The sequence below is a fragment of the Myotis daubentonii genome, chromosome 6 (assembly GCF_963259705.1).
Source record: "Myotis daubentonii chromosome 6, mMyoDau2.1, whole genome shotgun sequence".
NCBI lineage: Eukaryota > Metazoa > Chordata > Mammalia > Chiroptera > Vespertilionidae > Myotis > Myotis daubentonii.
In genome coordinates, this window is record NC_081845.1 from 21752691 (window position 1) to 21896869 (window position 144179).

At 38.4% G+C, this 144179-nt stretch overlaps 2 protein-coding genes across 3 annotated transcripts in view; both read right to left on the reverse strand.

The window, feature by feature from the left end:
* Positions 1-14839: 14839 nt before the first annotated feature.
* On the reverse strand, positions 14840-92219 carry MOXD1 (monooxygenase DBH like 1). Its single transcript, XM_059700357.1, has 12 exons — positions 91890-92219; positions 72733-72879; positions 70663-70830; positions 70451-70534; positions 37528-37707; positions 36909-37011; positions 35364-35530; positions 33214-33405; positions 31647-31706; positions 27050-27192; positions 16711-16879; positions 14840-16230 (listed from the first exon to the last, which is right to left on the reverse strand). Exons 1-12 carry the CDS (start codon positions 92151-92153, stop codon positions 16063-16065), a joined length of 1845 nt encoding a protein of 614 aa, XP_059556340.1. The 5' UTR covers positions 92154-92219; the 3' UTR covers positions 14840-16062.
* A 27983-nt stretch (positions 92220-120202) lies between these two features.
* STX7 (syntaxin 7) overlaps positions 120203-144179 on the reverse strand; it is a 39546-nt gene continuing 15569 nt past the window's right edge. Inside the window, exons 3-10 of one of the 2 annotated variants that reach the window (XM_059700358.1) lie at positions 135109-135178; positions 132646-132739; positions 131823-131960; positions 130994-131046; positions 130359-130455; positions 129106-129178; positions 126718-126800; positions 120203-122823 (exon numbers count right to left, since the gene is read on the reverse strand). In XM_059700358.1, the coding sequence (XP_059556341.1) occupies positions 122734-122823; positions 126718-126800; positions 129106-129178; positions 130359-130455; positions 130994-131046; positions 131823-131960; positions 132646-132739; positions 135109-135178 (698 nt within the window). In that variant the 3' untranslated portion in view covers positions 120203-122733. Of the gene's footprint in view, positions 122824-124021; positions 124244-126717; positions 126801-129105; positions 129179-130358; positions 130456-130993; positions 131047-131822; positions 131961-132645; positions 132740-135108; positions 135179-144179 lie in introns of those variants that run through there. The other variant, XM_059700359.1, reaches the window with a different exon arrangement.

Sequence of the window (144179 nt, forward strand, 5' to 3'; positions counted from 1 at the left end):
CACCTTTTAAAACGGGGCTGTTTTGTTCCTGTTACTCAGAAAGATTCCCAAAGCCTTCCTGCAGCTCTTCCTTTTCTAATTAAATGTGTGGGGGTTTTTAAACACCATTTAAGGCAACCAAAAATTTCTTTCGTACTATTAAATACTGTAACAAATACTATTTTGTACTTCGGTAGCACAGGTTGTTTAGGATGCCTTATCACCCTTCGTATTTGTGTATTCTTAGCTTTAGGCTACTGATTAGCAATAAACTATTATAATGTAAACTTATTTTTCTGTTGAAAAAACTTAAAGCAGAACTACCATGGAATCAGTAAAAATAATAATATGAAAGATATGCAATAATAATAACAAAATTTTAATGTAAGAAAGATATGGAGAAAGAATCATTTACTGGGCTTTCTAAGGTCTGCTTACGGTTTCAAAACTTTACATGTCACCGGAAACACAAGAAAATTAGCTGCTCCCCTGTTTTCCTAAGCAAAAGCTTCCTCAAATAGTCTACAATAATCATAGGCCTTGTATTGTTTCATCCTTTCTAATAAAAACTCTATAAATAATTAATATCTTCCAGCCCCTTTGTTCCCCAAAATTCAGTAAGTTGGAAGCTATATGCTATAGTGGTTTTAAAGGGGCATGACACTGGATTTTTGGGTGAGTCATTTAGCCATTTTCAGTTGACAGCTCTCACATCCTCATTTGAAACCTTAATTGCTTTGTAAAGAGATTGACATTTTTTAACTGAAAGAAAACCTGGCATTCTTAAAAACTGAAGAAAGTTAATCTACACTTTGTGGTAGAATGTCCTGATATTTATTCTATGATTTCAAAATTAAATTTAGTTATCCAGCCAATAATGTCTAGTATCCTAAGCCAACTGAATTAAGTCTAGGTTCTCAGAAAAATAAATGAAATAAAAGGAGTTGTTTTTTTAAAAAAGTAATTCTTACACCATAAAAGACAACTGTTTTTCAAATATTTTTAACTGGATGTTTAATATCACCTATTAGAATTTTATTTTCTTCCTTTTTTGGAGACATTTTAAGTCGAATACAGCAACCCAAATCTACAGTTTGGCTCCCTTCTCTCTAGGCATTCTTATGTTCAATTCCCACTATTTTTAGCCTTATGCAGTTGTTCCAAGAACATACCTTTTCTCAGAAAGTAATATTTTCTCCACCTTCAAAGAGGAAATTTAGGAAAAGGTCAGAAAACGCAGATGCTCTAAAAATGTACTTGGCCTGCTTCTTCTCAGAACTTAAAAACAATTGGGTTTCTTTAGGGCAGTCGCTAAAAAAACCAAGGCAACAGCAAAATCCATTGTTGTAACTATATAACTTAACCAATAATAAGCTATCCAACTTAGACCTCAGTCCCTTCAAACCACATATGTCCCTACTATTCATTCACTTACTTTATTTTTTAGTTGGTCCCTTATTTTCACTGATTCTTACAGTCAAGACTGGTCTTGAAAATCTAGAAAACATTAGCCCAAAAGACTTGAAGGTACCTGGCCAGCGTGGCTCAGTGGTTGAGCATCAATCTTTGAACCAGGAGGTCTTGGTTTGATGATTCCCAGTCAGGGCACATGCCCGGGTTGCGGGCTCAGTTCCCAGTAGTGGGCATTCAGGAGGCTGCCGATCAATGATGCTCTCTCATCATTGATGTTTCTCTCTCTCCCTCTCCCTTCCTTTCTAAAATCAATAAAAATATATATTTTTAAAAAAACTTGAAGGGGACCAAAGTTTTACCACCCTAAAACTGCCCTTTTGGGATACTGATTCAAAGCTGGTTATTAAGAAACAAAAGACTCAGATAGAACTTTTGACCCTCCCCCTTTCCTGATGGAAAGGACTGCTTCAGGAAGGAAATCTCAGAATGCCGCCTTAGCCTAAACTGAAATAATTAAGGTAGAAAGAAAAGGCCCAGGCAGGGTCCTGGTAGCTAGATCACCCTCTGTGTCCCATTGAATCAAGAATTTGCCTCCCATGTGTGTTTTGCTCTTCCTCAGTTACCTGTGCACTGCCAATTTTTACTTTTAAAATATAAGACCCAGTACCTCCTTTTCTCCTTTGTCCAAAATGACATACCCAATTTTCTCTCACTGTTTTGGGGGATTTTCATGTTTATGTGAATTTCCTATTCATAAGGATTAAAATTTTATTAGTATTTTCTCCTGTTAATCTGTCTCTGTTTATTTTATTATTTTATTAGCCCAGCTAGAAGAATTTAGAAGGTAGAAGGAAAAGTATTTATTTTAGCCCCCACAGACTCCATTGCTCTCTTCAGTTTTTCTGTTTCAGATTAAGAGGAGTTTGGCAGGAAAATTATATACGACAAACTTGTAATAATCAGGTAGGGTACACAGTAATTGCACTGTTTTATTGTAGGGATGTGATATAATGATCTATTGTAGGGGTGTGACATCATGTAATATGTGATATAATGAGCTACAAATAAATCAGAACAATTGATACTGTTATCAGTGGAAGTAGAGTTTCTTGGGGTGCCATGAGGAAAATAATTTCCTGAGGCTCCCATGGGAGGATAGCGTTTCTTGGAAAGCTTAATTGATGATATAAAATTAAGGGGGTTTTCCTTCGAGATCCCATCTCTGTCCATTTTGCCATGGAAGAAGTCCAATCTTGTCTTCAGAAGAGCCAGGATCAAGGCCACTGCCCTGAATTTCTGCTCCATATTAAAGCACAGTCCACTCCAGCTTAGCTTGTGTTCCCAGCTGCAGTCCATTGCATGGGGGATTCTGTACAGCCATGGGCCTTGTGGCTGCTTACGACCACATGTCAGTTGAGTATGAGTCATGGAGCAAGAGAGAGAAGGGGGAACCAGAGGCAAGAGTAAAAAAGGAGGGGAAATGCTCTGTCTGAAGAGTTTACCTTTCCTAGATTTCACTCCCAGGAGCTCCACTCTCCTAGCCAATGATCTTTTTCCCAGGCTGTACTGACAGACAAGCACCTTCCCTATATCTCTTGACCTCACTGGACAATTGCCCATCTCCCCTGTGTTGGACCCCCTCCCCCAGTGATCCACAGGGAATGGACTAGTGGTTCCCTGTGGAGAGTAAAGCTGAGCTTCCTGGAGAAGCTTCCCAGATGACCATGCAGATGTCTGGCCTCCCTTTTGCTCTCTTCCTATATTAATATTAATAAACTAGCTAATTATGATGATAGCAATACTAGTATAAAATACTTAGGAAAGCATGAGTTCAAGAGTCAACTATAATTCATAGAGATGAAAATTCTTAAAAACTAGGGGTCCAGTGCACGAATTTGTGCACCTTGAAAGGAACTGTGGGCCGTGAGGCTGCGGTGGGCACAGGGGCGGGTCTCGGACCATCCTTCCCACCTTTGCTTGATCCCTCCCACCATGGCCCCTGGTCCTCTCTCTGCCACCAGCAGCCCCACTCCCGCCGCCGCCACTCCCACACACTGACTGCAAGGAGCAGATGGGGACAGCGCCAGCAGCAGGTGCGATTGGCGGCTGCTGCTCCGATCACCCCGCAGGAGCAGGGGGAGGTGGAGAAGCCCTCACAGGCGATCAAGGCCAGCAGTTGCTGCTCGCACCTGCTGATAGTTCCAAGTAGTCTGGACCAGCACCAGGCACTGGCAGCGGGTGTGAGTACCCAGTAGGACTGTGGCACGCAGGAACAAAGAAATTTCAGTAACCACCAGAGGCTCACCCTGATAACAGCGACCTGCACCCTGCCTTGGTCTGGCTCCCCCGCTCACCTGCTCCACCATCCCACCACGGCTGATGCCCACCATGTTCTGTGCTCTGCCACCTGCTGCTGATGCCTGCAATGTTCCGTGCACACCCCCTGGTAGTCAGTGCATGTCATAGTGACCAGTTGTTTGGTTGTTCTGCCACTCAGTCTATTTGCATATTAGGGTTTTATATAGAGAGATGAAAACTGATTGCAGTGATTTCTACTTTCTAGGGGGTTATCTTTTGTTTGTTTATTTCTTTGTTTCTCTTTTGTTTTGTTTTTGGAATAGAAGGAAGAGGTAAAGAAAGGAAGTTGCTATGTTTTTTAGTATATATTCTCTTAAGGTAAAAGAAATTTGGTGCTTTTAGTTTCAATAATTGATAGTGGAAATATAAATGTCTATTCTGCTTACAGAAGCTGAAGGCAAAAAGCTGGAATTTTAAAGCTTATGTTGTATGATGAGGCCTGGAGTAGGAGGGGTTTTTTTGAGTGGGTCATATTAATGAGTCTTTTGGTGATGAGAAGTAGGCTCATTGGTGAGAGGATGGTAGAGAGTTAACTTACAAGACTTACAGGACACCATTAGATGATGGGCCAGGGAAATGGAAGAGCAGAGTGAAGTAGGAGAGACCTTGAGAAAGGGAAGGGGTTGAGTAACATGACCTGAGTAGTAAAGGCAACCAAAACACTTAAGAACATGATGGGAGATGATTAATTTTGAAATATTTGCATTCCATAGCTGTAAAAACTCACTGCATTGTACCTACTCTTAGGCAAAATCTGAAATAAATACAGTGCCAACCATTGGTTTGTTGAACTATTAATCATTCTTAAGCATTATCTCAAATGTCACCCTTTTAATGTGACTCTACCAACCCACCTCTGTGCTCTTATAGTACTTCATACAGAACTTCCAGAATTTACCTACATGAATTACGGTATTATTTTAAAAACCTGTTTCATGCATAAGACCATGTGCTATTTTAAATCGGGCATCTTCTATTTATCTTTGTAACTACAAAATCTGAGCAGTATGCCTGGCTGGCATCTAATAAACATTCAATAAATCTTGGTTGTGGGTGTGAAAAGGGGCCACATGCTAACCTGACAAGCTCAGGGAAGGCCTGTGTAGTGGCCTTGCAAACTCAGGCACCTAAAATAACCACAAAGGATGGTCAGAAGTTAAAACCTCTTAACTAAGAGCAGTTTTTGACAGATAGTCATGTCCCAGGCTAGAATCTTCCCTGACAAAAGTCAATCTTTACCTTAACAGAGCCTGTCCATTGTCTTTTCTATCTACCATAACATGTCTTTGGAAAGTCAGGGTAACTGCCCTTTTCCTAAACCCCTCAGGGCACAACCAACAAACCTGGGCAGAGACCATAAATCCTTTCATGGTTATTGTTATCATGTTAATTGTTGATCGTTAACTATCCTGTGCTGACCTATATGAGATGTATGTGTCTATCATTTTACTTTTCATCCAATCACAGAGGTCCCCCCATCTTTACTTTCTCCCGCTTCCTAATCTATCACCGATGGTTTTCATGTACTAACTCACTTATGCCTCCTCTTTTTATTGTAATGTGTAAAATGCGGTGCAAAACTGCCATTCCTCAGGAGCATTATCTCAATCCATTGAGATTTTGCTTCCTGGCAATTGTTGACAATTTGGCTCAAATTAACTCACAAAAACTCTCTATAGCAGCGATTCTCAACCTGTGGGTCGCGACCTCTTTGGGGGTCGAACGACCCTTTCACAGGGGTTGCCTAAATACATCCTGCATATCAGGTATTTATACTACGATTTATAACAGTAGCAAAATTACAGTTATGAAGTAGCAACGAAAATAATTTTATGGTTGGGGGGTCACCACAACATGAGGAACTGTATTAAAGGGTCGCAGCATTAGGAAGGTTGAGAACTACTGCTCTATAGGTTTGAATGTTTCTTACACTGACAGTTGAAATGTATCAGTTAAGGCAGCCTTCTAAAAATAAGTAAACTTTTATTTATAATAAGAAAAAGAAAGATGAGTTAAATATAAAAAGCATCAACAACCATGTACTGATCAGATAGATAGATGATACCAAAACGAATTGTATTTGAGTAGCAGTTAAGGACTTGGAACGTTTTGCAGGGTATTTCCAGAACACACTTGGTGCATGTACTCCCTTGTGGCATCCATAAGGTTGTCTGGTACTAATTCTTTCCAAGTCTCCACTAAACTGTAAATACCCTACTCTCGCTGGTTTGGCTCGGTGGATAGAGCATCAGCCTGTGGACTGAAGGGTCCCAGGTTCAATACTGGCCAAGGGAACATGCCTGGGTTGTGTGCCTCATCCCCAGAATGAGGTGTGCAGGAGGCAGACAATCGATGATTCTCTCTCATCATTGATGTTTCTATCTCTTTCTCCTTTTCCCTTCCTCTCTAAAAATATTTTTTTCAAAAAATAAAAAAATAAACTGTGAACACCCTGATGCCAGGACTGTTCTGTATTCCTGAATAAATCTCCAGCCCCTGCACCGTACCTGATATGCAGAGTCAAGAAACACTTTGAGGGAGGAAGGAGGAAATGGAATGAAGGAGAGGAAAAACTATAACAGAGTGTGTGCGTGGGGAAAGGGTAAACATTTAAGACTGTGGTATAAAAATATTACAAAAGGGTTTTTTTATGGGATTGGGAATACCAGGCCCAACAAAGTACTCAAAATATAAGAGTTTCCAGGCTGACAGTGATTGAGCCAAAAGAAAATCGGTTCTTCCCAATCTCCTCCTGGTTGCTCAGGTGCCACATGCGTATCTGACTAACGTTCAAACAGAAAGCTGGACTCCTCATGCAAAAATGTGCTGGCAAGCCAGCCGTGACCTTTAAGAATCAATCATTGCACATGGGCATCCGAGCAAGAGGAAATGATCTTCAGCTGGGCTGGTTCTCCTCGGCTGGCAGAGAGGCTGGCACACGATTACAAGGAGCACACTTTTTTGTTTTCAAACTGCCTGCCCAAATCTTCCAGTATTTTCCATAGCTTTACTGCAGAAACTAACGCTAGCCTCAAGTCTAACAGGATGTGAACACTCCCTCCATGTCTTGAGACAGTTCCCCTCCTAAGTCGCTGCTCAGCCCATTGGCCTCTCCTTATTCGTCCAGTGTGATCTGCGTAAATTGTTTCAGCAGCCAGATACCAAGAGCAAATATTGGTCTTTCTTCTTCCTGTGTCTCTGAGTTTTTCCTTTATTCACATGCACCTGGCAACTCCCCAAAGTCAGGAGACATGGCCTAGGTCGTATTTATTAGCTCAGTGTGGATAACCACAGCTGACCGGTAGCCACCAGTCCTCCTTCCTCACTCGGCCCTTCCCTTCCCCTCCTGCTCACCTGAAGCTGCCTACCTGTGGCTCTTGTCAAACACCACCTAGGGGGTTAGGCAACAAATGCAATACCTGTCGGCCATTTAAAAATTGACATAAAATATCGTTTCTAAGATAATATTACTCCTTTGGCATTTCTCAAAGTTCCCACTCACAGGCTTCCCCATCTGTTTGCTACGAATAGTTCATGGAAATTGACAGTTCCCTGTGTTCTTCTAATGCAGACACACACACACACAGGCACACACATGTGCAGGAAACATGTTTTGTTTGTTTATTGCTTTGTTTCTCTTGTGTTTGTTTTTGGAATGGGAGGAGGAGTTGAGGAGAGAAAGTTGGTTTGTTGTTTAGTGTATATTTTTTAAGGTAAAAAAATCGGGTGTATTAGCTTTCAAACATTATACTGTATCAGAACTTTGGCTATACGTCATTTTTTCATAAGAGATAAATTTCTAGTACAAGTGAAGGAGGTCAGCCAGAATGAAGTTAAGCTGCTCTCTAAAGCAACAATCCAACTTAGTTATAACGTTTTGTCGCCGATGATAAACAACGGCTTCACTGAAGAAGTTTGCATAATGTCCAGAAGTGACTCTAATTTTGTAGACGAAATACTACAGTTAGAAATGTTTCTATTTTGAACAAACCCGTAAACTATAATACATGTAATTGTCACTCTATATCTAACTGTGAAAAAATGTGTGGGTGTAAATGCTTTTGAATAAAATTCATATCACACCATCTTCTAAAATAAAAGTGTATTCGCGTTGTATTTTCTATTTCATATATCATATGGGAATAAATGTCAAAATCTCTTCATCTTTGCTCTCCTATTCATATTTCTTCTTAGAAAACTTGCCGTGAATGTGTGTTTGGAGCCTAAGATCGTGTAAGAGCCCATCCTAGCATCTCAGTCTACCTAAGCGGTGGGAAGCCTTTTTGTCATTAGGCTGGTGTAAAACTAGGCTTGCTGCACAGCCAGGTGCCATCACTCCGCGGGCCCAGTGCCCTCAACAGACATCACTCATTCAGCAAGTTACTTTCTCCTGCAGAGACTAGATTAGGCTCAACCCTGCCAAATAGGAAGCTGTCCCCGCCCCCCCAAACTGGGGAAGCCTATCTCTTGAATTGGTTACAGAACTGGAGGAAGCCAATGCAACCCTTTGATTTCTCTCTCAGTGTCTTGTCACTGTGTCTTTTATCACGTTCACTCTGGGGGGTCATTGTGGCCAGTTTGGGAAACGTGGTAGCTACCGTTTTTCCGCAGATCTATAATAGAAAGGAAAAAAAAAAAAGTTGTGTGTGTGTGTGTGTGTGTGTGTGTGTGTGTGTGTGTGTGTTACCTCTCCAGTTGTATGAGCCAGAGAACTTTCCAGAATATTAATAGCACTGGGCAAGACCTGCTCCTGGGGCAGCTGTGCCAGGACAGGAGGTCTCTGCAGCTGTGGAAGCAGCACATTCTGTTCCTGGTCTTGATCAGCCAGCCAGACTGAGTAAGAACAGGGCTCCCCTGGCCCTGGCGCTGCGCACCAGCGGGGGCTGGACAGGTGCCCCCCGACGTGCTCTTTCCTCCTGGAGAGGCGCTCGCACCCAGCAGAGGCCCCGCACGTGCTGGCCGGGGCGCGGGGTCAGCGTGTCCCCTCCGCCTCCGCACATGGCTTCCTCCGACCGCTGGAGCCAGTTATCCTTGGCACGGGGAGGATTTATAATTGTTGTGTCTCAAAACTCCTAACTCTCTAGTAAGGACCAACTGGCGGAAATGTCAGTGAATGGAGCTTTGTTGCGCTGCGAACTCCAGCCCGGAGCTACACACAGAAAGACCCTTTCTGTGGGCTGTTCCTGCACAGACCCACCTGGCTTTGCAGCCCGAGTCCCAGCAAAAGCAAGCTTCCCAAGGAGGCGCAGGTCCCGGCGCTCACGTCTGTTACCTGCTGGTCTCCTCCGCCCGCCGGCCTGCTGGGTCTGGACACAGCTGCCTCCTTTCCAAGCAGCCGTCCGAGGGAGAGGGTGCGGGGCCTGAGGCCTGTGCCACGTGGGAGCAGTCCTGGGGCCACCAGCTCCCCAAGCCCTCCCGGGAATGTCACTTGGTCTCTGTGCTCACAGAGGTTGTCAAGGGCCCGTGAGACTACGCAGCGGGGGCTACCTCCAAGCCCCAACCCGAGCACTTGACTTTGGATCCCCACCGCCTCCTCCTCCTGTTCCCTGCTTTGGCCTGGGGTGCCTTCACCTCACCAATGCGCTCGCCGCACCGTTACCAGCCGTCTCCTGTCTCCCCGCAGACCTGCCTTCCTGCGGACAACATGTACCTGTGCTCCGGGGTCCTTTCTCTCCAGATCTCTCGTGTCTTTCTGGCAACTTCCAGTCAAGAGCCAGCCTCCCAGAAAGCAGGAGGTTGGAACACAGAGCAAACACTGGCGCCCGCGGGGCTGCGGGGCGAGGTGAGCGGGGCTGGAGCCGGGATGCTGGGATGACAGCACAGCCTGGGGCCATGGCCTCACCTGCTCCCGACCTTATGCAAGTCATACCTGCTCTGAGCTTGCTTTTCATTTTCATCCTAAAAAGGAGCTAGCACAAAAAACCCAGGACTACTTAAATACTCTCTTCGAAACCTTTCGCCTTGCCCGTGGTGCTTCTCAATATTCGTTTTTTATGATTGCGGCGGCATTGACCAGCATGTGATCTCATGATCTGCCATATCAAAATGCGTCCCAAGTTCAAATATGCCTGGGGAATGCTGTGAACTGAAGCTTACCCGAGGCCCCAATGGAGGTTCAGAGTTCTTGCACACAGCCCTGTCTACTTTCTCACCCATAATATGCGGCCAATAATCGTCTCTTCCTCCTATTATTATGTGAGCATGAGATAAGGTGCCATGTATTAAACACTTAGCAAAATACTTGGCATTGCACATGTGCCCAATATATGCCAGCAAGGAATGTTACTATTACTACTCAGACGGCGACTATTTAATGATATTGAGAACTCATGAAATGTAAAGAAAACCAAAAATCTTTTCAATCTTGAACAAAGTGTTTCCCAAACATATTTAACCACAGGGCTCCCTTCACTCTGCCCTTTGTAAGTACCTAGATTGTGCTGGCCATGTAGGAGAGTGTCTGTGATTCACTGCGCGAAGGGAATAATAGACGGGCAGGCATCCAATCACTCCCGTGTAGGAAAATTATTCTTCCTGCATTAAAGTATTATTATGTTGAATTCAATCGCCGAGTCCTCAAACTGAGGGGGAAAAAATCCAATGGGTATGTTATTGCGCAGCCTCCGATCTTCCCAGATAGTGTGTTAATTCCCAGGCCTTTAGTAGCTTCGGAAAAGCTGCAGAATGCTTAACCACTGTTGCTAAGGCATAAATCAATGTCACCTACTCTTTTCTGAACATTTTGTACTAAGATAATTATATGAAAAAGGAAACCTCTTATATCTGAAAGTCTTGTGATCTCAAATCTCTACTTTCTATACCTGGACAGAAGGCAGAAGTAATCCTTGTTCATTTTATGTGTGAATCTGACTGGATAAGGGATGCCCAGGTAGCTGGTAAGACATTATTTCTGGGCGTGTCTGTGAGGGTGGTTAGGGAAGAGATTAGCATGTGAATTGGTGAACTGAATAAAGCCATTGTCTTCACCAATGCTGTGGACCACATCCTGTGCCCTGTGGGCCTGCTTTGAACAGAAAGGCAGAGGAAGTGTGGCTGAGTTCTCTCTGGCTGCTTGAGTTGAGCACCCATCCTCTCCTGCCCTGCGGCCATCTATGCTCCCGTTCCCGGGCCTGGGGCTCAGACCAGGATTTACCCCATCAGCCCCTGGTTCTCGGGCCTTGGGATTCAGACTGCATTATACGCCAGCTCTGCTGCGTCTCCAGTTTACAGACAGCCTTCTCTGCCTGTGAGCCAATCCTGTAATCAATTTCCTCTTGAAATATCTAAACATATCCCATTGCTTCTGCTGCTCTGGAGAATCCTGACTAATACAGACCTCATAGGATAGCCACTCGGTGCAGTTTTATGGTAACTTACATTTTATTTATGCTTTATTTTTGAAAGTTGAAAAAATAGCCATAAAAGTACACCACCTTTTGGGAAAACTAAATTAATATATAGTTTATTTTAAAATGAATCTACATTCTAAAAATTCATTTTAAAAAGTGTAAAATAAAATTTAAAAAATAATGAAAAAAAGTTATTTGCCTCATTAGTGAGTGTACTTTTAAAGTAAGAACTGATCTTTTTTCTCTAGACAGCTTGTATGCAGCACTGTACCTGACACTAATGTATTTAGCAGGCACTAAATACATTTTTAATATAATAATACCTCTCCAAGTACATTTAAAATATAAAAATTAATTTATACAGCTTTCATTACCTAACTCATCAGTTTCATGAGGATTATGAATTCTTGCAGACAGGTAATATAATGTGAACCTTTCTATTAATTCAATGAAACTCAATGAAACCAATATTATTATGCCAGACACCTGGTATTTACTCAGGTTTTGGGGATAGAAAATTTAAATTTAGCCAGATTTCTCCTAAATGGACATTAACAATAAATTTGAAGATGTTTCATTATTTGTTAAATTGTTTCCATTTGAGGTGGCTAGAAATATTTGGTCACGTCATTATGTTCCATAGATTCCACTAGTGTACACAAGACAAGATACTGTGAAGGAAAACACTATTTGTGGTCAAAACCAATACTTTATAACAAACGTCTTTTAAAAGACTATTAAGATAAGTCTTTTGTTCTTCTTGCAAAACAATAATAGAAAAGATGAAATTCTATTAGGGTTGTATTAAAATTTTTATGCAGATCCTCAAATGCCCACCAGGCCATTTGACAAAATTCAAATCCTTCTTAAATTCTTACTTTGGAATCCTTCCAGGAAAAATTAGCATTCTCTTTGCAATGTGACAAGTCTACCACAAGAGGGCACTGTACTCCCAATTCATTGAAAAAGAAGCTAAAATTAGAAACATTCTGTCCTGGCTTATTGCAGATTCCAGATGTTGCAAAAGGAACGCCTACACGTGTCTATTGTGCTTGGACAAAGATGAAACAGAAGCCTTGTTAGCTCAGTTCTTCCAAAGGCAAGAAAACAAATGTAATGAGAACTATTGGTTTGTCAGAACGTCAAGTAATTTCTCATTCGTCCACAAGGTGGCACGTCTTCCTTGCTGATAGCTGTGCTGACCCACTGAGCCAGCTGTAAATTTTTTTAAAAACTTTGTCTTGACTGTCATTTTGAAAAAATAACATTTCTGGTAAATAGAAGCTTTATTAAGAAAATTTTAAAGTTTTTTTCATCTAACTATGAACATTTTTTTATCTTCAGAGAATGTGTTTCTGTTAACATTGCAATAGAGGCAATCTTCACTATGTCTAAGGAATTTTCACCAGTGCCTGAGCAGAGGTTCATTAACACAGGTAATTCTGAATCTCACATGTTTCCGGTGCTCGGTTCACACACTCTCAACAAAACTGACAGAAATTCTTATTTTAAACAATCAGTAACCATTTATCCAGGAAAACCATGAAAAAGATAAATCTATTTTGAGGAACATTATTTCATTACTTAGTGTTGCAGTTACGTTTTAAATTATGCTAAGTTTAGCTGGATACTTTTCTCACTCATAAGATCTCGTTTTGACTTGCATAGTCCATATTAAAGTCCTCAAGCTCGAGGCATTTCTGGGCTGGATTGAAGCGCTTGGAATTGTGGTTTCTTTTTGTCACATTAGGGTGACGTACTCTTCCCCTTAGGAAGCAGAAAGAAGCAGGGTGGGTGAGAATGGGATTATATGAGAAATGTAGACTGGTATGATGTAACAATATTGATGAGCTTTTTTTTTGTTAATCCTCACCTGAGGACATTTTTCCCATTGATATTTAGCCAGAGTGCAAGGGAGGGAGGAAGAGAGAGAGAGAGAGAGAGAGAGAGAGAGAGAGAGGGAGCTGGACATGTTTTGCTGGGAAAGTTGTTTGCTCCACAGCTTGTTTCTTGGAGAATGTTCCTCCACCACAACAGAGGTACAGTGGTCGATGAGTCTGGGTAATGTTTCACACTACATAACTCCTCTTGGGCTTTCAAATGCACATTTACATACTAAAGACTGAGAAGTTCTACAGTAAGCCTGCTAAACTTTGTAACAGTTTTCCACGACTCTTTATATTTTCCATGCAACACACCTCTGGCCAAGGGAGTTAAGAATCCTCCCATGAGTCTGTGCAATTGACCACTTTCTGCTCATAAACTGCCAGTTTGACTCTGCTGGATTTGGATACAACTGTCGATCAAGGTCTTGCAGGGCTAAGATGGTCAAACTAACATATAAGCGAGGTTCCTGGTCCAAATAGTCTATGGAAAAGTGATGGTCCATGATGATGAATAAGCTTTTCATTAGCTGAAAGGTTGTAAGAATAGTATTTAAAAAACAAACAAACTCCTATATCCTTCATCCAGAGTCCTCAATTGTTAGCATTTTGCCATATTTGAATTATCATATTCTCTTTGTAGACAGACAATAGATATAGATTGAATTCTTTTCTAAACTCTTTGAGAATAATTTGAACAAGTTGAAGACATCTAGCAATAATCATCAAAATTCTCAAATATTTATAATTATTAAATAAAAATTCTCAAAAATATATAATTATTACATCTGTACTTGCACTTATGGTAACTTACTGTGAGGAAATATTTATAGATATGAAAGTTTTAATTATAAGAATGTTAATCATAGCAATGTTGATCATATTGAAAAACTGGAAATGGCCAGTATAGCCAACAATAAGCATTTGGTTGAGCAAATTGTATCAGGCAAGTAGATACTACTTGTAAACATCCTTCTGTCTGCCACTCCTCACTGGCCTCTGCAGCCATTAGGGGAAAGTTCAAAACCCCGAATATGTCTGCCGCTGCTGACTGTACCACTCTTCTCACTCCCAGGACTCCTTTGATCCTGTTTGATACCCTTCAGAGAAACTGATCACTCAAGACACCCCCGCCCTCACAGGGCCTTGATGAATATTGGTTTCATCATATGTAGGTCTCTCCTCTCCCCACCCTACCTGCTTTAACAATCAAACTGCGGACCATTGTACATGGAGGCTCCGTTTCCCCTCAGGACACAGGCACTCCCAGCCCAGGACAGATAATGTGACTGGATCCAGCGCAGCAATGACAAGCCTGGGCTGTTCAGGAAGGTCTTCCAATGTTAAGAGCAAACTCAGAATATAATCAGAATCTTACCAAGTCTTCAATAGGTAACCTATTCCAATTTCAAATAGAGTCAATTTCTCAAAATTCTATATATTCATAAGAATTTGTAGCAGAACAATGACAGCTTTATTCTTAGCAACATCAACTGAAAAAATCGATTCCCATTTCTCCAAAAATGCAAGGTTCCAAAAGCTATGTATCCTTTTCTAGCCAGTATGTTTACCTTCCTTACCAAGAACAATGAAAGCAGATAATATTACATAATTTCCAAAGGAAATCATTCTACTTTGACATCTTAGATTCAGACGTCCTGAAGGAAAAACAAACATAAAATTTCAGATAGGGAATGTCTGGGATTATCATATTTCTTATATAAATATTTGGATGGAAAAATAATAAAGTCTAATATAGCAGTTATAAAATAAAAAGAAGAAAAGCTAACTATAATATATGCCTCATAAATATTACAGACATTTCATTATGTGGACAAAATTCTTAGAATCAGGAAGGAAACACACCAAAACATAACATTTATTTAAAGGACAATATAGTTGGTATTGAAGACATTGTTTGCTGGGGAGAAAGGCCTTAAACACAGGATAGAAAATGCAAAGTGCTTAATTGATGTGACTGAAAACATCCGTACAAAATCACTTCTCTCTAGGAGTGCACAAGATGCCACACAAAAAGTTACTTTCATTTGGTTTATTCATATGATCCCAACTTAAGAAAGGAGGAAAGAACACTTAACAAGATTTAGCTGAACTCTACAGAGAGAACCCAAAAACTCACAAGATTGTCAATTGGTAGCAACTGCATTATGGAAAGTTCGTCTGTTACTTAATATAAAAATAAATCTACAATAGCAAGTGTGACTCGGATTGAGCCAGTAGGCAACACGTGTGACCCCGACCGCAGTCAGTGAGGTGCTACGTGGACCTCACACCCTCCTCGGCTGGCTCACACTGTCTGGCCTTTGACCTGGACCCCAAAAGGACCCCTGAGAGCACAGGGTTGCAGCCAACTACATTTTTTCCTCAGCCTACAATCAGTTAGGTACCAGTTCTCTGTTTCCCACAGCCTCTTTCCTTTCTTTCTTTTTTGTGCCAGAGCTCAAGAAAACACTCACCTGGCCAGCGCTGAGCAGGATGCAGACGCACTCTGAGATGGGTTAGGGGTTGTACCAACAGACTCAGATAAATGAAGAGATGAAAATGGGCATCCTCAAAAAGCACCGAGGTATGGGGCCCTCGGGGAATTCACAGAAAAGGACAGGACTGGGTAACACTGAAAGGCAGGGGACCGTTGTTTATGCTCCGGAAGTCACACCCAAAGAGCAATAAAGATGAAGAAAACTGGAGTGGAGAGTACTTCCTTTGACAGTTTTTAAAAGGAATATAGAAGCCAAACCAACATTTAAAAATTAAAATAGCAATTACACGTGTTTGCATAAATGTAATGCAGAAGGAAATAAAGAATTCTTCTACTTCCACTTGACTTGGTCCACATTTTGATCAGGCCAGTTTTGCTTTATTGGTAATGGATACATTTTATCAGCCATGTCTGAGGAAAAGGAGAGAACCCATGGCATCTCTCAGGGAGACTGGGAGAGTGGGGAGGGAGGGAGTAAATGAAAGGGAAGTCTCCACACTCCTCATGCCCCAAGTGTCTTTAACCCGTACATGAAACGAGTTTCCAATCACAGAAAACATCGTCACCAAGGACCACAGAACTAGGACCAGGAGTGTAGGCTGCTCAGCATGCTGCCCAGGACTGTGAGGCACACCAGCAGCTGAAGAGAGAGGCTTCTGTGCAGGGATGAGGAAGGAGAGGTGCACATCAAGGGCTCTGTTTTAGAAGGTCTTTCTATATCTGGAGGCAAGGCCGTCATCCCTTGGATCTGAGAGGGAAAGAGCAGACAACGCCAATGAGTGTGTGATCCAAGAGCAGGACGGTGGCCACGCGTGCTCAGTCCTTGCACTTCTGCAGGAATCAAAGGGGCGGGGGTGGGGGCACAGATGGCTGCTGAGGTTGTCAAACATGAGGACAGTCACAACCTTAAGGATTCCGAGGGGGGAAGTGGGGAAGAGGGCCAGGCAGGCCTCTGGGACAGGGGGATACAAAACAGGCTCCATCGCTTTTTGTAATTCTCATCTCATCCTATTCCTGCTTCACTACAAGTTTAGTTTTAGAATAAATTTTCTCTTTAAAAGGAAAGAAATCAGGAGGTTTTGGTCAACCCCAGATAATCATTAAACAAATTATCGGATGGATCATTGGATTTATGGGTATTCATCTGTTCCCTAGATTTCACCTGTTGTGGATTCAGATAAAATGTGACATCTGGTTTCCCCCGAAGATGAAAACAAGCAGTGCTTACCGACCACTCTGCATTGTCGGTCTTGGAGCATCGCACGTTCACCGGCAGGCTCAGGACAAGCTTGTTGAAGGACAGACCTTCCTTTTTAGTCCACTTAAACTTATTCATCGCATCCATGAAGGAAAGGTTTTTATATTGCTTGGGGCTTTTGATAATGAAAGGCCAGGTCCTGAATTTAAAATTAAAAAAAAAAAAAAACACCCCACAATTAGTAATATTCAGAATAAAAGCATTACATGTTTCCATTACTTTTCAGTAGATATCATGCTTGTTCATTTTTACAAACAAAGATGATCTAATGCAACACACTGATGAACTCATCAGCAGTTATTAGAGGAAATACATACCAAATAAGGAGGATGACATTTTAAAAAAAAAATGAAAGTCCCTGTTTTATTGGCAGATGGGTATTACTTTTAGACAATTTTAGCTCTGAAAGCTTCCCCAGAGTCTCACAATTCCTCAGGGTTTATTTGTTTGGGCTCTTGTTAACAATATAACTACTAACAAACAGTTCTAAATATTGAAATGCTAATAGTGAAATAAAGAAATGTGTTGGTCCCGGCTGTCATGGCTCAGTGATTGAATGTTGACTTATGAACCGAGAGGGTCACTGTTCGATTCCCCGTCAGGGTACAGGCCGGAGTTGCAGGCTCCATCTCCAGTGGGGGTTGTGCAGGAGGCAGCCGATCAATGATTCTCTCTCATCATTGATGTTTCTATCTCTCTCTCCCTTCCTCTCTTAAATCAATAAAAATATATGGTTTTGGTTTTTTTTTAAAGAAATGTGTAGCATCTTAAAAAGTACTGTAACTGAGATGGACATTTCAGTTCCATACAGTTGAGAAGCCTGACCCCTAGTGGCCACCCTATTCTGGCTTGCTGACATGGGGATAAATTCAAAAGACTTGAAATTGAAACAATGTTTTTACAATTTTACTGAGAAAAGAAATATTCTTCAGCAATGAGCTTTGCTTCTACTTGCTGCTCTAATAAAACAAACCTGTTAAATTTCTAAGAAAGAAAGAACAAATCACAGAAGAATGACAAGACCTGCTTGAAACGTTACTCTTTGTTAAATATATTTATATTATTGATTCCTGAAAGAAGGAAAAGTGTAAGTGCTGATACATAAAAAAATTTACATGAATGAATCCATGGGCCTTCCAGTAGATTATCATGGTAACCATCAGGTATCTGGCTCCCATGACACACCAAGATGTTCCAATAATTACCAAATAATTAACCTACAACTGAGGAGTCTATATTTTCATATTTTATCTTCACAATTCCTTCTTTTAAACACATAAACTATTCAGGCACACTGAATATTATTTTATTAAGGAAATTAAACATCCTTTATTAATTTTTTAGATTTATAAAGATAAATTCTTAATGTCTAAATTAAAATTATTTCCTCTATACTCTGGTAAATAATACAATAAAAAACAATGCATACCATACGATGATGTTTCTATTCTTCAGTCCTAACTTCCTTTTTACCTTTAATTAGAGTCAATATATCTTTGTTGAGTTTTAAATGCACTATTTTGTACAGAGACTCTAAGGTTAAATGCTATAAAGGAAGAGCAGTCAGCATCACTCTACATTAAGCATATCTATCGATGACCTAGAATCCGTCGCATTTTAATATTTAAACATGCTGTGAAGATTTGTAGGGATGCAATTCAGAATCAGTATAAAGTAAAAACTTGACTTGAAAAGTGCCTATTATGTTTATGTACAATGTCATTTTAAATACAGTAAAAGCTACATATAGGTTTTATTAAATATATAATAATTTTAAAATCAAATACTGAAAATTAAATTTACTTTTCAGAAAGGTAAGGTGTCTAGCTGGAAAAAAAGAAAATCAACTTCATAGCTAGGGGAATAGAGGTCATAACACACCACAAGGTGGCACTGGAATCTCTGCTAAAGATCTGAGGTGGCCTAACCCCCCTGAGTTTTCAGCAGACTTGCTGATGAGAATGAATACTGTATTATTGTACTTTGATAAGATCTTAAAAAGCTTTGCTGCTAGGATATATCAGAAAACTAGTATTTCTGGACATGAGGTATAAACCCATTTGTTAACTTACTTTTAATAAATGGAAAGGATTTTAAAGGAGAAGCCCAGTGGTTCATATGTGGGAAACAAACAGCATAGCATGACTGAGTAACCTGGGGATGGAGTCACCAACCTCTCTGAGATGGCATCCCTGGCTCACGTTTACTGCCTCCTTTCCATTCCTACTGACTTTGTGCAGGTCCCTACTCTATGACAACATCACACCATCACTTTCAGCCTATCCTACACTACACGTTCAGGTTACCTCTGGAGAAAAGAGGCCAAAACAGAAAGAGGAGAAATCCTGAAAAAGTGAACATTTATCCTGAGTACTTTTCCTTATAAGACTAAACCAGAAATAGTTGACCTTGAAATAGCAAGTTCTTCTGCTATCACTGGGACTGGGAATTAGTTAGGAAGACTAGGAATGTTCTAGAAATTAAAACTATTAAATTTCTACACATCTAGGCATACTGTAAATGTCTACCCAGATAAAAATTTGTAAAAGGGTAGTTGATAAAAATAAATTACATTATATTGTTAAATAATGAGTAATTTTTCTTTGTAAGTTTAATCTAATTGATAAGTTGATTAAAAATGTATACAAAAAAGAAATAAACTTAGACTGTCCATAACAATTTGGAGGAAGAAAAAAATGACAATGTTTAGGGATTTACACCCTCTTATTTAAAGATATACTATTATAAAACTATAATAATTGAATGTGGTATTATATTAAGGCTAAACATGTACAACCATGATACAGAATTCAGAGTCCAGAAATAGTCAGTTCATGGTCAAATGATTTTAAACAAACATTCCAGTATAATTCAATGGGAAACGGGTGGGTTTTTTTCATCAAATGGTTCTTAAACAACTTGATATCCATAGGAAAAACAATGAACCTTAGTATTTAACTCATACCACACACAGATATTTATTTAAAATATATCATCAACCAAAATGTAAAACCTAAAACTATAAACTTCTTAGGAAAATAACACACAGGAGAAAATCTTCATGACCGTGGGTAGGCACAGATTTCTTACACAGGATACCAAAAGCACAAAACAAACCATAAATGATTAAATTGACTTCAAAAATAGAGCTAAAAAAAAGAAAATCAAAACACAAAATGGAGGATATTATTTGCAAAAATGTATATGAAAAAGGACTTATATCCAAAGTATAAAGAACTCTTTAAAAATCTAAAAAAGTCTGATACATCAATAATAAAATAAATAACCCAACTAAACAATAGACAAAAATTTGAAAAATTAAAGAGGATCATATATAAAAGACCAATAATCATGTGAAAAGAGGCTCACCATTGTTAGTCACAAGGGAAATGGAAAATAAAACCAAAATAAGATATCATACAACATACACACTAAAATAGATGAAATTTAAAATATTGTAAATATTGAAAGAATGTTAAGCCATAGGAGTTCTTGTATATTAATGGTAAGAACATAAAAAGGTCCACCATTTTGGAGAAAATAATGCAAGTCTTATTAAATAAATGTAAACTTTGTATACAATCCAGTGGTTCCACCACTAGGCATTAACTCAGAAAATTGAAGACATATGTCCATACAAAGTCAAATACAATAATGTTCACAGCAGCTTTCTTCATAATAGCCAGAAACAGAAAACAATACAAATGTCTTTTAACTGGTGAACTGATAAACAAACTTGGGTATATCCACACAGGGGAATACTGCTCAGCAACAGAAAGGAACGCACTGCTGATACATGCACCAGCGTAGATGAATCTCAGAAACCTCTAGGTCAAAACAACAACAACAAACAAACAAACAAAAAAACAGGCATAAAAGAGCACATACTATATGATCACACTTTTATAAAATCTAGAAAAGATCAAACTAGTATAGTGACATAAAGCAGATTCACAGTTCCATGGGATTGTCTCCAGATGGGCCTAACAGTGGTCAGCAAACTGCGGCTCGCAAGCCACATGCGGCTCTTTGGCCCCTTGAGTGTGGCTCTTCCACAAAATACCACGTACGGATGCGCATGTACAGTGCGATTGAAACTTCGTGGCCCATGCACAGAAGTCTGTATTTTGTGGAAGAGCCACACTCAAGGGGCCAAAGAGCCGCTTGTGGCTCGCGAGCTGCGGTTTGCCGACCACTGCGAGGGGAATGGGTGTTGGAAAGTGCACCATGAGGCAGTCTCCCTAGTGAGGGCTGCGGGGCTACAGTGGCTTTGGCAGCATGATGGAAGGCCTGGGGCATTCCTCCATAGAGAGGGATGCGGTCCTTACAAGTTAGAAAACTTCCTCAAATAGATTTTTAACAAAATCTGAGGAAGGGTGAATGCATGCATTGTAATATAGAGTATACAGCCCCACCTCTATACCCTCAGCCCTTTACCATCAAAATATATAAAAGTAGGCACATAATATATATCACCTAAACCTCTAACTGTGGTGTGGCAAGAAAGAAAGCTACCCTCAGATTTTCTTAGAAGAAAGTCAAGAATTCACCTACATTGTGTCAAAGATAAGTTTTAGGGAAAACTGACTCCTCAGAAATAAGAAATGACATAACCATGCAAACACAGGGAGAAAAGGAAAGTATTTCACACTTCATGTAAAGAGACAGAAAAAGAAACTGACTCTAGAAGAAAATATAAACCAATTATACTGGAGAAAATTCCTACAAGTGTTTCATGTTATCCGCTCATTTAACAAGAACATGAATTCGATTAAACAAGAGCTCAATAAAAGATGATGAAACAACAGAGTGAGATGAACAGGAAGATAGCAGAACAAAGGAAATAAATTTAGGACCAAACAACTTTAGTAGCAAATACATTTTTTAAAAGCAAGATGCTGCCGAAAACGGTTTGGCTCAGTGGATAGAGCGTCGGCCTTCGGACTGAAAGGTCCCAGGTTCGATTCCGGTCAAGGGCATGTACCTGAGTTGCGGGCACATCCCCAGTGGGGGATATGCAGGAGGCAGCTGATTGATGTTTCTCTCTCATCGATGTTTCTAACTCTCTTTCTCTCTCCTTTCCTCTCTGTGAAAAAATCAATAAAATATATTTAAAAAAATAAAATAAAATAAAAAGCAAGATGCAAAAGAGCACTTCTGAAAAATTATAAAATTCTTGAAAAAAAATCTAAAGTAGATTAGAAAAAAATGTGTAGCTACACTAAAACTTCCTGAAATGCAAAAGAAAAAAAAAAAAAGAGTGGGGGGGGGGGGGGAGAGAATGTATGTACTGAAAGAACACTTTGTGTCTCAGGAAAATTTGATTCAGATGCTCAACACTGGAATATGTTCAAGTTAACTTATGTGTTCTACAGGTAAAGGACGAATGCTCCCATTCATCCCAAGAGATCTTCTAAGGGGCGGGGAGAGGGAGAGAAGTGAACCCAAAATATCTCCACCCAAATGCTGTCTAAATATAAGTGCAGGAATTCAAAAAATGTAAAAGAACTCAGGGCATAAAGCACCCGGGAGCCCCTTCTTGATTAAATAACTTGAGAAGAAAATATGATGAATCAAATTAAAGAACTCAAAAATGTAGAAATGATATAAAGATTGTGAATTATCACTGAATCTACTTTAAAAGTATAGTTGCCTTAAATATTGTTAGAATTGGCTTTTAAAATTAAATGTGAAAATTAAAAATCTTGAAAATACAAAAATTATAATATGAATAACAAATATTTTGGAGTTATAGAAAAGGGTGGTTGGAGACAATGGGTAAGTATGAGTGTCCTCCTTATCTTTTATGATCTAAAATTAAAACATGTAGTTTGGGGGCGGGGGAGAGAAAGAAAAAAAAGAAAAGAATAACAAAACAAATATAAGAAAAAAAATCATCAACAAAAAACCCAAAATTTAAGAAATAAGGGAAAAAAATGTCCAAAACCCCAATCATGTAGTTTTTAAAAAGTGAGTGTGACATCGTAATGCTTTTTACAATCTATTTTCTCAACATTTGTGAGCGCCTTTATTAAATACTGCCTCTTGTGGTTAAAAACAATAGCAATATTTATTTGAAGTTCAACAACTGTTCAGTATCTTTTTCTTCTGATAAAGTAAAACAAAATTAAATGTTAATGTTTTTGTTTAAAACACTGAACAAGTTATAATCTTTATAATAGTAATATACTCATCTTTATATCAATACCTACATAGAAAGATTCTGCAATAACTTTCAATTAATGTTAGTATTTAGTATATTTTTTTTCTACCAGAAGTTGAGGTGATGGCTTTTATCTTCTTTTTGAAACTTTTTCTGCATTACCTAAACTCTTTAATAATAAGCATTTGTGATTTTTACACATTTATAAACATAAAGTGATTTTGCCTATAAAGAAAAAGAGAAACCCTCTCTTGGTTCTTTTACAAATAACACAGGAACTTTGCAGCATATGAACCTGCCTGGAACTGCATGGATGTGTGGTGCTCCAGAAAATAGAGAATTCATATAAACTCATTATCTATTCTGTTATCTAATCTTTGTAACTTTTTGCTCTTCTTTAAGCCTTGCCAGATCTGTAGGAGGCAACGAAAAACTGCATCCTCCAGAACAGACAAATCCTCTAACAGGATATAGTTGTCTCTGTTTTCCTACCAAGTCACCCTCTAATCTTAGGATGGCTACGGGATGTTTAAAATGAAATAGGGCACCTAACTAATTGTTATATTAAAAGCACAAAATAAGAGATTTAAGGTTACATGTTATATGATATTCCTTTTTAGTACTGTATCCTGAAACCAAATTAGCAATTTTCTTTTAAGTAAAACAGAAAAATCACCCAGACCATTCCTCTCTTTCTGATCTTTTAACCAGTACCTTGTTAGTTTGGCCTTCAATAATATTTATGTCACTGTGATGATGAAAAATATGAAAGTTTGATTTAAAGTCCTGAGGCTTTTTTTCACTCAGAATTTTGAAGAATATTTAACCTGTAGTTAAATGATTTTAGGTGGGCAATGACATCTCAAAAGTGACCTTGTTCTGTGAAGCCATTTCCCTGTCTCTCCAGGTTACGAAAAACTCCACTTCCTGGGGGTAACCTAAGGCCTGGGCATGACCGAGCTTGCTGGGACATGGAAACAGGGCATTTTCAGAGGCTTTACACAGATAAATGCAAAAGAAAATATGACTCTATCCCAGTGTTTCTAACATGACATTTTATGTATTGTTTTGATTTTTACTATTTTACTAGAGGCCCAGTGCATGAATTCCTTCACAGGTGGGGTCCCTCGGTGTGGCCTGTGGGGATTGGGCCGAAACTGGCAGTCCAACACCACCTGACACTCCTGCCTGCCACCCCCGCTCATTCCAGCCCCACTGCACCTGCTGCGGGCTTGCACCCAGTCAGTCCTGATCGGGAGAGGCTCATGTCTGGCACTCATCCCGAAGGGCTGGGGTTGGGGGAGGCCAGGATGCAATCAGCCCTCCAGGCGGGCAGTGGGACGCCCTTGCCAGCCCGGGATCCAGATCCGTCCCACTGATGTTCCCACAGGAGCCACCTGGCGGCTGCTTTTATATTGTTTCTTTCTTGCAGAGCATCTAGGGAGGGAAAGTGACCGTAGTGCCCAAGGCTGACTTTCAGGAAGCTGGCAGCACTGTCGGGATCCTGCTGGTGGTGCTGGTCCATCGGTGCCTGGCCCATTCTCCAAAGATTGGACTTGCAGGACTACTGAGGGAGGGAGTGGCTGCCGCCTGGTGGTCAGTGTGCATCATAGCAACCAGTTGACCAGTCATTTGGTCATTCGGTCATTCAGTTGCTTAGGCTTTTATATATATAAATTTCTTTTTAACAAAAGACATATCCTATATAATAAAAGCATAATATGCAAATTGCCCAAATAGCAAAACGACAGGTGGAACGAAGGGGAGTGGGCCTAAGCCAGTAGTTGGACATCCCCCAAGAGCTCCTGGATTGTGAGAGGGTGCAAGCTGGGCTGAGGGACCTCTCCCCCAACGTGCCCCCCCCCCGTGTGCATGAATTTCATGCAACAGGCCTCTAGTATATATATATATATAATCATAGACCACAATACAGTTTATTGTGAATTATAGAATGTCTTAATTCTCTCAGTTTCCATTTCCTGCTCTATAAAACTAAGATTGCCAAGTCCTGCTCTACCTATTGAAATTGTGTGAAAATAACTTACATGAAATAATGCATCTAAAAATACTTCATAACTACAAACTAATTTACGTAAGCATTTTGTTATTTTAGTAGATCCAGATTTCTGTTTTGATGGTCACTGGGTTAGGTAAATAGGAACTCAGTACAACACATCTACAAATAATAAGTTTAATTTTTTTAAAAAAGAGTCTTTTTAGTTCATAATTTCTAATCCCTATAATACTTAGAAATAAAAAGTAGACCATAATTGTAGTCTCCATCAGCATCTGAATTGTACCACATCTTCATTATTTTTTTTACCCTCTTCTTAAATATACCCCCTCAAAAATCTATGCATAACTTTTGCCTAATTATACCAGTCTCTTTTAAAAAGTCCTAAGCATTAGAATATCTTTCCTTATATTAAATAAAATATACACTCCAAAATTTCCACTAGGCACCCTAATTCTTCTCCATTATTTTTTCTACATCTACCTTAATATATCCAAAACAGAATTTTCGATTTTTTCTTCAAACAAGTTTCCCTGCACCTATACCAATAGACCATTCACACATCGTCATGTTTCCTTCACTCGTCTTCTTCTCTAACCAATTCCTTGTGATGCAATCAAGCAATTCCAGCGAGTGCTACCTTCAAAAGGTAACCTGAAGGTAACCATGCCTCACTAACTCTACTGCCACCACCTTGGTCCAAGGTACCCTTACCTCTCACCTGAGCAACCACAATAGTCCCCAGATTGGTATTATTCTTTCCAATCTTTTCTCAACACAGTAGCCAAATTGACTCTTAAAAAACACATTGCAATGGCTTCTTTTTGCACTTAAAACCCTAAGTTCTTATGCTGCCTATAAAGTCCTACATGATCTGGTCCCACTTGCTGTCAGACCTCCTCACTCATTCCCTACCATATTTCATCTGCTCCAGCCAAACCCACCTTCTTGTTGCTCTTTGAACATGTTAGCCTCATACCCACCATAAGGTCATTACCTGACTCTTCTCTTTGCATAGAGTATACTTGGATATGTTTGCATGGCTGGCTTCTCATCACTTAGGTTTCTGCTCAAAGGTCACTTCCAGCCATAGAGATTGAATGTGTGTGTCCACCCAAAATCCATTATGTTGAAATCCTAACACCCAAGGTGATGTTATTAGGAGATGAGGCCTTTGGAGTCTCTGCCCTCATTTATGGGATTAGTGCCCCTACAAAAGCAGCCCGAGAAAGCCCTCTTGCTCCTTCTGCCCCATGAGGTTACTGCGACAGGATGACTGTCCATGAGGAAGTGGGGCTTCACCAGACACTGACTCTGCCCTGGCTTTGGTCTTGGACTTCCCAGCCTCCTGGGCTGTGAGAAATAAATTTCTGGAGTTGATAAGCCACCCGAACGGACCTAGACTGTTTGTTCAAATGGTGTAGTTTATATTGAACACCGTTTTCCTCCCGGGAGTCTGGAATTTAGGTAATTTGCTAAGGAGACTAACCCCAATAAAAACTCTGAGTGCCCAGTCTCTAGTGAGCATACATGTTGTCATAATTTTTTTGTTAATCCTCACCTGAGGATATTTTTCCATTGATTTTTTAGAGAGAGTGGAAGGGAGAGAGAGAGACGGAGAGAAACATCGATGTGAGAGAGACACATCGAAAGGTTTGCCTCCTGCATGTACCCTGACCAGGGCCAGGGAATCTGCAACCAAGGTACGTGCTCTTGACCAGAATAGAACCCAGGACCCTTCAGTCCACGGGCCGTGTTGCCATAATTTGATGCTGGTAGAATTAAGCACATTCTGTGTGACTCCACCGGAAAGGGTTTCTTGGGAACTTGCACCTGTTTTCCTGTTGACTTTGCCCCATATGCCTTTTTCCTTTTGTTAATGTTCCTTTATATGATTTCACTGTAATTAATATTAGCCATGAGTACAACTATAAATATCTCTGAACCTGGGGGTAGACCTGGGGACCCTGCACAAACCAACCAAGAAGCTCACCTGGCCTTCCCAGTTGAAAATACTCAAATAGAACAACACGTAAAGGAATTCCATAACATGGTGATATATCCAGTATGAAAATAATGTCATCCTGTTCTGAATTATATTGTCCTGACCATGAGCTTCATTTATTACTTACGTGACTGGCTTATAGATCTCCTTAACACCAATGAACTGAAGTTGCTCCATAATGTCTGGGATACTTGCACATCGAGCAAGATTAATTCTTGGGTAATAAAGAAGGTATGAGAGACACATTTCATTCCTGGTGCTTAGTCCTCCCTGCAAATGGAGATGTTTTATTTAGAAAAGTATGTTCGACTAATTGACACTTAGAGCACAGAAACCACCAAGATCATACAGTTCCTTCCAGTGTTAAAATGTAATAAATCTGAAAGCTGAAAAATAATCTAAGTGACTATTTATAAATTAATGTGGTGACTATATACAATGACTTTACAAATTGCAAAAATATAATGTCTTACTTGATGAGCAAGGCAGGATTGAGTAAAGGGAGAAGCCATTCTACAAATGAGGCTGCAACTAATGCCTCAGTAAATATCATATTTAAATTATTCTTGAGCTGAGGGGGCTATTCAGAGTTTTACCAAATTGTAGGAAGAAAGCTGGGCCTTTGTAACCTCACATCAACCAGTCACTGCTGGCCGCCCCACTAGAGGGAGTGTAACTTTAAGGGAGGCATTCCCTGACACCAAGAGCAAGGCCCAATGAGGGATATAGTTGTGAGCTCTTATCATCTGATATTTTCAGTGGCTGAGGTGTAGCTGTATTGGCATTGAAAAGGGAGAGTATCCAACCAGAGCACCAAAATATACACTAAAATAATAATTTATTATATACTTAGTAAAATACATTATGAAAACAAAATTATATACAAGGCATACCTTCTGTATGCTAATCTTCAATTCTCCTCTTCCCCACACTAAACAAAGATGATGATCATCTTGATATTTTGTTTGTTATTTTATTGCTTTTCATCACACTTTACATTCAGTTCACTGATGTATGTATCCCAAACAATATAATGTTTACTTTTGTATGTTCTTGAACTTTAGATACATGATAGTCTGGTGTAAGTTTGCTCTTTTCAAGCAACATTATGTCCTTCAGAATGGCTTTAGTTCATTAATTTTCATAACTATATACTATTCATATATTATATGAACATATTATAATATATTATTTGTTTTCCTTTTGGTAAATAATTAAGCTGTTCCCCAGTTTTTGTTCCTGGGTTGTTGCATGTTACTAGGAATATTTTATATATTCCTCTCCTGGAACACTTCCCACAAAAGTAACCTCAAGGTTAAGTCCACATAGGAATGGAACTGGTTAAAGCATATATCAATCTTCAACTTTATGAGAGAATGCCATGTTTTCCCCAAAGTGGTTTTATAAATTTATATTCATCAGCATATGAGGGGTCCAATTTCAGTACATTGGAATTACAATTTTAAATATTGCCAAACTGGTAAGTATAAAATTTCTCATTCTGGTTTACATTTGCATGACCTTGGTTTCAAATGAAATAGAGGATCCTTTCATATGTTTATTATGTTTTGGCTTTTATTTTATTTTTTATTTATTTTTTTAAAAATATATTTTATTGATTTTTTACAGAGAGGAAGGGAGAGAGATAGAGAGTTAGAAACATTGATGAGAGAGAAACATCAATCAGCTGCCTCCTGCACATCTCCCACTGGGGATGTGCCCGCAACCCAGGTACATGCCCTTGACCGGAATCGAACCTGGGACCTTTCAGTCCGCAGGCTGATGCTCTATCCACTGAGCCAAACCGGCTTCGGCGGGCTTTTATTTTTTGTTCTTTTTCTATTGTATATTTGTTTTATGTTACAGATTAATGAAATTTCTTTCAAATGCTGGGTAGTAACGCTGTTTTAATCTATGTATTGCAAATATTTTTTTTTGTTTAAAACTTCTTTTCACCTACCTAACCATGTTTTTTTTATAACCAAAAGCTTTAATGCAGTCAAATTAATCAATGTTTTAATTCATAGTTTGTGCTTTTTATGTTTTGTTACAGAGCTCTTACCTACACCAAGTCATAATGATATATTTATATATTTTTCTCCTAAAGGTTTTTAAATTTTTCTCTTCACATTTAAATATTTTTAATCTATCTAGAATTGATTTTCTGTATATTGTGCAAGACAAAGACATAATTCTATTTTTTTCATTTGGATACCTAATTGTGTCAGTATTCTTTAATGAAAAGTCCATCCTTTTTTACTTATCGAAATACCATGTCTATCTTAAACCAAGTTTCCATATAAAGGATTGTAGGTTTGTTTACAGGATCCCTACTCTGTTCCACTCTTCTAACTCTGGACCCAAAACACACCACGAATCACCATAGCTTTAAAATAAGCCTTCAGAGTTTTGATGTTCTGATCGATGATTCTCTGTCTCTGGATCTGTTTTTGTTCATCAGTTTATGTTGTTCATTATGTTCTACAAATGAGTGAGATCATGTGATATTTACCTTTCTCTGACTGAGGGAAGGTAGGGGAGGGTGGAGGTAAGGAGGAGAAATCAACCAAAAGACTTGTATGCATGAATATAAGCTTAACCAATGGACACAGACAACAGGGGGGTGAGGGCATGAGTGGGGTAGTAATGGGAGGATAAGGACACATATGTAATATCTTAATCAATAAAGAAATTAAAAGTAATAAATAAATAAATAAAATAAAATAAGCCTTCACCTCCAGTAGTTTGTTTCTCATCTTGATCTTTTTAGTACTGTCCTGCCTATTATTAACACTTTGCTATTCTATGTAGATTTTAGAATCAACTTTCTTCATGTAAAAGCTAAAACTGTAAAATATTTAGAAAATTAAACTAGGAGAATAACTTTGCTGTTATGGCTAGGTGAAGATTTCTTAATACCAAAATCCCAAATCAAAATCTCTCTGAACTTTTTACTGAAATTATATCAAATTTATAGACAAATTTAAATAGAAAAATTGCCAAAACCAGTTTGGCTCAGTGGATAGAGCGTCGGCCTGCGGACTGAAAGGTCCCAGGTTCGATTCCGGTCGGGGGCATGTACCTGGGTTTCAGGCACATCCCCAGTAGGAGATGTGCAGGAGGCAGCTGATAGATGTTTCTCTCTCATCAATGTTTCTAACTCTCTATCTCTCTCCCTTCCTCTCTGTAAAAAATCAATAAAATATATTTAAAAAAATAAAATAAATAAATAGAAGAATTATTTTTATTTTTTAAAGGGATATTTTCTTTAAAAAAAGATTTTTATTGATTTCAAAGAGGAAGGGAGAGGGAGAGAGAGAGAGAGAAACATCAATGAAAAGAGATAAGGGAGAACCATTGTTTGGCTGCCTCCTGCATGCCCCCTCCACCCGATCAGGGTGGAGCCCACAACCCAGGCATGTGCCCTGACCAGGAACTGAATTGTGACCTCCTTGTTCATAGGTTGACAATCAACCACGGAGCCACCGAGGATGGGAAAGAATTATTTTTATTTTACTAAGTTTTTCTATCCATGAACACAGTACCTCTTAATTTCTTTAGGTGTTTCTTTAATGTCTTGCAACACAGATTTATAATTTTCCATAGAGATCAAACATAGCTAATGTTAGATTTTATTTCTATAGAACTTAAGAGTTTTTAATCATATTTTCTTATATACTAAAGTATAATTAATTTTAGATATTACCAAGTTTGAGATTTTTGATGTAGAAAATTACGTATTTGTGAATAAAGTGTTTTTTGCCTCTTAGCTTCTTTTCTAGCCTTGTCTCTCATTTTCTTCTTTCTCAGTGCAATTTTGAATAGAAACAGTGATAATGAATATCCTTGTCTTCCTGATTTTCAACAAATACTTCATCTAATACTTCATTTAGTTTGATATTTGCTATAGATTTTTCATAACCAATTTTTATCTTAAGAAAATTCTCTCTTACTCTTGGTTTGCTAAATGTTCCTCTCTCCCCCATGGCTGACTTAAATTTTAAGCTGAGGCATTTGTTCCTTCAATATCTTAATTGAAGAATGGCACTAATATATTTTCTAATTTAAAACAATTTGATATTTCTTGGAAAAACCCAAATTGGTCCTAACATTATATTTTTATATAATGCAGGACCTGACAATACTTTGTCAAAGAGATTTCCATCAGGTGCATATTGTTGACCTCATACTGCCATTCTTAGGTTTAAGTTTAAAATTACGCTAACTTCATAAAATGAGTTGGTGAGAGATGATTCCCCAGAAAAGATAAGTAAACCATGAATGATCTAATTATTTAATGTTTAGCAGAACTCCCCAGTAAATCTGTTGGGATGGAATTGCTCTTTGTGTCAGAAACCCCAAGGTCATGCAATTCATTCTTTCTTTTGAAGTCTTGATTCATCTAAGTCCAGACTCATGTAGATGGTCATTAGTAACTACAGGTATTTTATTAATAATATTTGGTGAGGAGAAATTAAGAGACTAAGGGTATCTTTTCATGAAAGAGTCAATAAATTACAATGCAAATATTACCATAGTATCATTAGTTATTCTGATAAAATGCTAAAACAGATCTGATTTTGCTTTTATGATGTTTCATGTTCAAGACATTCAGGGATTTTGCTTCCCAATGGGAATGTTTTTTAGCTCTTTTCCTTCTAAAACCAAAGTTTATTCCTCCCTCTCTCTCCACAGGTAAATTTTAATAATAAAAAATTTCTTACCCAAGTCATCCGGTCTCTATCTTTAGTGTTGTACCGACATTCGGTAATTAGATTATCTCCCTAAAACATAAAAGAATGAGCTTTCAGATTGCAGTTTTAGGCTGTTTCATTTATCTAATACATTTGTAGGCCAACAGTTTAACTTGCTATATGAAGGGATGCATTAAGTAATTTGATTCAAAAGAAGACCCTTGATTATTAAATTCTAGAATAATAAGCAAGCAAACAAGCAAGGTGCGCTGGGTTCAGGCAGGGCTCCCCCATGTTCTAGCTGCCTGACCTTAGGTCAGGAAATGAGTCATTGGGTATAATGTGCTCATCTAAAAAATAATAATAAAAATAGCACTTGTTTTTCACAGCTGTTGCAAGGGGATTAAGTGACAAAACACACATTTAATTTTTAGGAGAGATTAAACACTTCATAAATGTTAGCTATAGCTACTAGCTATTGTGATTATCTCTTCATTTACATTATTTTCTTTAAAGGTCTTTAGTCATGTATTTCCTTACAACACAATTATGAGGCAAATTAATAGTAATTCACTTTTCCAGTGTTTTTCAATCTTTTGGACAATTCAGCACACATGGAAAAGAATGATTTTTTAGGCCACCCACTCAGGAAGGTGAACAGGCTACTTATGAACCAAACACAGCTAGCTCTGTGTGCTCGCCCTCAGGCCTGCTCTCCGCGCCCTGCTCCTCAGGGGGACCAGGGATCAGTATCCCAACACACTTAGACCCTACTCCCAGCACACCAGTTGGGAGGCTCTGAGATAACACAATAAAACTGGTTGGAAAGCCTGAGACAAAACAACACAATAACAATGTGTAGGATCTTGATAATATCAGTGTTTCTCACACTGCCTCTTTCTATCCTCAGGGTGTAGCAAGGAAGCTCTGCATGCAGAAATCTCTCATTTCAAAAATAGTATATCAGAACTGTACTTTCAAGAATGAAATAAGGGTAGGAAATTGTATGACGATCTTGATAGTCACGGGATAAAAAGTTTTGAAAAAAATGATTGCAAAAAAAAATTTTTAAGCCTTCATTATTGTAGGGCATAAAATTCTCTTCTGCTTCCTCTTGCCATGACCCCAAGTATTGTTGCAAGCAGATTACACAGCACAGCATAATTAGCTAGGTCCCAAACACCTTTGCCAAATGAAAGAATTATTCTTATGATGATGTTTACTAAAATGAAACTTCTAAAAAAATATCCTTTGGGGTAAGGAATCCCCTGATTTTCCCTTTACCCTAATTGCAGCCAAAAGTTTCAACTGGGGAGTCAAATAAGAAAAGAGCAACGCTAATGCTCAGAACCTGATTTTTATATTCTTTTAAAATCAACTTGAAGCGCCTCTGGGAATAGTAAGAAAAATGAGTTTTGATTTTGGAAAACAGATCAAACACATTCCATCTGGGTTGTGCAACACCCGTGGTGGGTGGCTTTAGGAATAAGGATACCGTGCATAATTCATTTCACCACTAGAAACCTTGCTGATTATCAGCAGATATATGTCTCGTGACTTTTGTAACATTCAGTGGAAAAAAACACAACATTCATACTGGTAAGATGGTTCTTTCTTCCTTTAGGTACTGAAACTCCTGGAAATTGAAGTCAAAACTGTCATCATAAGCAAGTAATTTCATTTCTTCCCCTTTGCGAAAGTGACGGAGCCTGATGCCTCTGCCAGCCAGGTGAGCGTGGAGCAGAACAGCAAACACGTGGATCCCGCTTGGCTTTTCAGCTTCCAGAGCCTGCGGGGTGGGGAGTGAGGAGTGGGGAGAGTGGAAAACTTGATTAGCCCAAACAAGTGTGTATTCAGGCAGTTCTCATTCAAAGAGACTTGGAGAGACAACTGAGAAGAAAAGCTAAAGCAATTTAAGCAAATGCTTGAGCCACCAAACATGTTGAATTTGGATTTTTCATGACATTCCTATCAGTATTATCATTAGGAAACAATATTTGCTGGAAGAAAAGTAAAGCACTAATGCTACCCAGCTGGCATGGCTCAGTGGTTGAGTGTCAACCAATGAACTAGGAGGCCACTGTTCAATTCCCAGTCAGGGCACATGTCCAGGTTATGGGCTCGATCAGAGAGAGAATCACGGATGGGCAAGAAGCAGCCCATCCGTGATTCTCTCTCACCATTGATGTTTCTATTTCTCTTTCCCTCTCTAAAATCAATAAAAAAATATCCTATATAATAAAAGGCTAATATGCAAATCAACCAAACAGCAGAATGACCGGTCGCTATGATGTGCAATGACCACCAGGGGGCAGACGATCAACGCAGGAGCTGCCCCCTGGTGGTGAGTTCCCACAGGGGGAGCGTTGCTCAGCCAGAAGCCAGTCTCACGGCTGGTGAGTGCAGCGGCGGTGGCACTCATCTCCACGGTAGTGCTAAGGACCCCTCGGAGGATGTCTGCCTGCCGGCTAAGGTCTGTACCAGCCGGGACTGCTAGAGGGCACAGGCCAAGCTGAGGGCCCCCCCACCCCCAGTGCACGAATTTTGTGCACCGGGCTTCTAATTTAAGAAAAAAAAAAGAACTAATTCTAACTGAAGATTTACCAGATCACTCTTAAATGTTATCTTTCTTTTTCCTTCTTCTAGGAGGTAAAGAGGAAGTCAAGACTCCTGGCAAAAATATCCCAGTATGTTAGTAACCTGCAAATTCAAACTCTTAAAAGGAGAAATTATTCCACACTAACAGATAAGAAAACCAAGCGGGAGAGGGGCATTAAATGACTTGCCCATGGTCCTACAGCTAGTAAGTGATGCCATGGCTATCTGAATTCTGGTCAAAATAACTCAGAAGAATATGTTTCCACTTTACCAGCCTGCCACACTCCCTACAACTGTGCCAGCTTTTAATTCATAAAGAATACGATCCATCTTGAAGCACTTTCATTGAAAAGAACTATACATGGAAGCAGCCATTGTTAAATATTTATACACTAGAGGCCCAATGCATGAAATCTGTGCACGAGTAGCGTCCGTAGTGGCTGCCTGCTGCCGGCAAGGGCCTCCCTTCATTCCACGCTGCCCCCTGGTGGTCAGTGCACATCATAGCGAGCAATCGAACTCCCGGTCAGTCAAACTCCTGAGGGGACACTCTGCATATTAGGCTTTTATATATAAAGATGTACTTATCTTGTCTAATATGTATTTTATGTTAGTTATTCTTGCTCTTTGGATAAAGAAGGGGGAAAAACTATGAAGCAAAGAAAAGAGAAAAAAATTGAAAATGGATAATGAAAAAAACAAATAGAGATGAAAGGTAAAGTTGACAAATGAAAACTACACAAATGGAAAAAGAAATTTTAAAGGATAAAGTAAAGTGTCCAATATGAAATAAACAAAGGAGGTGGGGCTAGGAAGGAAAACATGCTGAAAGTCATTCTTGTCTTTAGAATTCTACTCCTGTAGCCTTCAAGATTTAAAAAAGCAATCAAAGTAAAAAAGCAATCATATTACTGGTAAGTATGAAAATGACCACAAGATTAGTGACCACAAGGCCCATCTGCCTTGTTCATCACTAGTAATGACTACTGTCCCCGTTTAATTATTACTACTACCCCCATTTACTCTAAAAGGTACCCTAATTTGAATCACAAGAAAAATATTAATAATGAACAAGCATGGAATTTTCCAGTTTTCTAAGAGCATTGATTAATCTGTAAAGAGCAGCACATAGATGAAGATGAAGCATACCTCTTCCAGGCATTCCAGAGTGCAGTGACCCTCGGACTGGAACTCGGGCATACCGGGAGGGATCGTGTGGAAGAGGCTTACCCAGAGGCCAGCCTCTATCACCCCGGCATCATATTTCCTTGTATCTGTTGTGTGAAATAACCTCAGTCCCGAATTATCTATTAAGCCTAAAACAAGAGCAAATAAATAAAAGTGAGTTTTCATTCTTAAAAGTAATTCCCTATATTTAGTTGAAGTGGTTCCTTCATTTTCCCTAAAAATCTCACAAGGAAAAGGAATATAAGCAAAGATTGATGGAAGACAACATTCGGCTTCACAAATGGAAATTGAAAGTCAAGTTGCCATATTGCCTGCATACCACAGGAGAAATGTTTGCGTTGTCTAGCTGACATATTCCACAATTATCTAACATGAAGACAGAATCCTAAAGTTATTCATTAAAATGTAGAAGAACTCAATAAAAGTCTTATATTGTTTTCAGGTACAGTTCAGTGATATTTACATAAAGGTGAAAATTGCTTGGTCCAGAAGCCATATGCTGATGGAGAAAACTATTAATTACTAACTTTCTTTATAGTGTGTCATCATTCTTTCAGTTGTTCAACAGTTATTCAATCAATATTAATGGAGACTTTATTATGTAAAAAGCACTACAATAAGCATTGTGGAATGAAAGACGAATAATGCACATTCCTTGCTGTGACATACTTATAAGGAGGGAAATTATGAATCCCAAACTTCATAAATCTGTTCCATTAATTTTGAAATTAGTTGACTCCTTCCTATAGTGACTCCTACCTATGAGTACTAAATTGACCCTTTGGATCAATTAGCATATATATAATTTATTATTAATTGGTATGATTATTTTATTATTTTTCTTTATACTGTAATTTCCACAGATGGGAACAGTGTCTGTTTTTCACAAACATTATATCATTAAGCACAGACCCAGCACATAGTTGGTGTTCAGTATTTGCTGAATAATTGCATGAATCAATGTATAATGAAAACTTTATTATCTTGCAATTTTTGGTTTTGGAATATTACATAAGTGAATTCAGAAATCAAATGTAAATAATTACTGCTCTTCATTTTAATATCCTATCGCACAGTATTTCTGTATAATTACTTTTTGCATATATTTATGGTTTCCTATCACATAAAAAATACTATTTTCTAGTGTGATGAATGGTAGTTTTACATATGTATAGATAGAAAATGTTTCACAAGCATCCTCTATTTGGAGCTAATTTACATGACAAAGGGGGGAAAGTCTATTCTTCTACTTCCTGGTAAGTATGAAAATGGTTTTTTAAGATTAGTGACCACAAGGCCCGTCTGCCTTGTTCATCACTAGTAATGACTACTGTCCCCGTTTAATTATCATAAGTTCCCCCATTTACTCTAAAAAGTACCCTAATTTGAATCACAACATATAAGTTAATTCTTTCTAACAATGGATGCTATTTTGTTTCAACTCTAAGACAGAAGTTAAAAAACTTTGTAAAAATCATAGGTAGAATATATAAAAAATAAACTCACCTTCCTCATATGTCGGATTGTCATAATGAACTTCCAGAAGCACATAACGAGGATCTAACGGAGTGCCGAGGGACAACCCAACATGAGGTGGATAGGAAAAAGCCTAAATTAGGAAAATTTCATGAGAAAGTGCCCTGTGAAAGTCCCTGAAAGTTCTACTCTTCTCAAAAATCAACTATTCTCAAAGAGATTTCAACATACTGAAACTCCAACAATCTATCGTTGATAAAATAAAATGGCTTAAGAAAAAAATTACTTTCCTTGGAAAGGAAAATAAGCCACCCTCATATCAAAAATAGTGTATAGAACTCTAGCCAGTTGTGCTCAGGGGATAGAGCATCAGCTTGCAAGTCCCGGGTTTGATTCTGGTCAGGGGCACATGCCGGGGTTGTGGGCTCGATCCCCAGTAGGGAGTGTGCAGGAGACAGTCGATCAATGATTCTCTCTCATTATTGATGTTTCTATCTCTCTCCCCCTCTCCCTTCCTCTCTGAAGTCAATAAAAATATATATTTTAAAAAAGAATCGTGTATAAAGCTTTACTTATAAGTACATATTGGAATCATAGCGGAAACAATGATCACTTAAGTGTGTTACATCTCAGTAATCATGAGCCCCACCTCTCCACCAATGGCCCAGGCAAAAATCACAGTCTCGCAGGTGTGGAAGGCGTCGGGCATGTTAGGGTGGTAGCACTCATGGCCGTAGTCCAGAACACTGTCGTTCAAGTTGCTGTTGCACTGATAGACCAGGATGTGATGGACCAGACTCTCATGGCCTCTCTGTATCACTGGCTCAACCTACACATGCACAAAGCAGAGGGAGGATGGGATGAATTAAATCTGTAATACTACCAACAGTAAAAAGTATATACCATTTGCAGCAGCATGGATGGAACTGGAGAGCATTATGCTAAGTGAAATAAGCCAGTCAGAGAAAGATAAATACCACATGATCTCACTCATTTATGGAATTTAATGAACAACATAAACTGATGAACAAAAACAGATCTAGAGACAGAGAAGCATCGATCAGACTGTCAAACCTCAGAGGGAAGGTAGGGGAGGGTGGGGATAAGGGGGAGAGATCAACCAAAGGACTTGCATGCACGCATATAAGCCCAACCAATGGACCCAAACAACAGGGGGGTGAGGGCATGAATGGGGGGAGTGGGGGGCAATGGGGGGAAAAGGACACATATGTAATACCTTAATCAATAAAGAAAAAATAATAGTAAAATAAAATAATAAAAAGTATATGGAAACTCTTTGTACTTTCTGTGTTATTTTCTGTAAACCTAAGCTCTAAGAAATAAAGTCTATTAATTAAAACAAAAAATAAATAAATAAATCTGCCTACCACATCACAAAAACATCAAACTAGCATAAATGATTATCAGTTTTCAAGAAATGGTTTTCTCCAAGCATGTAAAGGTTATATGGTTCAGGTATAATTTGTTGTGAAGATGATAATGATGATGATGATGATGATGATGATGATGACAACAGTACAGAGGAGATAAGCGTTTATCCAAGAATCATAGGACTTGACTAATCTGTTGTTTCTTTAACTCACCTTTGTTTCCCTTGCCACTCTGCATAATAGATGTTTCAAAACTTGCTTTCCTTCTTCTAGGCCATACTTTTTCCTGGCTCTTCTTTAGCCTCTCTCTCTCCCACCTCAAAATGTTATCTTCACTAATCCCTACTGGAGGTGATAGATGATATCTCATTCATCTATTTATCTATCTTGCTGAGCATAGAGCTGGACACAAAGTAAAGCTCAATAATGGATATTTTTATTTTAGGATTTAGAAACAAATTCTATTTCCTCTAATAGTAACATTAGAATGCGGAAGAGAGGAAAAAGAAAGCATTGTAGTGATGTGCTCCTGTGATACCTCTCAAATCAGAAGAGGGGAGGTAGGAACCAGTGAAAATAGAAGAAGCAGGGAAGCCAGGCCTCAGGGTGAAAGCACGGTCCGTGAGAGCATGCTCCTTCCATCCTCCCTTCTGTGAGTGCCCTTCGTAACACTCTCCCACTTCAGTCCAGGAGCTCAGAGAGAGCAAGGCATATCCTCACCTCACAAAGAGCCTTGTATCCAGAGCAAGTGCGTGAACCCTGTACTTAGCCTAGCTGCGTCATTGGTGTTCCAATTAGTCACATGGTTCTCTAAGCCTTCTGTTTATCTGACACAGAATCCCTGATGTGCTCCTACATTTCCCTGTGTTAGGGCTCATCCGCATTTATGCTTGTAGCCTCCACTACTCAAATGCAGGTAATGCATTTTGAAACTCTTGCTTGTTCTCTGCTTCAGACATGCATGCAAAGATGAAGTGTGTTCAGCTATTTTTTCCTAAGGCTTTCCTACAGTTTTCTACAGAGTTTTACCATTTTAAAAAAATAGTAAAATCCAAGCAACAGAAAAGGGAAATGGTACATAGTAGGTAAAGATCTGAATAGGCAGTCAGGGACTTGAGTTTTTAAATCCAACTTTATTTTGTGTTGCAAGTGAGTTATGCCTTACTTACCATATGCACACTTTTCACATCACATACAGAGAAATGACATTGGCATGGCTTTGTCTGCACTTGTCTTTAAAACACTGTGTGCCCTGAAGGCAGAAACAATTTTTTTTTTTTGCTTGGAAATGACAGTTATGATTCAAGCATGGTTGCATAATACACAATGATTACACAAAAGGGTAACCCAGAATGTCCATTGGATTTTAGTTTCCACATGTAGTTTAAGCTTTCTTGTGAGACTTGGTTTATTTGGGCACCTCAGTACTCCAAGGGGGACAGGGCCCGCTAATATGTACACAGTAAGATATTTAGGCACATGCGAGGTTTTTGCTAAGTATCTTAAAAGTTCAGGAAGAACCTGTAGGTCGTACTGAGTTCTACAAGGTAGGTCCTGGAAAGGAGTTGTTAGGACAAAATAGTTGGCTGTTGCCAAGGCAGCCACAGAAACTAGTAGTCTTCATCGAGGCATAGCAAGAGTGAGCTAAGAGTGCATGTAGAAATGTGAGGCTGGGTGGTGCCTGACATTAAGATGCTTAAAAAATGGGCGAGGAGCCTAAATGGGCACTTCTCCAAAGAGGACATACAGATTGCCAATAGGCATATGAAAAGATGCTCAATGTCACTAATCATCAGAGAAATGCAAATTTAAAGCACAATGAGATATTACCTCACACCTGTCAGAATGGCAACCATCAATAAATCAACCAACAACAAGTACTGGCGCGAATGTGGAGAGAAGGGAACCCTCGTGCACTGCTGGTGGGAATGCAGATTGGTGCAGCCACTGTGGAAAGCAGTACAGAGTTACCTCAAAAAATTAAAAATGGAAGCACCTTATGACCCAACGATTCTACTACTGGGAATTTATCCTAAGAAACTTGAAACACTAATTCAAATTAATATATGCATCCCTATGTTCATTGCAGTGTTATTTACAATAACCAAGATTTGGAAGCAGCCCAAGCCCCCATCAGCAGATGAGTGGATAAAAAAAAGCTATGGTACATTTGCACAATGGAATACTACTTGGCCATAAAAAGGACATCTTACCCTTTGCAATAGCATGGGTGGACCTGGAGAGCATTATGCAAAGTGAAATAAGCCAGTGAGAGAAAGACAAGTACCATATTATTTCGCTCATATGTGGTATCTAAAGAACAAAATGAACCAGCAAGACAAACAGTGACAGACTCATAAAGGACAGGCTGACAGCTATTGGGGGGGTGGGGGGGCAAGCGGAGGGAAAGAGAGAGAGAGAAAAAGAAAATTCATGAACATGAATAACAGTGTGGTGATTTCCAGGGAGAAAGGGGGGGTGGAGGACGTTATAGGGGGGATAAATGGTAATGTATGGAGACTTGACTTGTGGTAATGAACACACAATACAGTCTACAGATGATGTGTTGTAGAACTGTGCACCTGAAACCTGTATAATTTTGTTAACCAATGTCCCCCCCCCCCAAGTAAATTCAATAAAAAGAAAAGAAAAAAGATGCCTCAAATAAACTTCTTCTTCTTCTTCTTCTTTTTTTTTTCAGAGAAAGACTTCTCTTATTCATGAAAGATGGAGAAAACATAGATGAAATGTTCCATAAACACCAATAAAGAGGAAAAGAGTATTCTGTCCCTATTATGTTACAACTGGTTTCATCTCTTTTCTCTCATTACTCTGAATGACAGCTTGAATTTCACTGAACAATCATAATAGAATGCTTGAAAATTAACATACACCATAGCTGCAAAATTAATACTTTTTCATCTCAGCCCCAGGTAAAAAAACTGCAAAAACACAAAGCAAACCTTACATGTAATGACAGTGCAAGATAAGAGCTTCAACACCCTTTATAAGATTGTGCTAATTCTTTTAACTCTAAAGAACTGCATAGAAGAGTAAATAAATTAAATTACACTTATATAATAAATTATCTTAAGTGTTATTTAAACTTGCATATATAGAGTTCAAAGGTGTAAGACAAACTATTTAATTTTGTTTTATATAAACGCAAAAATGGTAAATATATTTGGGAGCAAAAGAAGCTTTCGCTAAGTACCAACATAATGGACTAAATCAACCAGATTGCATACAAAAGAGTTTCTTTCAAAAGTTCCATTAAAAGTAAAGGCACAAGTAACCTTAATTAAATAAGAAGCATACAGTCCCACAGAGCTTTTTTCCAGGCTTACAGTCTGGGGATGCCAGTGGATCACTCCCAGTCCCCAAATGATGGCTGCTAGTTACCTTCTGCTTCCTCAACCAGTTCCACTAACATTGGAAGCAGTCCTGGCCCTGGGGTGATATTCTTCTTCAGCTCAAGTAACGTTGAGCACTCTCTGAGGAAGGAGAGGGTGGCACGCAAGTGCTCCCCAGCACATCCTACTCGTTGGCTGCATGCAAGTGTTAAACACTATTCTTTCTTGTCTACTCAGTACCTGTCCGTGGGAAACAGACTTTCCCTTTTGCATCACTGTGGTGTTTGAAACAATGGCGCAGCTGTGCATTTTTGTATTCAAAATATTTCTGAGAAAAATAAGGCTGCGATGAACCCGTGCTATAAGGAGCAGCACTTCAAAAGGGTGCCCTATTTTGCTCACTTCGCAGATGTCACATTATTATCACAATCAAGTGCGAATGCCAAGGGCTGCTTCTTTTCAAAAAATATGAAACTTACAGAAATTGGCAAAAAGGGTATGGCAACATAAAGTATTAAATATAGATAAACTGGTCTTTCTGGGGCTGAAATGCACATTTCAATTTTTTTTTTTAGGCTGCCTCTAGGATTGCAGAAGAAATAAATACCAATGAATATAAAGCAGTGCATGAAGTGGGTGGTAATGACACAAACACCTGATGACGTATTGAAGCATGTTACTCATCACTGTGTTCTTGAGCACATAAGTGGGATTTACAGACCCACCTTCGTATGCAATAGATGCCAGGCGAGGATGGCGTGGCCGCTGGGGGTTAGCTATTAACCTCGGTGCATAGTAAAGGAACAGCCCAGGAACCAAAACAGATGAAAGAGAAGGAGAGAAAAGAAGAGCTGCTAAGAATGGCCATGACCAAGGTGGAAATTAACATTGACCATAAAGCTGAACCTGGAAAGTGAAAAGCTCCAATATGTATACTGTTCCCTGTGACCCGTCCTCTTCTCTTACCCGCTTTATCCAGGTCAAATGTGTCTAGCACACTGCCTGCGACACAAACCCTGCTCAATGACTGTTTGTTGAATGGAAGTGAGCAAATACTCCCCTTTCTCTGAAGCCTTCATCAATAAGCCAAGTCATCAAATTCGAATTCATTCACTTCTTGATTGTCTCAATTCCTTAGACCGACCCTGCGTTGCACTTCAGCAACCCCACTGTCACTGTCCCACCCGGGGCTACACTCCTGAAATTCTCTTTCCATCCCGCTTCCCTGCTCTTTTAGTTCTTTCACCCCTTCCAGTCACTCAATCTCCCACTTTTTCCTAGGAGACAACTTGAACTACTTACTCACCAGGTCCTCACAATTGACCCAGGTACTCACAACTGTGAATCAATCCTGTAATCTGCCCCTTCTGAAGGGGTATTGAAGATACTTTCACAACCATGCATATGAGACCTCAAAACTCCGGATTTGCACTTGAGGCCTCCATGCATCAGTCTTTCTTTCTTTTGCTCTGCATTCTGTTCCTTGGGCATAACCTGTTTGGTGCAGGATACAATTTCCAGGGAATGGGAGAACTTTGTTCCCATTGCAAGCCTTTAAAAATCTGTACATACTTCCTAATCAGCTCTCAGTAAATGACTCAATTATTTTGGTGAGAGAGGAAGGAATGTCTATCTACTCTAGCTACATGAGGCTAGTTGGGTTCACAGGCCAATGCTCTAATCACTGAGCAAAACCAGCCAGTGCCAAATATGTACATTTTATACGTAGGTCATAATTGTCCCTCCATTTGTTTGTGACATGAACTTATCACAAATATCCATGCTCCCCTTTAAATGATTGAGATTAAGTAGGTTTCATTATCTATAGCTAAATACAGGTGTACTAGTATTTTGCTTTTGTTTTTATTTTGTGGAGCAAAAAAGAGGGGAAAATCCCTTTCTTGACTTGTTTAAATACACTAAGCTCAGCGTGAGAAAAACAGGAGGTTATTAGAGGACTTACAAACAATTTCCCTATACTTATTTTTCCAGGTCTACCCATTTAAGATGTTGCTTGTTGAAACATGAGTGGAACATAGCTCTCCACAAACAACTTGCAATTCAATAACTTAAAATTAAAACAAAAGGAGAGAAGTGATGGGTGGACTCTGTAATGAGCTGGAAATTTTGTAAATTCCCATCACTTTTATTCCTGTCTGTTCTTGTTCCTGGCATCAGGCTTTACACAGTCACCTGAGGCACAGGTTGCTATCCAAGTAAGAGCCAGTAAACCATTTCCCACAGAGGTTATCCAAAGAGCAGCTGGCTTATTATACATTTTATAGATGCAGAAAATTAAATACATGTAAGTTAAGAAACTTGCCCAAGTGTCAGAGGCCAGATCCTGACCACTGGTGGCACTGGCTCAGGGGTCAGTGCTCCTAACCACACTGACACAGGCGAATCTTTACTGACAGGATCGTAGGTGGGGCAGTGCCAGTGCTCCACCAAGATCACTTCAGTGTACCCATCATCCATAAATGAATGAATGAATGAATGAATGAATAAGATTTATTCATTCATTAATTTATGGGTGCCTTATTTCTAATCACTTGCACCTTGACTCTCCTCAGAGGCCTGGTCTTGGGCTCACCTCGCAGAGAGCAGGAAGTACTAGAAAATGTATATTCCTCTGGGGAAGAGGAAAGGTAAGGGAGTATGAATGTCCAGTGATCCTGTGTCAGAGGAGGCAAATTCTAAACATATTTTATGTTCTCCATCGGTGCTATGGACTGAATATTTGTGTCCACCACCAAAAGATGTATATTGAAATTCTAACCCTCAAGGTGATGGTATTAGAAGATGAAGCCAGTGGTAGGGCATGAAGGCAGATCCCTTAGAAGCAGGGTTAGAATCCTTACAAAAGAGAGTCCAGAGAGCTCCCTCGCCCCTTCTACCAGGTGAAGACCCGGTGAGAAGACAGCCATCGATGAAGAAGCAGTCCTCACTTGACACCAAATCTGCAGGGGACTTGATCTTGGACCCCAGTCTCCAGAACTCTGAGAAATCCATTTCTGTTGTTTATAAGCCACCAAGTCTGTCCTACTTCAGTTTTAGCAGCCTGAACAGACTAAGACAATGAGATCACACCCTTGCTCTACATTCTTCCCTTCCCTGGCCTTTCCCTCCCCACAAGTGTTTTCTCCTGGCACTTCCTCAATCAATCATTTATACATAAATCTTTGTCTTGAGGGACTGTATCTGGGAACCCAACCTGAGACAAGTAACTTCATGAAAAAGCATTTTTAAATCACATTTTCTTGGGTTTCAATCTTGCTCCATTTCATTCATTCACTCACTCACTCACTCACTCATTTATGCATTTACATATTCCCAAGAAATATATCTGCAAATATTATTATTACAAGTTGGATTCTGGATTTATTAATACATTTTTGTAATACTGTGTGCATATAGATAACAAACATGTCTATACAAGTAATCCATTCACAAGTTCCAGTCGTTTAAAAATCTAAGCTTAAAGTGTGAATGTTACATTGAGACAAAGAATATTGCCATGATCAAATCTTTTATTGCCAAGCATGAAATATAGTATATTTATGTGTGCCATGTCAAGTTATTTCAGATTTGATTTTCAAATTTGTATGTATAAGACTGAGATGTATTTTCTCTAGAGATCTTTTCCTGAAATATGACCCTTTCTCCAAAAGAAATTTAGCTACATTGACACTTCTTATGTGTGTGTACAATTCTAAATATAAACTCTCCTTATCATTTTGATCTGAAAATCTTCTCTCTCAGTAAATGTCATTCATTCATGCACTCAACTAACAAACAAAAAAACAAAACAAATAGTAACACCTATATATCTACCTACAATGTGTTCTTTGTTAGGTGCCAAGGGAGGAAACAAAAACGCATCTACCATGAATCTGACAGTCATATAGTTTATATTCTAGAGCAGTAGAAAAGCTCAAGCCAGAGAATGGCACTTTCTGGTCGCCTCTCAGCATCAATTTCCCAGAAAGCCTTCCTACCAGGACCCTGAATTTCTTAGTCATACCATTCGACTAAGAATGATTCCCCCTTCTCTTGATTGGCCTAAACCCATCTATGTGATTCCATCTTGACATGAACTTAAATTGGTCCAATCACAGGACTTTTATGTGGTGGCTCATGGGAGAGCTGTCCTCTCCTGGCCCCTGGATGTGAGAGTTGGGGCTGCCATTTCTCTACCATAAGAGAAGACAAATTAAGGGTGAAGAAAACACAATGTTAAGGGCAAAGCTGAAAATGAAGTTGCAGCTCTTGAAACATGTAAACCTCTGGACAAAAGGATTTGTTTGAAATAAACCCAAACAACACTCAGGTGAAATAAAAATGGGTTTGGTGCTGATAGTAATGACCGACAATTATGTTCTTCAGTCACCTTTTGTTTCTTTCCTCTCTTTAGACAAATAATGAAAACTGAGATAAGTACCCAAATTTGGATTAAGTTAGAAGCTTTGTTATTTCAGACTTCTGAAAATAATATAAAAAAGAGTTCCCAATAAATAGCTAAGTTCTATAATGTGTTTGAAAACTGAATTTTTTTTCTTGAGAAAGCAGACTATTTAAAACATGCCAAAGTAATATGACTCATTCTGTTTCATATTTTTCATCTTCAAAATGTCCTCAGGTTAGTCTCCAGTCATAGCAATCAACTAGTCCACACCTCCTATTCATCCTACCTGAATCATACATACTAAGAGCCACCTGCTAATCTTCGTGGGTGTTTAGATGCTCCATTTGGACAATGCTTCTGGACAATACTCTGTATTCCAAACAGACAACTTCCCCAAATCAGAACTTTTTACCTTGTTAATCTGACTGGTAATATTCAATGGCTTCACGCCACCCATCCTGTAGTTGATCAAGTTCACACTTTTTTTCCTGAGACTTGGGGCTCCCTGCCACTGGCTGTGTGTAACCTACACAGTCCCATATGCATGAATTCTCAGTCACGGGAATCCCTTCCCTTTATACACCATGTTCAGTCTGACCTCCATGATTTCTTTCACAGTTTCTCCACCCAATAATCCTCTTATTCAACTTTGCTTATTAAAATCCTACTCATTCTTGAAAGCCCAGGTTTTGTTTTCACTGGATGCTCTCTCTGATTATTTTGGCTCACATTTGCCTTGCTTCTCTGAACTTCTTTCAGGAGGCAGTACTATGTGGTAGCTTGAAACCAAAGACTTGGTTTGGAATCCAACCTCTGGTGCTCACAAGCTGTGTGACCTGAGGCAAATCGCTTAACCTTACTGAAACTCCATTGTTCTTTAAAATTTATAAGATGGAAATACAAATCAACTCAATCTATTATAAAAAAAATAAAGGAGAAAATGTGTCCAGCATATAATAATTTATAGTAAGCAGGTGAAAATTATACTCAGTTCTATACAGTTAGCACATATATATTTTTTTATTGATGCAATTATTTCATATGTGAATTTTTTTCTCCTTAATTGGAGTAGCAACTCATTGTTTCACCACTTGCTGACAACTCATTACCTGAAGCAGACTTTTTCAAAGCCTTTATTATTTGTGTGTTATAATTAGGAATATATATAATATCAAGACTAGATCTTGCTTGTTATTCTTTTACATGCAATTGCTTACATCTTTATAGGTGCAAGCTGCTTTTAAGTAAAAATTTGAATTATTTTTGCCCAGCCTCAGTGGCTCAGTGGTTGTACATTGACCTAAGAACCAGGAGGTCAAAGTTCGATTTCTGGTCAGGGCATATGCCCGGGTTGCGGGCTCAATCAGTAGATAACCAATCAATGATTCTCTCTCAACATTGATGTTTCTCTCTCTCTCCCTCTGAAATCAATAAAAATTTCAATTCTTTTTAAGGTTAACCTGCATGTCAAAATCTGGTAACTCGTGGCATTAGAAGTACATACAGTTCAAAAGCATATAAAGTAGGCATGGCTTTGCTGTTTCATACTGCAGAGAAATGGTTCAGAGAACTTTCCCAATAGTTTTATTGGTCACATGCTCTTTAATGAACAACACCTACCTCAAAGGTGTGAGTATATCTGGATTTCTGCCAGTCCTATGCAAGGTACAGAGACTGCATGGACCAACATGTTTTATGGAGAATGAAAATTGCAGAAATGGGAAACATCTTACAGGATTATCATTCCACATCTCAGAATAACAGGCAAAACAGACTGTGCAGTAAAATGCATGCACACTTCAATTCCATTTTATGTGACCCATTCTCCCATCCGAGAGAAGTGATATAAAAATTAATAGAGAAAAGAATTAGAAGCAACACTCCGATGAGCTAAGAAAAGTAAACACTAAATTACCAAAACAGTGGAGAAAATATTTGCAGCATTTATGTCAAAGGGCTAATACCCTTAATACAAAAAAACCATCAGTGAAAATGGACAAAGTACATGAACAAAAAGTTCATAGCAAAGAGATTACAGAGAAAAAGATGTTAAAAGTCATTCATAATCAAATAAATGAAAAGGACATGTATTTTCCACTTATCAGATTGACAATATTTTAAAAGTTTGTTAATAGGCAATCTTGGAGATTGTTATGGACTGAATGTTATATCTCCCAAATTAATATATTGAAGCCCCAACCATCTACAAGCCAAGAGAAGAGACCTCAAAATGAAACCTATCTTACTGGCACCTTGAGCTTGGACTTCCCAGCCTCCAAACATGAGAAATAAATTTCTGTAGTTTAAAGCCACCTAGTCTTTGGAATTTTGTTATGGCAGCCTAAGCAAACTAATATAGAGAGAAAGTATGTATTGGCATAAAACTTGAAATTAACGGGTGCTGATTAAATTATGTTTACATTCAGATAATGGACTACCACACAATCATAAAAGAATAAGATAGATCTATACATAATGAAGTACATTATTTCCCAAGAGATACTGCTAAGTAAAAGGAAGTATCAAAATATATAGTGTAATCCCATTAGGGTCTAAAAACCAAACAAGAAATAACCAGACAAAGACATAAAGGTATGTGATTGCATATATATAGAAAATTTCAGAAAAAAAATATGTTTATGGGAAGTGAAATGTGAGTGCTAGAAGTTAGAGATATTTGCTTTTCACTTTGTGGCTTTCTATATTTGAATTTTTTACAGTGAACAAATATTAATTTTAGAATATATTTTTAAATTCTGGTTTCATCACTTACTAGTTGACTGGCCTCTGACAAGTTAATTAAACATGAATCTCTACTTCCTACCTCACAATGTGATCGTGAGAATTACATGAGATATTAGAAAACCCCACACAGTGCATGGTATATACAAAGTATTCATCAAATATAGTTCTTGTATTTCCCATCTATAATGATGTTATATGTGTGTTGTATTTATGCTATGCTATCATACTTAATTTTATAATAGTCTCCAAAAATCTTTGAAATTTTTTGTTTCTCCATATAGTGTAACATGATCTCTTTTCTTTCATAATATTTTAAATTAAAATTTGTTATTTAGAGCAATAAATGACCAAGATGGATTTGGGACCAGGTTTCCAGATCAACATGTTGTTACTCTGAACACTCAATTATATCCTTTGAGTTTTTAGGCCCTTAGAATAATTTTAAACGTTTTCTTCCCCAAACTGCTCTCAAGACTTCACAGCCAATGGCAGATGTCACCCCTGAGCAGGCACAGCTCCTGCTGGGAGGGTCCCAGCAATGACACCGAGACCTTTCCTTGGTTCTGCATCAAACATTTTCTATCTCTCTGGATTGTTTTTTGCTTTTTGGTCTCCTTTGAAGTTACAGTCTGCTTTTGTTGTTGTTGTGTATGGGGTTCTTCTTTTTTTATGGTTTAAAGGCCTAATAATTCCATCTATGAAAGGACAGAAACTCAATTACTAACAGATGATCCTCATGATAAAACTCCACAGCCCCAAATTAGAGGAAAGAAAAAAAAATAGTTTTTAATTTAGCCCAATATCACTTTCATATAAAAATAGCCAATTTAATCTTGCATATTTTAAAACTAACTTTACAAAACCTATTTTCACATCCTGAAACTTCTAGTGCCTGTGTTTATATATAATTTATCATAATAATGTTGGCAGTTTAAAATAAAGCATATTATTTTAGCATTTATTCATCATAATTTAAGGATTGTATTTCCTGATGAAATTTAATAAATGGGCCATCTTCTTTGTCTTCTGAGAGAAGGAAAATAATCATTCTCTAAGCCACAACATAGCATTGCTTTAGAACTGGGAATAAACCCAGGTCTTCAAATCATGATTTACTACACTGAATTTTGTATCCTTCTATGAAGTGTCTACAAGTAGCACAGCAAACTGTTCTGTTCAGCCCTTAAATTAGATAACTAATCCACAGTGCCACAAGTTCAAAGTTCATGTGTTCCAGGGATAAGATAGATGTTTCTGAAAATTGTTTACAGCTCACCATCATTGACTTGAGTCTAGATTTGAATCATTCATTCAACAAACATTCAGTAGGTAGCACGGTTAGGAGCTGTGCCCAGGGCTGAAGGCCCAAGGCTGAGCGGGGCACAAGTGTCAGGGGGCTCAAGTTTTATGGTCAGGTAGAAAGATGAGTCCTATGGAAAATGTATGGGTGCTATGGTACCAATAATAGCTACCATTTGTATTTATATGTACCATGCCCACTACACATGCTATCACATTTCATTTCATCTTTATTCACTCCTAAGGCAGGCATCACTGCCTTCTTTTCACAGACAAGAAAATTGAGACACAGTTAAGTACACTGAGCATACTCACACAGCTGCTGAGTGGCAGACTTGAGTTTGCACCTAAGGCTAACTGGCTTCAGTCCCGTTCTCTGGGGAACTGTGCTTGCCTCACTTTCTTATCTGTACCGGCCACAGTGGGAGTGTATAGATGGGAGGTATGATCAAAACAGGATTGGAATAAGGCTCAAAATAACTTGGCACTTTAATGTTATAGAGTTTTTATGGGAATTTTTCCCTCTGGTTGTAAAAGGAATGATAAAGAAATGAGAAAAACTATGCTTGATCTCACAGAATTTGTGACTAACCATTACTCCAATTAAGAAATACTGTCATTTAGTGCTGCCCTCGTGGCTCAGTGGTTGAGTGTCGACCTATGGTTCAATTCCCAGTCAGGGCACATGCCCGGGCTCAACCCCCAGTGTGGGGCATGCAGGAGGCAGCTGATCAATGATTCTCTCTCATCATTGATGTTTCGAACTCCTTCTCCCTCTCCCTTCCTCTCTGAAATCAATAAAAATATATTTTTAAAAATTTATACATATAAAAAAGTAAATAGTTTTTTATACTTCAGGAAAGTTAAACAAATAAATGAATACCAGTGGATGACTTCTGTAATTCTATCTCCTCTCTTTTTATCTGTGTATGTAAACATGAGGCCTCCATAAAAGAAGTCCTCATTTGTAAGGCAATTCCATGAAAAAGTGCCAACAACAAATTGAACTCTGTCTGAGGCTATGACTGAGTTAAACCGTGGTCTTCTGTGGGTGAATCGCACTATAGGTAGATAACCCCATTCAAGGAAGTCTTTGCTTAGCTTCATAAACAGGCGCACACCTAATTCTCCTGCTGCCTTCCAGCTATTTGAATAAGTAAGTCTTCTCTAGATGTGGGTTCCTGGAGAACAAAGCAAATGACTTATCAAGCTTTGGGGTTATTTGTTTGCTTTTGATTTAATTTGAAAAGTTCATAGCCAGAGAAAATAACATAACACCATATATCAACTACACAGAATTAATTAACATCTTGTTATTTTTACTCTGTTCTTCAACTTTGCCCCCACTAACCCAGCACATTTCTCTGTTCTACTAGGTACTCGATGGTGACCAGAATCGCCAAACTCCTACATGGAGGTGGGTCTCAAGGACAAACTCAGGGGTCATTAGTCTGAATAGGTTTAATCTGTTATTGTTTTTTCCTAAATATATCAGCCATCACCTTCAAATTAAACTGAAAATGACTTTTGTGATTAATATTTTTTATCAGAGTTTAAATATTCTCAGGTCTGCAGTCATAGAAATCACACTAAAAATGGATTTACTTATGAAGGAAACATAAAAAACATGGGTGATTTATTTCAGATTTTTCTCCATCAGATAAAAGCTACACTCAATCTAAACTTCCTAATTTACAACCTTCATAGGTATTCAAAGAGAAATTTGTGGTTTACGAAATGTGGCCAATCTCTTTTCTTGGCAGTTGAAAGAAGAAACCTACAAATGATCTGATAAATGAGTTATAAAATGGTTCCAAAAGAGACCTCATCATCTTCTCTACCCCATAAACCATTACTTCCTTTAGATTTTTATTAAAGTTCTAACCCCTAAAATCAAATGTTTTGCCAAGTGTTTGAACTTCTACCTCCAGAACAACCCTGTGTGCATTCTCTCCTTACTTCCAAGGCCACTGTTCTAGTTGAGACTGCCTTTTCCTCTCATATACACTGTCCTAATATGTCCTGGATAGCGTCTTGGCTCTAATTTTCTGTACCCTAAACTCTACAATGAATCATGCCGTTCCTCCCACAAAACCCAATAGTTCCACTTTGCCTCAAGAGAAACTTGCTTCTTGGCCTACTATCCATGCTCTCAGCAATCCTGTTACAAGACCCTTCCCCCCACACACACACACACACACATACACACCAAATTACCAAGAGTATCTGTTCTCTGTGCCTTTGATCATGGCATTCCAGGCTTCTCAGATCTGAATGTGGCAAAATGGAACTTTATCTATCAGAACTTGAGCTGTCACCAGAAGGATAGTTAGATGTTCTGAACGCCCCTTCCTTGGAAAACACCTGGATTCTCAAAACTTAAAACAAATATGCCTTGATGTGTATTGATCAGTTCAGTAAGAAAGTAAGGAAAATTTCCCGAACTAAAAATAAAAAAAATTTAAAATTGAAATCAAAGTGATAAACAAAAACAGAAACTAAGGCTCCTGTGAGAATGTGTATCTACTGGTCACAAGGATAGGTTGATCCAATGATGGGGGATGGGGGAGACACACACCCCTTCTCCTTGCACCCTTCATTTACACATAGAACCTGGGCCCTCCAAGTTGATACAACTCCAGTGAAGTGGTGGACTAAAAACATAAAACAACAACAACAACAAAAAAAACCTCAACTGCTAGTAAAGGTAGCCAATGAAAAAAATCTGTCTGTCTCCTTCACAGTTCTCAGTTACTGGTGGACTGAATATTTATGCTCCCCCCCAAATCCATATGCTGAAGACCTAGCTTCCAATGTGATAGTATTTAAAAATGGAGGGGGTAAAAATAAAGATGGGGCTTTTGAGAGGTAATTAAGATTAGATGAGGTCATAAGGGTGGGGCCCTCATGATGGGATTTATACCTTAATAAGAAACCAGCCGAAACCGGTTTGGCTCAGTGGATAGAGCGTCGGCCTGCGGACTGAAGGGTCCCAGGTTCGATTCCGGTCAAGGGCATGTACCTGGGTTGCGGGCACATCCCCAGTAGGAGATGTGCAGGAGGCAGCTGATCGATGTTTCTCTCTCTCATCGATGTTTCAAACTCTCTGTCTCTCTCCCTTCCTCTCTGTAAAAAATCAATAAAATATATTTAAAAAAAAAAAAAAAGAAACCAGACAGCTTGCCCTCCACTCTCACACAAAGAGGTCATATAGGCACACAGTGAAATGGTACCCACCTATAAGCCAAGAAGAGCCTCAGAATGAAACCTATCTGGCCAGCACCTTAATCTTTGTTCCAACATTGGTTAATCTGAAAATAATTATGCTGCATGAAACCAGCCAAACAACACAAAGTATATATAATATGATTTCATCTTTTAAATAAAATTCTGTCTAGCCTACAGAACAGTAAGATATATTTTCTGTTGTTTACCAGTCTATGGTATTTTGTTAAGGTAACCAAGCTGACTAAGAGCTGGGTAGAAAAAAATAATAACAAAATTCTCCCCTGGAGATGTGTAAACATAGGTCCACCCTATGTGACAGTAGGATTTGAATTTATAGGCCCGAATGGTTAGGGAAATTCAAACCAAGAAAATAAAGAATCTGCCCTAACCGGTTTGGCTCAGTGGATAGAGCGTCAGCCTGCTGACTGAAAGCTCCCAGGTTCGATTCTGGTCAAGGGCATGTACCTTGGTTGCAGGCACATCCCCAGTAGAAGGTGTGCAGGAGGCAACTGATCGATGTTTCTCTCTCATCGATGTTTCTAACTCTCTATCTCTCTCCCTTCCTCTCTGTAAGAAATCAATAAAATACACTAAAAAAAAAAAAGAAGAAAAGAAAATAAAGAATCCCTCATGGGTTACCTCCCCTGGCTTTTGGCAAAAGCACATACAAATATAATACTTCCTGGAAGAAGTGTCCTCAGTCCAGTATCTTGTGATTCCCATAAATTAGGTTGATTTGGTAAAACTTACCAAGCACTTGGGGAAACAGGAGACTATCTACAACATATTTAAATTTCCAAGGACTTGAGTTATTGAAATTATCAAACATAAAATAGACAATAACTATATATACATATATCATAAATGTTCTTTTCTTTAAATGTTTTTAAAAAAAAGGATTTGGAAAGATAAGCAAGAAATATGAAGACTGAAAGCATATTTGAAAAAACAGAATATAATTTCTAGAAATACAAAATAATTGGAATTTAAAACTCTATGATTTGAATATCATATTAAAAGCCATTTAAGGAAGAATTAGTAAATATGATAGTAGCATTCTGACCTCAAAGTTCTCCAAGACAATACAATTAGCAGAATGGCTAAAATTTTAGAAGACTGACTATTCCAAGTGTTGAGGAGAATAAAAGCACCCGAAACAACCCTATATCATGGCCGGGAATGTAAAATGGTGCAACTACTTTGTAAAACAGTTTGGCTGTTCTTAAAAATGTTAAAAAACATTGAACACCCTATGACCCAGCAGTTCCATTCCTAGGTATACACCCAAGAGAAAAGAAAGCATACAGTCATAGAAAGACTTGTACACAAATGTTCACAGCAGCTTTATTATAATAGCTCCAAAGTAAAAACTGCGTAAGTATCCATCAAGTGAATGGATAAACAGATTGTGCTATATCCATATAATGGAATTCTATTCAACAATAAAAGAATCAACTATTAAAACATATGAGCATGCTGTTACATTGTTTTGAATAAACCTCAAGATAATTATACTGAATAAAAGGAAGCAGACTAGACAAAGTACATTATGATTCTATTATATAAAATTATACAAAACTAATCTATAGTGACAGAAAGCAGATATATTGTTGTGTGGGAATAGAGGGAGGGAAGGAATGAGAGAGATTACAGAGCCATGGTGATATTTGGGGGATATGCTTACATTTTTAGTGTGATGATAATTTCAGAAGTGAACACATAGATCAGAACTTATCAATTATACATTTAAATATGTACAATTTGTAATCCATATACTTTAACAAAACTGTTAAAAATAACACCGTATAATAACACTCTGCTCCCTTTAGAATGGCTAAAACATAAAGCACTGGTAATATCAAGGACACAGGGCAACTCAAACTGTTGGAAAACTGTATTGTTTCTGGGCTCAGCCTGTTTCTTGGGCCAATCCCAAGACCAGGCCTCGACTGGCCGTCTAGTTTCTATCCTCTCATTTGGAACCTTGCTACCACCATTTGAATGAGCTCAATCTAGGCTTCTGGAAAATGGGATACTATACAGGAGCCCACTTCCCAGGGAGGCCTTCTAGACCAGCTTACAAAGGGCTGACTCCCAACCATATGACAGAGCTCAGCCATCAGTAAAGAACTGCCTACACAACCCAGGCTGATTATAGAGCAGTGGTTCTCAACCTCCTGGCCCTTTAAATACAGTTCCTCATGTTGTGACCCAACAATAAAATTATTTTCGTTGCTACTTCATAACTGTAATGTTGCTACTGTTATGAATCATAATGTAAATATCTGATATGCAGGATGGTCTTAGGCGACCTCTGTGAAAGGGCCGTTCGACCGCCAAAGGGGTCGCGACCCACAGGTTGAGAACCGCTGTACTAGAGGCTAGAGGCCCAGTGCACAGGAGGGTGGGGGTCCCTCAGCCCGGCATGCACCCTCTTGAAATCCGGGACCCCTTGGGGGATGTCGAACTGCTGGCAGTCTGACATCCCTCTCATAATCCAGGACGCTGGCCCCTAACTGCTCACCTGCCTGCCTGATCGCCCCTAACCACTCACCTGCCTGCCTGATTGCCCTTAACTGCCTCTGCCTGCCTGCCTGATCACCCTTAACCACTTGCCTGCCTGATCATCCCTAACTGCCTCGGCCTGCCTCTCTGATTGCCCCTAACCACTTGCTGGGGGGCTGCCGGCCAGGGTGAGGGGCCGTGGTCATTCTGGTCTCTGATCATTCTGGTCGTTTCACCGTTTTGGTTGCTGGGCTTTTATTATATAGGATTTTATTATATAGGATGAGTAAGTAAAGCAATAAACATAAGCCCCTGGCCAATCTGTAAACTATAATACATGTGCATTTACTTAAAGCCTTTAAATTTGGGGTGGTTTGGTAAATAGCAATAACTCACTGATATAAATGAATAAAAAATTATGGTATAATCACTATACAAGGATGAAAATGAACACACTGTTTTCTACCCACAACAGCATGGGTGACTCACATATCGTGTTGAGCAAAAGATGCCACACACCGAAGAGCACTATTGTCTGATCCTCTCTACATAAAGTTCACAACTGGAAAAATTAATAAAAGGATTTTTAAAAAAGGAATTGGTAAAGGATTGAACAGTAAATTCTCCAAAGAGGAAATATAAATGAAAAGAGCCCCAGTCTCACTAGCAGTCTGCAAAAACCAAGCCAAAACTATCTTAAATATTTATTTCACCCATCAGTAAGCAATAAGTTGAAAAGACTGAAATATTCAGTATTTGAGAGAGAATGAGGAAATATGTACACAGTTGCTAGAGTGTGAATTTTAGAAAGTAATCTGATGAATATATTAAAATTTGGAATGTATATAACCTTTACTCAATGCATTTAGGAATCTATCCTACAGAAATGAAACCACTAATACATTAGAGCATACTTACAAGAATATTTACTGTTTACAGCAGCAAAAAAAATAAAATCACCAATATGTGTATCAGTGTGGATGGCAGCAAAAATTGTGCTTTTTTAAAAACATAATAAGGGAATTATGTAAATATTAAAATAAATGTGTTATTATGTTTTGACTTATAATGATAGGAGTGGTAATTTCAAAAAGCAAATTTCAAAGTAATATATGTAGTGATCTTTTGTTTTTAAAAAAGAAGAGAGACTTACTCAATAAAATCCTATATAATTTTATAAATGTTTTCTTGAGCATAAAGTTATAAAAGATTACAAATTCATCTGTTGACATTGGTTACCTCAGGGAAGTAAAATTTGGAGGAAGGAGGATGCCATAATTTATTTTATACACTTTTCACTTTTTTCTTGTAGCAAGTACCTATTACATTGAAAATTAAAGAAAAACACAAGTTACCAAGTGCTTCTAAAAAAATTCCCAGCATTTTCAATAAAATAAAAATAAGAATATCAATCGCTTGATTAAACACAGTTTTCAAGTCTTATGTCAAATCAGCACAGGTAGACACACACATCACACATCATACAAAATAGACCAAAGAAAAGGAGAAAAAAAATAAGCGTTCTCTTGAGAAACAGTGTACAGAACAAATTCCTTAATCTCTCAAATGATGAGACAAATTAAACCGCTGTGATCTCTTTTCAAGATAAGTGAAAGCCAGTCCAGGAGACTATCATATCACATATGAATTTCATATGATTATTAATTCAAGCTGAAGAAGAAATGAATTATTCCATAAAATATTTTTTAGCACTTGGAATAAATATACTTGGAAATTATGTGACCAAACCAACAATCTGTTGGAAAATTTAATTTGCTATATGAGTGGAAAAAATTACTCAGAGTACTGACATTTCCTGTTTATCATAAAAAAGGAACTTAGTTCTCTAACCTTATAAATTTAATTCAATTGTGTCTCTTATGACATCTTGCCTTACATAACAAATAAGACGCATTTGGCAGGCCAGCTTAAAAGAACTAAGCTTTATCTTAAAGGTGAACATAGAAATAAAAAGCTAAGATAGTGAAAATAGTTAAAGTTATAAAGGAACTATTATGGCATATAAAAATCCAGTTGGATATAAACAAATATATTTCAATGTTTACCTCTTTTTAATGTCTCGAAAAATCAATGAAATCAAAGTGAGTTTCACAACTGCTTTAAGTTACTAAATAATTACAAACACTCTAAATATTCTTTCATTGTAGATTATTAGAGGATGGCAGAGTAGAAAGGGATATAAAGTTTGGGTAAGTTATTTGCCTTGATATTGTTTTACATTTCATATGTTGAAAGAGAGGTACAGACAGGTAACAGCAATTTGGAATTTATGACCTAAACTTGAATCCCAGTTTCAATTAATTACTGGATAAAAAGGGCAGTTTTTTCAATAGCCCTCATTTTCTGTAGCAATAGAATCAAGTTGACAAAAGCAAACAGAAGGTTTAGAGTATCAGAGTAAAAACAAAAAAGTTACTAGTGAATGATAATATTTCACATCTATCTTGCCTCGGGTGCATTATGACCATTTCAAATAATTTTCACAGTAATCTTATGAATGAAATTGATAGTATATCAATTTTGCCAATAAGAAAATGGAAAATCCAAGTTCTACAGAGTATTTAAGTTACTCAAGGTCACATACGTGGTAAATGACAGAGCCAGGATTTACTAGTAAAACCAGCTCTAAGTGACCAGAAAGACAGGGCTCTCCAAACTTAGGCCCGTGGAAGTTAAGTAAATTGTGCAAGTCCCCACTGCTAGACTAAGTAAATGATGCTTTATAATACTAAATCCTCTGTGACATTAGGAAAGACTTATTTTCTGAGCTTCCGTTTCCTCATCTGCGAAATGGCATTATTAGTGAATAAAGCACTTACATAATGAGCAATCAGCAAATATTTGCTTTCTAAAATTCAAATTTTTAAAGTATTTTCAAAGTAATTTTGTTATTTCCATTTTATGTGGATATATGCTGATACCAAGATCACAACAATCAATACTATGACCTGTTATTGAATGTGCCCATTGTTATGATGAACTGTGTTCAGTTTCCACCCAAAAGAACTGATTTTGCCTTGAAGTCAAAATTAGCTATTATGGAGAAGATGCCCAATTTCATTAATAAAGATGGTTTTAGAAAACCTATGGAATTGTTTTGTAATTACAAAAAGCATACATCTTTGGAGGGTGATTGTAAAACAGCATTTTTTTTTCCAAATCTTGGGCCATAAATAAATAAATGATATCTTGAAATAGATCTTTATTAGGCCCATGATTCAATAAACCAAAAAGCTAAAAGATACAAATCTCTTCTATAAAGAATCCTACATACATTACATATATTTAAACTATTAAAACACATGACTAACATTGACAATGGGAATGGACAAACTCAAGAGTCCAATCACTTCTAGAGAACACGCCTTGATTGCCACAAGGACTCTGAGGCCATCTCTCTCTTCGGAGGAACTGCTTGCAGCTTTTCTTTAAAGAACTAAATGGTTACATGCATATGTGTGCAATTAAGAGGTAGCCTGGATTTCTATTTCGGAGAGTATGACGCAACTTGCCAGAGTAATAACGTGAAGGAAAACTGGTAAATTTATGTTGAGGGATAAAGCTACACAATGGTATCATTCAAGATGGAATCAGTGACCCATTTAGGTACTAAACACCACAGTCTGCAGTCCCTTTCAATATTTCACACTAGGGGCTTTGGTATGGATAAGGCATTCTCCCATCAAAAAATGCAGTTGCCCTGACAACAAGTCACTGCAGGGATTCTGCATTCTCATCTGACATAACTAGACTGTGGATTGAAAGTTCAGCCGGCAGCTGCTGGCTGGCTCTAGCACAAGCAGATGCTGCTCGTAGCATCAAGTATTCTTTGCCACATGTGCAACCATATGGAGCTTCCGCACACACCAACGTGTAATACTTCCAAACTTTAACAAGGAAGCCAGATTCCTGTTTCTCCATGTTTTCCGCATACCTAAAAGTCATATTTTGAGGTTAGGCCAGCAAACATGCTCATTCGTGTTTATTTTTAAAATATATAACATTCCTCAGGGAGAAGTATACAAATAAACTATCAACAGCGGGCAAGTGACTGAACCTCCCTGGGCTTCAGTGTCCTTGTCTGCAAAGTGAGGGTAGTACCACCTGCTTCCTGCGGGTTTTATAAAGATTGACGGTGCACAAAACATACAGGGCTCTCATAAACATTGTCTTATCATCTGATTTTACTTTTTTTTAAATATATATTTTATTGATATTTTACAGAGAGGAAGGGAGAGTGATAGAGAGTTAGAAACATCGATGAGAGAGAAACATCGATCAGCTGCCTCCTGCACATCTCCCACTGGGGATGTGCCCGCAACCCAGGTACATGCCCTTGACCGGAATAGAACCTGGGACCTGTCAGTCCACAGGCCGACGCTCTATCCACTGAGCCAAACCGGTTTCGGCTGATTTTACTTTTGCATTTAAATGCATACACAGAGAGGTGGCCTCCTAGCCATCCTCACCACACACCTCAGATCCATCTAGTGGCACTTTCCCCAAATTATTTTTCCCATATGGCATGGGACTGCCCTCCACTGTTCTCTCCTTTCTTTTTGCCTATACTATGAACTTTCATGACAATGTTTGCTCTCTAGCTTTAAGGTTTCTCTATTACTCAGTGTACCTCTTCTCCCCATCTAGACAGAAAGGTCCTGGAGGGAGTGGGGGGCGGAGAAGCCTATGTCTTATATTGCCTCATATATGACAGAAGACATAGCACTGAGCACTGTCCATAGCAGGCACTCACTAGACACTCACTGTTCATTCTTCCTTGTAATTTAGAAGGAGTGTGAAGGGGTATTTTCAGCAGCTTTAGCTAGATAGTGTATGAAGTGCACATCTGATTTCTGAAACATACCACAAAGCAAGCGCTTTTCCTATATTCTCAGGATTTCCTCACACTAAGCTAAAGGCTGAGAGGCTATGGGTAGCATTTCTATTCTGATTAACAGTTATTTACATGGTTTTGCCTTCACTTAATATTTAAAATTCCACATTCAGAGAAATCCAGTGAGACTTCAGTGATGAAAAGATCTCTTTATTGGCAATGGAATGCATTTAAAGTGAGCAAGGTAGCCTTCAGTATACAATTTCTAAAATAGGTCCATTACATTATAAGCATTAACGTGTAGAGTTAACTTTGATGTATATATTTCACTAGAACACAAATCTTTTTCCCTTCATAAAAGTATCCCTTATATCTGAATTAGTTCATGGTGAAATTTTATAATGAAAGTCAGCTGCAACTCCAGGAAACAGCTGGTGTTTTGCCTCTTCAATTCCACAAAGAAATATGCAATGCATCAAGGAATAAACTGTCTCAAAACCATAAATTGCTTAAATCTTCTTCATGTGCAGACAACTAACAGTGCATCTTATGGTCGATGTTCAATGTGTGTTCAATTTTACAATATTTTTTGAATTAAAAAAACAATGTATTACTCAAAAAATGTGTATTCGTGCTACTAAAAATATAAAGGGTGTTTTGCTAGATGCTATAAAATAGAACTTAAATACAGTATCCTGGGAAATTATAGTAAATATAAAACAATGATTCTCAACCAGGGAGTTTGTAATAAAATCACTTGGGGAACTTTTCCAAAAGACAGCAACAACCAACACCAATGGAAGGGCTTTGACCCCACACCTAAAGATTCTTTTCAGGTGAGTATGATGTGCACCCTAGGTTAAGAATCAAGATAAATTGCCTGGCCGGCATGGCACAGTGGTTAAGCATTAACCTATGAACCAAAAGGTCTCTGTTCAATTCCGGGTCATAGCACATTCCTGGGTTGCACTCGATCCCCAGTAGGGGGTGTGCAGGAGTCAGCTGATCAATGATTCTCTCTCATCATTGATGTTTCTATCTCTCTCTCCCTCCCTATCTGAAATCAATAGAAATGTATTTTAAAAAAAGAATCAAGAAAAACACAATGACTCAAAAAAACAAGACTCAACCATAACATTTTTAACATGTGAGTGTAATATTTTTCTTCATAAAATAGATATCCAAGGTGTCCCTCCAAAAATATATTCACACTTAACAGCTGATAGCTCAATTGATGTTTATTTTCAGATTTAACCCATTGGCCCCTCTGAGATGCCAACACTCCTAGTTCCCTTTCCAACAACATGGTTCTTGTTTTTACGGTACTTTCTCAGGAATTTTGCCAAAAATTAACTTCCAAGTGAAAATGCTAATATTTTTTCTCAAAATTCCCTTTTTATAGACCCTTATGGTGAAGGGGAACAAAATAGGTCATTACTATTATGTTCACTTAGCTCCAAAGAGGATTATAATTCAGTTTAAACAGAAGGCTATGGATTGTTTCCAATGACGTGTCCAATACAAGATGTGTCCTTAGCAGGCTATCTTCTTGCCACTGAAATTACTTCCAAATCTTTTCTCCCTCATGTCATTTTGTAGCCATATGTATAATTTTTTGCCTAATCATCCTAATTCTAATTTTATTTAACTGGCTTTCTAAATCACAAGTGAAACAGTATGTATCATCCCTTGTTAACAAGCATTTTCTATCCCCACGAGTGAAGAGAGCAGGCTCTGTGTGCTCAAATACCATCTGACTAGATTTAAGTTGATATATCTCTGCAAGGTTCTGGTGGGATCTGTTCATGTAGCCATTGGTCTATGTGCTGATTCTGCAGGACACACAGTAGCCTGGATTCTGAGAAGCATATTCAAAGGGCCAGTGGCCGGATATAAGCTATCAGACATTTCCCACGTAAATGATTTTTCATTGTAGCATATATCATCTGGAAAAATCATAAGGCTTGAACTAGTAGAAATTTATAGAGAAAGGTCCAGCAGTTTTGCTAAGAAGATCTGTGTCCACTCTTAGCTCTGCTTCACATAATTTGTGTAATATTAAGCAATTCACTTACTAACACCATGTCTCAGTGTGTGCATCTGGAAAGTGGTGGTAATTCAACTGACCTCGTGGGAGGCTGTGAAACTCTAACAAGATAATGTATTAAAGTAGTAAAAAAACTTTCATACTTCCCTGTATGAAAGTAAGTCATTCATATCTTAATATTACCAAACTTCTTAATCTTATTACACCATCAACATCTAGAATTCAACATAAATGTCTTAACACTCTTTCAATAAAATTGTTAATAAAATTATTTACAATTTTTATACTTGATAATTATTAATAAATGTGCTAATGCTTTTCAATCTAGTCATCCAACCTTTGAACTACTTTAAAAAGATGTACTAAATTAGGGAGAGAGTTCAGTGGTAAAAGAAGAATAAACAAAAGTAAATATATTTTTATGTCTGTTGAAAATAGCATTATGAAAGGCCATAGAGTGGAAGGCTAATGGGTGAGCTTGGAATGAGAAAGAATATTTCCCAGAGGATAGTCACCAGCTGGGTTTTATCCTCACTTAGACAAGAACAGGAGGAAATTAGCTTAAATTTCATTTGGTTTATAACAATGGAAGCAAGCTATGAAATCTAACTCCCAAGGAATCTTTTCTTCAAAATAAAATAGAGACTTACTGCCTACCATAGTTTCAATGCAGTCCTATTCAAAGTATGAGAAAATACTAGATGGAGTTTAAGTTGTCCATCTCTATAATCCCCATCAAGAGAAGAAAACAAGCAATTACAAGCCTATTACGTAACAGGTGTTTTCACTTGTATTCATTTCATCTTCACTGGAAATTATTTTTCATACTTCACAAATGAAGACACAAACTCTGAGAATTTAGCTTGCCCAGGGTAATTGAGCTAATAGAAAACAGAGTTAGACTATACCCCTACTTGTCTTCAGAGCCCATCCTGGACACTATACCAACCTGTAAGCCTTGCTCACCTTGGCACTCTTAATTTCTATTCTATATAAAATTACATTATTTTGAAGATTTAGATTATTTACTTATTTATTTATATTTATGTTATTTAAATTATTTCCAAGATTTAGAGGTACATGAAGCCAACATAAATTGGGAATATAGCTAGTACTTACTGAGCTATCTAATAATACTAGAGGCCCAGCGCACGATTAAAATCACATGAGGAGGCACCCCGCAGGTCGTCGCGGGAGTCAGGCTGGATTGGTGCCGTGGGCGGCTGGGACCCGTGCCTGACTTCCGCCCCAGGCCTGCCCTGCCCCCCTGCCTGTGTTCACTCCAGGGCTCTCTGAGCCAGCGCGATGCAAGCCTCACCTGTGTGCACAACCTCCTCCTGTCTGGTCGTGACCCGTTACAGCCTAATTTGAATATTACCTCTTTAGAGATAGAGATAGAGATAGAGATAGAGATAGAGATAGAGATAGAGATGTAGATAGATAGATAGATAGATAGATAGATAGATAGATAGATAGATAGATATGCCAAACATAGAACTCTAAAAGATATCTAATTTAATGATGACTGCCACCAGTTGAGACAAGTTATTACTATTATTATTATTCCCATTTTCAGGTGGAAACAAAAGCCTCAGAACATATGCTAAGAAAGCCCATGCTCAAGAGACTAAAGAAGGAGGCCTTTTAACTCAAGGGAGGCAGTGGAGTCCTATGCATTTCACCCTGTCATGCCCAGAGACAGTGAAAAGCAAGCATATCAGGAACTCGGACCACAGAGCATCCAAACCCCAACACAGATTTCACTTCTAGTTTGTAGCAAGTCATAAATATTTACAAGTGAAAAGAGCCAATGGAAATCATCTGGTCCAGTCCCTTTATTTTACAGACAGGGAATTTGAGAATCAGTGTGAGGTTAAGCACTTTCTCTAGGGTCAGAAAGATAATTAGTGACAGAGTTAACAATAAATCACTTCCATGAAAAGACATGCTTTCAAAGTGAATTCAATTACCTTGTACCCTCAAGTGGTTATTAAGAACACCCATGTAGCTAGACAATCGCCAGTATTTCTGTGAAGTAGATGTAACCCAAGAGGATCTAAAAAGAACTTTGCAAAATTGAGCAAGCTAAGTCAACAATTTTTAAAATGTGCTAATTTGAGTCAACCCAAAGTTACAGTATCAGCCATGTAAATGCCCAAGTATTTTCATCTCTTCTCTAGCAGATAAAAGAAATACAAAATTTCATTCACACTTGGATATAAGGGTATAATTATTTTTGTTTTTATAAACTGTGGATGACAAATTCCCAAAGAAGAGGATCCTTTTGAATTTATAGCATAACTTTTCCTAGAGGTCAATAATGACAAAATCACAGGTGCCAGTGGTAATGAATTGGTATTAAGAATTCAATAACCAAATAGAATGTTACAAACGCTTAAAGGGAGTAGAAAGTATTTTCACATGAGGCCTCTTTGAAAGTTAATTCCTTTCAACAAACTAAATAAATCTGCCTAAAGATTCACAGATTTGCCTCTAGGAAATACTAAATTAGTAAAAGACAGGGAGGAAATATCGGTAAGCCAAAAGAAGTCATACAAAGTTAGCATGGAAATGGGTAAAAATACAAACAACCACTCAGTCAAGAGTCAATAGCAAATACCTACTAATCTGCCACATAATAAAGTGAAACAGAAGGTGAACACATGAAAAAACAACGAGAACTAAAGAGGAGAGTCTGTGGAAATGCATCCTGATGACAAACAGAAAAGCTATTTCCCTCAGGGGGAAAAGCACATCAATTAAAATATATTTTGCAGTATTTCATGGGGGAGGGGAGGAAGAAGATATACTGACAGAGAAGAGATGATTCTAACAGTTGTCAAATCATGTAGTTTGAAATTTAGAATTCCCACAACTTGCTAAGTTTAACCCTGAAATCTTATACATTTTCAGAAATAGAAACCCTCTCTCATACTTGACATTTCAGAATGTGTCAATGCTAAAATTTGGCATTTAATGGTGTCATTTTAGTAAAAAGAAGAGAAACTGGGCTGGGCTGCAATGTCCATTTAACGTAGCATATAAAGTCAAGTGTTCATACTATGAGTCTAGTATAGGAAAATCAATTTTGAATGACTATTTCATGGATATATAGTACCCTGCTTCAAGGACATTTCATGGTTATTCAATGACAATTATGCTTAGATTTCCTTGTCCTAGGAACTGTTCCCCAATTAAGTCATTCAGATTTATGAATGCCACCAACAGAAAAGAATAGTAGCATCTAATTTCGTGGCAAGAAAGACGTTCTGTTCAGTAGCAAGTAGAAAGCATAGCCATTTCTTTCTTTCCTGCATCTATTGGTGAGGATGATTGACAGTGTTTGTTCACATCAACTTCAGATTTCTCCACAACAGGTCATTCTCAGGATTGTCTCCCTAAATGCAATGAGTGACATTCTAGGTTTTATTTGAAACTCTGACTGTCTGGAAAGTGTTGGCTTGTTTGAGATTCCTCAGCAACCAGAGACCTAACAAGATGATCAGCAGATTAACAATTGTGTATTGTTAGTGATTTACATAAATTTATTTAATTACTTTATTTAACAAACACTGTGTACCAGACACTGTTCTAATTACTTACAAACATTAAACTCCTTTGACTCACTTAGTGCTCATAAGAACTCTATTGAGTAAGAACTATTATGCCCATGTTCCAGATGAGAAAAACTGAGGTTCAGGGAAGTAAATAATTTTCCCTAGGATACAGCTGATAAAAGTAACCCTGTCTTAAAACTCAGTAATGGTCAGTCAACCTTTTTGCATGATGCTCTATCCTTTTCTGGGCCTCCTCACTAAATAATTCTCAATGAAAAATCATTCAGCATGCAACACTGAAAACAAATGGCCTAAATAATAATAGTTGGACTTATTAAGAGCTTTCTATGTGTCAGATACTGTGCTTAGTGTTAACAATTTTATAAAAAAGAACTGATGTTTATTCTTCAGGATAAACAATCATATAAAGAAGGTCCCATTACCACTTAAATGACAAAGTTAAGCTGTGGATGACAGTTAACTTTCCACAGTTAAACAACTAATAAAGGAAAAAGAGGATTCAACCCTGGCTCTTTGGAATGAAGAACCCACCTACTTACCATGAATCTGTTCCTTTAAGAAGAGATGACTAAGAAATGATGATTCAGTCTGGCTATTTTTCCTTTTTTCCTCTTTAACATCATATGCCATAAACAACTATTTATTATTATTGAATAGGACATATCATGTTAAAACAGATGAGTTAGGTATTTACTTTATCTCTGAGAATTTCCTAATAATTATCTTCAAAAAAAGGAGTGTGTTAAACTAATTGATAACCCCAGCTTCTATCAGAGGATACCCAATCCTTACTGGTAGGTGATAACAATAATACTATTACTAAAGAAAATGGAAATAATCACTTCCCCCAAAAATTTTAAATTTAGGGTAAAGTCCCATATTTGGCAAAGCTTAACTAGGGTCATGTTTATTGCATAGGAAAAGATCAGCTGGACAGTGGATCTCATGACAGAGAGACAGAGATGAGCTCATATTAGAAGTGTGGTTTTAATATAAATTACCAAGAATTTTCTGTTTTACAATATCTATATCTGTATGCAAGTGGTCCATACTGTCATATGACAATACAAACATTTTCAAGTCACAATTTTAAACATTTATACAAGGTCAAAATACAAATCAAAAACTAGGAGTCTCAAGTAAATAGAAATCACCAATAATTTTTATTATAATACCATCTTTAGTGCAGATGAAAGTATTTATCTTTGTCATTTTATAATTTTAGAAATTATTTACCATATATCATACTTTTAGTAGTAAATATTTTTATCATTACATGATTAAAATTTAAATTAATAATGTAATGAATATTTTGAATTTTAGTAATTTCATTAAATATATTCATGATCATGGCACTGATTTTTTAATCTGCTTAGCATTATAATTTTTATTACAACTAAAAAGTGTACTATCAACATTAAACTGCAATTACAAACTTTTTCTTGGTTTGAAATAGAGTGCAGACAATAAAATTGATTTCTCACAATACTATTCTAATCAGTATGTTCTTAAAACTCACTTCAAATGACATACAACATAATATAATATGAAAACAATATTCTTTTTTCTGAGACAGTACCTTGGTTTGTATCAGAGAAGGACGGAGGCTTTTGGATATAGCGATTTGTAAGACCTATGCTAAGGAATAATTAGCATTTAGCGAATGGCTTTTCAAAACATAGGAGTCTTTAATTCTATGAAAAAGATATACTTTTCTTATATTTTATAAATCATCTCTGCTAAGGAAAAAAGAATGAAAAGGAGGTAAGTTCTTAAGATAAGTTCTAAATCTATGAATTTTACTATAGAAATTCATTAAAATTATTGTCAACCGCCATAGGCTACAAGTTAAAACTCAAAAGTTACACAACCTAAATGTTGGAATTTACTTTTCCAGTAAACCTTCTTGGTCTTTTTGTATATTATCCTACTTGAATTCATTTTTAAGTTAAATGTCTCATAAAACTTAATGAACTTTAAGATATTTTAGGGTTTAACAAGCTCAGGAATTTATTATAAGCAGTATTCTTAAATAATAATAGAACTTTAAAATCTGGCCACCAACCCTCTGCCCTGCAAAAATGAAGGCTCATCTCTGACCTGTTGCCCTTCCCTCAAATCCCCTTTGCTGGGGTAAAGAACTTTTGCCCTTTTATAAACTTCCAAACACTGCAAAAGATGCTCCAAAACCTTTCAAGTCACTGAGAGCCCTCTTGATACCTAGTAAAGACAGCAATGTAGACCAAAGAAATACTTAATTCTAAGCACACCCTTAGATATAGATGCTCACACATCTGAGTATTACTAGGATGTGCTTGTCAAGGGACATCTACTAAAAATTCTTAGATGAGATACCAAGCAAATGTCCTACGTGGAGGTCAGAATACATGCTCCCTTAAATGTAGACAATTATTTTTATTTCATTCAACCTAATCATGAACATTAATAAGGAAAGTATAAAAATGAATTAGTTTAAGTGATTAAGGACTTTGCATCCTATCAAATGAATCAAGCACTTATTTTGTGAAACATTTGTTCTTATTTCTGAACCTATGGTTTTTTATATGTCCCTTAAGTGAGGTTCCAGTTAAATTTACTGCAAATGACACACAGTAGTATATGCTCACAGTTTATAAAGTGTGGGGCAAAAGTAAGTTTATAGTCATTCGTATGGAAAATAACACAATAATTAATAAATAATAATACAAGAATACATTCTGTGCTTTGTGGATTCACAACTGTAAGCCTACTTTTGCCCCACACTGTATAACTACAGCATTCTCTTTTCTAAGAAAGACTTTTCCTTGGTATCAGGAAAGAACTTAGGCACTGTATTAATATGTAAAGCTGGAATTTGCATTTCCCTTTTACAAGTAAGAAGCAGAAAAATTACATTGTACAGAGGTAAATGACTCATCTGCAGTCATATCAATGCTGTCTTCTGATGGCAAAAATATTCTATGAATATTTAGATCAACTTACTAATTCAGTAAACATTTCTCAACCTGCCCCTCTTGCCTCTCTAAGTAGTTATGAATCATTCTGTAAATGAAAAGCAGGTATGTGCCACAGGACCAATATATTAGAAAATGACAAATTTATGTCATTTCTTAGAATACACTCAGTATTTCCATTCTTACCAGAATGCTTCGAGGTTGGTAGGGAAAGTTTTATGACTGACCACACCTTTTGCAGATGAAGAAATCGGGGCCTACAGTGCACATTACCTCAGAGCGAATTACCTGAGACACAGTTAATTAAAGAGTCGACCTGCGAATTGTACCTATATATTTCCCTCCAGATTCCAGAATCGACAAGTTTACTCCTTTCTCACATCCACACTATTTCATTACCCAGTCTGAGGGCTGGCAAAAAGTTGGCAATGTCTGGCCTCCCAAATGTTTACAGTGTTTGATATGCACTATTTCATTCTATCTTATTCCTTCCTATGTCTTGGTCCTGACCCCTACCAAGTCAGTTTGGTTGAGACCATGGATATCTTCAGCCACCGTGGAAAAGCCAAATAGTTACCTAGCACAGAGCGAAGGACCTGCGGGGGTTTTTAAATACTTGTTCATTCACCAACTACAGGCAAAAGTTTTGGGAGGGAGTGGGGGGAATTATATGCCACAGGCAAACTAGGCTTATTTACTACACAATTCTGTATTTTTTAACTTCTGTATAAATTCACTAATTTTCTTGTTTTCCTAGTTTCAAAAATACTGTAACTGTTATTTTTATGAGAATATTCAGTATTTTCAATGAAGGAGATATTCTCAAACAATTTTGGTGGGGAATGGAACCTTCCTGGATATAATTTATCAATGCATAAATATATTATTTTAAATTGGAATTCCAACAAATCCAATTTTAGAAGTGTTGTCTAAGAAATAACTAGAGCTGTTCAAATGCATCCCAAAACTTTTACCTTCAACATGTAAAATTTAGGACAAAAATCCAGAAGACTAGCTACAATCCAAGCCTTCTCCTTAAATTCAGTGACTCTCAAGACAGTGTGTGTGTGTCAGATAAGCCAGTTCCTTGTTCTCTAAATAACTTTCACAAAATGGGAAACCATTTCTGTATATGTTTTACCATTGTCATTTTTAGAACAATTTCTACTCCATTCAAACAAATTCAGTTTAGCCTGTGAGTGAGTCACATACCTTTATTACATGATGCTTTTCCTGAAACACAGGAATCTTAAACATTTGGCACCAATATGTTGTACCTTTGTTTGGGACGGGGACCTGTCTTAATAAAAAGGGGGGGAGAACACAAAGTCACATTCTCTTGACAAGCGATTAAATACAAGTAAAAGTTCTTCTACACTTTCAATAATCCCACTCCTACAGTCATAAAACCTGAAGAAACTTACGTTCTGATTTACCAGCTCAAAGTATGGTATGGCTGTAGGCAACACATTGGTTTTCTCAGGATTCAGCAGCCGCAGACTCTTGGTGCCACGATTGGAGCTGTGGTACTTGGGACCATCTTCTCCCACGTCTTCATGGTGGTAGGCCCAGATCACTTTCACAGTGCTCTCCTACGATCAGACATGGACACAGTTATCTCAGAAGTGAATAAAAGAGAACAATAACATTTGGAATTCTCTACCATTAATTGTGTAAATCTAATTTGATCATTAAGTATCCAAATAGACGTGTGTGTGTGTGTGTGTGTGTGTGTGTGTGTGTTTGGGGGCGGGGAGGGAGGGGACAGAAATTGTCTCTCTCAACAGGCAAGATTATGTGTTCCAAAGCACAGTGAAAGACAACTGACAAGTAGGTATGCTTTCATGCATTCAGAAACTACAAATCATTGTCATGCTAAACCTCCAAATCAGCAATTGGTAGTTACCAAGCAAATATTCTTGTTAACCAGCAGAGATTTTGGAAAATTAAAAGCTGTTTTGATGCCACAGACAATTTAGGGAAAATAAATAAATATAATGGAAATTAAAATTATTTTCCAGGTCAGAGTTTTTACTTTCACAGGCACTAGCCCAGTTATATGTGTGAATTTACATAAAATGCAAATACAGGAGGAACTTCTGATTCTGAGTTTGTTTGTTAACCTTGAATCTATTTAATAGTCACTTTATGAATCTTGGGACTTTCTAAGGAATCAGTCCATTATTCATTTTGATTTTAGAAGTTCACAAAGGTGAATCAGTTACAAATCAGATGAACTGCTGCATTCCAACTAGAGGAAGTACTGTCATATGACATTGGTTTCCATTCAGCAACCAAGAGAGATTGCCCAAAAAGTGGTGGGGCTGGAAGGAGGGTTTGCTGGGTATAAAGGAATTATTTAGTCATTCCCCTCCCCCCCCCACCCCCCATAGATAAAGGTGTCTTTGTCAGATCTTTGTAATAAGAACTTAGAAAATAAATAATACAGCAAATGCTATTTTTTTTAAAAGTTATATTCTTGCTCTAGCCGCTTTGTCTCAGGGGATAGAACATCGGTCTGTGAACTGAGGGGTCCCAGGTTCGATTCCAGGCAAGGGCATATACCTCGGTTGCAGGTTTAATCCCGAGCCCTGGTGGGGCACATGCAGGAGGCAACCAATCTATGTGTCTCTCTCACATCGATGTTTCTCTTTCTGTTTCTCCCACTCTCTGCTAGTCTCTCTAGAAATCAACAGAAAAATATCCTTGGGTAAGGATAAAAAAAAGCTATATTCTTTCTTAATAAGTCAAATGACTATGATTATTATTCCATTAAAGTATAAAAACTGATCCATGTCTTTGCATGTGTTTTTTCTTCCTCTTTTACTCTTTAAGCTGGATGTTAACCAAAACAGCTTCAGATTTTTACATTCCTATTTTTAAAGCTTTGATTTACCAAATAAAAGAGATAATTTTACTGGTCCTTACAAAGTGAAATTGATCGAAGATATTTGTGGAAACTCCCAAAGTACCACATGAATTATATAGCCTCTAAATATTTAATTTTCATATGTATAAAGATATTACTTTTTGCATGAGGTCTGCCAATAAGAAATCTTGTATAATATGTTGATAGGCAATTTTAATCAGTTTACTATTCATCTGAATTTTAGAAGTTTACTAAGATGAACCAGTTACAAATCAGAGGAATTATATTCAGGATCATATTTCTCTCTCCTGTAATACATTTCTCACAATCCTTATTGTCTATTTTCAAACATTATAGAGAAGAAGCAAAAACTCTTTGGAAAGTCAATACACTCTTCATACAGCTCTTCAAAGTTTGAGATTAACACAAAAATTGCCTTTATTGATATTTATAGTCTTAGATTTTGGGGGGCTAAGAAAGAGAATTCTAGAACATTCCCCCAAAGACTATGTGACTTAGTTATCAAAGATAATTTTTGAATATTTGTTCCTTTTATTCTGGAAACGGTTTTACAACTGTAAGTGTACAATTTATTCATGCATGCATTCCCTTGGAGACTCCTTACCGTTATGGTCTTGTCATTGATGTCACATGTATGCAGTTCTCTGGTAAATTCAATTACTGTGTGTGTGCTATTTTCCATGGCATAGTCTAGGTGATAATCTTGCTGTGCATCTTTTTTCAACTCTCTATTTTCATTTGTGAAATAATCCTGTAGAAAATATCGGGGGGGGGGGGAGTCAGTATATCCTAAATTCAGAAAGAAACGTGTTTAGATTAAGAGAACCTTTAAAAACTGATGCTGGGTTTGCCTATTACATAATCCTGTATCTGTAGGCATTTTGTAAGTCCTGGAATTTTCTAAGGGTCTGGGGGGTCCCAATTAGAGAATCAATTCCCTAGGAAATTGGCCCATTTTCAACTTCTGGACCTTCAGGAAAAGGCAGTGTGGATGTATAATACCATAAAGCATCAAAAGAGATGGAACATTCGAGATCACTAAGTGTGAAATTGTTTGCCCCAAAGTGAAATAGCTATTTCATGGCAAAGCAAGAACTAGCCCTACTATTTTCCTGGATGGAGTGTCCCTTCTGCACTTAAGCAAGGAGACCCACCCTTACAATGATAGGCTGTTTTAGTGTGAGCTTTAATGGTATATTAAAATGAAATATAATGAAAAATAAAACAAATAAACTAGCTGAATTATAAGATATTGAAAAACTAGGGAAGTTTTGTTTTTGTGGATCAGCTGTTACTTTTGTACTAAACTTCTTCAATGGTATACAGTTCACTTCTAGGAGGCAGACAGATGGATCAGAGAGGGCATGAACTTTGAAAACAAATGACTAGGAGTTGACCCCAGCCCTCCCCTAAATGCCTGAAGAACTGTTAAAGTCAAACTGTGAGCTCTTATTCTAACATTAGCAAAAGGGGGATAATATATAATATGCCCCACTTTATGGATTTTGAAAGATAAATAAATGAAATAGCATATGCGGGTGTGTGTGAATGCCTACCATGGTTAGTGCCCATTTAATGACATTTCCTTCCCTCTTCTAAATTGTAATTTTTTCCCCAAAAATATTTCCCTATGCCTTTTACCATTAGCTTACTATATTGAGAGTTACAAAGATCGTATTGTTAATTTTCATCACTTATAGACACAAATTTTGCCTTAACTATTCTGGTTTTTCAGTACATAATGATGCTTTATTTTTGGTAAGTCACTAAGAATTTTTTTAGAATATACATACTGAAATATAATTATACTAACCTTTACTAACACTAAAATTAAATTTGAAGAAATGATTGCTATGTTTGGGTGAGAAGATACAGTATACAAGGAAAAACACCTTAAACCATCAATAAATTTGGAACTTTTATTCCTAGTACCTTAATATCATGTGTGTGTAAATTTGACATCCAGGATCCCAGATCTAGACATTGTTCAAACCCAACATTATCGGCAATGCTCAGAGCCTAACTTTTTCACTCTAGTAACAACTATAATTTATTGAGAACATACTATGCCCTGAGTCCACTTTAAGCATTTTACATGCATTAACTCATTTAATCTTCATATCAAGTCTATAAGATAAAACTCTATTTCACAAACGAAGACACTGAAGCACAAAGAGGTGAAGCATCTTGCCCAGGACCACACAGCGGGTAAGTGGTAGTAAAGCCAGTATTCAAACGCAGGCAGCCTGTTCTAACTGTAGTAACCACTTTTGGAAGAGTATAGCTTAGTTCATTTTTCTATGGAAAAAAATGTACATATCAGGTTTTTCACATAAAATCTTACTTTTCCTACTGCTAAAGTTGGGGTTTGTAAAAAACATATATATTTTGAGAACTGGCTGCAATTGTGAAAGCAATTCAAATGAAATAATACTATGAAACTGTGATTTTTCCCACTTTTAATTACACAAATTTTCAATATGTAAATGAAACAACAGTGTCTATAGACAACATGGAATTTAGAGAAATGAACTGTGCTTTATACTAAGCTCACATTTCATTACATGAATCAAGCAATCACAGTTTCACAAACAAAAAGAATACAGTACAAAATGTAATCAGTTTGAAGAGTAGAATAATTACCCTAGTCTTACAAACATGTTTCCAAAACCATTAGTCTCTCAAACTATCCAGCTGGCTTTCCAATTCTCCATTTGTTCTGTTTCCATTCACCAATACCAATTCCTTCCAGCTATTCTACTTTTTTTGGCTTTTCAGATAACCTAGCTCTGCGAAAGAAAATGGAAGAAGCTTCCCTCAGGTCTCACTAAAAATCCTAGGGTTCATCTGCCCTGTGTAAACTGCTAAGTTTTCATTTTTTGTAAATGTTCACTATATAGAAAAGACAGCTGCCAATTATGTTGAGATTCCAGACTCCTGGAAAAATGTGATTGCCTAAAAGAGCTAATATCTCCAGCCTTCATGAGGGAAACATGAATGGATTTAATTAACACTAAAATTGAAATGCAAAACATTCCATTACAATTTTGTTCCCATTTTTCAAAATTTAAGGCTTATTTGGAAACATCTTCATATTAGCTGTCCAACTAGTATTATTAGTTACATGTCTACTTCAGGGGGGCCCTTATTAATGCTCTGAAATCTATGTTACTCTCTTGCTGTGTTCTCAGGAAACCACCCAAGACAAGTATCATAAACCTTCTCTATACAAGATGCCAACACTTCCCACTCTCAGTTTATGATCATACATCTCATTTTATTGAGAGAATTTCGGTGAGTACTCATACCATGCCTTCTTTCTATCCTAAGTAATATCTACTTTATGAAATCATAAAACACACTTAATCTAAATGAAATCCTGCCCAGCTGGCGTGGCTCAATGGTTGACCAACAACCTATGAACCAGGAGGTCACGGTTCGATTCCCAATAAGGGCATATGCCCAGGTTGTGGGCTTGGTCCCCAGTGTGGGGCCTGCAGGAGGAAGCTGATCAATGATTTGCTCTCATCATTGATGTTTCTATCTTTTTCTCCCTTTCTCTCTGAAATCAATAAAAATATATTTTAAAAAATAAGAAGAAAAGAAAAGGAATCGTAAATAGAGAAAATTAAAACAAGGAGCAGATGGGAAAAGTAGAAAACAAGTAGATGTAAATGAAATGAAAAAGAAACATTAAAATAGATCCTACATACATAAAAAAGTTAATATTATGCACACCTTGATATATAAAACTTGGATAATTTAGATGAGATACAGACAAACTCCGCAAAAGACACAAAACAGCAACTTAGTCAGAAAAAGAGATACTCTAAATAGCCCTACAATCTACTCATGGGTAAAAAAAACCTTCCTACAAAGAAAATTCTAAGTCAAAGTTCTTTTACTTGATATTTTGTCAAGTATTATTTAAGGAAGAGATAATATCAATCCTTCTCAAACTCTTCTAGGAAATAAAAAGGAAAGAGCACTTTCCAACTCATTTTTTGATGCTAGCATTACCCTGATACTAGAACAAAGGCATTACAAGAAAATTTACAGATCACTTTCTTTCATGAGCCTACCTGCACATTTTTTTAAAAATGTGTATTAGTAAATAGTTATATATAAAAAAGGATACTATATCATGACCATGCAGGGTTGGTTCAACATTAGAAAATCAATGTAATTCATTGTATCAAAAGTCTAAAAAAGAAAACCATATGATCATCTTGATAAATGCAGAAAAACCATTTGAAACATTCATCCATAGTTAAATCTCTCAGTAAACTACCAATAGAAGGATATTGCCTTAAACTTATAAAAGGCATCTATAAAAACCTTACAGCTAACATCATACTTAATGATGAAAGACTGAATTCTTCCCCCTCTAAATTTGGGACAAGTAAATCCTGGAAACAAGGTAAGAATGTCCACATTCTCCACTTCTAGAAGCCTCTACTATAGATTGCCCACCTCTGATATCTGTCTCTATCATTCCCATCCCCTAACTTGGACATTAAAGTTCTCTCTGTGACATTATACTCCTTGTCTTCATATTCCTTCCTTTGGGAAACTCATCCACTCCATGAGTTCCCAATCATCACCTTTATTCAGTATCGCATATCCAAAAGTCTAATGGATACCTTCACCTGGAAGTCTTATTGTCATCTCAAGTGCACTATATCCAAAATTATATTCACCTTCAATCTGTAAGCTTATTTTCTTTACTTACACTGCCCTTCCCCAAGCCATCCAAATTCAAAACCACAGTCTTATTTAACTTCTTTTTCTTTTACAACTTCACGGATAGCCCCCGCTCCTATCATGCCTTCCTTTGAAAAAAAAATAATCCACCTTTTACTTCCACTCCATTACAGCTTCTCCTGTCTCAGTTTAGACTCTACCACCTACATATTTCTGTCAGGTTCTTCCTTCAAAGTTTTTCTCAGTGTGTCAATAGATCTAATTCAACAGTCTACAGTACAGAGTTCTGTAACTTAGATGAAGTTTCTCTAAAATTTAGTCTCACTTGATTTTCCAGATGTCTATCATTAATCTTACCATATGATCTTTATTATCAATTTTTTATTCCCCTTAAATACTCTGCCTTTTCCCAGCTCTTTCCTTTTGTTTACATTGTTCCCATCTATCTCCCCTGCTCTTCTCCCCGCACTGGGATTCCTCTCCACTAACTCCACCCATTGAAGTACTTGCTTCTCTTGAGACCCATGACTCTATCTCCTCTGTAAAGTTTTCTTTGATCATTCCAACTGGAGGTGACCATTCCCTTTCTGAATCCATATTCTTCTACCTGCACTCTCATGTAGGATGCAATATATTCTAGACACAGCACTATCTTCTCAGCCATGAGACAACTGCCCAGAAATAGATACCTAATCTTGTTAACCCAGTTATTAATTTGTAACTTTAGAGTAGTTGTTTATATTCTAAATAGAACAAAAAGAGGGAGACAACAGATTATTTTTTCACTTGCTTTCAATTATATTTACATATGGTTAAGATCTGAAGTGGAATGTGTTTAACCAGATGTTAGAATGAATTTGGGTCTGCATGATCTGCCATGCAAACACATCTGGCACTGAACTCTGGGGATCTTGTTACAACCTTTTAGGCCCTAAATGGACATGAATCTTATGAAACTGACATCAGCATTTAGCGGGGGAAAAGCTCAGGCATGCAAATGGTCTTTGAAATCCTTTTACACTGGGATGGCATTCCCTACTTATTTTAAAGGGGAGAAAAAACAGATCTGAGAGAGAGAAACTATGTTTTAGAATGTTTTCTAATGTTAATTTATATATTCAATGTCTAACAGAGTCATTTGCACAGAGCAGAGGCTCATTAAATATGCGTAATTTTAAAAGGAGTACCGTGCTTTTCCTTTAGCTCATTCTAAATGAAAATAAAAAATAAGAACCATCTTCTAATATTCACATCTTTGTGATAAAGGAATAACTTGGTGGGAGCAAAATGTTCCCCAGTAGCACCTCTTTTCTTCCTTCACCCCGTGTTAGTAAAATACATGGCCTATAATCAAACACATCCTTAATGAAGTTGATATTATACAATAAAAAGTGGCATATTCGCAAACCTTGGAAGAGCTAATAAGTGATGCAAGAGGAGAGAAAAAAAGCCAGGTACCAAATTTCCTATCATTCAACTATTATTGCCTGGAGGAAGAAAGAAGGAGGGGAGGGAGGGAAAAAAGGGAAAAGAAAGAGGAAAAGAAAATAAGTCACTCAAATACCTGTCAATCTTAAAAATCCTTCATGCAGACTGGCTAAACCTTCAAAGGTATGTTTAGTGAGTTTAAGAGTTTCCTGACAGTGTGACAAAGGGACAAAATTAGTCAAATAAATCATTGAGTGAAATAGTTATTTGTAACTATCATCCTGTAGGGTGAAAAAATAGAGAATGAATTGACAGTAAAACATCAACCAACTAAGAGTTTGAATATCGATAACATCACTTATAAATTTATATTCACAAAAACATATGGTACTTATGAAATATTTTTTAAAAAATTTCCCAAGTCATTTTTACTAATTTTCACCTTTGGGATACGAACCGAATGGTGTCTCTCACCCCCACTCCCAGTCCCATTCAGCAAATGGACCCAGAGGCAGCCCTACTGTAAATCCATGGTGAAGGCCATTCCTCTGCTGTCTCGCTATAGTGCTGGATATTCCAGGACTTTTCAAATAAAAATAGGAACTTGATCACAGTGCACTCTCAGTGCACAATGGCACAGCAGCCATTATAAAAACCCAATTGTATGATATGTATTAAATATATTGTATATTTTATAAATATCACATAAAATACTGATAAATAAAAGTAGGCTCCAATTAATTGTCATTAAAAACAAACTCTGAAGGCAAGAGCATTGAGGAGGATTTGGAGAGTCATGATTCTGTAGGGGTTTTGTAAGAGTTTAAGAATAAAAATATGAAGATGCTTTAATTATGTAAATATAAAAGCTGGTACACAGAAGCCTTTCTTCTTTGTACTTACTCGGTTGTAATGTTCTGTGAAGTGGAATGTGAAGTAATATTACCCGAGATCAATGGTTTTTATGTGGAGGTCAATCATTCCAGCACAAATATCTGCATTAAGATCAGCTTCAATATGAATCATCATTGAGACAGTTTTGTTTTTATTGTAGATTATCACATTAATTAAAAAGTATAAACAGTATTTATACTTTTTAAAGATAAAATATTACCTATTACCCTTGAAAATCTAAGTTAATAATTAAACTCTGGCAATAAAGTTATGGTTGTGTCATAAAAAATATTACTCCTAAAACATGTTCTCACAGGTTATTTTTTTCTTTTGAACATTTTGTGCTTTGAAAAAATTATGAAATATATCATTAAGGTTTCAAACTGCTGTGTGGCAACAGTAAAGTCGGCATTAGCAAAAGTTGGCATTTATCATTAAGCATGAGAGCACTACTACTGGCTGCCACTTTGCAGCTAACATAACAGCCCCCCAAACGCTAGCTTTTATATTCTACAAGATTGCTATGACCTCTTGTTAAAAAACATGATTGCACAGATGTTAAATGGTTCTCACTCATTGTCAGCCTTTTCTTCTCTCTTGAATGCAATCTCTGTAACAGAAGAGAGCTCTGACTGGTGCTATGTTAAACAGGATAAAGTGAAAACTCAATGGTGTAATAGAAGATATGAATAAACTGCTGGTCAGCCTGGAGAACTGAATGTAAGCACAGCTGCGGGGAAAACCTTGAGAAAAATGTTGCCATCTGTCATCACTTTCTTCAACAGGTGCTTGCAGTTTTTCTTCTTTTTCTACATCTCAAAGGCCTGTTCCTTCAAGCATTTGCTTGTAATAGCAATTTCTATAAGTATCATGGTGATTAAATAATGTTGATAGTAAAGTGATAGATATTTTCGTGGTAGAGGGAATCTTTGGTCCTAAAAAATCATGAAACTATAAACAAACTATATAAACAATCTTCAGAATTTCAAGATCAACTGATTTTAATGTTATTTCTTCACTAATCTTAGAAATTTGAACAAAATGTCAAAATGGAAGGGGCTTGCCTCCTAAAAACCACTTCAAATAAAGCTGAACTCTAGATCTAATAAGGGATCAGTTAAACAGCTATCAGAATGCCAAAATCTGAGCACTGTTAGCTTGCATTCCATGGAGGGGCCCACCTGAGCAATCTGTTTGTTCTCTAAGTGCCGCCTTTGAAAATACACATCCTTAATTCTCTCCCACAATCATCTCATCTTCATTTTATTGTAATCTGATACTGTTCTAAAGTTATAGAAGTATCAGAGATACAGTGAAAAATTTAAAATTTGACTCTTTAACAGTAAACTTCAATAAAAAAGCAACTTCAGACCTTACTATTGAAATAAAAAATTATTTTACCTTCATCCTATCCCCTCACCATAATTTTTAGAAAATTTTAGATGACATCTCTTAACTGTCTATGACCAGTTTATGCAAAGAATAAATTTTGAGAAGAAAGCTCTTTTCTTCCTTCTTCACTCCTTTCCTCTTCTTCTTTCTTCCAACGCATATTTTATTGAGTGACTACTGTTCCTCAGCCTGTTTTATAAGGCTAACGGAACATGATTGTACAAGATAGTAGATAAAGTCCCTACCATAATAAGACTTATTGTTTAGTTGGGGGAGAGTGTTTTTTAAACTTAAATAACAATATAACAATAAACGTTTAGATAGTAAGTGCTTATAGGAAAATAAAACAGAGATTATAGGAAGGGAGTGGAAAGCCTTCAGGTTGAGTCATCAGAAAAGTGAGGCAATGATACTCACTCTGATGAATGGACTACAATTAGAAGCCAGCCACACACAAAAAAGTGTGGAGGAAGTAGATTCCAGAAAGACAGAGCAGCTATTGGAAAGGACCTGAAGTGAGGGTGAGTTTATCCAATTTGATGAAGCAAATAAGAGCTGGTGTGACTGAACTATAGTGGTAGGACGAGTACATGCAGTGAACAAGGATCAGCTGAGGTCCCAGATGTGACACCTTGTAGGTCATTATAGAGAATTCAAATATTAGGCTTACATAAAAAATATCTGAGCTTTAAGCAGCAAGTGGCATATTCTGATTGACATGAAAAATATATGTACGTGTGTGTGTGTGTGTGTGTGTGTGTGTGTGTGTGTGTTACTGTGGCTACAGAGTAGAGAATTATGAGAAGAGTGGTGATCAGAAAGATAATTAGGCAGTGGTCCTAGAAGTTCCAGCTAGAGTGGTGGCAGGTTAAAAACAAGACCATTTCACAGCCGCTAATGTCCTCCCTTCTATTAATTTCTTGAATAACCTAAAAGCATGAATATGGGGTAAAATTATTTTCAACATCATACTCAAGTTGCAAGATAACCTGAAGGCTACCTAAATCCTAGCTCCCACTAAAGGAGGATTTCTCTCAAAAATATTTCTTAAGAGATGATCACAGGCCGAAACCGGTTTGGCTCAGTGGATAGAGCGTCGGCCTGCGGACTGAAGGGTCCCAGGTTCGATTCCGGTCAAGGGCATGTACCTGGGTTGCGGGCACATCCCCAGTGGGGGGTGTGCAGGAGGCAGCTGATCGATGTTTCTCTCTCATCGATGTTTCTGACTCTCTATCTCTCTCCCTTCCTCTCTGTAAAAAATCAATAAAATATATTTAAAAAAAAAAAAAAGAGAGAGATGATCACAGTATTTAATGCCTCCACTGACAAAGTTCATAAACTTACAACCTCAGAAAGCAAATCCTTTAAGTTAAATACCTCTGATTGTCAGAAATGTATTTCTCATATAAAACTAATGTCTTCTACCCTTTCATGTATATTAACGGGGTCTTTTTTCTTCCTTCTGGGCTTGAGGAAGACTGTCCACTCTTTCAGACAATTATCATGTCTTTCCTATTGTTCTTTCTCCAGGTACAACGTTGCCACCTTTTCCCATTATTCTGGTACCTAATTTCCAGAGATTTCAACCATCCTTGTAACCCCCCTGTAGACTTCTCCAGTTCACCCACACATTCTTTAAAAATGTTATTCTAAAAGGTTTCTTCTGTTGTGATTAACTAGTACAGAATCAATATTATCAGTATTATAGTATCAACATTACTTTCCTTGATATACGAAGTAGAGTTTACAGGCTAATATTGCATCTCTGGGTTTAGCAAGCACATCTTTTGAGTTTAAAATGAACTAATAGTTATATCTTTTTCATATGGATTCCAATTAAGTCCAATTTTACACTTTTTGTGCACACACAACCAATTTTTTAACTAAGTGTTTAACTTTATTTGTATTCTCATGGAACTTTTAACTTAGTTTCCTTTCATTATTTTAAGATATCACTTTCTTTTTATTCCTCATTCTGTAGCCTAATGTAGCCAGTTTGTTATCAACATATTTTGGGTATACATGTTTAAATATCTATGATTGTAACTAATTCAACTTTATTAGTCCATCTTCTATAAGGACATCATGAGAAACACTGATAATTGCCTATCATCAGATGCACCATTTATTTAATATCCCAATTATTGGCCCCGCAAATCAAATGCAAAAGAAAGTGCAATCTTGTCAGTATAATCTATGATTACTGAAACTCTCTAGTTGTTAGGGATTGGAAAGTGTTCACAAACCAATTGCTTAAAGTTTGTCCTCAAATTTTCCCCAAAATTTCTATCAATCTCCCCTATCTATACATTTAACAGACACCTTTTCCCACGTTGAAAAGCTGGAACACTTGTTTCCATGTAATCTTTTGATGACATTTTACTAAGTGATTAATTCATTATATTATATCTTTTATTTATTAAGTACTTTCAATGTTACAATATTTCATTTATTTCATTTCACTTATTCCTCACAAAACCCCCATGCATGATGTTACATTATCTCCCCAGTTACTGTATAACTGGGACTACAAAGGGAATATAGTCAATTTTACTGTAATAACTTTGGTCATTGATGGCTTTTAGATCTATGGTGATTGCACCATAAGGAATACACATGTTGAATCACTATGGTGTACACCTGAAACTAATATAACACTGTATGTCAACTATACTTTAATAAATAAGTAAATAAAATGGGCAAGAGGGTCAGATTTAAAACAACAAAAACCATGCATTAGAGATCACGATTCCCTTCTTCATAAGAAACTGTCACTTAGAAAGGTTAAGGGATTTGCTGAGGGCAACATAATGAATGAGCAGCAAGCTGTGCTGGGATTTCTACAATGACCTCCTGCTTCTAACCACTCAGTAGTTATCCAGCAGGTGTTTTGGGGGGACTTGCCAAGCACATGGACTTGTTCCTGGTACCTCGGAAGATGTGGCAGCCATCAACTTGTAAAAAATACTAATTACATACCGCTTCTGCTACTTTTCCTCTTTCTCCCTCCTGCAACTATAGCTGTGGGCATTTCACTGCTTTAGAGAATGTGGGAAGGGAAAGGCTAGGTGTTTATATAACTGGAGAAACACTTGAGGAGAATTTTTTTTCCAACTACAAAGGGAGTCCATTTTGTTACTGTTAATTCTAATAAAAAACTTAGAGCAGGACACTTTTCTTGGCTTAAATACAAGCTGGAAATTACCTGGGACATCCCTTTGGTAATGTTCCACTGATGCCTTGTGATCATATATAACATATTTTAGCCTTGGTGTGGGCAAATATTCCTGTTGCTTAGATATACAGCAGCTTGTACCAACTGACTAAAGGTGTGCGAGAATGGTAGAGGGCTAGGAGGAGGAGAGAGATTTCTGGTTCAGCCTATTTTGAAATACATCACTACCCACAGTTCTTCCATCACTACTCATTTATGTAGAATTATCAATCAACTCATTAAACTCATCTCACAATTTTTTCCATTCTAGGAAAACCACTTTATTTTTGTTTTTACAAAATAATCTTAAATACCAAATACTAGCTGTTGCTTCAAACATCACATGGTCTCTCTGGGTTGCTTTGCATGGAGTCCTGCTTTGCATTCCCATGCCCCACGCCTGGGATCTTCCAGGCTTCTCCACGTGGACCACAAAGGAATCACCTATTCCTACCAAAGAGCCTGGCCACACAAGGTCAGTAGTTCCTGAACTTGTATGTACACTAGAATCACTGGGGAAACTTAAAAATGTATTAATGTCTGTGTCCTCTGCCCCCTCCCCAAGAGATTGTGATTTAATTGGCATGGGGAAGAGAAAGGATTTTCTGGACATTAAAAAAGTTAAAACACCAAGTGATTCTAATGTGCAAACAAATTTCAGAACACCTGACATAGGCCGTGTCTTTCCCAGTTCTCAGTTCTCTGTTAGCTCTGACTACCCATCACTAGACTTTAATCTGCCACAGCATGAATCTACCTTGGCCTTGACCAAAGGTATCCAAAGTACCAGGAGTCCTAGCTTCTATATGGTTTTTATCTACCATGAGTTTCCTTGTATGAGTGAGTTTCAGTACATGGACTTTGCCAGGGGAGGAGGAAAAAAGAAACTAGCAATTTATTTTTATCTAAGAAATTAATCTTTGAAAATTTTAGTTTAAAAATTGCCTAAAAGATGGAAATCTTCCCCAGACACATGTGGTTTTGTTGGTCTAGCTTCTCAAAATCTATAAGCTCTCTAAGATTATGGAAGATGAGAAAGAACACTAGGTAGAAGAGAAAAACACTCACACCTAGTATTAAAAACTTCTATAAAATCACCAAGTCTCTAGATCAAAGCTTGAAAGACTCTCGCTGAGCTTACTAAACATCTATGTAACAATGCCACAGAAATAGAAAAGAGAGCTCATGCGGTTCAGACACATTTGAAAAAGTATTAATTATATTTCCTCCAGGTAGGCAGTTTCCTATATTCAAGGTCTACTGAGTTCTTTGATGCCCATGCCAGACAATCTTCTGCGTAGTATATAACATTTTGAATTGTAAACACGATGGTTAATCTTGAAAATAACCTTAAAAACTTGGGATACTTATTTTCCTTCATGTTTTGATTATAAGCACCTTATTTGAAATAGCTACACTGGCCCTTAACACATTACCCAATTCTAATTCTTGGCACAGCACTTATCACTTTCTGATATTTTTGTTGCTCATTTATTGATTTGTTTGCCCCTATCCCCCATCAAAATATAAGCTCCATAATACCACTAACTTTATCTCACTCAATGCTATGTCTGCAGCATCTCTAGACGGTGTTCAATAAACCTTCAGTAAATATTGATGGAATAAACAAATGAGCATTCCAACATTCACTGTCTATAGGTGAGTATTTTACGGAAATAGCAAAAGTCACAAATGATCCCCAAGCTGTATGACCTAGAAGCTCAGGATTACACATATACAAAATGGAAGGAATAAGATATTGACATCACAGGGCTACTGTGAGAATTACATGAGATAACACACTTTAAGGACTTACCATCATGTACGGTTGGTAACATTAAGAACTCAGTGATGAAAAATCGTTATCATAGAAATGTACATCTATGACATTTATAGTGAAACAAAAGTAGCAAAAAATACTGTGATTTTTTCTGATCAATCTGTTTTAAAATGTATTTTATTACACATGTCCTTTCACTATTCAGGAAGAGAACTGGGATATGTTTTTTGTAACCTACAGTTTTGCTTGCAAGAGAAGAAAGAACATCAAACTGGAACTCAGTGGGCAACAAGCTATTTACTTAATAGCTACCCCAAACTTGGTTTTGTCACCTTTAAAATGGGAGGGAGATCACTGGGAGATTTGAGGGTAATATTTTATGGAATGCCAATCAACCAAACTCTGAGCTCTTGAGAGGCAACAAATAAATACATAAACCATCAACATTTAACCTGTAAAAGCAAGAGCTGCTTGAAGGCTTTCTTATAATTTTTGCTTACATTAGATCAATAAGAAGACTTCAATAGCAAACTAAATTTGGACTATTCATTATTTGTATAGCACTCACCTATATAATTCCAAATTCAGAATTAGCAAAAATCATCTACTTGAAATTATTTTGCAAAATTCCCTGCTTATGCGCTATACATTGTCCTTAGGAGTAGCTTTCGTGTTTTTTGTCTACTCTAGAATTCAACAAGTTACAAAGACATGGGTTTGGAAGAGGCTTCCTGGAGAAATATTTTTCTCTTTAAAAGTTCTGTATTAGTTATTGTTTTAAAGTTACAGTAAACAGCAATGTGTGGCACCTTCATGCAGTTTTTTTTTTTAACACATGGATCAAACATTTCGAGAAACAGGATGATGTATAATGAATTCGTCCCTTTTGCCGGCAACTTTATCTTAATGGGGCTCTAATACGAATGATGAATCAATAAACTACCATTTAATTTCTTTGAAGTGGAATCTTGTGTCTCCTTTCAAGAATTCAGAAATTGCCGTTGGTTGCCTGGAGCCTTGAACTGTGCCCGTCAATGCAGGTGCATTGTTCCCTTGGCTGTTAGGTCTGCGGGTGTCCTCGGGCGGGCGGGCATGAAATCATCTGCTCTGCCAGGGAGAGCCACACACTGAAGACTATCGCCCTGTGTCAAGCATCACACTAGCCATGTGTCCATATTACTAATGCACAAAGCACGGCGTTGGGAGAAGTCCCTTTGTCACCTGGTTGTTTGGAGGGGGGCGGGGGCATAATCCAAAGATTTACAAATATCTCTTTACAAAGCCCCCCTGAGCTGTGGCAGGGTTGCACACTCTCTTCATCTTTACCTCCAGCTTTTCAATTTGCTTTCGAAACATTTCTTTGTTGCCCTTGGCTAGGGAGCACTTAAAAGAAGCACATCTTTAACCACAAAGAGTGCTCACTGTTTTCTGTGATTTCAAATCAGTTCCAAGCACTTCCTCAGCCCCTTAGCGAACAGCCGGGCAGCAATTACCCTGCTGCTGAATGAAGACTTACTTCTCATCACAGAGAGGCTTCAGTGTTAGACACAGCCAACAAGCAAGGCTGTAACAAATGATGACACATATTTCAGCCTCCATACCGATTTACACCCCCAAAGGAAGAGTGAATCAATTTTGTGCAAATTCAATAGCACATCCGACAATGCTGCCCTCTTCTCTAACTTGCACAAACTGGGCATTCATCAACCCAGATCACTTGCCTCCAATGGGGACTTACAGTTGCTAAGTGGCTCCGGTGGGTGGGATTGCTCAGTGTCAAAGAGGGGCAAAGTACAAGGAAAGGACACGATCCATCAGGGAAGTGAGCGTTGACTTAACTCATTGAGACAAAATTGTGAGCTTTTCAAAAGCCAATGCCAAAAGAAGGATTGCTTCCCACCCCCACCCCTGGCAATTCTGTGAAAGATAGTGTAGAAAGTGACCTCAGCAGCATCCCAGGAGTAAAGTTTCCCCAAGTGTAAGCCACTCCTGAATAATTTATCTGATAGAGTACACTGAGACAGGCTTCACTTCACAACCACATTTCTCTCTCCTCTTCCCCATTTTGATGGTACCCAACGATTATACACCATTTCAGGAAATATCTCCAGACAGGGTCCGAGGGTTACAAAATGGGCAAAGCAAATTATAATGCCTCCTCTCTGGGGATAGTAAGTCTGTTGCCCTTTAAGGGGCTTACTAAATCTGGGTTTTCATTCCACCAACCCACAAGCAAATGTCACACTGCCCTCTGGAGGTAGTTTCATTGGGTGGTTGGCAACCATGGGACTAGATGGGTTGCAGAGATTCAGAACTCATCTGGGGAGTGGGGGACAGAAAGACAATGGAGAAATTATCAACTGTTCACTAATTTCTTATAGTAGTGGAGCAGTGTGTGTGTGAGGGGGAGTGGAGGGAGAGGCAGAGAGAGAGATAGGAAAAGGAAAGAAGGTGAATAAGTAAACATTGCCTCCAAGTCTCGGCAGTGTCAAGGGAGTGCATGCATATAGACAGGTGGCAAGTGTGTAGGATGGGTGTGGGAGAATGTCTATTCCACAGATGGCCACTCATATGTTTCATTCCCATGTGACCTCCATACAATGTGATGTTGAGGTGGAGTCTCTGTTCCCTCTTGAATCCTGTGGGACTGTGACGACAGCAGAGGACACTCCACAGGATTCAAAGACTAAGTTGAAAAGGCAGTACAGTTTCCACAGGGCCCTCTTGGGATGCTCACTCTTGTGACCCAGCCCCTGTGCTGTGAGGCAGCCCAGAAGCTGCATGCAGAGGCATGTTCCCACCACGGTACCAGCTGAGGTCCCTGACAACAGCCAATGTCAACGGCCAGGCAGGCAAGCCAGAGAAGCAAGCCTTCAGCTGATTCCAACCACTCACTTGGAGGTGACACGAAGTGGAGCAGAGATCTGTCCCCACTAAAACCTGCTCCCACTGCAGATCTGTGAGCAAAATAAGTGTAATCCTTGGATTAAGCCAGTATTTGGGGGTGGTTTGTTATACAACAATCAATAACCAAAACAGTAGGCGAGGGCCCCTCTGACATTGGGCAGAATGTTCTTGGTACGGAATAAACCTGGCCTGAAAGGAAAGGGACCCCACCTCTCTGCCTCTCATGGGTTCTCCTTATTGAGGTTGATTCTTTATTAACATTAACTTTTTTCCTCTTGGTCGCAGACTAAGTTGTCCACAGGATCTATCTGAATGGAAACCATGTATGCATATGAACATTACATGGTGCTTTGTACAAACTTGAATTGTGGCCAGTATTTAGCAGTCTGAAGATTTTACTGCACAGACACACAATTAAATTTCTGTCTTGTCTCAAAAAACAAAACAAACAAAAAAACAGGAGAACTGGCAATACTTTATTTGCATTCACACATAACAGTAATTCGCTGGCAAAAACTGGTTTCCTCAATCACTTCTACTCTGTGGCATTACATCCTGCTTGTTCCACTCAAGCCCATCACTCTTACATTCGCTCTCTGACCTCTATAGGCATTTGGATTTGTAACATCTAGTAGTTAGCCTAGTTAGCCAACAATTCTCTACCTGGTTGGTTGTAACTTACTCTTATGCAGTTATTCAGCAGTTACGATTACACTGAAAATAAGTTAGAATATTGAGAAAAATAAAATTCAGATTAGTAAAAGAACAAAAAAATCTAAAAGTCAAGTCTGTAAAACAAGAAAGGATGGCCCTGGCTGATGTTGCTCAGTGGGTTGAGAGTCATTCCATGGACCAAAAGGTTGCTGGTTCGATTCCCAGTTAGGCACATACCCAGGTTGCTGATTCAATCCCTGGTCAAGGTGTGTATAGGAGGCAACTAACAATGTTTCTCTCTCTCTCTCTTCTCTCTCTCTCTCTCTCTCTCTCTCTCTCCATTTCTGTCTCTCTAAAATCAAATTTAAAAAGCATGTTTAAAAAAAAAGAAAGGATGAAATCAAATAATAAGCCACAAGGGGAGGTGACTGGGATGTCATCTTAGGTTATCATACAGCCTGATACCATCTCCCACTACCAGTAGCTGCTGCACATGCAAAGATGCCCTAAAAGCCAGTGCTTTTGTTTCATTGTTTCACATAAAGTCTGTTCTTCCTGGAAGTAATATTACACAAAATCCAAAGTCTACTATTGGAATCGCATATGTTATGATTAGGAACACTATTTACCTTGGGTATAGTCACAGAGAATAAATACCCTTATCACACCACTGCATGAAGACTCTCAAACAATTTATACAAAGAAGATTTAATGCCAACTGTTAGAAAATGGAATCACCCAGCTTGGTCTTTAATGTCTTTAATTTTATTAGAGGTTTTTAATACATTGTCTTAGAACTTAATTGATTAGCATAATTTTATTGTAACTTATATGTCCTAAAATGATTAGGTTGTTTAAGGAAATGAAATAGTAAAAAATATCAGGCAACTAAGAAAATTATTATCTTTACACATGAAAATAAGGATTTTTTCCTTAGGAATAAAAATAGAGGGAAAAATCCTATTTCTTGCTCATTAAATATATTGGGAAAGTGTCCATTTTAAGGTTTATCTCATAATGATACGTATTCACTAATTATTTTAAGAAAAGTTCTATGGTTCAAAATCAGCCTAAATAGCACTTAATTAATTCTTATGCAATCTTTATAAAAGAACCACCAACAGTGTGAAAACACATCAGTTTAACAAAGTCTATGCTTGAGGTGGGCCCATTATGGCATGTTGAAACAGGATTCTACTCTTGGCCTTTCATTTAATATCAAATTGAGTGGGTTTTCTAGAAATGCTCCTCCTTTGAGAAAAACAGTATCAAGTTATCTTTGATAGTACACCCTGTTTTATGATATTAACTTAGTAAGATTTACTATGTCCCCTTGAATAAAACATGCAAGGATAGTAAAGGGGCATTTAACCCTTACCACCCTGAAAAAAAACCCTACATAAAGCTTTGACTCAGATAGCTATTTATATCGGGTACTATCTATCTACTCATATTATAAGAGAGTTAAGTTATTCAGCTAGTGAGGCCTGTGTTTGGGGTCAAATTTGTGGTTTACAAATTTAATGTCTGAGATGCTGCAGCAGAAGAAAATTTATACATCAATGACTTCAACTGAGTGTAGTCCTCATAAAACTTTATTTTATTGGAGTTGTAGAGTACTTAGTTTGGGAAGAAAGGATTAATTTATGGGGGAAAATTAGAGAAGAGGGTGGTTATGAAGTTTTAATTGATATCATTTTCTTTATTTCTGGCCCATGTGAGTAGCTCAGTGCCAGAATTAGGGTTCAAATTTGATGGCATGTTAGTCAGAACATTGTAGAAATCAAACTTAGAAGCCAGGAATACAATTACTGAGAAATGCACATTGAAATTTATGGGGTACATTGATTTTAACATCATCAAAGCCTAAAACAATGCCAAAACAAACAGAAGTTTTTATCGGAATCAAGAGACTTTTAGCAAAGGGCAGTATCTTTGGATAAACTTTGATAAGTAACAACGGATGTGTATTCACTACGCTGTTAAGTCACAGTGGAAAAATGTCCAAATGTTGGTCAAGATCAAATAAACAAAGATTTCCAGAGAACCTAACTACGTACTCATTCTGGTCATCTCGCAATTCTTCCTTCTTGTCTTGTTTATAAAGACATCTACGAATAGGCAGCGTCTCTCCTGGGGCTCGTCCATAAACAATCGCCAGCTGTCAAATTAGCTTTACTAGCTATTAAAGTAAGCGAAGAAGTTTTGCCACTTGATGGGGGATTTTGCCTGGGGCTCTAGGTTTTGCAGATCTTTAACAGCGGCTCTCGGACTAGCAACATCCTAAAGGAATCTTGGAGACTTACCTTCATCTCTCTGAAAAAGTAGCTGGTACCAGCCGCGCCTGGGATTTCCCAAATAGCCCTGATTTGGGGAGTTCCCTCAGAGACCCCGACCCCAGGCAGCAGGTCAGCCAAGTGCTTAAAACTCTGGCCCCTCTGACCCTGCGAGCCGTCAGTTAGGTCCCCAAAGCCGGGGCCCCTCTCCTTTCCCATCTGCAACCGAGGGGGGTGCAGGCAGGTGGCAGGAGGAGGTCTATTCAGTGGGGTGCTGGGGACAGGGCAGTGCTCAGAAACGGAAAACTGCCTGGAGTCACCCGTGCTCGGCTTCCCGGGGCGCGAACTCGGAGCCGGGAGCGGGGCGGCGGGCTTGGGCTCCGGGTGCAGGAGCGGAGCGCGACCGGGAGCGTGCGCCGGGCTGCGCGGCCGTCTCGGTGGCCCGGGTGGTCCTGGCACCCGCGCCCGCTCCGGGTCGGGACGGGACGGGGCGGGGATCGGGGGACGCTTACCTGGAGGTAGGGTCGCCCCTGGGCCACCCCGCCCACCACGATGTCCGCCGAAGCCATGGCCCCGGTGGGCGAGAAGCCGAAGCCCACGTAGCCGGCTGTGCGCACCTCGAGGCGGAAGGCGAGCCGCGCGTCCCGCGGGCCCCAGCTCAGCCAGTACTTGCCCTCCGAGTCGAGGAGGGTGCGGTGCGGGAAGGTCCGGCCCGAGCCCCCCGCGGCCGCGCCGGGGAGCAGCGCCCACAGCAGGAGTAGCCACCGGCCGCACATCCTCCGCGCTCCTGTCCCGCAGGCACCTGGGCTCCCGCCGACTGGCGAGCTGGGAGGAGGCACGAGGGGTGGCGGCCAGCGTGAGCCTGGGCCTGGGACCGCCCTCCGCCCGCGCCCCCCGCCCCCCGCCCGCGGGGAGGGGCAGGACCCGCGCTCCCGCCCTGGCCGTCGGGCCAGGTCCTGCCGGCTCTCCCCCTGTCTCTCCCTGGCCGCCAGGCCACCTGCCGCCCCCCACCCCCGATGGGGTCCCCGAGGTCTGGATTGGGTGGGAAGGGAAGCGCGGGGCGTCCTGAAAGGAGAGGAGGAGGCAGAGGGAGAGGAGGAGGGAGCGTGCTCGGGCCGGGAGGGTGCGGACACTCGCTGGGGACATGGGGCCGAGAGAAAGTAGGAGTTCCAGGGTAACTGCTTAACACCTTTCTAGCCATTGCTGTTGACTTTCAGGAGCCTTTGTACCCAGCGATGGTGACCCTACCCCGTGGAGGGACAGGACTCACCTCCAGCGCATTGCCCTCACCCTTTCCCCTGTTGGGGCCCCAAGTCCGGGGAAGTCTTGTTCTTGACCTCAGTGCTCAGCATCCTGATGCTTGCCTTCCACCTGGGTTTGGTGTGGTTGGGTTGGATGGGTTTGGTTTGGTTTTGAGGGGACAATTCTGCCTGACTACTTTGCCATCGGCAGAGTAGGTCGTGATTAAAGCACCATTTGGCAGTTAGATGTTAATTTGGAATCCTTTTTTCTTGCTCAAGTGTTTTCACCTCTACCTTTGACCGCAGCACTCCTGTCTTCAGAAGGCTAATTACTGAACCGTGGTAACTGTAAATTACCTCTACTTATTCACTTACTTATACTCTGCCATGTTTCCAAAAATAGTCCTAAAGTGGCTCACAAAAATACAAACAATAGAAAAATAATATGAGAGGATAGATGAAAAAATGTGGGTAAGAAGAATACTACAAATATGCACCATTTACTCTGGGCTCAGAAGCTCCACATCATTCTCTTCAAGACATCTTTCAGTGGCCTCTTTTTTTGGCTCCTGTTTTCTGTGTCCATTTCTTCCTCCCCCTCCCCCGCCCCATAACTCTTCCAGCCCGGATTCACACTGTGTTCTTCCCAAGATCCCGGCATCTTTGAGTGTCTGGAAGACAACCATCATGTGGATCTGCTTGCCGGGGAGTTCCAAGGGTTGCCTGGGAAGGGACTCATCCCAAGGAGAGAGGGGTTTAGGTCCACAGTGGTAGCCAGGGACAATAGGCCAACATCAGAGAAGAGTGACGTGGAAACCTTGGGAAAAGGCAAGAAATAAAAGAGTCGTGGAAGCCTTAAAGGAACGGAGACATTGAGAATATGAACTATCAACAACCACAGGGCCCGCTGGACAGACATTAGGACAGCAGCGTCAGTTGCTGCAATCTAAGAGCTACAACCTTAGAACTGAGCGTCTGCAGATACCGGGGACTCGGTTCCTATTGCTGGCTCCAGCCATGAAGAGGAGAATATATAGAGAGAGAAACAAATGGTGGACATGAAAGCCAAGAAGAATGCTCACCATGGGCGGGCGGGGGGGGGGGGGGGGGGGGGACACAGGATTTCAGGGAGTAAAGTTACTCCAAAGTGATCAAAGATCAACTTCTTGTTTTGTTGACCCTACTTTTGTTCTTAGCATAGAGGAGCCTGGAACACATGGCTCGATCTGCTTCCTGGGGCTCATTATGCAAATCCCAAATTCACATCTAGAATCTACCCTCATTTACTGTTCTAGTTTCACCTTTCATCACTTTTATGTCCTTCACGCATTGCCCTCCAGAACATGACAACTACTTTGAGAATTCTCAACGGAGAGTCCTCTCTTTCATTCGCATCACTGCGCCTTTTCAGATGGTGCACTCTGTCAGGATTGCCTCTTCTCCCCTCTGTTCTTGGAAGTATTTTCCCATCCTCCTCTCACCCTTCGTGGTGGTGCCTGTGGAAGGGTCTGTGCAGGCCTCACATCGCGCCCTAACACTTCAGTGTCTGTCTGTGTGCTCCTTGCCCTCCCGTAGCCTGTCTAGGTCAGGAACAGCTTCTGGTGCCTTGTTTTAAACCTATTACCAAGACTACGGACCAGCATGCAAGAGAGGCTTAAAAACAGTTGTAGGAAGAGTGAATGCATTTCCTGATCCTCCTGGAAGAGGAGGATTATGGGGGAAATCTTGGCCCCCAGATATGATTGAATATTTTTTTTCTGCATTTGTATGAGGCAAAAATATGACAGAAGAGGATACATAAATATACAAAAGAGAAAGTTATAATGGTCTTTATTCTTTCTTTAGGTAAAAGCAGGTCGTTGAGTGTGAAGGGATTGTCTTTTGTTGGTCTATGACTGGAATTGCATCTAAAATACTCTGAGTGCTCAAGAAGTATTAAAATTATATAATCATTTTAAGAACTGGTCAACAAACAGAATATTATTAGCATAATTCATACTCAAGAGACCCACTCTGCTTTGGTTTAAATTACCACAGTAAATGAAAACAAAAGAAAATGTTTTCTAAATGTGCTTCATAAGCTGCCTGGCTTCCCTAGGTCAAAACCAACTCCCCACTCAATTGCATAGTGGTCTCAGTTTACCAATTTGAAGTTAATTTTTATATAACTGCCTGTCTTAAATCTGTAAAGAAAGCATAGATCCATTGAAAGCTTGAGGTACAATGAGGGGAGAAGGGGGGCAGATGTAATAATTTTAAACAATAAAGAATTATTTTTTTAAAAAAAAAGCTTGGGGTATATGGCAGAGAAAAGAAATCTGTGGTAAAGGTTTTCAATTTTCTTTTTTTTATAACAAACATTGCTGCTTGTTAAGGAAATTTTTTTTTTAAGTATGAATAAGGAAGTAAACTAAAAAAAAAGAAAAATCACCTTAAATTCCACCATCCAATAATAACCATGAGTATATTCTGAAAACATTCTTCGAGAACCTAGGTCCATCAAAGCCTTGAAAGAACAGCCTATTGGACAATAATTTGTAACAAAACAGGTGAATTAATTTTGTAAAATTCCACTTGAAACAGAGTGGCGTTACAATTCCAGTTACAATATTTTTGTGGATTTTTTTCTCTCCACATGTATCCAAAAAAGAAACAGAGTAGGCAAAACTAGATATTCAGTGAGTTTTTATTTAAATTCCAAACATTCACCCAAATTACTCATTCTTAAAATGAATCATTTTCTCACACTTTCGATCAGGAACTTTGAATGTAATGTTTATTTTGGATCTTCACCCATTCTGACCCACACCTTTGGACCAGCCAGTGTGACTGCACCCGTGCTGAGCTTCTTCACCCTGGTTTATTTATGTTTCCACAGTCGTCAACTGCAAGTGGGGGTGGGGGGACAGGGGGGAGAAAGCCCAACAGACAGTAACAAGCCAATGCACAGTTGCTTGGTATGAATGAACTAGGATTGTCTGAAATTAGTTACTTCTTATGTAAATAGGGGAGTATCATAATTTTCTGTCTACTTGTACCTAAGGTGCAACAATAATACTAAATATTTATAAAGTTCCTGTCTTCTAGGGAGCTCAAAGAGAAATGTTTATATAAGTGATCTCAGCACGTCTCCAACATTAAAATAGGAAAGCTGCGGCATTTCCTCACTTTCTCCTCTTTTAACTGTGCTTCTTGTGTGGATAGGTGACTGGTTCAAGTTAATGCTATGAGTCAGTGGCAGAAAAGCCAGAAATAGAAGTTTGGTTGCTTTCCTTTTTTTTTTTTTTTTTTTTTAACTGCATATTTTCTCTAGCTCTCACCTCATCTCCAATGAAAAAATATAAATTTTAAAGCCACCAGGTCATCACCATGAAACATTCTTTCACTAGGGCTGATTTTTTCACATGAGCAAGATGCTGTGATCCACTAGCAACCCAATGTTATATTCCTCATTTTAATAATGGATGATACTAATGATGATGATGGTGTGGATAAAGAAGGTAAAGCGATGTTTATTAGCTGGAGAGTAAGGTGGCCTTACCTGAGTTCTTGAAATTATTCTGAAATTGAATGCCAGTTGACATTGAAAATCACTCTTAGTCTCTTTCATATGAAAATAACAGCAAGCAAACCACTTTCTCTGTGCAAAAGCTATACTTTAGTATTATCTGTAAGGTATGTTCCGAAATAAAGCTGTTTGAACTTAAATTAAGTATGGGAAAGAAAAAGTAATACTTTTTAAAATCACTAATGATCATTCGTTAAAATTTTCTTTTTTAAGGAGCCATGATATATATGGATAACATGGTAGGAAAGAAACTGATATACTAGTAGTCAGTCTATGTTTTTGTAAATCCATGTTTATAAAATTGCTTGGGTATTGATGAGAGCAATAGGCCCTGGCATTGTGCTCTGTATCAGAGTGATGTTTATGAAAGATAACCAGCTCCCCAGCATTTTGACAAATTTCACTTCTATGGGGATGAGGCAACTGAAGCTGTCAGTGTTTCTGGGAGAAGAAGTGAGGAGTAATATAATAATGCTGAGTTGGTCCCAGGAAATGTCAGCCTTGAAAGGAATCTTAGGGACCCTCTCTGTAGTCCATACTTTCATCTTACAGATGAGGAAAGCAAGTCCTAGAGAGAAGTGAATTGTTCAAAATTATAATTTTTAAATAGACAAAAGGAAGAAAGTTTGTTGCCTGGCGCAATTAACAACAATGTCTGGCTCCTTCCACTTCCTCCTCTTAACATTTATTCTTCTGGGTGTCTCTTGGTATTTGCTTAAAACAAGTTTTAACTTACATAAACATTTTGGGAGAAAGAGTAGAGCAGAAGAAGGCATTGTGAATACATTGATATTCTCCCCAAGTGTAGGACTCCCTAGACATTACCATTCTGGATTTGGCATTTAACTACATGTGCTTCTCTGAGTTTATACTTCTGCTAGTGGCCCAATGCAGAAAATTCTGCTAGTGGCCCAATGCAAGAGTAGGCCGTCCTTCCCCTGGCTGCTGGTACCAACTTTACCTCTGGCACCCAGGACCTAGGCTTCCCTACAGCCACCAGGACCTGGGCTTCCCTTACAGCCCTGGCTTTGTCTGGAAGGTCTTCCGGAAGGACGTCCAGAAGGACGTCTGGCCTAATTAGCATATTATGCTTTTATTATTATAGGTAGATATCAATTTAAAGAAAAGTCTACATGCTTAGCTGAAATGAGCAGCCAGCATCAGAACTGAATACAAATTTAGCTCCACACTGAGATGATCCAGTACTACCTGATTCTTATATTCCACAAGTGGTTTTGGAAAAATTTAAAGCAATTATGTACTACAATTGTAAAAAAACACACATAAAAATTAGAAATATAAATATAAAAATTTAATTATCCAAAACATAATTAAAGTCATTACAATTATTACTAGGCATAATACATAATGAAAAGAGGTTCCCTTAAGTGGAAAACTGGAATAATTTGCAATTATTTTTTCATATGGAAACTGGCAAATATAATAAGACATAGCTTGAGAATAAGTGTTAAACAGGGCATTGGAACTTTCTAATCAATACTAAGATAAGGAGGAAAAATGTGTGTGCTTATTTCTTATGATGCAAGATTTTACTTCCTCTCATTTTTAAATCTACACTCTAGTCTCAACTCTTTGGAAATTTCCACATTTAAAAATCCAAATTAGAAATTAAAGATTGATTAAACTAGTCTTACATAAATGCAATTTGGTTCCTAAAAGACATCTTTTACCTTACTCTAGATAATTAAAAAAAAGACTAAATTTTAAACCAAATAATTTGATTGACTGCCACTGCTAAAATTAACCAGACAATTGCTGTCACCTCTCTTACAGAAGAGTTTGCCCAAACAGTCTATCAAAACCCCAGGCTATTATAAAATTAGCCTTAAAAGTAAAACTATCAATAATAATAATAATACAGGAGCATAACAGGTGGGTAATTTCTAGGGAGCCCTGAACTTGGGGGAGAATATCAGTGTGTGTCTTCTTCCTCCTGACTCCTTTTTCCAACGTGTTTATTGAAGTCAGTATTTGATAAAAACCAGTTCCAACGGTGAGCTTGAGACACCAAAGGAATAAAGAATAACTGCTGAGGATATGCAAGGAGACAGATATTGCTAGTCTTAGGAGTAAAACAACCATAATAGTAATGATAATGCTAATAATCAGAATAATAATATACTTATTGAGTATGGGAGGTATATTACATGGATTGTATCATTTAATCTTTACAATAACTTTATGAGGTCAGTAGCATCTTCTCTCCATTTGGAGGAACAAGAAGAAAATTGCTTTTCAATTATATAACAGCAAAAGCAGCAGGAGCTTCTCTCAACTATGAAGGAAGAAATGTCTTGTAATATTAAATTATTAATGCCCTAAAACATATATATTGGAAAATTTACAACTCTATTTGTAGTATTTTTATTGAAAACAAATAAACAAACAAAAACACAGAAAGCCAAATTGCTACAGAAGTTTGGACCTTTTCTTGATACAAATTTCAAAAATTGTATGTGGTTACTGAGTTCCCATAGAGTGGCTATATACTAAAGTTGGTCCTATGGCAATGGGACATAAAAATCTAATGTTAAAAAGGTCATGATGGGGATTTCATGTGAAGAGGGGAAATGAGTTTGAGTGAATTGAGTAAAGTGAGTCATCTTTTTAAAAATGTTTCTGTTATTCCCTCTCTCTCTCTCTCTCTCTCTCTCTCTCTCTCTCTCTCTCTCTCTCTCTCTCTTACACACACACATACACACACACTAAAGTTAGTGAATTATTCTCGTTAAGGGGAATAGTAATTATTAATCCATTCTTCTTTCAGATGGGAGGGAAAGGAGAGCTAGACATGTTGAAAATTTAAACTTCATGCAACATAAAATGAGAGATGTCTTATAAGGAACAATGTAGAAAAAATAAGTAATTAGCTCCCTTTCTTAAGTGTATAATCAGTGCTCAGCATTCCCAGCAGCATAAAGTTATGGAGAAAATTGCCAGGATCACATTTATTCAGACTGCAGATTTATTATGTGACTCCTAGTGACATTACAGAGTGAAAGCATTTAGGTAATTCACCCTGTGACTACAGTGTTAACCAGTTAGTGGATATAAAATATTTTGAAAACTTAATTTTAAAAAGAAAAAAGTTCTTTAAAAAGTAGGCAAATAATGTTTTATTGTTGCTACTTACATCGCAAGAGTAATCTAACAAAATCTAAGGGAGTACTAGTAAAACATATCATGATTCAGGTTATAAACCAGAGAAATCAAAACATTATTTCTGTGACTCCAATACTGCAAAATAGCTTTTTTGACTAGCATAAAGAATGTATTGGTTTGAAAATATTTCAAAAATAATCCTTGTGAGATAAGTTTATCCATATAGGAGGCCTAAATATTCCAGAGAAGGGGACTGGCCTAACCTAGGGATCACTTTGCCTCCAATAAAGAGGAGTCAGGTAATCAGAACCATCTGCAGCTCTGTTCTTCCTTCCTCTTTAAAGGTGATGCATTAATTCACTCTTGCAGAAATTCCTGAATCAATATATTTGCCAAGGAAATAATAAGCAATACTGAGTAAAGAACATTAACTTTCATTTCCTAATTCACTGTGAGAGTAAACACCATGTGATAAAATGGATGTTATTTGAGGGCAGCAAAGTTAGGCAAAATGACAAGTCACTTGGTAATGATTTCTTAAAGTACTAGAGGCCTGGTGCATGAAAATTCGTGCACTCGGGGGGCCCTCAGCCTGGCCTGCACCCTCTCGCAGTCCAGGATGCCTTGGGAATGTCCAACTGACGGCTGGCAGTCAGACTTCCCTCTGGCAGCCTGGGAGCCCTCAGGGGATGTCTGACTAACGGCTTAGGCCTGCTCCCCACACGGGCTTATGCCATTAGTTGGACATCTTTAGCGCTGCCAGGAGAGGCTCCTGCCACCACCGCTGCTCTGGCCAGTCATGAGCCTGCTTCTGGCTGAGCAGCACTTCCCCTGTGGAAGGGCACTGACCACCAGGGGGCAGCTCCTATGTTGAGTGTCTGACCCCTGGTGGTCAGTGCACATCATTGTGACCAGTCACTCCTGGTCATTCAGCCATTAGGGTCAATTTGGATATTACCCTTTTATTATATAGGATATTTATTGTCAATTCTGAACAACCTATGGCCCCTCTAATATGAAAAACTTACTTAAAATGTGTTAGTCATCCTATATAATAAAATCCTAATATGCTAAGCGTCTGGTCGTCTGGTCAGCCATTCAACCAATCAAAGTGTAATATGCTAATGATATGCTTAGGCCACTCAACTGCTTGCTATGATGTGCACTGACCACCAGGGGGCAGATGCTCTGACTGGTAGGTTAGCTAGCTGCTGGGGTCTGGCCGATTGGGACTGAGTGAGAGGGCTGGACATGCCCTGGAGCCCTCCCATAGTCCCTTCCATCTGGCCAACCTCCCGCATCCCTTCCTGGCCCCAATTTTGCACTGATGGGGTCCCTTGGCCTGGCCTGTACCCTCTCACAATCCAGGACCGCTCAGGAAATGTCGGAGAGCCAGTTTCAACCCAATCCCGCAGGCCAGGCTGAGGGACCCAATGGTACATGAATTCATGTACCGGGCCTCTAGTTGGTAATAATACAGAAGCTTGAAAATACTGGTAGCTCTTCACCAAAGGCTGGATAAAGCAAACTTTTCCATTATAGAATGTATGCTGTGAACATTTCTTTTTATGAAATATTTGAAGAGCATTTTTATATTTTAAACTGTTTAAAACAATTTCAAGCTGTTTAAATTAGTGTGGATTCTGTATGTTCCTTTGGTGGCCAAGAATGAAAAAAGAGAGAACTAGGAAAAAGCAACAGATTGAACCCCACTGAGTCAGAAGAGTGGGTGATGTGTAAAAACGAGAGGGACAAGAGTGACAGCAGGCTGCCAGAATCCTGTCAACATCAAGCACATGGCCTCAGCCCACAGTATCTCACCCTCTCCCAGACAGTTGGGTTCAAGGAAACTCTCCATTGCTTATGGTCATCAGCTTAACTTGGCTAGCGTTTGGTGTTTCACAATAGAGCTTTGAAACCAAGAGAGCAGAAGCTTGGGATGTTCCAACAGAAAACAGAAACTTAAATAGATGAACCAAAACAGCTCTACACAACTAATATAGACATTATGAGAGAGAAGACAAGCTAGTACCAAGAGATGATATAGTAGAGTTCATCTAAAGATCCAGCCTGAAAAGAAAAGTTAACGATTAAAATGAAATGTTAATGCCTATGTGAGATATGATATCTGATACGTAAGGCATCCTCTGTGCAATTTTGGTTAGAAGAAAGATCAGCATCTTTGGGACAAATTTTAGGTTGGGGAACAGCAGAACTTTAAAATCAGAAAATCTAAGAAACTTGTAATTTTTATAGAAAAGAACAGTTTACAATTAAGAAAAATTACTAAACTATTTAAGAGAAATGTTTACAGTATACATTCTATAATGAATATTTTTTATTCAGTCTTTTGTGAGTAACTAGCAGTATTTACAAGTTTCTATATTTTTACCAATAATTAAAAATTATTAGAGCAGTTGATTTTCATGAAAGCTTCTAAACAAGTAAACAGAAAACAATTTGACATGTATTCTGAAGCAAAAGCTTTCTAAGAAACCATCATGTTTACACAGCCCTATAAATATTAATCCCTTTAAATATTTTTGCTTGAAAATTGTATTTACATTTAAATTGCTTTCCAGGATGTTATTTTATTCATTTATTCACAAGTCCTTTTGATAACCTATTCTGTGTCCATACTTCTAGACACTGGGGATATCTTGCTGAACAAAACTCATTAAAAAAAAAAAATCTGTTCTATCATGGACCTTGAATTCTAGTGATTTAAGTAACTCAAGAAGTATTAGATAAAGAATCAAATTATAGGTACTCAAAACCTGACACTTTTTTCCCTTTTAAGTTGGACATAGGACACATTTTTCTTCAATTTAAAACCATTTTTGAAATACTATTACTTTCTTATTTTGAGTTCTTTCAAAAGAAAGAACACAATAAGGGCCTACATCCACCTAAATAAATAGTGTTGAAATGTTTTGCTCCATGTGGTAAGAATTATTGGAACATGGAGAGTAACTAAAACAAAGCAAAAATTTGGGGGCAGAGTATTTATATAAGAGAGAACTACATCAAGATACTTTCAGTAGAGCCAAGACACAAAGTTTAAACCACCATAAAGAAATAATGTGTCCAAGCTCTAAAGAAACAAATGGAAAAAAATAATAAAAGCATGTACATTATTGCGTAAAAAACAAAACAAATGGAGATGTCTCATTCTAAGCAGGACTAGAGTATAATGTCCACAGAGGTCTGAAATGCTGATGCATTTTGTTGTGATGCCCTAAAACATAGGTTTAAAATTATGGTGTTAATTTATTAGGAAGCAAATCCAATCATCCAAATGAATGTTGGGTATGACCTTTTGAATTAGCTTTGTTATCTAAAATTTTTATCTCCTCCTGTTTTATATTTACTCAACTTGCTTCACACACAAATATTCCTTCTCTCTCTCTCTCTCTCTCTCTCTCTCTCTCTCTCTCTCTCTCTCTCTTTCTCTCTCTCCCTCTTCCTTCCTGCTTGCTTTCTACATGCAGATTATACCAATAGGTAACAAGATACGGGTTCAAATTGTTTTTTAAAGTTGCAACATCGATTTGGGAACAGTGAATGACCAGGAGTTGAATCTCAACCCTGCCGTTTGCCACCTATGCAAACCTAGGAAAGTTAACTGTGCTTCATTATTTCATGGCTGATAAAATGTGGATAAAATTAATAGTTATAGGATTGTTAAGATTACATGAACTCATACTGACAAAGGTCAGGATGTGCTATATAAGTACATACTAAGCAAGATAAATAAAAAAACCTAAAGGTAAAACTGTACTTCTAGAAATAATTCCTCTAGAACATAACCATGGAAATTAATCAAGCCACCTGTTTCTGCACAACAAATATATTCTATTTCAGGAAATTGAAATTGATTCCTTTTGTCCATTTAGTTCACATTTGTAAATAAAAATTCCAAAATGTATCCATTGTTTACATTCCATTTGTCATTAATAAAAGGCAGGATTGTTTCTGAAATTAGATATCAGCAGAGAAGTGGAAGAAAAGAAAAGTGAAGAAGTGACTATAAGTGACATACAGGAAAGCAGACGAAAACATTTAAAAACCTTGTAATGAGAAGCATGCAGAGTCCTGTTGGCCTCGGCTGACTCCAATAAGAGAAGTAGTCTACTCCAGCATGTCGCTAACTGTAAACACAGAGGTGCAGAGTTCCAGGAACAAACAACATCAAAGGCAAAGGGAAAGTGTGATGGGGTGAAGGAGCCCCACCCAACCTTCCTGGATGAACTGGGTTTCGCATCATTTTCCAGCAGACCAACCGAACCAGCAGCTTTAACCCTAAGTGTAAACGTTCACCAACTCTGGCAGACACGCCTGCAAGTACAGTTACAGGCAGTTACTCTTGGGGATCAAGGAGCTCACTGAAATTAGACAGACCTTTCATTCCCTTGTCTCTTTGAGTGGTGACTTGAGTTTGGCTTGGATGAATAAAGCCCCTCTCAGACTCGCAGGCTGCCCCTAAGGCTTTGACATCACTGGCAAAGCATTCTCTGCATCACGTTGCCCTCTGACCCAATGGGGAAAGCTGGAAGAGTTCTGAGATAACGACCCATCTGTAAGAAAGTTAAAGCACAAGTCTATGGGCCTAAGGAATCATTTTGAACTGGTCATTAATTTTGGAAATTTAAAAAGTGAATGTCTTGGGTTATTTTTATTGATCCTTAATTGTTGGATTTACTAAATCACTTTTCGATATCTACTCTCAATAAAATAAAATAAATGGATAAGTAAAATGTGTAGCAAAAAAAAAAGGTCGAAGTGTTTTTATTTACAGTTATCAAGAAAAGGCTAGTATTTCCTGTGAGATCAAGAAAAGTGTAGCTTCTTGGTGTGGTACCGAAAGGTAGTTCCATTTGTCTATGGTGACATCACAGGATCACTCTTTTGGGGATCTAAGCCATAGTTATTAATAACTGCTATTGTTGGAAGATTGTGCCGCAGGCCCAAGAAGATGAAGACTAGCAAACCCCTTGAGGTTAGCTATTAATTTCATGATGTTTAGCACTAAGGTATTTTTTAGTTTCCTCTGTTTTCCCTTATTTCTTGAGTGCACACCTATGAGTATACAGCAGTGCTGTATCTATTTTTCAAAATGGCCTTCAATGATATTCAGTTCTTGGCATTCACATCCTTGTGAATTTTCTTCCACACTGAATCATGATCGACTCTTGCACCCATTAGGATAATGTGGAAATAACATGTGTGTTTTCCAAGGTAGGTCATAAAACTTTGCAGCTCCCATCTTGGCCTATTTTAAGGATTGCTTGCTCTAGGGCAGTGGTTGGCAAACTCATTAGTCAACAGAGCCAAATGTCAACAGTACAATGATTGAAATTTCTTTTGAAAGCCAAATGTTTTAAACTTAAACTATATAGGTAGGTACATTGTTATTAACTTAATTAGGGTACTCCTAAGCTGGCCTTTGCTAAAAAATATCCTCAATCTGATTAAGGTATGTTTGCTGAGGTCGACCCCTTCCAACTCTCCCATCCACACTCGTCTTGTATACTTGTTTCAGATAGAGGAGTGTGGATGGGAGAGTTGGAAGGGGTCGACCTCAGGAATGTACCTCAAAACAATGTACCTCCCCCGCGCTGTGTATCCCACAGCCCGCCTGCGCCTTGTCTCCCATCGCCCGACTGACACCCCCCACTTCTAACGCTACTTCTTCAAAATAGACTCTCCCAGGCCCAAAACCTACTTCTGCGCATGGGCCACGAAGTTTCCATCGCACTGTACGTGCGCGCCTGCATGTGGTATTTTGTGGGAGAGCCACACTCCAGGGGCCAAAGAGCCGCATGTGGCTCGCGAGTCGCAGTTTGCCGACCACTGCTCTAGGGAAACCAGCCTCATGTTGTAGGGACGTTCAAGCAGCCTGCAGAGAGGCCCACATGGGGAAACACTGAGGCTTCCCACCTACAAGCAGCATCAACTTCCCAGCTCCGTGAGGGAGTCACCTTGGAAGCAGATCTCAGTGATGCCACTTCTGAATTCCTGATCTACAAAAACTGAGAGACAATTAACGTTTCCTGTTGTTTTGATCCACTAAGTAATTTGTTACACAGAAATAGAAATCAAATACAGGTGGATTTAGCGTATCTACATCTAAAAATATTTTCTGAAGGGAATGTTCACAATTTTTTAGCCCATCAGAGTCCCAGAAACAGAAGTACTGGCTGTGCAATAAACACAGATGCTCTCCTGCCTCAAAGTTTTTTTCACTTGCTAGTCCCTTCCCTGGTCATCTTATCTAAATTTTCAAGCCTTTCTCTCATATTTCTTACCCTCTTTCCCAGCTTTCCCACCCCTCCTTAGCACTTATCACTATTAAACATACTAATAATTTTATTTTATTTTATTTTTAAATCTTTATTATTGAAAGTATTACATAGGTCCTCCTTTTCCCCTCATTACTAGTAACCTCCTCCAACACCCTCCACAGGCCCTCACTACCCCACTGTCTGTGTCCACGGGTTATGCATATATGCATGCAAGTTCATTGGTTGATCTCTTTCCACCCACCCTCCCCTGCCTTCCTTCTGAGGTTCAACAGTTTGTTCATGCTTTTATGTCTCTGGGTCTATTTTTGATCATCAGTTTATTTGGTTCATTAGATTCCACATATGAGTGAGATCATATGATACTTATATTTCTCAGCATAATACTCTCCAGGTTCATCCATGCTGTTGCAAATGGTAAGAGTTCTTTCTCTCTTTTTTTATTATCTCATAGTATTCCTTTGTGTAAATGTACCACAGATTTTTTTTATCCACTCATCTACTGATGGGCACTTAGGCTGTTTCCAAATCTTAGCTATTGTAAATTGTGCTGCTATGACCATAGGGGTTTTGAGCTTCTTGGGATATATGCCTAGAAATGGGATCACTGGGTCAAATGGCAGTTCCATATTTAATTTTTGGAGGAAACTCCATACTGTCTTCCTTCCATAGTGGCTGCACCAGTCTGCATTTCCACCAGCAGTGCAAGAGGGTTCCCTTTTCTCCACAACCTCACCAACACTTGTCCTTTGCTGTTTTGTTGATGATAGCCACTCTGACAGGTGTAAGGTAATATCTCATTGTCATTTTGATTTGCATCTCTCAGATGATTAGTGACTTTTGTTGTGGAGTGCGAGCAACAGAATGACCAGAACTCCAGACTGGTTAAAATGTAGAGAGCCTTTATTGACTGGCCAGTGTCTGCTCCTCCACTCGGGAAGCCCAAGAGAGAAGCAGCCCCGACCATCTGCAGAGTCCAATATTTAAAGGGGACAACTACATCCGTGCTCAGGTTCCCATAGCAAGCAAAGCCAAGTTACAAAAGCTCATTGCGTAGTTTTAGCCAAGCTATTCATCCTCCTCCTGTTATTCATTTCTGGGTCACTCAAAGGTCAGGACTCTTCTTAATTTTGACCTGTCTGTTCTTTGTGGGCCATAGCTCCGGTGTGTGTGCTCAGTTCCTAGAAACTTTGCACAGGCTGTCAGGCTGCTGAGGTGGCTAGGTATTAAGCAGGCCTAAACATTTTCCTGCTCTCTAACACTTTGAGCATTTTTTCATATGTCTCTTGACTTTCTGTATGTCCACTTTGGAGAAGTATCTATTTAGGTCCTTTGCCCATTTTTAAGTTGGATTGTTTTTCTTCCTTTTGTTAGGTTGTATGAGTTTCTTATATATTTTGGAGATTAACTCCTTATTGGATGTATCATTGGCAAATATGTTCTCCCATGTAGTGGGCTCTCTTGTTATTTTGTTGATGGTTTCTTTTACAGTGCTGAAACTTTTTATTTTAATGTAGTCCCATTTGTTTATTTTCTCCTTAGTTTCCATTGTCCTAGGAGATGTATCAGTAAACATATTGCTATGAGAGATGTCTGAGATTTTGGTGCCTATGGTTTTTTCTGAGATTTTTATGGTTTCACGCCTTAAAGTCTTTTATCCATTTTGAGTTTATTGTTGTGTATGGTATAAGTTGGTGGTTGCATGAAAAGTTCTTAACACAATGCCTGGTCCAAGTAAGTACAGTTATAAATGTTAGTTATTAAAGATGATGTGCATCATCACAATAATTATGAATAATTATCATAAATACCACAGGGCCAAGAACTAAAACCAAGAAAAAGTTAAATGAAAGGAGCTAAATGCATAGTATGAGCAAGGGTTGATTTCTGTATATTGTTCAAAAGCCCAAATCTTTAGTAAAGTTTGATGTAATACAAAGTATCTAAGTAAAACTTTGGAAAACAAGTAGATGAGGCAGTGCTCAGGTGTTGAGGAAAAGAAAACTAGAGAAAAGCTATAGCAATCAGTAGAGCAAAGAGGCAGCAACACAAATCAAGAAGTAATTAAGCTTGCTCAGGGATCATTGAAATAACTGGAGAAAATACTGGATTTCCAAAACAACCTAGAATGGAGATTCAAGCTATTTTATTTGGATATTAATGTAAAAGATGGCCCCAATATCCTGAAAAACTTGGGAAAATTTGAGTTGCATAGATATAGCTATGGATGTTTATATCTATACTAGAGGCCCGGGGCATGAAATTCATGCACGGGGGGGGGGGGGGGGGAGGACTCCTCAGCCCAGCCTGAACCCTCTCACAGCCTGGGACCCCTCAGGGGATGTCTGCCTCCCGGCTTAGGCCCACATCCCTCTTGCAGTCTGGGACCCCTTGCTCCTTACCACCCGCCTGTTCACTACTTCTTACCACTCAGCTCGCTGATCCTTAGCGCTGCCATGGAGGCAGGAGAGGCTCCCGCCACCACCGCTTTGCTCCCCAGTAGTGAGCCTGGCTTCTGGCTGAGTGGTGCTCCCCCTGTGGGAGCGCACTGATCACCAGGGAGCAGCTCCTGCATTGAGCATCTGCCCCCTGATGGTCAGTGCACATTATAATGACTGGTCGACCGGTCATTCTGGTCGTTCTGCCATTTGGTCACTGGACTTTTATTATATAGGATAGAAAAAATTGAGGGAGGCTATAAAACTGTTAAACAATATCTATTGGGACAGGGATAACTGGAAACCTTCAGTTGTCTACTTTCTATATTTTTACATTGTTTAAAATTAAGCATAGGCTATCTTTATGAACATGAAAATTAATAAAGATATTTTCATGATCATTATTTGTATGTATTGCTATAAAACCTTAACCTAGGGGTTATTTAGTTTATGTTGTTTAGAAGGTATAAACTTTATCATTCTCACTCCCTCTGCTGGCTGACCAAGAGAGCAAGGAAGCAACATTAACTCTGGTGGGGAACAGAACAATAGCACACCACCTTTAGAGGCTGTTGATTGCAGAATGAGGACCGTATTGCTGGTCATTTCTTATTCTGAAGGGAACCTCGTGACTCTTAGTGTAGGTACTTTTTCCTGGAGAATTCTAAGTATAAAGACAATTCAGAACATTTCAACTGCTGTTCCCCTAAATCCCACCAATGGTTCTTAGGTATGGTGATTTTTATTTTTTATTTGATAGGTAGGTTGATAGCTTCCATTTATCAAGTGAGAAAATCTCTTTCTTTCTTGTGTCTGTCTGGATTTTTGCAGGAAACAGAGTGTGTTGCATAAGCAAAGCCTCTGGTCACTTTGCACCAGCAGATGTTCTGCCTTCAGGAAAGCCATCGCCTCCTGGATCCCCATGTTAAACACATGCCCACAGGCATGCCAGGAGACCGTGGGTTGATGATAACTCCAGTGTGCTCTCCTGGGGCCCATTTTCTCCCCCAAGCTTCCAGAGCTCTTCCTTCCTGCCCCAGGTCCCAGGACTTAAAATGGCGCTGGCTGCCTCACCTAAGGCATGTCCATGGCCCTGCTGATCAAGGCTTGGCCTGTGCTCCCCGAGACACCTTACATGCTTTCATTTCTGCTGTCCCCTGCCTGAGATCCTCTCTGTGTAACATGCTGCCTCACCCCCAGCATTGACTTCTTTCTAAGCCAATTAGAAAGCATTGTCCTCTCTCTGTGTCCAGCTTCCAAAGAGAAGTTTTCACAGCAGACAAATAGCCCGGTGGCAATCCATTCTGGTCTTCCCTTTCCTTTCTAGTGCAACCTCATGTTCTAAAATGAACCACTCAAGCCCTGTTGATGAGTCTAACTGCCAGACAGTTGAATTACTGCTGGGGATTTCCCCCCAAGGTGCCTCTTAGCCCTCCTTGAAATCTTTCTTCATTTCTACATTCACAATCCTGCTCAGTCTTCTCAGTCTGTCCATTGGCATATCTCCTTTTGAAGAAACCAAAACTCTGAACTGATTTCAAGATCATTTATAGGGATGTTATGCTAATTGCCTTCTAACATTCTGTGACAGAGATGCTTTCATGGCCTGTTTGGCAATGTACATAGACACCCTTCAAAAAGATGTCAGCTGTGGTCAGAGGAGGGCTTATGAATTACCATGTTGTTAATGAAGCTTAATCTTTAGGGGCTCTCACTTGCTCCTATTCTAAGACTTGCTGTGTTCTCCGGGTAACTGGGGAAGAAGTGGCCCTGTCTATGAGCAGGAGGCAGGAAGTACTGCCTGGCTTGGTGGCCACCCTCTACAATCTGGGGGTGGTACTGGAATTGCAGTGGGACTAGCAGGCTAACAGCAATACTTCCATATCATCCTAGGCCCCCAGATACAACTTCAGATTCTTGGAGCCTATCTATGACCACAGGAGAAAGAACAAGGGATATCTCCCTGACCGCGGGCCACTATGACCCAGGATTCAAGATTATTTTCTGTCCACAATCTCAATTATTACTGCCCAGAGGGAGGAAGGGACAGCAAAGACCTAACCAAAGTGGACCACCTGCTTTGCAGGAGCCATGAGAGTCCATACCCAGTGTTGTCGACAGGCAGGAGTTTCCCAGGATTTCCCTGATCACTGCCTGAGTAAGGTTCCAATGTGGCATTACCAGTAATGCAGGATGAAATTGCAAGAAAGCTTGCTGATCCCTCAATTTCCATCTATCATGATAGAAGAAATATTTAATTATATTTCTAGTCTTTCTAGAGAAAAAAAATTAGAAAGATTGTTTTGTGTAGAGATAATCTAAGTGTGTGCAGCCCAAAAATGTAGAAAAAAATTGTTAAAGAGGTATTAGGCAGATCATCATTGTCATCGTCATCGTCATCATCATCATGACATTATTTTTCTAGATTTTGTGATGTTTCTGCTATTTAACTTGCCCAATGCAATTTTTTTCTTACATTGTGATGGTTATTACGAGGAGAAATGAGCAAAGTCTGTTCCTCTGGTGGTTTCAGTGTGGAATTGAAGTCACTACCCACTAAAGAGAATCTTAATAAAAGAGAACTGCCTCTTTGCTGGTAAAGGGAGTGGCCTAGGGAATGGGTGAGAGAATGTCAGTGTAAACTAAGAAGTTCTGTATTCAATTATAGTGTTCTCATTCTTTTTGAGATCCTCTAGTTGTGTATTATAACTTAAGTGGAGACAACCACTTAGTTTTATCCCCTTAAAATATTGCTATTGGAAAGCTATTTGTAAAAAAAAAAGGCTATTTATCCTCTTCCTGTTAACTACTTTCTTAACAGCCCCATTAGTTTAAAGAAATTACAAGGGCAAAGAAGCTAAGAGTCTGGAGAACTTAGTATAATCAGTGACTCAAGTAAAAGTAGAGTCCCCATTCAACAGATAAAATTGTGCCACTGTAGTGTGTTTGCCTGTGTGTGTCTCTGTGTGTTGTTTCTCCTCAATAATTGTTTCAGTAAAAAAAAGAAAAAGAATAATGCCTCCCAAATAGTATTGTCCTTATATAAAAGACAATTATACCATTAAATTAGATAATTTGTAAATAATCTTAAGCAGAGAAACAAAAATAAAAAGTATTGCACCCTAGCCAGTTTTTCTCAGTGGTTAGAGTGTGGACAGAAGGATCCCATGGACGGAAGGATCCCAGGTTCAAAGCTAAATCCCTGCTGTGTGCAATGGGAGGCAGTAGATGTATCTTTCTCACATTGATGTTTCTCTCTGTCTCTCGCCCTATCTTCCAGTCTCTCTCTAAAAAAAAAAAAAAAAAAAAAAAAAAAGCAATGGAAAAATATCCTCCCGTGAGGATTAACAATAACAACAACAAAAAGTATTGAAAGTAAGGAACTGAGATTTTTTTTGTTTACAGATAATGATTCATCCAACAAAAAGTCACTTTCTCTTTGCTCTGCCCCACAGAGCTCAAGGAGGATTTTTAAAAAGAAGAATACAAATGTCATATTGGATCATTAAGTGGGATCTGTTGGCCTTTTAATTTGCTCTTAATACAATTTAAAAACAAGAGTAAGTAGTACTGATGCCATTGTAATAACCTAGTTATTATTTTTTAAAAGGGTGACCAAATAATATAGCCATGTAATTTATACAGTTTTGCCAAAAGCTCCATTTAATATTCTCCAAGTCTGTCCCCCATTGATTGATGGGGGGAGGGACTGGAGAAAGGCAGTTTAGATGCAGGTCCACTGGTCTAAGTGACATGGGAAAATGCTTCCCCTCAATCACACCTGGAAACAGGTAATTGGACAGGATGGGCATGGCCAGCAAGCAAGCGAAATCTAAGCATACAAACTTCGACAAAGGAGCCATACTCTCTTGGCTCCATGGCGTCTGGCTCCTGGGACTTCCGTTGCAGGGGTACACTCCCCTGTGCCCCGCATGGCTCATGGACAACTGGGGCACCACAGATGGACTAACGGACTTCAATCTGGCCTGAATGCTGAGCCACACCTGGCTTCAACATGGCATGAAAACTCTGGACACTTGCCCTGTTTCTGACTCTGCTGAACTCCCAGCTGCCCCTCTTTCAGGACGGGCTTAGGGGAAATGGGACATCGCAACCCAGGGAATGTAACTCCATGCAAATAAAACTTTCTTCTTTTTTTTGGTTAATCCTCACCTGAGGATATTTTTCCATTGGTTTTCAGAGAGAATGGAAGAGACAGGAAAAGACAGAAATATCGATGTGAGAGAAACACATTGATTGGTTGCCTCCTGCACGCACCCTGAGCAGGAACCGGGCTGGGGAGGGGCCTGCAACCAAGGTATGTGCCCTTGACCGAAATCGAACCCGGGACCCTTTGGTCCACAGGCCGAGGCTCTATTTGCTGAGCCACCTGGCTAGGGCATAAAGCCTTTCCCCACATTCCATCTTCCCGTGGGGGCTTCTGAAAATGCTTCTTTCAGTGGCATCCCAAGAGCCTCACTCCCCCAAATGACAGGGGAGCTTCGTCCTCTGGCAACATTCCCACTTTGGAAACTGTAAGTAGCTTTGGGAATTAGGAAAGGGTAGACCTTTAAGCACTTTTCTTTCTTTAGTCAGAAATGACTGGCACAACCTCACCCTCGTTCTCTGAGGCACGTAACTATCAACTCTTAGAAAAGCAAGTCAGCAAAAGCCATGGATCTCAAAGACCCTCCCATACATGTGTCCTCCAGCCATGTTCAGTGTAAACCAAACATTGTATAGTGGCAAGATAACACCTGCTTTGTTTTGATAAAATCCATATTACTTTGTCATTGTGTAATATATTTGGGATTAAAGTTTGCTCCTTATTAGAACTATTTAGGAAGAAAATAAGCCTAGAAGACCCCAAATCAAAGAATGCTATTTGCTGCGAGTGATCACATTCCTCTCTGAAATACCCTTCTTCCCCTCCATCTGAGAGGGTTAGCTTGACACGTAAGCACAAGGCAGGGGTCCAATGGAAAATAAAGGCAGGTGGAACATAGGCAGAGGTAGACACGGCAGTTAGAGCAGCCTATTCACAGAAACCAACCAAGCAGGAATAACAAAATGGTTTGGGACTCAAAGTGGGAGGCCTGTGAAACTAGGAAGGGTCTGCAACACTAAGGTGAACTGACGCATAGCAACACGGAAAGTTCAGGTCCATTGCTGGGCAAGAACAATTGAGGGAATCAATCAGGTGATGACGTGGATAGAGAGAGAGAGCAATTTTGTAGCAAATATATATCCCTAGACTACAAGGCTTCAAGGGGCAGCCCACCATTGGCCCCTCCTCCCCGTGCAGGGAGTCTGAATCTGCTTGTAATAAATTTTCCACACTTTTGCTTAAATCTTCTGGTCCATGGAGCTCGCTCTTCAGCGTCTCGAGACACAACTCCAGGAAAACACCTCGGCTCACCGTTCTGGTTATCATATCTACACTTTAAAAATTACAGAAAGATTAATAGATTTTTGTAATGCAATCAATGTTGAATTGTTATCTACGAGGCTAAGTAAGTGCTTAGGATACAAGCCAAGTCGAGGAACCAGAAATGCCTAAGAAAAGTTCAATTGTGATGGATTTACACGGCATTTCAAAATAAGAACATGTAGGACAAAAACAACTTAATTTCATTTTTTATGTGAGTTTTATGACCTTTTGCAAAAATAAATTTAAAAAATTACACATGGAGTTGTCATCACAATCTTTTTCATATTTGAAGCTTCAACAGTCTCAGTTCGAGCCCTGGATACAAAAATTCTAAACACTGAGGGTTAAAGCATCAAAGACGAAAGCTAGTACACTCACAACTATTTACATTGCAAAAGCTTTGCCTTTCTGCAAGAACATGCACTCTCCCAAACACTAACCTCTCTTTACAAGGTTATGCTTATTAGCTGGGATTTGTAGCTCAATAGCAACACTGTTCATCCTTGGTTCAATTCAGATTGTAATTTCTTTTTAAACTACCTGACCCTTATAATCATACGGTGAGTAGGTTTGATCATTCATCTTCCCCAGGCCAAGTGCTTGGTCTGAACACAGAGTCACTTGTATTTCTGAAACCTCTCAGCATCATGATGATTAGGGTAAAAACTGTTGGGGAAAGTTTGAAAAAAACCTTTCATACAATGATTTTATTGTCTTGTTCTTTTTCTGGAACTAATATTTCGATGGCAAAAATAAAAGTCTTCCTAAATACAAGGATAAAGTTTTAAGAAATGATCTTCGTTCCTAATTAAGTATGGAAGCTACCAGCTATTTTATTGTCCCCCATGTTAGAAATTGCTGAATAAGATTGTTTTTGCTTTTGCTCAGGGCCCAGTAGTTATTTAGCACTCAGCAGATGCTTGAATGAATGAATGAATGAATGAATGAATGAATGAATGAATGAATGACTCTACCCAACCTCACGTCGCTAGCCTGAAGCTGTATCATGCCTCATGGTATTACAATGTTGCATTAGTGTCTGACTTCATGACTGAAGCACCACAGCCAACAGCACCAATGTTGCCCAAACTGGATTACAGGTTGGAGGAAAGTAAATCCTGAGCTAACTGCCTAGACTTGACTTCTGCCCATTCCTGAACCAATCACTGAGGCAAAAGGAATGTGATTAGGCTGGCTGGTTTACGTAAAGCAGTGGGGACCAACTCTGGAGTTAGGATGGAGTCAACTCCACCCAAGGCACATGGCTGCTACCCAACAGAGAGAATATTCCAAAGGAAAGTGTGTGACCATTTAGAACTGACATATAATTTCTACTTTCAATCTGACTCATTAAAGGGGGTCAAATAGATGGTGACAGAAGATGATTTGACTTTGGGTGGTGAGCACATAATGTGATATACAGATCATGTATCATATAAATGATTGCTTGAAACCTATATAATTTTATCAACCAATGTCATCCCAATTAATTTAATAATAATAAAAAGAACCCAGTTTGAAAGCAACCAGAGAAAAATGATGGAAAACAACATGGTGGAAAATAGGAAACCAACAATTCAAATAACTGTATTTCTCATTAGGAACTATGGAGGCCATATTAAAGTAGAACAAAATGTGTACAGTACTGAAAGAACTTTCCATCCAGAATTCTAAATCTAGTGAAAATATACTTCAGAGATAAAGGTGAAATAAAGACATTCTCATATAAAAAAAATCAAGACTGATAAACATAACTTTTGAGTTAGAAATAATTCTCTATCTCTTAAGATTTAAAGAAAATCTCCTTTAAATTGGTTTAAATAAAACATAAGGCATTTAGTTACATTTGGCACTATGCTCGTTTTTAAGGAAGTAACCCTAAGGTAGGGTCTCACCTTTGTGTTTCAGATTCAATTTAGACATTGAGCAGCTGACCGGTCTTGAGTGTTTCTTAAACAGTTAATAATGCTATTTCCAGAGAGGTATTAAATAAAAAGTGGTGACCTTAGGCAGAGTATGGTTAATATCTCCTGCATATTTTCTAAGAAATAGTTTGTTAATTAAATGTCATAAAAATATTCTTCTAACAGTTTCCTTATAGATCTTTTATGCATGCTTGAGTAAAACATGCATTCTCTCATTTGGGGGTGCATGTATTTTATGTATCAATTAAATCAATTTAGTTTATTGTGTTCTGAATATTTTGCTACTTGAGATAAAAATTGAGAGGTATGTGAACTACAATCTAGTAGGTTTCTCCATTTTTCCCTGTAGTTCTATTAATTTTGAATTTTTTGCTGGAATTGTTATCCCTTTTAATTTTGGATTTTTTGTTTGGAATTGTTATCCCTGCCTCATTAGTTGAAACTTTTATTATTTTTAGACACGTTTTATTCCTATTAAGGCTTTTTACCTTAGTATTTATAAGGACTAGTATTTTTTTTAATCCTCACCCAAGGATATTTTTCCATTGATTTTTAGAAAGAGTGGAAGAGACAGGGAAAGACAGAGAGAAATATCGATATGAGAAACACATTGATTGGTTGCCTCCTGCATGAGCCCTGACCAGGCCCAGGCTGGGGAGGAGCCTGCAACCCAACCAACAGGTGGTTAAACAAACTGTCAGGCATCCATGACATAGCCTTTAAAAATGGACTATGGTGTACTTGATATACACAACAACATGCATGAATTTCCAGAGAATTATGCTGAATAATAATAAAAGCTAAAAGGTTACATACCATACGATTCCAGTTATATAATATTAAGGAAATAATCCTAATATATAAAGAGCCAGGGTCCATCACGACCTAAAAGTCCAGATGGATGACTGAACACCAGGCTAGGGTCCCAGCCGGTGCTGCGCAAGTCGGTCCTGGGTCCCGGTGGCCTGTGGCGGGAGTCGCTCGGCGCGGTGGTGGGAGGGAGCTGTGGGAACGGAGCCATGCTGCGATTGGACTGGCCTCTTCGTCCCTCCCCCCACCCGTAGGCTCTGGGTAACCAGAGCCATACTGCGATCTGGGAATCTTGAACCCTCCCCCACCAGCCCGCAGGCCCAGGGAACCAGAGTCATGCTGCGATGGGACTGGACCTAACCCAAGGGGTCCAGGAATGTGAGAGCGTGCAGGCTGGGCTGAGAGACCACCCCCCTCCCTCCCCGCCCAAGTGCATGAATTTTTGTGCACCGGGCCTCTAGTGAAATTATAAAAATGGAGAACAAACTATGTTTGCCAAGGATGAATGAGGGGGTTAGGGAGGAAACACAGTGGCTGTGGCTATGTGAGGGCAACAGGAGAGGTCTTTATGCTGGAATGGTCTGCATCTTAACTGTATCAATGTCAATGTCCTGTTGTGATATTGCACTAGTTTTGCAAGATGTTGTCATTGGAGGAAATTTGGTGAGAGGTACATGAGCAGAATCTCTGTATTGTTTCTTACATTTGAAAATAAAAGTTTATCTCAGAATACAAGTTTAATTTAAAATATTAGCATTATACTTAGTTTATACTTTATAGAGAATGGGCTCTTTATTTTAAATGTTCATGCCATTTCAAAGGAAAGTCTTGGTCAGTTGCCTCCATTCCTGGCTTGATAAAGGTTTAATGCAACATAGAAAACTCCTAAATTACTAAGAAAAATATTTGATCTTAGCTCAGGAAAAGATAGAGACAACAGGGGAGCCCTAATTTAGAATATCCTGTTGCGTCAAAGATAGAACTAATATAAATGATATATGATGGTTGTCTTACTAAATTTTGGTATAGAGCCCGCCACAAAATAATAACTAAATGTTAAAATTATAGTAGCCTTTGGGGCAATTAAAACATTGAATTTGGCGCTGGAAAGAGGTTGGATGTGGTCAGGCACATTGAAAACACCTTTAAATGAACTTAAAATGACCATAACACCTAGATGTGGAAGTAACGTACATATACTATTCTCCACTAAATTATAATTTGGCCTTTTGTTTCTGGAATCATTATTCACCGAAGGATCAGCTTTGACCTGAGACCTTTTCATGATCAGGCCTTTAGCTACGTGAGTTACTAAAAGCTTGTATCTTCCTGTTGGGTTTAAATGTCTATTTCCTAGAGCTGTAAACGGGGCTCTCCTTATCCCAGTCTGACTTCGTATTTCAGACCTACCATGAAACAGCTGGTATAAAACTCAGAGGATGTTAGAAATCAAAACTAGTATCAGTAAATCTTTGTTGAGACTCAATGACTGCGTTTCTAAGTTTTCCTCCAATGCTAACAGGTTTTGGACTTAGCAACGACTGTCAAACAGTACTTACAGTAAACACTTAAAAATTTGTACTTTGGGTTGCCAAAGTGGGAATTAAGGCCCTTTCAAGTTTATTTAAAGACTCAGTTCGGTTCTAGCAGACTCCCTCTAAAACAAGCAAGGGTGTTATGCGTGCAACAACTGCACAGGAAATCTGGTTTTGCCTTCCGCCACTTACATTTTCAGCAGAAATGCCATCACGGCACAAAACCTACAGGAATCCCACTCTGAGTAATTGAGTAACCAACCTCTTAAAAACTTGCCAGAAGCAACAGTGTCTATAAAAACGTATGTAGTGTGTCAGTTATTCGGATCTATTTCTGCCCTTCAAATTAGGATTATTTGGAGAAAAATATGGCATTATACAATTTTCATTTGTTAACCAAATGATTGCCAAAACCAAGCATTAAGATGGACATACTGACATAGTATGTGAATTATAAGAAATGGGTCAAATGAGCCATTAAGCGGGTATTCTTTATTCCCTTTTGATAAAAAAAAAAAAATTGCTAAGAGATAGGGTAGGGTTAAATTAGACACATTTTAAAGAGCATTTTGCCAGGAGCATTCGTCATGCATTGGCTTTGAGTGCATCCTAAAGAAATATAGGTTCCAAATCCCCCTTGTTCTTTCCCTTCTTCCCAATGCTCTGTGCTTTATTGGGAGCAATAATTCTGCAAAAGTCCTATAAACGTCAGTCCTATCAGGACGCCCTACCTCTGAATCCAGATGCTGCCACCAAAAGAAGGAAGGCTCCTTTTTTTGGAGACATTACAGATTGCCTTTCAAATTAACTACTCTTGAGAAAATTATCAATTTTTTGGTAGTCTGTTAATGGAGCAAAGAAAATGAAATTCAGTTACTTGGTAAGGAGGGAAGAGGATACACAGGAAGCCAGTCCCTAAGAGGGAATGGTCCCAGAGTCTCAGGTGCCAGGCAGTCTGAGTGATGATCTTTCTTCTGTGCCTCCTTCCTCTCCCACCCACCATTTTCTTTCTTGCCTACACACCCAAGTGTTTTTCACATGCTGAACGCCAAAAGCTTCTGAGGGCAGAGAACATATTCTTTTGGTTCACTCTTATATTCTGTGCCCAGGAATGTAACGGCCTGGCACAAAGTAAGTGCCCAATTAAGCCAGCAAATGTTTATTGAGCAACTATGGAAAGAGAAAACAGTTAGGTGCTTGGGCCTCCATGTTGGTATATATAGACTTTGTTCTGGTTGGAAAAATTGACATACCATTTAGAAGCAGTGCTTCTCAATTTTTCCCATCAAAGAAGCCCTAATGAAAGAAGAAAATTCTGGGAGGCCTTCTGCTTCACGTAGTTTATGGTCTTTCTGCATTTCAGTGTTTCATTACCACAACATCACTGCGTCCTTCTGAAGTGTGTGTCCTCTGTACTGCAGGGAAGCCAGGAACTACTCTTCCCAGACTCCCCCTCACCCCTGGTTCTAAGTCAGATGGACCAATGAGAGGTATCCCCAGAGGAAAGGGGAGGCTGAAGCGAAGGGCAGGCTTCCCAACCTCTTGCAGGCCACCTGCTCTGGTGCTCTGACAGCCAAGCAGGCTGGTGGCAGCCCCCCTTGAGTCACTGCTGTTACTGCTACAGGCTGAGGAGGCACGAACGTCCAATGTTTGGAGATTCAGTGACTCGGGGCCATCCTTGCTGCTGCTACACTCACCTTCGTGTCCTGCCCTTCTGATGCAGGTAGAAGCTCAGAAGTCCGTATACTGAGACGCTTTTCTTTTACATCAAGTGGCTATTTCCCTGACTGAATCCTGATTAGAGGTGTTAAAGTAGTTTAAATCATCATAAAGAGAGAACTGAGTTTTCCCAGTCTTACTAACTTCGTGAGTGAGCTTCACTGTGACCCTGGACTTTGGGGAACCCTGCTGTTCCTGTGTGTTTGCATCCAGGCGGTCTCTTTACTACTACCTGTGCTACAGTGTTTTGGGACACAAAGTTCTAAATGTATGGGGGAAATGGTCTTCTCTTCATTGACTTATGAACTGTAACCGGGCAATGTTAAGTAGAGATGTCATGCATTTTGTCAAAGAAGGGGCACCACATACATGTTTCAGCTCCTACTGGTGTAAATTTTACTAAGTGTATTTCCTTGCCCAGATGTCAAGCTACTCAGATCCTATGGTAAGCTTAGCGTCTGAGAAGTCTGAGATCCACAGGTCAGTTTTTTGTTTTTGTTCACTGAATCATGAAAATATACAACTTTATATTTTGTTTAAGATGCTATTACTTACCACTAATGAAGAATTTTTATCACATTTAAATGAACTAAAAATTGTTACTTAACTCGTAACTTACCCAAACAACTCTCTTCATCCCATTCTGAAATTTTATTTTTATTGCAGCAACCTGATCATGTGTAAAAAAGTCAATTTTGCCTTCCAAAAAAAAAAAAAAAAAAAGCTGAATAAATTACTCTTGTGAATTGCTCTTTATTATTAAATGGTGGACAATGACTTTTTTTTACACAGATTTTATCTTTTATTAGAACATTCTTTTTTCTACTAAAGGAACAAAAATTATACCAACTATAAAAGCTATTCTGCACTTTTCTTGCTAAACTACAGACTAATTTTGTGGAACAAGAAGTCTTCAAAAGTCATTTCTTTCTTCATTATAAATTTGTCTAAAAAGACTGGTGTTCAAAACACTTTATTGTGTAGAAAATTTTGCCATTTTTAACAAAAGCAGTGAAGACCCCATAGGACTCAGTGGCAACCTTTCCACGGAGCATGATCTCAGTCAATGATGCAGATGCTGCCATGGGAACTGGGCATGCTCAGTGGCCTGACTCCAGATGCTGTGCCCAAGGTTTGCTGTCCTAGGTTGAGTTCCATCTGTATCCATATCGACATATTGTTGGAGTGACCCCACGCCCACTAAAAAACAACCTGCATTATGTTGAAATGACACCAATTACTCTTTTCCCATCAATCACTGTGCAAAACCAAAACATTTTCATAATATTTAATAACCAATACAATGGCCAAATAATTCATGCCACACTGCCATTCAGCTTGAGAACAGAAGCTGGTTAACCTCAGTCTGCATCATCCAGCCTGTCTTTGGAGGACACTGAAGTGAACAATATGTGTCATTTGATAAGGAAATTTATTCAGTTTGAGACTCAGTTTGCCTCAAACAATTCCGATATGTTGACAGTCATTAAAACAACTCTAATTTTATTTTCTATAGTGTAAGCTTTGCCACCTTTCAAAGTGATTTTAAAACCTAAAGGAATACTTCAAGAATTTTAAAATTTTGGTGACTGCAATGGTTTTTTGTTTTTTTTCTAATCAAAACTATTCTTTCTGTTCCAAATATTCTGTGCAAATGTCCCCCTTCAAAATTAATGATTCTTAAAAGAATGCAAGTTCCTGGTTTTAGTCACTGATTTGTGTCCCAGTTAAAATCACTTATAAATTATTACACTTTAAATAATGGTGCTCACATCATGCCAAAAAATTAAGTGCTTTTGCTGTTCTTGGGAACTTACCATAAAATAAATAAAGGTAAATGCATTTGTCTTTATGATAACAACATTTATCAAGTACAACTGTGGCAAAAAAAAAACCCCCAAGAAACCCCCAAAAAACACACAACTGAAGTGACCTGTGAAAGCCATTGGGACCTCCATAGCCATGAGATACTGGTGTGTGACATGAAACAGCAGGCTTTTCTGCATTTACAAAGAGCCTGGTGGGCTCGCACTGACTTCAGAACAGATGGAAAGTATGAGTTCTCCCTGCATCACCCATCACCCACACACCTATTTAGATGTTTGTTTATTGTTCCTATTTGAAGCTCATAGCTTGCCATATAAAACACTGATTTTGCTATATAAGAACATTATGAAATACAAACTATAAACTAAGATAATCCTCTTTACAGTATTCAGATTAGTGCATTAAAACAACATTGACTTAAAAAAGGCAAGTGAGTTAATTGGCAAACACCATTTTTTTCCAGTGAAGATGGTACAAAATAAACACTGTATTTTAAGTGCTGGGTGCCGAAAAACATTAATTGTGGAACAGTTACCTCCCCAATAATTTTGACCTCAGGATACAAATGTGACCATTGTTCTACAGGATGTAAGGCAAGATCATTAATTTCCATTTTAACAGCTGTGGAAATGCACAGCAGAGTAACAGGTTGGGATCTTTAGAATTCCAGCACAATAGGTATTGATTTGTCATACTCTCCTTCCAAATCATATCAAACATTTAAAGTGACTACACATTCTTCAGTAAATGTCAGATTTAAACAGAGCCTATGTAAAAACAATCTACCCTTACTATTTCACCAGGCAATCTACAGCAAATGCTTAATATATACACATCAGGTATTTGAAACATAGTAGGAAATTTTTCACTGACTTCATTCAGAGTAATCAAGGGTCTTAAGAGAAGACAACAGTAAAAGTTGAATAGATAATCTGTGCTGGTATAAACCAGAAAAAAATAAAAAAGCCAACAGAAGCAGGTCAATTTGTTTTAAGTTATTGAGAATATTTCCTCTGCTGGCCCTAATCCAAATTAAATTTGTGATTTTTAATTGAAGTAACACAAGTCTGGGTGCATGTTACATTGTGACAAGAGAGACAGATGCCCACAGAACACACACACACACACCTTTAATTTATTAATTCCAAAAATGAAGTCAACAGGATAAATAAATTATACATGAAAGACACATACAATGTGGGCAAAAATTAAGTTATTAGACCAAAAATCATGGAAGTTATGCCAGCACTGATATTTAGAAAAACTTTCAGTATTAGGAAATATCTTATTTGATCCAAAGGAAAATTCCCCCCAAATAAAAAGTTTGGGAGCCATCCTTTATGCAACACCTTTAAAATAATAGTAAAAAAACATGATTGCAGGAGCTTTCCTACATAATTTAGATAACGCAGTGCAACACTGTGCTCCTTCATAATTTTAGCCTTTCACTGCCCATATGACACCAATAATTACAACTCCGATGACAAGGAGAGAAATGATGATGCAGATGGTTTTTCTGGATTTGCGCTGCAGATGCAAAAACAAAAACACGTTTACAAATGTAGAGAAGCATCACCACAGCAACTGAAAATCATTTGGTTCATTTCTAGAGTAAACTCAATAGCAACTTATTGCGCCCAAAATTCTTGGCTGTATTTTTTTGCTTCTTAAAAATCTCTTCAATTCAATGGAACTATTTTTTCAAAAAATATTTTTCTCAAGTGACTGGGACAAGTCAAGGGATATTTTTTCTGGGGTAGAAGACACAAGAAAACCAAAACTACTGATTTAAAGCATTAGATTGAGATTATCTATCTATGAAAACAAAGAACAGCTTAAAAGCTTATAAATTTTAAAACTTTCAGCAAAAAGTTGTTCTTAAAAAAAATTGTACTTCAAATTGCCAGTTATAAAAAGTCACAGGGATGTAAAGTATAGCACAGGAAATCTATACTAATAAAAGGGCAATATGCTAATTAGACCGGGTCAACTGGACATCTTCCACATGTCTGACTTCCTCTGGACAAAGCCATGGTGGCGGGGGCCGAAGCAGAGGCCGTTAGGGGCGATCAGGCCAGCGGGGGAGCAAGCAGTTAGGGGCGAGATCAGGCCGGCCAGGGGAGCAAGCAGTTAGGGGACGATCAGGCTGGCAGGAGAAGGCAGGTGGGGGCAATCAGGCCAGTAGGGGAGGGCAGCTGGGGGCGATCAGGCCAGCAGGGGAGAGCATTTGGGGGTGATCAGGCTGGCAGGGGAGGGCATTAGGGGCGATCAGGTTGGCAGGGGAGTGGTTAGGGGGCAATCAGGCTAGCAGGCAGAGGTGGTTAGGGGTGATCAGGCAGGCAGGCAGGTGAGTGGTTAGGAGCCAGTGGTCCTGGATTGTGAGAAGAATGTCCGAGGGGTCCCAGATTGGAGAGGGTGCAGGCCGGGCTGAGGGATAACGCCTCCCTCTCCCCCGTCCCCGTGCACGAATTTTGTGCAATGGGCCTCTGTATAGTCAATAATATTATAATAAATATGTTGGTGTCAGATGGATACTAGACTTATTGGGGTGATCACTCCATAAGGTATATAAATATCTAATCACTATGTTGTACATTTGAAACTAATTTAATATTGTATATCAACTGTAATTGAAAAATACATTTTTTTAAAAAGTTGTTCTCCAAAATGAGTTCTCTGAAAATGTCAGCAAGAATAAGTGTTGAGCAATTTTTCCCAAAGTTATTTTATTAGTTTCCAAAATCATTCTCATTCTTTCACATTCATGAAAACTGCATTCAAACTCTCAACATACAAATAAAAAACAAAGAGGCAAAAAAATTAAGATACAGTCATTTAAAATATAAATATTAAAGATTTATTCCATTCTTCATTCCTGGCCCAGTTGTAGATTTCTATATTTCTTAATGGCTTGTGTATCTCACAGCAACATGCAGGAATCCTTTTTCTTGCAGAGTAGAAAAATTTGTAAATATACTTTGTGTCAACCAGAAGTACCATTAAATTTACAAAAAGTATGTTTCTGACTCTGAAGTTACCCTGAAAATGGTGAATACTTTCAGTATTCCACATATTCATCTAATTTTTCAACTGAATACCCCTTATATATGAAACATAATTCCTCTAAAGTTTCAATATGATGCTTACATATTTTCCCCAGACCCCACTTGCTTACCCCAGACACGTGTAATGCACCTTTATGAACAGTCACAGGCATTCATTCCACTACAGTCCAGCTGTTACCTGGGGAACCCTCCCTAGGGTCGGGTAGTGAGGTCCTTGGGGTGCTGCAGTGGTAAGAGCATTTATCACCTTCTTCTATGCTCATGGTCCACCCAACCTATTTCGAAGCACCCTATTTTGCAAAGGCAGGAGTTTACTATCAAGGCTTCCAAGTAGGACTATTGGAAAGCGGCTCTTTTCCTGGGACCTGTGTTGTGTGGCTCTTTTCTCATCCCTGTGGGGCCTCCCAAGTTAAGCATAAGGGCAGCTCCAGTTTTGGAGGTGCAGCCTGGAAAGAAGTGTTTCTTTTCCCCAGGGAGGCTGCAGGCTTTTCCTTGCATAAGGAAGAGGAAAAGTAAGACTTGTATATATCTACATTCCCCCAAAGTCCAAAAGCCAAATGAAATAATATGTAAGCCCAGTCACTGAAGAATCCTGCTACACACTATGTTTGAGCAGTTATAACTGTTGGCATTTACAGATTACCGTGTGTGTCTATTTATGAGTAATATAGTCTATGACACAATGACGTTAATTCTTCAGCGGTGCATATCTGAATCACATGCAAATAGACGGTAAATATGCATTACTCCATCAGTGAATGTAATTGGCTGTAACTCAGCGTCGTTATACAGCTTAATTGTTCTCTACATATCACTGAATATGCAGTGATCTGTCCAGTGAAAAAATGGCATTGACATTAAAGGGAACTTTTATAGATAGTAAGAAGAGTAAAAAGCAACTGGAAACATCTAAGATGGTACAAATCTTAGATATTTTATAAGAAGGTAACAAGGTCTGAGAAAATAATTATGGACAACAACAAAAATGAAGTTTTGAAAAGGAAGTCAAATCTTAAGTGGGACTTAATGGTTTCCAAAAAACCTGGCTTTTTTTCCTTTAGAATATCAAAGGTCTACATATTAAACAATATATTGATAGTTCATGGTCCTGATATGCATATAGTACTTGAAATATACTTTATATTTGATAAATACATATGGACTCTTTATATTAACCTGACTTACTTAAGAAATCAATTTACTCCTAGTGAAGGGCCTGCTGAATGCTGACAGAATACCCAATAGTCAAGGACACTGAATACAGTGAAACCTCGGTTCTTGAACTTAACCCATTCTGGAAGGCTGTTTGAAAAGCAATTGGTTAAAAAATGGAATCATTTTTTCCCCATTAGAAATAATGTAAATTGATCCCCAAATGATTATTTTAATCTTTCTTATATACAGTATATGTCTAATGTACTGTTTAATCTATAAACACTTCTTTTCTTAAACTTATCGAACCACCCCCTCCTCACCTTCAAGGAGTCACTTTCAGCACTCAGTACAGGGGTGTCTTTCAGGTCAGCATGCAGCATCTTTGTTTGTTCATATATAACTGCCTCCGAAATGCTATCACCAGCTAACTGCTTTTCCTTTATCCAAATCAACAACAGTTTTTCTACCTCTTCCATTGCCTGTGATTAGTGTTTCTTTACACCCTTAGCAACATTAGCACTCTTGAAGGCCTCTTTACTAGTATGTTTTAAAACTGATTTCACCAACAACAAAAGCATTCTCTCCTTTGTTTGTGGCATGAGAGATGCTTTTGGTCTTGCTGAGGTATCAGTGTGAAAGGGCTGTCAGGTTGAAAACGGAAGTTTGGTAACTTCAACAATCGAGACATTTTTTCTGTGAACAACTTGGTTGGGAACCGAACTGTTCGAGATGGGAGATGTTCAAGAGCCGAGGTTTGAATGTCTGATTTCCACAGGACCTGAAGAGATCTCTGTAGGACAGAAATCCTTGCTCCTTAGTCCACAGTGTCATTGACAAGAAGGGAAGAGAAGGTGGAAGGGAACAGTGAGAAACAGGCTGTCCAAGAGGTTCTGGGTTGGAATGTCACAGTGACATCAGAGCCTGTCAGAAAAGCCTGGCGTTCCCTCCCTATTGTTCCCCTCAGGATGCTAAACATCAAAGTTCCTATCCCTGCAGCCATGATTCTGGTTCGACCCTGAAACATTCAGGCTAACTGCAGTTTACACTGACTGGCATATTTCTGATCTGCCTTCCATGGGATTTTAAACTTAAACAACTATAGCCACTTTACACCTGATCACTCACTCATGCTCACACACACACTCACACTCACATAGTTAAAAGTTCGAGTTATAAGACAATTTACTCGAGTTAATATTACCTGATAATCTGATGCCCTCGACAGCTGCTGGTTTGCTTGCTGAACATGCACCTCTGCATTCTCGACGTTGGCTTCTATGCTATCTGTAAAACAACACACAACTGTAAACACATGTTGATGCTACAGTGAGAGAGCTGCACAAATCACTAGATTTCACTCAAGGTAAGATCAAACGCGTTCCTTATCCAAAGGTTAATATTACTATCTGATCCAAGGCAATATAATTGCTCATCTGGATCCCTGAAATAGCCCTTTAAGTGGTCTCTTTGCTTTTGGTGTTGCCCCTTTACAGTCTGTTCTCAACCTAGAAGCCAGAGTGAGCCTTAAAACCCGTGTCATATTATAACACTCCTCTGCTCAAATCTTCTCTGGCTTCCCACCTGTTAATAATAGAAGTCCTTACAGCGGCTCAGGATCCTACATGATGGCATCCCTGTGACGCCTGACATCATCGCCACGCTCCCCCTGCTCACATCACTCACCCAAGAAGCCAGACGTGCTGCTGCCCGAAGGCCTTTGCACTTGCTGCTCCCTTTGCCTGGAACACTTTCTCTTACTTGCTCCCTTACCTATGAAGTCTTCACCGAAATGTCACCTGTGAGTAAGGCATTACCTGACTATGTAAAGCAGCAACATTCTCTGCCTCCAGCACTCCTGTCCCCTACCCTGGCCTTATTTCCCCACAGCACTTTTCACCATTCACCCTTCCCTTTTTTATTGTCTCTCTTCTTCAATTAGATTATAAGGTCTATGAAGACAGGGTCCTTTATCAATTATTTAATTTCAGCTGAATCCCCAATGCCTGCATTTGTGCCTGGATATAGTAGGCATTCAATAAATATTTGTTGGATGCATAAGTGGTTTTCGAAATTTTACCCTGTGATTTACTAGGGTGAGAGAAGAGACTAAGAATGGATGAATAATAGTTCTATTGAACTACATAGGTTCAAGTATTTTAATGGAACCAAATTCAGAAAACATATTAAATGTGTATATGTATGTATGTATATATATATATATATATATGTATATATGTATGTATATATATATACACATACACATACATATATATATATTTATATTTATATTTCAAAATGATCAGGATCCTGATCAGTGCTGACAATGACACCTTAAATGAATCACTATTACATTTAAAACTTAAAGGGAGCCTTAGTCACTGGTTTATTTTTAAGAAATTTTAAGCCGAAACCGGTTTGGCTCAGTGGATAGAGCGTCGGCCTGCGGACTGAAGGGTCCCAGGTTCGATTCCGGTCAAGGGCATGTACCTGGGTTGCGGGCATATCCCCAGTGGGAGATGTGCAGGAGGCAGCTGATCGATGTTTCTCTCTCATCGAGGTTTCTAACTCTCTATCTCTCTCCCTTCCTCTCTGTAAAAAAATCAATAAAATATATTTTTAAAAAAAAAAGAAATTTTAAAAAAGAATTCTAAGTAATACTAGTAAATATATCTACCAAAACCTCTCAGGATGAATGATCAGGCAAATATCTACCTATTCCCTCTAATCTAAAAGGCAAGATAGGCCAAAGCCGGTTTGGCTCAGCGGATAGAGCATCGGCCTGCGGACTGAAGGGTCCCGGGTTCGATTCCGGTCAGGGGCATGTACCTGGGTTGCAGGCACTTCCCCAGTGGGGGATGTGCGGGAGGCAGCTGATCGATGTTTCTCTCTCATCGATGTTTCTGACTCTCTATCTCTCTCCCTTCCTCTCTGTAAAAAATCAATAAAATACATTTAAAAAAAAATAAAAGGCAAGATAGCACGCACAATTATAAATAGCACAAATTTTCCCAGAAGTCCTTACTGTGATGAGAATTAGATTGGGATAAGACCAGAGATCCTGGAAATGAGCTAGCATGACATCTTGTGGTGCCTTCCATGATCTCAACAGGAGGCCCGATTAAATTGGAGGATTCTAAAATAAATGAGTCTGGTCATTTCAACCACTAGGAGCCAAAAATGAGATCTGTTTGTTTGTTTTTTTAAAACATAATTTTATTGATTACAGAGAGGAAAGGAGAGGCAGAGAGAGATAGAACCATCAATGATGACAGAATCGTTGATCGGCTGCCTCCTGCATGCCCCCTACTGGGGATCAGGCCATAACCTGGGCACGTGCCCTTGCCCGGATCGAACCCAGGACCCTTCAGTCCGCAGGCCAACGCTCTATCCACTGAGCACAACCAGCTAGGGTGAGATCTGTTTTAGATAATGCCAAGGGTGATGCTTTGTCTGCTGTATACTATGCTTTTGATTTCAGAGGAAACAAAGAAGAGAGGGAACAGTTACTCTTGTTTAAGAAGTAACCACAGGTAAACTTCAGGTAGTTTGCTCACACCTCATAAAATAAAATCTAATCAGCAGGGCTTACCTATCACATCTCCTTGCTCATGAATCATCATTCCCAAATCTTTAAATATTTCATTAATATCCATAATATCAGCCTAAAAGAAAAAGGCACATATTATTAAAATCAGAAATTCAGTCCCTAATACACAGAAGGGGAAAATTCAAAACAAAACAAAAACCAAACCGCCATACATAAGAGACTTAATGCATAAATTTCGGAAACAACAGAAAATTATTCTACTATAAGCAATCCCAGGTAAGCAGAGCTTGAATAACAGTAACCAATCCCTAAAATAAGTTTGTAACATTAAAAATATTAAGCACACCAGGATGAAAATGAAGGATCTGTATTAGGAAAGGGCTGTGATTACCAAGTTTATGTAACCTGATGCTTTGTTATCACAAGCATTAGTCTTGCTATTTCCTCACAAGGGCATAAAATATTCTTATGATGTATTTCTAGTAAAAATCTATACATCAATTTGACAACTTAAAAGAATAAAACATTAGGTGTATGCAAATTTATGAAATGTGATGGGTAAAAAAGTTATAAATTTACTTTTCTTCAATATATAATAACTATTATTTTACCTGATTAAAGAGTAAAGTTTTGATACTTTATTCAGGAGGGATGGGGCAATTTTCATATTCATCCCTGTCTTAGTTTCCCCATCTATAATATGGCGATGGTAATGTCACAGTCAACACTTCACAGAGATTTACGAGAACTAATGAGACAGTGAACATACAGAGCTTGTCACCATAGTTCTTGGCACATGGAAGCCCTCAATAAACTGTAGCTACTGTTAGCTATTACGAGCTCACCCTCTAGGGAACGTGCAAGTGCCATAAGAACTAAGGCTTTAGATCTTTTGAATGTCATAAAATACTAAAGAGAAATAAAATACTTTTAAAGCCCTTGTAAAAGTCATTACACATGCAGAGGACATCATCTGCCATAGAAGGCATCAGACTTGCTGAACAGACATTTACCTCCACACTGATAATTTTCTCAATACTAAAGTGACCTGAGATGACTTAAAAGAATTAAAAAAAAAAATGTTAAAGTGGAAGAGAGTATGTCCTCTCACCCAGGCACAAATTCTAAAGAGATGTTTTTTAAAGGCATTATTCTAATTTATATCAGAAATGCCACCAAATAGATATATTTATTTAGTTTCCTTTCTTGACCCCTCCCCCAGCATTAGCTATGCATCTTGAGGACAAAGTCACCAAGAACTGAACAGCAGTCCAACTCTACAATGTAAAGCTTACTTCAAGTTGCCTAATAGAAGACTCTCTCTCATGGATAAGGCGGAGGTCATCCTCTGTAATTTCGTCATCTTGCACTTGCACTTGAGATTGAGTTTGGCTAATAAAAGGAAAAGAATATGGAAAAAAGAAAGACTGCATTAAACCAATGGGACTTCTTTCCTACTAAAAATACTAAGTGGAATATTTTTTAAAGTCAGAGAATTGCTCAAATTCTAAGAATACAACAGAAATATTCATCAAACTTTACTCTTATTCCATATGATGGATACTACTTTTTTTAGAGTTATGATTTAATTATTGGAAGCTGTATTTGGCAGCTGGATATTTCTTTTTTGGTTGACTTAAACCTCACACAAGAGAATATATCAAATGATAATTAAGCAATAATATTTATTTGGACAAATAATTAGAAAGTTTTATTCCTGTATTGGAATATTTTTATATATTTATACGTTATACAATAAAAACTGATTCAAACTTTTTTTCAAATTTATTATTTGTTTTCAATTTATAAGTAATTTAGGGTAGTCATAATATAATATACTGAAAGCTTTAATTCTGTTCTAGGGACCATAATACATAAGATGTATTTGAATAAGTATCTTTTGATCTGAATAATGTTTTATACCTCTTACCTTTCCCACGATACAAGATTCCTGTCTTTTGAGCTCTCCTCAGGAAAACCACCCTGAATAATTGAGCAATAGAGTGGATTGAGAAGGGGCAAAGAAAAAACATGCAACATTCACATTTTCCCTTACAATAACCTAGACTGTTTTACATGTGCATGTGAATATATATGTAAAGGAAAAAAATTGTTCTAATATTTTAGGCCAACTACTTCAAGTAATAATAAAATTATACCCTAAAATGACAAGGATGGCACTCATTAAATATTTCTAAGAACATTTAATAAACATTATTTAATTAAAATGTAACATAATCTTGGAAACTCTACATTAAGAAACAAGAAAACAACTTGTGATAGTGTTTAAGGGAACTTTAAATTAGACTAAGTCAAAATTCTACTCTAAATTATCTGTTCATTTATTTTCTCCAGGTGAATATTCTTCAGTATTTGTACAATATATTTACGCTGTCCATTTCCACCTTCATACAACCCCGGAGCAAAGCGCTCTCTACACTAGCACGAGCCCTCAGTAACAGCTTCAGGGTCAGTAAGTGTGGGAATATTATTTAGGATTTGACCCCTAATCTTTTCTGACAAAATATTTCTATATTTTTAATGTAATCTATAATAGTTTGTTCCATGACATGGACAAAATAACCGCAGTAATACATAACTACATAACTATCATCCTTCTTAAAAACCGAGCAGAAACACTTCAACATTACTCAAATACTGATTTCTAAGCTTTATGACTTAAAACATACGTCAATGTGGACTTCTGAGGGATCCCTAGAGTATTATGCTCATTTTTACAATGCCTTTTAAATACTTACAGATACCCTGGAACTGGCTCTCACTCGGGCCACAAAGTCTTTCTCTTTCTCAGCAGCTTGCCTCTGGACCTTCTGAAAGTTTGTCAGTGAGGTCGTGAACTCAGCCACTAAGCGGTCCTTCTGTATTTTCCTTTGACGCTAGAGGAAAGGGGAATAAAAACCTACTAGAATCAAGCTGTGAAGTTCTACAGAATTTGCAAAAGCAGTTTCACCACTAGCTGGCTATTTAATTCTGAAATTCTCGCTCACTCTCCAATTACAGGGTCTTACTCATTGACTCTTAATAACATTCTGACAATATGTTCAAAAGTTGTATAAATTTACCTTGAGGCAAAAAGTCCATAATGCTGAAGTCCTTACCTCGAATTTTCATCCTGAAGTCTGGGTCATGATTTTGAGGTTATTTTAAAGTAGTTCTCTTTTTTTTTCTTTTTAAGGAAAATAAAGCCTTATACTTTTACCTAACAACATCCACTAAGTAAGCACGGAAATACATATGTGCCCTTAGGACACCTCAAATCTTGAATGTGCGCATGTTATGTGAGGTCGGTCCTGGAAGGCCAGGAAACAATTACTCAGGAGGCATTTTCTGAGCACTTATTTAATTATGGGTCAGGGCAACTGCATGGAAATAATTTTTGCTTTATTGAACCACAGGATATTACCTGGGCAATTAAATATAGTTTTGTGTTCTGTGAACTAATCTCAAATAGAATATCCCCCCCTCCTAATTTCCTTTCTAGTGTAACAGTTCAAAGATCCCATAAGACATTGGATTCCTTTCACATTCAATGCATCAACAATGTGTTTTAAAGCTTGGTACCTGTTCACTGGGGGTGGTGGGCAGAGATCCAAACTCTTTAATGTACTTATCTGTTTCTTTAGCAAGTTGGTTAGTATACTGCTGCTTCTGTTGCCTACAGAAAGAAACACAGATTAGAGAGAAAGGATAAATATATTTCATTAAGCTATGACTCTGCCACTTGAATTAATCCTGATGGATAGTTTTATAAAAATCACTCTTTTACAGACTGCCTCAGAATTTCTGTATGAAAATAAAATTGTCAGAGGCTATTCTTTGATAAATATTGAGTAAATATGACATGGAAAGTTCTTGCCCTAACCGGTTTTGCTCAGTGGATAGAGTGTCAGACTGTGGACTGAAGGGTCCCAGGTTCAATTCCGGTCAAGGGCATGTACCTTGGTTGCGGGCATGTCACCAGTAGGGGGTGTGCAGGAGGCAGCTGATCGATGTTTCTCTCCCATCGATGTTTCTAACTCTCTATCCCTCTCCCTTCCTCTCAATAAAAAAATCAATAAAATATATTTTTTTTTTAAAAAAAAAGAAAGTTCTTTACTCACACAGGATGGGTAACCAAACTTTGAGAAATAATTATCAGTAGCCATTTAGAAAAGAAGATGACTCAAACCAACTAGAGACATTGGGGGTGTGGTGTGGGAGCCTTTTATCTGCGTCCCACAGTTGAGAGGTCATCAATTAGTAAAGAGGATTTGTTGCCTTAAATTTTGCCCAGTTCTCAGGTCTTAAGGTACATCTGGCCTCTCATATTTCTCTACCTGGGAATTTATGTCCTACAAATGCTTAAAAGAGAAAAAGGGAAAAGGTAGTAAGTAATAGTACAAATTTACTATTATTTAAGTTTGCTGCTGAAAAAAAAATAGCATTTTTCCACAGTGAACAGGCCACAACAACAGTAGTAAATTATACCAGTATCTACAACCAACTTGCTAGCTAGCTTATAAAGTTAAAAGATTTCTAACTAAAGAACATGACACTAAAAAAAAGCTACTATTCATGTGATGCTTTATAAATTACAACATCGGTACCTCTCATACATATTATATGACATTTCTCATTTTAAACACGTATTAGTCACCACTTAGGATCCTTTAAAATAACAAGATACTAAAGAAGAATATGTTTACATACAGATATCTGCACCTGACCATTAAGAATAATACCTATTTGAAAATATTTCCTTAGTACCCTATTTTTAATATGCCTTTTTAAATCTTTAGAAAAAGTCATATAACTAAAATTCTAAAAAGAACACTTTAATGATATCTACAGATTCAGAATCTCTGCTTTTAATGTTAGCAAAATATTATAACTATTAAGAATTATGTGTTTCTATTTCATTTTACTTCATTCTAATAAATGATGGTTTATTATTTAGATTAGGGCATTTTTATCACTCTGACATTTATACACAACAGAGAAGTACAATATAAATTAGAGATAACTGTAAATTCTTCAAATTGTAATTCATAAGAAATGGGAATTATTATTACCTATCTTTTAATTTCTTCCTCATTTTTTCCTTCAGAGCCAGTGTTGTTTGGCATGTAACTTATTACATATATGTTACTTGAAATTTGCAGCTGTGTCTGTGCTGAGCTAAGATTTAAAACTCACGTCCAGAATGATGTTGGGCAAATCATCAAACCCCAAGTGGACATGTTTTCCTTATAAGCAAAATGCAAATAGTTCTTTTGATTTACTTCACCCCAATTTTATAAGGTTCAGATGAGAAAATGTATAAGAAAACACTCTGTAAAATCTATAACGCCACAAAATACAACTGCTGTTCTTCTAACAGCATATTAATTTACTGAGATATGTATTATATAAACATGTTATATTTTTTAACAGAGACTAATGCTTCCTGAAATTCAAGTATGTTGGTATAAGCTTTTGGGGAATAGCTCATATTGGATACGTATTCGATCTAAACCAAATAAAAATCTGGTCACTGTAGCACTGTAGGGATGGATAGCCGTGGGAAGTAAATCACACACACAGAGAGAAGCTTAGAGTACTAGTTTTCAAAAGCCATAAAAAAACAACTTATTTAAAAAGTATAAAAAAACCCATGTTCACTGACAATAGGGTGGTGAACACTTGGGGCAGGGGGCGGGCTAGAAGAGGTCAATGGGGGGGACAAAGGGGACATATGTAATACTTTCAACAATAAAGATTTTTAAAATAAATAAAACTGGAAAGTGAAAAAAAGTATAAGAAAAGTAACTAATAAAGTCCTGCTTTGATATGGTAAGCCATATCTTTAAAAAACAACAAACAAACATCTGCCTACTCTGGATAGGGAAAAACTTACACAAAAGCTTGGTACAAATAGGGGAGCAGAAATACCTTATTAATTTCCCATTGTTTTATCCAGTAAGCATAACACTACACACTATGAAAGGAATATAACAGTTATTTTTCCCATTCTTCCTTTTTCTTTTTCTTTAATTAAATACTTACAGCTGTTGCCTCAATTCAGGAGTATCTTGAGGTGTTCCAAGTTGATTCAGTGTCCTCTGTATTTCCACAGCTATTATGATGGAAAATAAATGCATAATTGTTACAGATGGTAGGGCAACAATTAATATAAGCAATTGAGAGTTAGAAAAAAAATATAGAAACCAGTTTAAAAAGTGAAGTAAATGGTTTATTTGAATCTAAATAGTGATAATGAATTTAATTTTCAAGAGGAAATTGTGTGGGGGCATTAACATAGCAAATTGCACTTACGATCCAAAAGTATTATATTCTTCCTTCTCCCATCAGAACATTTGGCGCAATGTCACATAGACTTTCACTTAAAAATTGTGAGGAAGATAATTGCAACAATTACACAATTCATTGGAATATAAAGTAAGTGAATTATGGTTAATAAACAAGGGAGGAATAACAGAATTAGAAAAAAAATCATTTTTCAATTACTCTGTAATAAGTGATTCAAGCAGATCATCAAAGGATGGGAAAACCACAGGACATTCACAAGACCTAAAATTACTACCACATAGATGGCATTAATTATAAAAGAGCTAACTTATCATAGGTAAATTTGTTGCTTAAAATGAATAATCACATTTAGCACCACCAATGGTACAAACTGGCACTAAGAGCCTCCTGACAATGCGATAAGAAAGTCACAATAGGACCTATGCGGTTGTCTTGCCAAAATATTTAACCTGCATCTAATCATGAGAAAGGAATCAGACTGATCTACATTGTGGGATAATCTACAAAAAAATTGGCCTGGACTTTTCAAATGTCAATGCCACAAAAGGAAAAGAATTAAAAGCAGGCGAGCTTTCTAAATTAAAGAATGGAAGAGCCCAAAATAATAAAGCATGCAAAAGGTAATGTGATTTTTCACTAGATTCTAAATCAGAAAAAAAAATTGCTATAAAAAATTGTGGGGACAATTGAAGAATTTGAATTTGGAGTGAGGGATAGTAAACAAATGTTGAAAAATTTCAACAATTGGTGAATCCAGGTGAAGGTACATAAAAATCTCACTATACTATACTTTTATTTTTCTATAGGTTTAAAAAAGTTAAAAATTGGGGATTTAAAATTCATGCTAAGCTCACAAACCAGAAGTCTATTACCAATGCAATTTAAAAAAAAAAAAAAGGCTCTTCACAGTAGGGGAGGTTACATAGTTTGACGTGTATACACGAAATGCCAAGTAGAAATAAGTTGAAAATCCATCTTAAGAACTAGAGAAAAACAATCCAACTCACCCATTCTTTTCATTTAAAATAAGTGGTTTACTTATATAGCTTAAATGCTTTTAAATGGTCATTATTTATTTATGGGATAAAGGGAAGATTGTATTCCAAAACACAGGATAACTTTTGTTCACTGAGGATGACGTAATGACCAACACTTTCAAATCAGAGTTGGAAAGTGTAAATACTGAAGAGGAATCATACAGCATATAGCAATTGTTAACCACCCAGCTAGTTTCAAAGGAATCTCTTTTGCTTTTATTTTGGCAGATTTTTCTGTTGCAGGGTAAAGAATTCTTGTTTGCTGTTTTTAACTTGTGGCTGCTTGCAATTAGTTACATATTTTCTTTTTACCTCAACAGATGTTCTTGGAATATCTTTTAGAGGTTTAAAGCTGTTTTTTATTTTTGTTTTTTTCACGTATGTTGGTCAGACTAATTGAAATGTAGACCTCTATAGGATAAAGGCAGGCATTTACCTCATCTCTAGAGGGTTCTTGTCTTTTTAAAAAGTTATATTAAGCCATGGGCAGGTTGGAGTGCCATACACCAAAAGGTTGTGGGTAAGATTTCCCATAGGGCACATGCCTACATTGTGGGTTTGATCCCCAGTAAGGTGAGTACGGGAGGCAACTGATCCATGTTTCTAACATCGATTTCTCTCTCTCTCTTTCAGATTAATAAACATATGTTCAGGTGAGAAAAAAATTAAAGAAAAAGAAAGCATGTGATTTTCTAACCATTGTGCTGTACACCTGAAACTAATACAGATACTGAATGTAAACGAGAATTGAAAAAAATATTAAATAAAAGGAAAGCTATCACCCACCAAAAAAATAAGTTCAATGGGAGCCTAAATACCCCAAGTGGTTATTCCCCTAGTTTATTTTTTTCAAAAAGAGAGACTCAGCCGCCCTAGTTTTAATGCTTTCTGCCTATAGGTTTTAGGGAAAGGAAGAGAAAATTGAAAGCCCTTGGTGGCTCTGCACTCTAGCAAAATGGTGAACCAAGAACAACTCCAGTTCCTATGTCCTTGCTCAGAAATGCCACCAAAAACCTGACAAGCTGAGAGTGGTGATACCCCTCCCATTCCCATTTATTGGTCAGCCTGGAGGATGCAGAAGATTAGTCATGATGGTTAGCAGAACCCTAGTCAGGTAGTGACTCCAATTGACAAGCTCTTCAAAATGGGACATTTACCACAGACCATCACAAATTCTGTTATCTTACATAGACCTGCTGATACCACTTAATTTCACTTTGCTCTATCCTAAAAGAAACAGAAAACATGAGAGGAGTATGCTTTCAGTTGGACAGAAGAGCAGTGAGCCTTAATAGTTTTATCTTGGTTTATATACGCTCACATCTCTGTAGTATAAGCGGTTTTCAAGGATATTGATCATCTCCTCCTTTAGGACACCACACTAGGCAACACAATGCTTATATCTGCTTTTAGGATCTGAAAAGCAAGAAGCAACATGTACTTAGGGGCCAGGGAAGGTTGTAATTATGCCAACAGGTAGAAGATAAATTCCATGAAAATATAGGGCCCTCAGTAAAGAATGAATCTTGGTCCCTTAATCTGTATGGATTGTTGACATACTCCTGCAAAGCAAAATGACAAACTGCTTTTCTTTAGTCTCAATACAAATAGGGAACAGCGCTTGGTGAGAATTATGCTGCTCCAACCCATTTTACTGAATGCCCCAAAAGGTGGCCAGCTCTGGCTTCAACTCCCCCAAAGAAACTGCAATCCAGCTAGTTCAAGTGCTAGTACAAGTAGCTCCACAACTTGGCTTTAATGACCCCATTGATCCAACGGTAACTGAAATGCCTGTTTATTACCAGGATGCTGTGTAAAACCAGTCCTAAGTCCCAACAGAAAAAGAAAAAAAAAAAACCCATAGGAGTCCCTTAGAATCTTGAGGCTAAATCATGCTCTCTTTGGCAAACCCATTTATCCTTTTGAGGAAGAGTTCTGATCTTGCTACTGAGCCCTGGATTAAAAGCAAACAATGGTATACCAGGTAACCAAGCGACCTGAGCTGCCCACTGTGCATTAGGTGTTATGTAGTCTCATTGGTATATCTCTTACTTCATTTTGTTCTATGTATGCCAGTCAGTTTGTCCCTCACCCCACTTCCTATCGCATTTGTTCAATGGGAAAAAAAAAACTAGGAATGGAGGAATAAAAGCCACATATAGGCTCATCAACGTGGACTTCCCCTTTCTCACACTAACATGATTACCGGCAATGCTGCATACCACTTTGTAGCAACAGCAAGCAAATGTAAATATGTGATATAACATCATTCTTAGAGGTAACAGGCAGCCACCCAGTGGCAAGATGATTACACCCCTTCCACCTTAGTGGAGGCAGAATTTTATATTAACTGAAACAGTAGCACTATAGATCACCCCAAGATTCTACCAGGTTCCCAGTCCATGTATCAGTCACAATCATGGTATTCCACACACCAGTGCTTCTGAGCAGGACACTTACTTTACAGAGAAAAAAAAAAATGAACAGGTCTTCCAAGGACACAGGGATTCATGGCCCTGCCAGTTCCCTTTATCCAGAACCTGCTGAGCTAGCATGTTTAATGGCCTAATGAAGGCGCAATGATGGTGTCGCCCGGGAGTGTATTTTCGAAAGCTCTCCCACAGGATCATTATGCTCTCAAAGGATAACCACTCCAGGGTGCTGTTTCACCCACAGCCAGAAAGAAAACTTAGATTTGGGAACTAAGGGGTGAAAGTTGAAGACAAATATTTCACATTGTGTACCGAATTACCCCACGGCAAATTTTCGTCCATCTCTGGAGGTGACAGAGACAATATCCAAGTCAGAAATACAACTATGTCTTCACCCGAGTAGAAGAATGCATCTGTCCATTTGGTGCCGGGACAGTATAATGTCACTGACTGAGGTTGTTGCCAATGGGAGGTAAGGGTATACCAACTCATACCAACATGAGAGGCGAAGGAACTTCAATCTTAGAGAGCAGCTGGAGGGAATACTGCCATCTTTAACCACAGCAGTGAGTGTCACACAACAGGTGAGCCGGAGCAATGGGGACCCTTGTTTGAAAGTCTGGATCACTCGAAACAGTCAAAGTGTTGAATGAAGGCAGAGAAACATGGAATGGCTACTCAGGGGAAAAGTACTAATACAAACTGCACCTGGTTCCAGCTGTAGAGCAGCAACTACAGTCAAATAAAGAAGTTTCTAGGTGGATAACAAACTGGATAGTGATGTGGAAAAATGGATAATCACTCCTATTTCTCCACAGCAAGTCTAATGGGTTTCACTTTATTATCTAGCCTGGGTATTGTGAATTTATGGGATACTCATATTCAATTTTAATTGCTGTATGTCCAACTTTAAAGAAAACTCTTGAAACATGAAGCTTAAGGAACATATTCTTTACATAACCATAAACAGTTTCTTGAAAAAATAATTCACATACTCCATGGAGGCAGGATCAGACCAAGATGCACTTCTGCACGGTACAATGAAGAAATTATTTTTACATTGTTCACTTCTAAAGAGGTGACTTTAGAGAATATCTTACATTTTTCACAAAATCAAGAGAACACTATTTCCCATACATACTAACATCCAGAAAAGGTGCGTTGCTATTTCCTCAAAACAAAAACAGTCCCTCTCTGGGAATCTGCAGAGCTTCAGGACTGAAGACCCATTCTGTTCCACGAGGGTCTGCTGCCATCTAGTGGAATCCTTAAAAAATGCTTCATAGGAAAGTATTTTTTGTGTCATAAAACTGAGGCAGCAGTTGATGTTGAAGGCTATGTAATGTGACCTGGCTATAGTGAAAGCTCAATAAATGAGAGCTAACAGTATAAACTGGTTTGTTTTTCTCCCGAAGTCAGAAATGAGTAAGAATGTTCTTATTAACATAACTAACTAATGTGAGCCATGCTTCAAGAGGGTACTATAACTTTACTCCCAGTACAACAATTGTAGAGATAATGGTAGATATCAATTGACACAAGATAGTTATACCCCATATTTAGGAGGCAGGAGTCCGCTACCTGACAAGTATCTAGCAGTTACATACAAGTGATGTGATTGAAATTGAACTAGAAAAAAAAAAGTAAATATTAAAAGAAATAAACTCTGTTTTACACTCAACTCTTTTCTCACCTATCAAACCCCCTACCAGTTTTAAACAGTGGTTTGCAGTATTATAAGAGACTAGTGGCCCAGTGCATGAATTTGTGCACATTGAAAGGAAATTAATTAGAAGAAATATTTTAATATCACTATTCACCCTTTCTCTATAATAGAAGTGTCAACCAAATTCACGATTGACAATAACAGATCAAAACACATGCGTGTGATGGGCTCAGCGAGAGCTTTATGTGTATCACGCATGTGCAAGTCAACCTAGCCTTTTATAGATATAGAATAAACTTGCTTAATTAGACCTGCTTTCTGATGTAGCTAAACTTTTTCCAGCCCAGTGAAGCACCCCAACTTCTCTTTCAGGTAATTGTCAGTAACACAGCAATAAATATCAATACGAAGCAAATTATTATTATAGATCACGCAGGGAGAACAAAGAGTAAAATATTTAACTGTAGCAGTGTCTGACTATATTCCGCGCAGTGAGAAAACCTGAAGTCATTTTCAAGGTCCACCATTTCTTACTTTTTTTCAGTTGGGTCAAGTTTGTAAACTTTCTAAATCTCCGTTTTCCGGCTAATGAAAAGAAAATAGGATTCCACTGAGTCTCCTATCTACCTACTCCAGAACTTCTGTAAGGATCAAATGAGATGAGGCAGGGGAAAACACTTCACAGACATTTGGTTACAATTTAAAATGTTTCTACCTGGCTATAAAGCAAGTCGTGTTCCTGGGTTGAAGAAACTCCAAGGAGGCTAGTTGCTAGGGAGAGGAAGCTGGGCATTGCTACGTGACGTCATTACCCTGATGGGCAGTTAGCATATTAGCCTTTTATGTATATAGATTCTACATATATATTAAAACGGGTCAAGTTAACTACAATTAGAGAATCATTAGGTTAGGTCTGTTAAAGGTACTATGTGCATGGGAAAATGTATCACAAGTAAATACCTGTATCAGTAGCTAAAAAAAAAAGATCAATACAAAACGGTCCTAAGAAAAAAAATCAAGTCAACTTGGTCTATTTCATAGTCCAAGAAAAAGGTGCATTATAATTCTAAAAGGTACACAAGTGGAGAAAACTCCCTAGAGAATCTGAAAGAATTACAGGCTTTTTTCCAAATAGGCTATCTCATGCTCCATCTCGTGACCCGAACAGGGAGCTTATCTTCTTTGCGGGTAAAAGAACTGACGCAAACTGTGGAGAGAAGGAGTGGCAAGGAAGATGCAGATCTTCCAAAGGATGAATCTCGAGCGGACCAGGGCCTCCAGGGGCCACGCCCCCTGGTTTGCTGTGCCGCCTGCCCAGCACGCGAAGGCAGAGGCTGCCCCCACGAAGCAATTCCACATTTAGAACACATTCAATTCCAAATTCCTCGTTGTCCTTCCCAGATACTTCAAAGGTAGAAGCCAGAGAGGTTATTAACAAAGTAGAAATTTAGGGCATTTTAAACTTATTGTATGTTAATAAAGAGTTAAATCTGAAGGCATGGTTCTTAAAAATAAAGTACAAAAACAAGTCATTTGACTGCCTGGGAAAAATAGTTCGATTTCTGAGACAGCCAGGACATGGCAAGTTCTATCTTAGCAGACATATTCAGTCCTAATGTTTGACCTCATGCACCTGCTCAGTTCACCTGCTCTGAGAGGGTCTGGAATCAGAAGTAACAAAGACCCGGGCAGCCAGGGGCCCCTTGAGAAGGTGACCTGTGTGAGCAGTGAGCACGGGCCAGGATTTGGCAAAGCAGCTCCTAACCTGTGTCTGAAAGGAAACTCTTTGCCAGGATCCCCTCATTGTCTCTCGAGTCATTGGTGCCTCCTTCCTGCGTTTTCTTTTTTTTTCTTGAGAAAAAAAACAACAAGCCAACCTATATAAACTCAGGAGTCATGGAACAGACCTTTGCTCTCAGCAAAACCAGGTTTTCAACAATGTGAGAATCGTACCCACATATTCTGTTTCCTCCTCCAAGTTGTCTGGTATGTGCCACCTGAAGACCTCTGAGTTTTTAAAAGTTTTATTTTAAAAACCAGACGGCTTATGTTTGTAAGACAGTTTATCACATATTCTGAAAATAGCTGTTCTCAGTTTGCTTCAGTGGTTCTCAACCTTCCTAATGCCGCGACCCTGTAATACAGTTCCTCCTGTTGTGGTGACCCCCAACCATAAAATTATTTGCGTTGCTATTGCAAAAATAATATGTAATTATATATGTGTTTTCCGATGGTCTTAGGTGACCCCTGTGAAAGGGTCATTTGACCCCCAAAGGGGTCGCGACCCACAGGTTGAGAACCGCTGGCTTATATGGAGTCCTGGCTTATTGGTTGTTTTTGTTTATGGCAGAACATATAAAATCTATTTTGTAGTTTTAAAATGGAAAACAATCCTTAAAAAAAAAAAAAAAAGGATCTCAATAAAGGGGTGGGGTAAGGTGAAGCCTCATTCTAGTTCTCCAACCTTCCTGACCCCTCCCTCCCCACAACCCTTCGCCCACCTCCCTGGTGAGCTTGGCCCAATAACTCTTTCAGCTCCAAAAGCAGCCAAAGGTAGGCCACGTCATGAAATTCACCTCCAATTTACATGGCGGCAGCAGCGATTCTCAAACCACTACCTCAGTCCTAATTTCTGATCAGGGCTATTTAGCAAAATAGTGCTTCTCAGATGTTGCTAAAACACTGAAAATGGGTTTCTGCTTCCAATAGGAACATGGTTGAAGTTTGTGTCTGAATCTTCCTTCCTGAAGCCATACAGAACATGGGGGGGGGGGGGGAGGAGGAGAGGAAGGTTTTGGGGGACCCATCAAAGTTATATTTGCAGAGAACTTAAGACAACAACAAAACTCTCAAAAATATGTACACGTGGCCAAAAGCAACAGAAAAGAGCAGATCCTGTGTGGGAAGCCACGTGGGTGGGGTAGGAAATAGGGGAGTTTGAGAGCAGAGCGGGGGAGGTATCACCAGCAAATGCCCACTTCCAGAGGAACATAATCACACCCTGAGTGGGACCAGGAGCAGGGCTGAGAGAACCGGGGTCCTCTGCTGGGGGAGGTGGAAAGGGGAAGGAGGCAGACTCCTCAGGAAGATGTGGCTGTGTATCTTGGGGCCAATGGAGGGGAAAGCTCTCCTACACCAAACTGGGTTCTGAGAAGCAGGGCAAAGAAACAGGCCTCATGCAGGGCAGAGAGAAAGGAGACCCTGAGCAGAGAGACTGGGCACTTGCCCTCCCCCCACAGCCAGAACATCAAACTCATGCTCCTGAACAACAACAAAAAGAACAGATATAACCACACACACGAAATATATCAAAAAGTTATAGGAAAGCATAGCAAATTCCCTACAAAGAAAACACAGCAGGAAAAAAATGTTGCCACAAAGCAGATTAAGGTAAAAATTATAACCTAAAATAGTACCACTATTTTTTTTTAACTCAATGAGGCATCCACAATTCTAAAGAAGATCACAAAAGAACTCATGGAGATGGCCAGATAAGAGGCACTGGTGAAGTGGAAACCAGAGGAACGAGGAGAGACTTACAGAGCACTATTTGTAGGAACTTTGGGTTCTCCCAAGTTAATTGATAGACAAACTAAATTAAAAGCAAACTGCTTTTTAAAATCCCAGTCTGGAGTAAGTATGAAAGACAATTATTCTTTAATGAAAAATATT

Coding starts and splice junctions, on each gene's coding strand:
- MOXD1 (XM_059700357.1), bottom strand. CDS start 92,153: ATGTGCGGCCGGTGGCTACTCCTGCTGTGGGCGCTGCTCCCCGGCGCG. Junction 70,535..70,662: donor TTGAGCTGGTAAATCAGAAC/GTAAGTTTCTTC, acceptor TTATTAAGACAG/GTCCCCGTCCCAAACAAAGG. Junction 37,708..70,450: donor AAAAGCATCATGTAATAAAG/GTATGTGACTCA, acceptor GTGCATGTGTAG/GTTGAGCCAGTGATACAGAG.